This window comes from Lepidochelys kempii, chromosome 5 (assembly GCF_965140265.1).
Source record: "Lepidochelys kempii isolate rLepKem1 chromosome 5, rLepKem1.hap2, whole genome shotgun sequence".
In the NCBI taxonomy this organism is placed as follows: Eukaryota; Metazoa; Chordata; order Testudines; family Cheloniidae; genus Lepidochelys; species Lepidochelys kempii.
Window position 1 is genome coordinate 125,194,506 of NC_133260.1, and position 129,712 is coordinate 125,324,217.

Consider the following 129,712-nt stretch of genomic DNA (forward strand, 5'->3'; position numbering starts at 1 on the left):
TACTGCACTGGGCAGCACAGAATGGGGAGAAGGTGACCAGCACTCTGTGGAGAAAGAAGTGGTTTGGGACTACTTAGAAAAGCTGGACGAGCACACGTCCATGGGGCCAGGTGCATTGCATCCGAGAGTGCTAAAGGAGTTGGCAGATGTGATTGCAGAGCCATTGGCCATTATCTTTGAAAACTCATGGCGATCGGGGGAAGTCCCAGATGACTGGAAAAAGGCTAATGTAGTGCCCATCTTTAAAAAAGGGAAGGAGGAGGATCCTGGCAACTACAGGCCAGTCAGCCTCACCTCAGTCCCTGGAAAAATCATGGAGCAGGTCCTCAAGGAATCAATTCTGAAGCACTTAGAGGAGAGGAAAGTGATCAGGAACAGTCAGCATGGATTCACCAAGGGCAAGTCATGCCTGACTAATCTAATTGCCTTCTATGATGAGATAACTGGCTCTGTGGATGAGGGGAAAGCGGTGGACGGGTTGTTCCTTGACTTTAGCAAAGCTTTTGACACGGTCTCCCACAGTATTCTTGCCAGCAAGTTAAAGAAGTATGGGCTGGATGAAGGGACTATAAGGTGGATAGAAAGTTGGCTAGATTGTCGGGCTCAACGGGTAGTGATCAATGGCTCCATGTCTAGTTGGCAGCTGGTATCAAGTGGAGTGCCCCAAGGGTCAGTCCTCGGGCCGGTTTTGTTCAATATCTTCATAAATTATCTGGAGGATGGCGTGGATTGCACCCTCAGCAAGTTTTCAGATGACACTAAACTGGGAGGAGTGGTAGATATGCTGGAGGGTAGGGATAGGATACAGAGGGACCGAGACAAATTAGAGGATTGGATCAAAAGAAATCTGATGAGGTTCAACAAGTGGTATCAAGTGGAGTGCCCCAAGGGTCGGTCCTGGGGCCGGTTTTATTCAATATCTTCATAAATGATCTGGAGGATGGTGTGGATTGCACTCTTAGCAAATTTGCGGATGATACTAAACTGGGAGGAGTGGTAGATACGCTGGAGGGGAGGGATAGGATACAGAAGGACCTAAACCAATTGGAAGATTGGGCCAAAAGGAATCTGATGAGGTTCAATAAGGATAAGTGCAGGGTCCTGCACTTAGGATGGAAGAATCCAATGCACCGCTACAGACTAGGGACCGAATGGCTCGGCAGCAGTTCTGTGGAAAAGGACCTAGGAGTTACAGTGGACGAGAAGCTGGATATGAGTCAGCAGTGTGCCCTTGTTGCCAAGAAGGCCAATGGCATTTTGGGATGTATAAGTAGGGGCATAGCGAGCAGATTGAGGGACGTGATCGTTCCCCTCTATTCGACATTGGTGAGGCCTCATCTGGAGTACTGTGTCCAGTTTTGGGCCCCACACTACAAGAAGGATGTGGAAAAATTGGAGAGAGTCCAGCGAAGGGCAACAAAAATTGATTAGGGGACTGGAACACATGAGTTATGAGGAGAGGCTGAGGGAACTGGGATTGTTTAGCCTGCAGAAGAGAAGAATGAGGGGGGATTTGATAGCTGCTTTCAACTACCTGAAAGGGGGTTCCAGAGAGGATGGATATAGACTGTTCTCAATGGTAGCAGATGACAGAACGAGGAGTAATGGTCTCAAGTTGCAGTGGGGGAGGTTTAGATTGGATATTAGGAAAAACTTTTTCACTAAGAGGGTGGTGAAACACTGGAATGCGTTACCTAGGGAGGTGGTAGAATCTCCTTCCTTAGAAGTTTTTAAGGTCAGGCTTGACAAAGCCCTGGCTGGGATGATTTAACTGGGAATTGGTCCTGCTTCGAGCAGGGGGTTGGACTAGATGACCTTCTGGGGTCCCTTCCAACCCTGATATTCTATGATTCTATGATGCAACCCAGCTGCAGTAGATCATTTTTGCATAAGTAATTCTCTCCGTTTAGAAGAGGCTAGAGATGTGCCAAGTCGTTAAAATTTTGTCTGGCCAATCAAGGAGTAAGAGTAGGTTAAAGGGACATTGTCAGGAGACAGCCTGTATTTTAAAAATATCCTTTCATGGGTTATTAAACCCAGATTAGAATTAGAAAAATGGAAAGAATTAGAAGAGACCGTAGCCAGTCTTTAATATTTTTGGCAGTTTCCCGTAGAGGAGTCACTCACTGGAAGCTGGACTGGGCAGTCCATATGTGGGTAAGCACTCACAAGTGATCATGTTGCAAGCAAACAGCGCTCCTCACATGAGCAATGATCTTAAGGGTGAGCAAGGTTTGTCCTTTCTAACTGGCTTGGTCAAAGAATTTCCCTCAACTGTTTTGACAGAAAATGGGGTTTTGACTAAATAAATAAATAAAATGATACAGGTCCGCTTTCCATGGAAGTTTTTGATATTCCACTAAAAAAACAAAACATTTTGGCTGAAAACCCAAGTATTTAGATTCAAGTGGAGCTTCATAGGAGGTGTAGTTTGGATGCCTTTTGCTCCCATTCTCCTCCACAGGCTGGGCTCTCTGCCCAGACTACATCTCTCATGATGCATCACAGCCAGGGCCTCCTATGATTACCCCTTGTTTCTCACCTAGAGGAGAAATTGGTGCATCATGGGAGCTGTAGTCTGGCCAGGGAGCCTGACCCACAGATGACAATAGGAATATAAGGCACCTAAACTACAACTCCCATAAGGCACTGTGGAACCGGTTAGAAAAAGAAACTGGAAGTATTTAAATTTAAAAAAATATATTTAGCCAAAAAGTCAAAATTTTCTGTGCAAATTGCACCAAAAAAGTCATTTGTCAAACTGCTTGCTGGACAGGTCTCCTTTCTAAGGCTAGATTTGTTATTTTACTCTCATTTACACTTTGGTAGGTCTACACTGCCACTGGGAGCATGCCTCCCCCTGAAGAGAGACAGGTGCTAGCTTGCAGAGTAGCCAGGGGTAGCAAGGGCAGTGGCTCAGCGTATCTGCCCAGGTACACAGCCAGGGAATCCAGGTGGGTTTTCCTCCTGCTACTAGCCTGAACCACGCCGCCCCGGCTACATTATTTTTAGCACACTAGCTCCAGAACAGCTAGCACCCATCTGTCTACCTGTTCTGGGAAATACCCTCACAGTTGCAGTTTCTCTTTTCAGCACAATTCTCTTGCATTTCCAGCCATGCAAGGAAATACTTAAAAATCAAACTGCTTATTTGCTAAAATCAGAAGAAAAAAAAAAAAATACACCACCACACTTGTATTCGCATTGCTTTTTGTGAAAAATTAAGTTTGGGGCCTAAACTATTTGATGTTATCTTTCGGGGAGAGATCGAGAAAGAACGCATAAAGGGAAACGGATTGCGCCAATAAAGTAGTGTGATGACGTTAGTGGAAGAGGAGGGCGGCATTGCAGATACATACATTTGGGAAACAATGGTTCTGCTTCATTCTGTAACTGTTCCAATTTAAAGGGATTATATGATTTGTGAAGAAAATCTGCCACCTCATTTACTAATAGTCTCTCTTCCCTCCCCCGCCACCACCAATAGGGACTGCCAGGAACAGCATTTAGAGCATCACATGGGATTATTGCTGGGTGCTCTCCATGGTACAACGATCTAGAATGTCACGTCACATTTCCATACTCTGATGATCACCCACTGGCACCCTCTCTCTAAGTTAAACTTCCAATTAACAAGGTGGTGTGAAGACTTTAAAATGCTTTTGATTTACTGTTGTTCATGAGGAGATTTATAGCAACTGACAACCAGCAGTCAAAGCACTGTCATCTTCTACTGAGCCTCCCAAAACAAATAGCTTCTGGGCTTCACCAATGTTGTTTTTAAGCAGGAGTAATCCGGGCAGATGTCATTCTGTGCTGTACAAGTATAAATGAAACTTGTATTTTGCCCACTAAGTGTCATGCTCACTATGGATCTCTGATCCCAATCACTGCACAGTCACAAAAACAAAAAGCCAAACGATTCAGCCCTATAGAGAGACTTGCGCCTGCATCTATCCAACAGCCATGTTATCACAGGGCCAGATTCTAATACTCATGTTCAGTACTGCTGCACAGACCTAACTCTGCTTGTTGCATCGTTTCGTTTCACCTTAACTGGCCAGAGTTCCTCCCTTTAAAGGGCACTCCCCCAGGCCTGACAAGCAGTGCAGAAGTAGTAGGTTGGGGCTAACTGGGACCAAAGGATTTCTTTAACCCCTTCTTGACTGGTGAGGGGGTTGTCTGCCCTCAAAATTCCTCCTCTGCAGAGGGGAAGCCATACTTGCAGCGATGGGTAAACTCTGAAGAGTCAACACCCGTTCCCCAGAAACGGTGACAAACCCCACAATCTCCTCCCCGCCAGCATGAGACCACCAGAGAGCCCTTCCTAAGGAGTTCAGGCCCAGATCTTCAAAGGAATGTAAGTGCCTAACTCCCTTTGACACCTCTTCCTGAATGCCTTTCGATTTCTAAAAGAGACACATGGCTCCAGGGTGGGGGCACTGCCCTTAGCACAGCTCTCATGGCAAACGTAAGAATGAAGGAAAAGGAATAAGACAGCCAAGGAGTGGATCTGACATCACAACTGGAGACTGATTGAACTTTTCAACTTCATATCTGAAGCTTTTGCAGCTGGTGGCATCTCTTGGTTAGCCTTCCACCAATGTATTACAGGGCTAGACCCTCAGCATCTTTGTTTGCTGCGAAGCTGAGGGCCCAGACGGCTTTTCCCCAAAACTGACTTGTGAAGTTTATGTCTAGCTCCTGGTTTCCCTGACTATGTGGATTGGGACTTTTGCACAGTACTGCCATGGTAGCCATCTTTGTCTCTTCGCAAGCCCACCATTGCCAGACAGCCTGAGAAAGGACAGGGGTGTACTGGGCCAGATCTTAGCTCCAGTCCAGCACTGTTTGTGGTATTGCAAAGACACTGTAACTGCTTACCTGGTGATTCTAATGACAGGGAAATCCCTGAGTGGCATAAAGCTGGCACAGCCAGCCTCACCACACCCCCACCCCACACCCACAGCCTGACCACACCCCCGCCCCATTCCTAGCGTAGGGGGCATGGCCAGGAGACGTGCCGAGTGCCAACAACTCCCTTGCACTGCGGCGACCCTGGCTGGCCTTGGGAGCATTGCAGCTGGTGCAGCTTAGCATCACTCTCACGGGGGCTGAGGTTCAGAGCAAGACCTGGTGGTTCGCAGCCCGAGGACTCCTACCTTTGCAGCCCCTCCCTGAAGCTGCACCAATCACAAAAAGGCTGGTTGCCAAGACCTGCCCCGTGGACTCCGGTTTGATCTTCAGGAGAAGCACAAGGATCTGTACCAAGGTGATGAGGTTCAATAAGGATAAGTGCAGGGTCCTGCACTTAGGACGGAAGAACCCAATGCACCGCTACAGACTAGGGACCGAATGGCTCGGCAGCAGTTCTGCAGAAAAGGACCTAGGGGTGACAGTGGACGAGAAGCTGGATGAGTCAGCAGTGTGCCCTTGTTGCCAAGAAGGCCAATGGCATTTTGGGATGTATAAGTAGGGGCATAGCGAGCAGATTGAGGGACGTGATCGTTCCCCTCTATTCGACATTGGTGAGGCCTCATCTGGAGTACTGTGTCCAGTTTTGGGCCCCACACTACAAGAAGGATGTGGATAAATTGGAGAGAGTCCAGCGAAGGGCAACAAAAATGATTAGGGGTCTGGAACACATGACTTATGAGGAGAGGCTGAGGGAACTGGGATTGTTTAGTCTGCGGAAGAGAAGAATGAGGGGGGATTTGATAGCTGCTTTCAACTACCTGAGAGGTGGTTCCAGACTATTCTCAGTGGTAGAAGAGGACAGGACAAGGAGTAATGGTCTCAAGTTGCAGTGGGGGAGGTTTAGGTTGGATATTAGGAAAAACGTTTTCACTAGGAGGGTGGTGAAACACTGGAATGCGTTACCTAGGGAGGTGGTGGAATCTCCTTCCTTAGAAGTTTTTAAGGTCAGGCTTGACAAAGCCCTGGCTGGGATGATTTAGTTGGGGATTGGTCCTGCTTTGAGCAGGGGGTTGGACTAGATGACCTCCTGAGGTCCCTTCCAACCCTGGTATTCTATGATTCTATGAACCCAGGCTGTGCATTCAACAGCCCAGCTCCATGGTGCTGAAAGATGGTTTCCAAGTGGGGCTCGAGCTTGGGCTACTGGAGAAAATAACTGAGAAGAGGGACGAGGCTGAAAAAGTAACCGTGACCCTTTCCGTCCCTCTCTGCTATTGGCCGTCAAAACCTATTGCATTGACCAGCTGAGGGACTGGCAGTGCAGTCTGCAATTGAGAAGAGTAACTGCTTTAGATCTGCCCCAAGGCACAAGGCCAGCAACTGAACTAAGTGGCTGGAGCAATCAGCAATGAAGCTTGGGTCAGACTTTTAGAGCGTAAAGTCCCCTCAAAAGAAACCTTGGGCTATGGACAGCTCAACCTGCTTCATGGTGTCTCCTTCTCTCTAGCATCACCTGCTGAAGAATCTCATATGGGTTGCTATATGCTACATCCCTAGTGCACCTATAGCTATGAGACAGGGACATCGGATAAAATCCCAGTTACCCAAAACACAGCCCCCTTCTTGTACAAGCACATGGAATGGATTCCCCAGTCTCTTCCAGGAGGTTATAAGATGAAGAGTGAAGAGGAGAGAGAAGTTTCTGGCCCAAATCCTCAAAGGTATTAAGGCCCCACCAGAGAGCCCAGCATTCTTAGTTAGTTGCCCCAAAATTTGTATTTGTTAAACAAAAAAGTGCCTTCCTTGAAGTATAATTCAGTGCAGCTCTCAGTCTGTTTTGTGAGATAATCTTCATTAGAACTCTTACAGCTTCCCTCCTTCAACCTGGCTTCATTTGGGCTCTAGGTCTTGTCTGTTCTGGGGGCTAGCTCGGATTTCTTCCATTGTCCCACAGCAATCCTCCAACCTGGGGAAGGAGAGCTGTGATTGGCACTGATTAAACCTACCCTGGCTTGAAATCCTTTCACTTTTAAACTGTCTGGGTTCAATTCCCTGCTCTGCCACAGAGCTGGGCAAGTCATTTAATCTCTCTGCGCCTCGGTTCCTCATATGCAAAATGGGTAGGAGCTTCCTGGCTTCATACAGGGTTGTGAAGGAAAAGTTATTAGGTGTATGGGAGGAGTTCAGCTACTTGGCTGATGGGGCCATGTGACTAGCTAGAGGATGAAATTTGTTCATTAGCTGTCCCCCTGGAAATAGGTAAGGCATGTGTTCTGCACTCAAGCAACAACTGAATTTTAAAAACTGTACACAACTCTTGCCATGGTGTGAGACAGTGACAGACTGCAGCTGCTGGAGGGAGGAAGGCAGGACATTTGACAGCATGTACAGCAAGTATGACAGAATTTGGCCGATGTGTTTTTGCAGATGGTCTTGTCTGGAGTATGTTCAGATACCACCAGACAGTTCACAATCATGCCACTGTGTGTGTTTAGTTTTGCTTAGAAAGAACAAATGAGCATCCAGTGAAATGACTGAAACAGCTTGATAAGGAGGAACTGCATGTGCACTTTGCAGAACTGCAAGACACACACTGGAATTAGGTTATTTACAGTTACAGTCACAGGAGAGGGTCCAGATGCCATGCAAAGTCGTGTCTCAAGATGCATTTTGATGGAGAGCAGTAGCTGAACATACAACTTTTACAATTTTGTATTAAACCTGATCTATTTATATGGCACAAAAGAAACAAACAGTCTAAAAGCTTAAACCTGGAAAATTCCAGAACCAAACCCTAGTTTCCAAAGAGCCCTTTAGACTAGCATACTTCCCTATCACATCATTTACAAACACACAAACATGTAAAATAGGCAAGGAGCTCATAAATCTTATACTGCCCACAGCGTACGTCTACACGGCAAAAATGCCAGCAGCAGCAAGTCTCGGAGGCCAGGTCTACAGACGGACAGGGCTCGAGCTATGGTGCCTGAGACAGCCGTGTAGATGTTTGGGCACAAGCTGGAGACTGGGCTCTGAAGTCCACCATCCACCCAATCCAGACCACCTACATAGCTATTTTTGGTGCTGTAGCAGGAGTCCTGCGAGCTCAAGTCTGTCGACCCAAGTCCTATGACTCACTGACATGGGTATATCTGCACACTGCAAAAAAACCCATAGAAAGTAACACATTATTCCTATCAAATATTAGGAAGTGTCTAATCACAATACATCTTAAAGGTGACCCAAAATAAGCACGCTTCTTTCATTGCTCACCTCAAGTTATCATTGCAACACCAAACCCTTAAAAAAAACAAAAATATGAGCCATATCCTCAGCTGGTGTAAATCAGCATACACCAGACAAAGATCAAGCCCTAAACAGTACAGATGCATAGAATATAAACAGAGAATCCCTCTAGGCAAAACCTTCAGTTACAAAAAGACACAAAACAGGAATATACATTCCATCCAGCACAGCTTATTTTACCAGCTGTTACACAGAAGAAAATCTAACGCATTTCTAGCTAGCTTACTTACTAATTTAACAGGAGTTGGAAGGCTGCATTCCTGATCTGTTCCCGGCAAAAGCATCACACAGTCAGACCAAATCCTTTGTCCACCCCCCACTCCAGATTTGAAAGAATCTTGTCCCCTCATTGGCCATTTTGGGTCAGGTGCCAGCAGGGTTACCTTAGCTTCTTAACCCTTTACAGGTGAAAGGATTTTGCCTCTGGCCAGGAGGGATTTTATAGCACTGTATACAGAAAGGTGGTTACCCTTCCCTTTATATTTATGACCATTATATTCAGAAGTATTGAAATAATAAATTAAATGCAGTTTTGACTTCAGGGCAATAAAAGATGCAAATAATAGAAAAAGCAGAACAAGTTTCTTTACAGAACCTGACTGTTTAATTAACAACATTTATTTCTCCACAATGAAACATAATCGTGTGGTTGTCACAGGACTAGACTTTTCTGGCCTCAGAGCTGAAGGTTTTTGACTGTGGGTACATCTACACAGCAATGTAAGCCTGGGTGTGAGCCAGCATCCCCTTGCATCCACACACCAGCTGTGCTCACACACCTGGCATCCCAGGACCCTGCAGAGCCAGAGGGTCCGAGCCTGCATTAAGCTGGGACCTAGGGCCCAAACAGGAGCAGTGCAGCAGGCAGCCAACATGGCATCCAGAAGAGCCATTGCAGTCTGGCTGAGAGCGCTCCCGCTTCCTGCTCTGGCTCCTCCTCCCTGCTGTATAGAGCTTGCCCAGAGCAGGGAGCAAAGCTGACATGCAGGAGGTGGCTCCCTGCCACTGGGATGTTGGCGGGGGGTGTCATCCTTCCCCCAGCCGTGCTGAGCCGGGAGCTCTGCTGCTCCCCTTCCCTGCAGGGCAGCCACTTGGCCCCCTCTCCACTCTGTCTGTTGCTCTGGGGCCCCCCTGGGGCTGGGTGTGCAGGGGCACCCAGGCTGTGAGAACAGTTAGCGGGAGCCAGCCCTAAAGCTTCCCCACAGCCTCCTGGGGATCCCTTTTCCCTGCCTCCCGGGGTGCAGAGCACCCTGCACCCCACACCTTGGGAATGGGCTTCACCACACTGCAGTCACCAGCGGCCAGGCTGGGGTGTATGTGTGTGTTCTTCCTCTCAAACCCCCATTCTATGTCAAACTTCAAAAACAGACAAAAATTAACAAACCAACCAACCACCACCACCTTCTTTGAACAGTCCATGCTACAAACTAAGAATTGCAGAGTTTCAGTTTAATAGTCTGACAGCCCGGGAGACTGGTGTGCACCTGATCTGGGGGTAATTAGCACATGGGCATTTTCCTGCCACTGTGACTCAGCCCAGAGGTGCAGAGCCCAGTTCCCAGGTTAGATGGTAGATCAGTACAAAGCCTTCTCCAAACTGCCGTCATTCTACTCAGACCACCACCAGAGGAGCTAATCGTGCCGTTTGTGTGCTCATAGGGTCCTTATGGGCACCTGAGTCCCATTGACAGCTCCACCAGTGAGGAAGCAGGGTGGGCAGGAAATTTTCCCCACCACGTTCCTAGGGCGAGAGTGTAGATGGGGGGGAGGGCGGCAGGCACTTTGGGAAGTGTTTACTTTGACTTGGGTCTGCGCACAGCAGTGTGGACGCCAGAGCCCTAGGTTTGAGCATGGGTCAGAAGATTTTTAATCTAGGGTTAAAATGCAATATAGACCCTCAGCCAGGACTCCCTGACACAGGTCAGCTGACTTGAGTCCCACTAACCCTAGACTTACATTGCTGCATGGACATACCCTATATCTATCTGTGGGGTGGGTGTTAAAACCAACACACCCTCCTAGAAGCCAAACATCAATCACAGTTTGGGGGAGGAGATCGCTAAGGTTCCCCTCACACCGCCACATTCCCTATTGTGGTTGTAGCCGGCAAGTCACTCAGAGACAGTCTCCTGGGAAAGAAACGGCACCATTTCAGGTGCCGAGGCTGATGGTCCAGACTGGCTGTGCGCCGTGGGTTTTCAGACATGTGGTGCAAGAATTTCTTGTGATCACCTAGTTGTTTTCATAGCTCCAACGTTGCAGAAGAGAGTGAACACCTCAGAACTCAATGGCTTCAGTGTTCACTTGGGGTTCATGCTGCCTGTCCAAGCATGCCTTCCGAGCTGCTGGGACACTGCTTGGGGCAGAGACCTGGAGGTGCTGCATTAAGAGGGGTGTTTGGTTTTAGCCTAATCACAGTTTCATCTTGAGGTGCAGAGACAAGAAAAATGTATTCCCCGAGCATTATCCCATTGTGCCTCTATGGAAGCTTAAAGCAGGGCTCAGAATGACTCCGAGGGACCGAATGCATGAATATTACTGGCTATATGGGGCATGCTCATGTGTGCGTGTTTGGTGATGGACTACAAAGTGCTGTCTGCGGTGAAGCAGTAAAGAGGAGCACAACTGAGCTTTCCATTAACACCGACACAAGTTCAAGTTCAAAGTCTCTGTTGTGAAACACAGGCATCTGCTACCACTCTGCCAGTCAATCAGCTCCTGTCTGAGCAGTCTGGAACTGTGGCCCCTCTCGCCAGCAGTACAGGCCTGGGAAGCAATTCAATGGGGCAGCTGAAACCTCACATGACAATTGGTTTATGAAATACCTTATCTAGCACCTAATACTGCTTTCGAGGAAGCTGAAAATGAGATTCGAATAGGCACCTGCTTGGGAGCGGAGGTCAACAAGCTAAGTGATACTGCATCTAACATGGTTTTCTGCAAAAGGGAAGTTATTAAAGATCCATTACAGAGGTGGTGCACTATAGATAAGCAGCAGAGATAAAACGAAAGTAGAGCTGTTGAAACATTGAAGGTTTTGTCAGCGCTTCCAGTAGAGAGAGTTCCAGTTTCTATTTTCAAGAGGGTTGTAATGGAACTATAAGAATTATTACTTATTCTATTCCAGTAACACTAAGATGGCATCTATGATGGCACTTGGGCCCCATGATGCTCAGCATGGCAATGCCTAATTTTTAGGATGCTAGAAAATCCCTGGAACAATACTGCAATCCACAAAGCTGAGTTAGGTGCCTACACTCCCTATGCAATGAATGGGGAGAGAGAGGTGCCTTCGGCTAGGTCTGCACTAGAAGGGCTTACAGCTGCACCTTCACCAATGCGCTGTAGACGCCTGCTGTGTGGACAAATTGGAGAAAGTACAGAGAACAAAGTGATTAAAAGTCTAGAAAAACATGACCTATGAGGGCAGATTTTACAAAAATTGGGTTTGTTTAGTCTGGAGAAGAGGGGAGGGGGCATAATAGTCTTCAAGTACATCAAAGGTTGTGTTATAAAGAGGAGGAGGAGGAGAAGTTGTTCTCCTTATCCACAGAGGACAGGACAAGAAACAATGGGCTTAAATTGCGGCAAGGGAGGTTTAGGTTGGCTATTAGGAAAAACTTCCTAACTGTCAGGGTGGTTAAGCACTGGAATAAATTGCCTAGGGAGGTTGTGGAAACCCCGTCATTGGAGGTTTTTAGGAACAAGTTAGACAGATACCGGTCAGGGATGGCCCAGGTAAGACTTAGTCCTGCTGAGGACTGGACTAGATGACCTATCGAGGTTCCTTCTAAACCTACATTTCAATGATTCTACAGGGACAGAAGGCTGTTTCTGTCACTGTAGTAAATCTCCCCCCTCAAGAGGCAGTACCTAGGTCGATGGAAGACTTCTTCTGTCAACCTAGCAGTGTCTACACCGGGGCTCGGGTCAGTTTACCTATGCCTCTCAGGGGTGTGAAAAATTCACACCCCTGAGCAACATAGCTAGATCCACCAGCTTTTCACGTGCAGACCAAGCCTTAGACTGCGATTCACAAAGGGGAGCTGCCTAAGCTAGCCAATGGGAGAGGCCAATGGGGGGAGATGCTAAGCCCCACCCCCGCAGCGATAGGCTCCCGAGTCCAGGATGCAAAGAGACACCTCTCCCCGTTAGCGATCCATGAGCAGGTCGTCCCCATCCCCTGCAGCCAGGCAGCGTAAGCACCTAAGGCTTTTCTTGCAGGACCGAGTTAGGTGAGCGCCAACTCCACACAAAGAGCTGGGTGAGGAGGCAGCAGCTCCCTCCTTATGTTAGTTGGTGGACAGAGTGCTCAGCTGGGATATTCAATTCCCACCTCTGCCGTAGCCGTAGAAAGGGTTTGGGTTTGAACAGGGGTCTCCTGCCTCTTTTCTCCCATGTGTAAGGGGACTGTTGCCCCCTTACTAACATTCAGTGGGGTGTTTTGGTTGGCTAGCTCCCAGCACTAAAAGGGGAAGGGTCGAAGGGAAATCAGGACCCTGAGACTTATAGTCCCCAGGTACAATGGGCAGAGGCCAATGCTCCAGGTCAGCATGAATGACAGGGCGGGCAGGCTAATCAGGGAGTCAGGAGGGTCCCATCCCCCGTGTGAGTTGGAATTGCCTGGATCAGACGGAGTGGGGCTGAGCCAAGGAGAAAGCAGGGGCCGGAGCGGAGCTGGAGAGCAGAGCCGGGCCAGATCCAGAGGGACCAGAAAAGCAGCCCAGGAAGCAGGTCAGAGTTAGGAGCAGTCACAAAAGCAGCCTAGGGAGAGCAGATCCTGTGCTGGGAGCAGAGCTGCAGCCCCAGAGCCAGGGACACAGCCCAGGGAGAGAGCAGATCCTGTGCTGGGAGCAAAGCTGCAGCCACAGAACCAGGTGTGGTGAGCAACTGGGGCCAGCCAAGGGGGGACCTTGGGCAAAGGGCCCAGCACAGAAAGACACCCCCAGCCAAGGGTCCTTGCAGACCAGACTGTGAGGGGGGATCTTAACCCGATGGGGGGCTGACGCTGGGAAGAAGGGTCCCACCACCCAAAGCCCAGAGGTGTGAGGCCACCACCATTGCAAGTGTCCAACCCACAGCATCCCTGCAACACAGTCAGGGCCTGAGAAGGCGGCCTGGGACTTACAAGGAACAGACTGTGAAGTGCCCTGATGTTCCAGAGACACTGTTTGTGATGTTCCCTGCCACAGAGTGGGGTGATGCGTTTCCCTTTAACCTTTCCCATTTTCCCTTGTTCTTTTTTAAATTAATTGTTAAACAACTTGTATTTGCTTTAATTTGTATGAAATGATCAGTGGGTCAGGGAAGTGCCCAGTGCAGAGAGAGTACCCTTGAGTAAGGACACCCTAGCCCCTGTCTTAGGTGACCACAGCAGGGTTGGGGGGGGGGGTCGAGCCCCCCAGGAATCCTGGCCCCAGCCTTATCAGGGTTACGAGGACTCTGCCAGACAAGAGAGTGGAAGGGGAGTCCTCAAGGGCAGGGAGACCTCTAGGTAAAGGAAGTGGGAGCGAGGACTCAGATCCTTTCGCTAGCTCACTTCACCGGGGTAGTGCAGAAGCCAGGAAAGTTCCCCACAATAGCGGGACTATTCCACCTCTTACACATGCCAGGAAGCAGGGAGTTGAACCTGCCTCTCCTGAATCCCTAGTAGCATGGAGGGATCTGGCAGCAGCAGGGGCTGAGTCAGAGGCTTTGGCTGTGTTTTGAATCAGAGCAGAGGGGAGTTTCCGTAGCAGCGTGCGGGGTTACTCCCTGGCACTGAGCGGGTTTGGCTGGAATTTTTCTCCTAGTTTCAACCTATGTTAAAGACATTGCTCAGGGGCAGCGAAAGCCAAGGGAGAGTTAGCTTAGGTCTCTACGTATCGCCGTGTTTCACCTGGAGAAATTCCCTGGCCTCTGCCATGCAGGAGGTCAGGTTACATGGCCTTTTAGCCCTAGGATCAGCAACTCTGCAGCTGGATTCGGATTTTTCTTGAAAAAACAGAGGGGGGGGAGGCAGATTCCTGGATCCAGCTGAACTGTGATCAATGGCTCCATATCTAGTTGGCAGCCGGTATCAAGTGGAGTACCCCAAGGGTCGGTCCTGGGGCCAGTTTTGTTCAATATCTTCATAAATGATCTGGAGGATGGTGTGGATTGCACTCTCAGCAAATTTGCGGATGATACTAAACTGGGAGGAGTGGTAGATACGCTGGAGGGGAGGGATAGGATACAGAAAGACCTAGACAAATTGGAGGATTGGGCCAAAAGAAATCTGAGGAGGTTCAATAAGGATAAGTGCAGGGTCCTGCACTTAGGACGGAAGAACCCAATGCACAGCTACAGACTAGGGACCGAATGGCTAGGCAGCAGTTCTGTGGAAAAGGACCTAGGGGTGAAAGGGGACGAGAAGCTGGATATGAGTCAGCAGTGTGCCCTTGTTGCCAAGAAGGCCAATGGCATTTTGGGATGTATAAGTAGGGGCATAGCGAGCAGATCGAGGGACGTGATTGTTCCCCTCTATTCGACATTGGTGAGGCCTCATCTGGAGTACTGTGTCCAGTTTTGGGCCCCACACTTCAAGAAGGATGTGGATAAATTGGAGAGAGTCCAGCGAAGGGCAACAAAAATTATTAGGGGACTGGAACACATGAGTTATGAGGAGAGGCTGAGGGAGCTGGGATTGTTTAGCCTGCAGAAGAGAAGGAGGGGGGATTTGATAGCTGCTTTCAACTACCTGAAAGGGGGTTCCAAAGAGGATGGCTCTAGACTGTTCTCAATGGTAGCAGATGACAGAACGAGGAGTAATGGTCTCAAGTTGCAGTGGGGGAGGTTTAGATTGGATATTAGGAAAAACTTTTTCACTAAGAGGGTGGTGAAACACTGGAATGCATTACCTAGGGAGGTGGTAGAATCTCCTTCCTTAGAGGTTTTTAAGGTCAGGCTTGACAAAGCCCTGGCTGGGATGATTTAACTGGGAATTGGTCCTGCTTTGAGCAGGGGGTTGGACTAGATGACCTTCTGGGGTCCCTTCCAACCCTGATATTCTATGATTCTATGTACTTGGTGCAGGACCTGGAATGGGGCCAAAGGTAGCTTCAGGTCACCTCTGTGCTTCTGGTCACTTCTGTACTTTCTTGCACCTGGGATCATGGGTCCCGGCTGGTCTCTGCTGAGCCTCAGGGCTGCTCTACCCCAGAACCATTCCAGCAGCCGGGCATAGCCAGGGCAGTGCTGTCCTGGCCCATCCGCCCAGCCACCCCCCCTTTCCCACCGTGCCCCCATGCTGGGATGGGCTACACATGCAATAAAAAGCAAGGTATTAAAAAAAAAAAAAAAACCACTTTAAAATGGAGGGGGGGGGTGCTATTTGGTCTGCGCCGGCCCTGCCACCATGGCCACCAGTCTCAGCCTGTGCTTGTAGTTTATTTTTTGTTGGCAGTTTTTATTTTCTGAGGTATTTTCAATCGGACATTCTGTTGACAGATAATAAGCCTTTGAAGGGCCTGCTGTATGCTGTCTGTATCCGACTTCTTTGATATATTATTCAGTCTCAATCAGCCTTGCTAGCATCACTGGGAGCTGCTGCTTTGGCTGACAATTTTTCGTCACTCCTACTGACACATTAATATATTAGCAACTGGCCCCTAGAAGCTCGCTTTAAAGAGAGCATCATTCAGCACTTGGGAAGGTAAAGCTTCAGTTCCCTACCACTCAACACACTACCAAGAGTGCTCTCCCACAACTAAGGTCGGAGGTAGGGAGTATCCATGTTATTTAGCCATTTTCCCATTGGGGCCATACAGATCAGGGGAGCATGTCCTTTGGTTTCATCTCAGGTTTGGGCTACAAACACCGCAGGACAAGAAAGTCACTATAAGGTCGGAGGTTTTTTTCTTTAGTAAGCAGTGGCAGCCACATTAGGACAGCAGCAGCGAGCTAAGAAGCAGAAAGTCACAACCTCACATTCCATCTAAATTACATCAAAACGAAATGTGATATTGAGCTGTTAAAAGGCTCCTGTCCTAACAGTACCCACCCTGACCAGCTAAACAAACAGATCTTAAGATCTTTAAAGTAAACTTTATATGACTGCATTCTGTCTGGCAAGAAACCACTTAACAGTGATGAGTGTGAAATCTATACTTCTATTATTTTGCCTTTATGTTCCCCACTTCTCTATTGTTTATCTGTGGGGTCAGTCTGAATCGTTGATTGTCTGTCTGTTGCATAACTAATTTTTCAAGATTTAAATCAACTAATGTGGTGGGATATGATTGACTAAAGAACTGTTTTGTAATGGGCTAGGATGGTGAAAAATATGGTTTTGTAGACCTTCAGTTTAAAATGATTGGTTACAATATAGCTAAGCAGGACCCAAGTTCCACTCACTATATAAACTGGGGTCCAAAAGGAAGTTCTTTGGAACCAGCTCCATGCAGAAGCTGGAGGAGCCCTGGGTGACCAGATCCTGATTGGCCATAAGGAAAAATTCATCTGCCTTATTGGGATTAGTGAGCATTGTACGTGTAGCGTGTGTATTCTGTTTTGGTAACTTAATTAATAACTAGAGGTTAAGGATATTGTTGTGTAAGGCCCTTTCACTGGTAAAAGGCCCCACAAAAGATTACACCCTGAGCCCTAGGAACTTGGTACAGGTGGGGGGTGCATAAATTAACAAGGTTACACCTTGAGTCCATGCCAGGGTAAAGGTGGTGTGCCCTAGTGCATGCAGGTAACAGTCACAGTGCTGGGGTCATTCGCCCCTGGTTATTATATTCCATGCTAGGTACCGCATTAACAGAAAGCTATAGACAAAGTGAAGAACGTAATAGTTCTCTGAAAACATCTACTCAAGGTGCAGCGGCAATCAGAAAAGTGATCAGAATGTTAGGAATCATTATGAAAGGGATTGCTAAGATGACAGAAAATATCATATTGCCTCTATATAAATCCATGGTATGCCCACACCTTGAGTACTGTATGCAGATTTGGTCTCCCCATCTCAAAAGATATATTGGAATTGGAAAAGGTTCAGAAAAGGGCAACAAAAATGATTAGGAGTATGGAACTCCTTCTGTATTAAGAGAGAATAATAAGACTGGGACTTTTCAGCTTGGAAAAGAGACGACTGAAGGGGGATATGATAGAGGTCTATAAAATTATGACTGGTGTTGAGAAAGTAAATAAGGAAGTGTTATTTACTCCTCATAACACAAGAGCTAGCGGCCACCACATGAAATTAATAGGCAGCAAGTTTAAAACAAACAAAAGGAAGTATTTTTCACACAATGCACAATCAACCTGTAGAACTCCTTGCCAGAGGAAGTTGTGAAGGCCAAGACTATAACAGGGTTCAAAAAATAACTAGAGAAGTTCATGGAGGATAGGTCCATGAATGACTGAGTCAGGATGCGCAGGGATGGTGTCCCTAGCCTCTGTTTGCCAGAAGCTGGGAATGGGCAACAGAGGATGGATCACTTGATTATTACCTGTTCTGTACATTCCCCCTGGGGGCCTGGCATTGGCCAATGTTGGAAAACAGGATACTGGGCTAGATGGACCTTTGGTCCAAGCCAGTATGGCCATTCTTATGTTCAGGGCCATCTCAGTCCACTGGACAGGGTGGCCAGTGCTCTATCTCCAGCCAGAGCCAACCCTGATGTGTCAAAGGAAGGAGACCAGACACCCCCATCCCCCCAAAATATCCCTCTAGAATACATTTGGTGGTGGGGGGAGAGGGGCAATAATCCCTTCCTGACCACTGCAGGTGACCAGCTGAAGCCTTGAAGGCTCAGATTATTAGAAATACAAGGTGTGAAATGGGAGGGACCGCCAGGGCAACCAAGCCCAGCCCCCTGCTATCACAAGCAGCCCCATCATACAGTCACTCATAAGTTCATCAAGTGCACTCTTAAAACGGTTTAGGTTGTTTGCCCCTGCTGCTGCCTGTTCTAGAGCCTCACCCCCGTGATGGCTAGAAATCTTCCCCTCATTTCCACCCTCAGTGTAGGATTTCTCCTGCATCCCACCTTCTCACCATGGCCATCTCCTGGAGGAGCCAAAATGCGTCCCCTTGTGTGGCTCCTGAGGAGCAAGTAGATTACTGTTGAGTCACATACACTCACAGGACTGGAGGGGACTTTGAGAGGTATTCGAGTCCAGTCCCCTGCATGAACGCTGTCTCCACTCCAACACTCTCAGCCTGTTGGTGCCAAAATCCTAAACACCAACCATCAGATTCAGACCCAGGTCTGTCCGACTAGCACTATGCCCCAGCTATCAATCCAGCATGGCCTTTATGTCTGCCAGCAAGACAGGGCTCTTCCCAGCTTTGGATCAAGGCCTAGGCAAGGTTGTCTCGTCGGGGGGGGTTGTTTTTTAGTCACTCCATGGAATGGAGACAAGTGCTGGCTGCAGGAGCAGGCCCAATAGCCGCAGGGGGTTGATATTCCCTAGGTCAGCGGAGTTTGACCAGCGTGCACATTACTGAAAAAGTCAGTGCACTTTTCAGAATCCCACTGCACAGCCATACATCAGTGCATGTTTACTGAGCGGATTCTAGATGCCACACGTAAATGCATCCTCCTAAAGCATTTGTTTGCCAGCATGGAAAATGGCCCCATTCTGAGCATTACAGACATGACCACAACAGGACTGGACTCCCAGCGTTTTGAAGGGGAAGAGCACATAACCGTCTCACCATGCTGGCTGCATTCCCTTGAATGCGGAGTATCATCGTGCTAGTGAACACATGGCCTAGGACACAATAGGATACAGTTTAACAAGTGACAGCCCTCTGAGCATCTGAAGTCAAGCCTTCTTTAAAATGCAACTAGAAGCCCCATTCAACAGCAGCTTCTCTTGGCAGCATTGTACGTATTCCTGGGAAACATTTGCACTGAGATGGATATTGTCTCTCCCCTGCCCTCCAGGAAGGATTGTGCAATGGCTCTGTCCGAGTCCCCTGGAAGTGACTGACCTGAAAACTGAGGGGTAGGTTTGGGTACTGGGATCGGGCCGGATTCTCACTGACACCGAGACCCTATCACATCACTCCAGCAGCACGAAGGGGCATGGAGGTGGGGGCCACTATAATTTCTGCCCACTCATTGGCAAGTGCACAACCCTAGGACTTGGCAGTCCCAGGTTCAAGACTGCCAAAGACTCCGTGAGTGACCTTGGGCAAGTCACTTGGCCTCTCTCTGCCTCAGGTCCCATCTGTAAAATAGCTTTGTAAGGATACATACAGTATGGATGGTGAGATTGGCTGATGACAGCACTAGATAAGAACTATCCATTATTATTCACACTGCCAGAGACAGGTAAAATGGCCCTTGTGTAAGTGAGAATCTGGCCTTTTGAGGGCTACTGTTTGCAAGTCCAGCTGGTTTCTCAGAGAGCAATGAGGGTACAGGAATGGAGGCTCCCCATGAGCACTGTCAAATATAAAGGGAAGGGTAACCACCTTTCTGTGTTCAGTGCTATAAAATCCCTTCTGGCCAGAGGCAAAACCCTTTCACCTGTAAAGGGTTAAGAAGCTAAGGTAACCATGCTGGCACCTGACCCAAGATGGCCAATGAGGAGACAAGATTCTTTCAAATCTGGAGGGGGGAACAAAGGGTTTGGTCTGACTGTGTGATACAGTTGCCGGGAACAGATCAAGGATGCAAGCCCTTCAACTCTTGTAAAGTTAGTAAGTAATCTAGCTAGAAAATGTGTGTTAGGTTCTTTGTTTTGGCTTATAAATTCGCTGTGCTGGAGGGAACGTGTATTCCTGTCTGTGTGTCTTTTTGCAACTTAAGGTTTTGCCTAGGAGGGAGTCTCTATGTTTTGAATCCGATTACCCTGTAAAGTATTTACCATCCTGATTTTACAGAGGTGATTCTTTTACCTTTTCTTTAAATAAAATTCTTCTTTTAAGAACCTGATTGCTTTTTCATTGTTCTTAAGATCCAAGGGTTTGGGACTGTGTTCACCTGTACCAACTGGTGAGGATTATCATCAAGCCTTCCCCAGGAAAGGGGGTGTAGGGCTTAGGGGAATAGGACTCCAAGTGGTCCTTTCCCTGTTCTTTGTCTAAATCACTTGGTGGTGGCAGCATACGGTTCAAGGACAAGGCAAAGTTTGTACCTTGGGGAAGTTTTTAATCTAAGCTGGTAAAAATAAGCTTAGGGGGTCTTTCATGCAGATCCCCACATCTGTACTCTAGAGTTCAGAGTGGGGAGGGAACCCTGACAAACACCATGCCAGTCAGTGTCCATGGAACTGAAGCGTAGGCTGGTTGAGAACACTCTCCAGATGGCTGCGATACTGACTGACCCATCTAGAGACTAGGTGGTCATTTGCTTTTTTGTGATCATGCTATTCAGGAGTAACTCCATCAACTCCACTGGAGTCCCCCCAGATTCCCACAGCTGCCCCTGACCCAGACACACAAGTCAGAAGGGTCAGGTTTTCATAAATATCCCCAGCTGTCACCCAACATCCACACCACTTCAGAGATGAAAAACATGCCAACCATATCCAAGTTGGAAACTAAATTGAGACTGCTCAGAGAAGCTAAGAGCTGGTAAAGGACTAATGGACTGAATTTGTGCAGCCAACAAATCCCTGAAATGGGAGTTAGAATTCAGTAGCCCCAGAGAAAGTGACAGCTGGATGGACGTAAGAACAGCTTATGCCCCATTTCCTCCCTTTTGTGGAGAAGACACACAAGGTAAAATCAATCATACTTCTGTGCACCAGTTGTCTGGCACTAACAAATGAACCGCAATCTGCAGGCAGATCTGTGCCATCACACTCAGGTTCTCTCTGACTGTGCTTGGATCCAGGATTTCTGATTACGTGTTCACACCAGCCTGCCAAATGCCTTCCATATACCCAGATAACAATCCAGGTTGGGGTATTTCTCAGAATACCCTATCACACCCGCCACACAAAGCACGGTCAGCCAGCCAACGGTGGCCATGACTCACAAAAGCAAATCCTTTTATTAGGACATGGCTAGATAAAGCATTTGGAGCTGTGGAAGAGATGCACCCTGAATCAGAAATCCTAGGCCTGGCTTAAGTCAAGCTGGATTTCAACAAAGCCACTACAGGCAACATACAACAGAACACAACTGTCAATCTTGGCACTGAACTAAGCATACCAAGCAGCAATAGTGATTCTGGCCCTCCAGGAAAGCATGATGTACCAGGAAATACCTGAAGTGCATATTCATGTATAACAATGCCACCCCAAGGCCTGGCTACAGACTGATTCCAAGTCATGTCTGCTATCCTTGTTTACATGTTGATTTGCTGCATCAAGTACTGGCTTGGCTTCCTACCATGCAGGCAGCTATGAACACCATGTCCCTGGGTTAGTTTCCATTTATAGCATTTACATGTATAAATGTGTTTGAAGCAACGATACTCATGCACCAACTCCGCTGGGCTGGACATTGTGTGCGGATGCCAGACTCTCACCTCCCAAAACAAGCCCTCTACTCTCAGCTCACCCATGGTGAGAGGAAACACTACAGAGACACCCTGAAAGCCTATCTTAAGAAATTGATGGGGACATCACAAGCTTGGGAGCCACATCCTCCATCAGGCAATGGGCTGCTTGCAGGAGAAGAGCCTTACCCTCGCAGTTGAAAAGAGAGAAGGAAGGGGGGGCGGGGAGAACCACACTTTCTCCCAGCAGGCAGCTGGCCTGCCAGGAAACATCTGTACCTACTGTGAGTGGATCTGTGGTTCCAGGATCGGACTCCTGAGTCATCTCAGGCTCCCTATGTAAATCTATGGTAGAGATCATTCTCAGATCATAAGATCACTGATTAAGATGAATAAATGCTGTATACATTTAAAAAAAAACACACACACCTAAACAAAGATTTTGCCCAGATTTTAAAAAGTTTCATTTTGTTATTTTTAAAGTTGAATATAAGGCTGATGCTAGAAAAATACATAAAGCTGGGAACCACAACAAGCTAAGATGATGTTCAGTGTTAGGTGGAGAGCGTGTTCCTCATCATTTATTTTATTTCTTCTGCAAACTGTTAAGCATGAAAACCCCTTGAAAAGAATACTGAGTGCACCAGTTGGTAGCTGTGAATGATAGAAGTATTACTGGAATGATGTTGGTGATTACGTGGTGGCTTTGAAATACAGAGACAGCGTATTTAGTTACCTCAAGGGACACATTCGTTTTTAAAAGTCAAACCTCTGAAAGGTGTTGGGTTTGTTTTTAAACCAGTTATTGTTACAACTAGCACCTAAGTTCACAGTTACTGAAAGAAGAAAGGAGGGGAAAGTGTGTTTCCAGTTTACTTTGGGCACGTGAGAGCATTTTGTGTACAGTCAATTTCTCTCATTCCCTGGAATGGTCAGTTTTCACCATTGCTGTGGGTCTGTCACACAGCAAACAGTGCAGAGGAAAATATTGCAAATAAAAAACAAAAAATTGATTGTAAACACCACAAGCTGGCAGGGAGAGACAGGGGCAGGTGTAGTATTTGAAGTTACTTTTCATTCATTTTATTTTTCCAACTAAGTGGAATTCTAGCGGGTGTGTCCTTTTGAACTCTAATCATTTCTATGATAACACTCCACAGTGCGTGCCTGATCCCAGGAAAGGTCAGGTCACTACAGCCAGATGCAATTGGTGAGATGTAGATGGTTTATTAGGCATTTTACACTTGGGGATGTGCTCATGTGGCAAGTTCTTCCCTGGAGACAGATTTTGTCATGTAAATGAAAGCACCCCAACCTTAAACAAGGCCATCAAAATATTAAACTCCCAACAAATGTGTCTTTGTCCATAAACTCCTCAGCTGCAATAAAAGCTACTCTTTAAAGGATCCTCTGGTGTTGTTTTTCTCCTTTTACCTTTTCTAACTAGGAGTCTGATATGAATGAGAGACAGCTGCAGAGTTTCACACCCCTAGTGAGACTCCTCAGTCGCTCTGCAAGCCTAATCCAATGCCCCCATGCACACCCCTGACAACATCCTATCCCAGACTAAAAGTAGGGGGAGGTAACTTATACCCGGACATGTCCAGATTTCCAGAAATGGTGCATACCCCATTGCTCCTGCTGACACCTATGGGAGGTGCTGGGCCCTCAGCCCATCTTGAAAGGGGTGGGGAAAAAAAGCAGGCAACTTATTTAGGCACCTAATATAATCTGTAGGCTCCTTTTCAAAAAGTCTTGGCTTAACAAGCTAACATTGGGCCAGATCTGCCCCAGCAAACTGAGCTGTTTGCTGGTAACTTAGCTGGTGCTCTTCTGTGAGCAGCAATGCCATAGTGTATACCCACCAGCATTCCCTTCTGTCCTTGAGCCACTCTAGCCAGCGAGTGCATTGCATTGACCTCTTGTACTGACCTCATGCGTCCTGACACCGCAACAGCTTGAGGGAGGTCTCAAAAGACCTCTTGGGAGCCCTTCAGACCTGTAGGAGAAGTCAGACTCTTAGCTCCCTGAGAAACAGCCATTTCCGTGGCATAGCCTCAAACCAGAGGCCAGCAGGCATGCTCAGAGCTTGTTTTGAGCAGGCAGACAGGGGGTTTTGGGAGCTCCTAAAACACAATCCGAGTGTCTCGGGAGGTGGCGGTGGAAAGTGCCAGCCAGAGAATAGACCCAGCAGTGCATGGAATTCATGCTGTGAGGCTCACTCAACCTGCACCAGCCCTGGTGTAAGGGGCTCCACGCATTGCTGCTAGACTAAATTGACTGGTGGAGATCCCAGCCCACAACCAGGGGTGCTGGAACAATTTGTATAGTGGGGGTACTGAGAGCCCTTGAACCACGCTGTAAATCCAGTATATGATGGAAATCACTTCAAGCCAAGGGGTGCTGCAGCACCCCCCCACACCGCTAGTCCCAGCGCCTGTGCCCATAACTGCAGACGGCTGGGAGAGAGGGACTGGGGCAGGGTGGCCAATGCTGGCTGAACATAGTCCTGGAGATGTCAACACAGGACAATCTTCAGTTCCCGGAGACTCCCACGGATGGCATGGTAATCCCACTGGGAACCACCACGCCCTCTAAGCCCGGTTCAGGTGGGGCTGGGAAGGTAGTGGCAGGTGCTGTTGTACTGGAGTTGTACACGGCAACGTCGAGTGCTGCAGGAACGAGCGACTGAGGTGGCCAGAGCGTCAGGGATCTGCATGCCTTCGCAGGGTTCCAGCAGGATGGAAATGGCCACATCACAACAGTGCAATCAGCGTAACACCCAGGGTGACAGGCCAGGTGTCCAGCACACACATAGCAAGGTGGCTGTGAGGTAGAGCCCAGCAGAGACAGAGGCGGTGACTGGGTTAGTGCTGCCAGCAGGTGTGGAAACACAGAGGAAGGTAATTTGGGGCCCACTGGAGTCCCCTGTAGCTCCACCCCCTCCATGACTTTGCCTCAGTTTGGGATGGAGAGAGCAGGTATTACCTGTTGGGGGTCTCCCCACTGCTTCCTTCTGGCCAGGCTCTCCCTCCCTGGCTAAGCTCTGATTGCCTAGTGGGACGTGCCCTGCCACAGACACCCCAAACTCTCCAAGCTCCTGTCCCAGCCAGAGAGCTCAGGCCTGGATCCTCAAAAGGTACTGGGGCACCTGCCTCCCATCGACTTCACAGGGAGCTAGTGTCTTGTGCCCATGGGGAACTGGACCAGAGCTACGTTTCCTCAAACTTCAGCTTTCAACTGGGACATGGAGGCCATCCCTTCTCCCATGAGCAAGCTCGAGCAAAGATGTTTTTAAGGTCTTAGAGGTTTTTAAGGCCCAGCTTGACAAAGACCTGGCTGGGATAGGTCCTGCTTTGAGCAGGGGGTTGGACTAGATGACCTCCTGAGGTCTCCTCCAACCCTAATCTATGATTTTAGAGGCTGGGGCCCTGACTTCAGGGTCAGGGCCCCAGTGAAAACCCATTTGTTCACTCAGATATAGGCCTGATGGGCTTTGCCCTCCCAGGTCTCCCAGCTCCTCCTCCCACACAGAGCATCAGCCCCAGAATGGTATGCTAGTGGATGGTCAGTACAGCATGGGCAGTAACATGGGATAGCAACTCAGGGGAGTTAGTCTCAGTCCCTTTAAGAATCTCGGCCAAAATGTCTGAAAACCAACTTCTCCTCCCCTCCCCCTTGAGGGCCAATTTGAAACCAAAGAGTCTCTACACCACCAAGCTGTGTGCTGGAGAACACTGCTTCCTTCCTGCCTTCTCAATGGGCCTGATCCAGAACCTGCGAGAGGCTCCCACTGACCTCCTACAAACATGAAACCCAGACACATACCTCCCACGGCACCACACCAATACAGCACCCTGTTCATCTGCCAGCAGGACAACTGATGTTTGACAGGCAAGCCAATTCCCCCACACAAAATCTACCCTGCTGTCCCTTCCAAGGGATTCTCTCGCCTGTCCCGATTTGCCATCACTGCTCTAGATCACAGTTCAGAAGGTTATTGGTACCTTTGCAATAGGAGAGATTGGAACAAATGCAAAGGAGCCAGAGGGCTGGTTGCTATATGCCCCCCTTTTATATCTGAGAGCAAAAGAGCCCTCACAAATAGGGCAGCCGCAAGTAAAAATACACCCATTTAAGGACAAGCTACAAGCAGGAAGGACATTCCAAACAATAGCTCAGCTGGAGGTTAAAACCGACCATGACTGTGTCACAGGAGAGACCTGTAATGGACGTTGCTGGTGTAAGTAAGGCTGTGTCTACACTAGCACTTGTCTGTAAAACTTTCTGGGGTCATGGTGTGATGTAGCCTCAGAAAGTTTCTCCTGACCCTGGACTCACTCCTGCAGGATTGCAGCACTCCGACCCCAATCCAGCAGAGTTTTTAAACAGGTGAGTTCCCATCGAGCTTAATGGGCAGTCGGGTGAGTACACTTTTGCAAGTCAGACCCATGCCTAAGCACTAGTTTATGAAAACCAGGATCGGTATTAGTCACTCATCACCAAAAGGTTTGATTCCACCACTCAGTGCAGCCTTAACGATGTTGCCTTCATGAGAGGCTGCCTCAGTTTGAAAGTTTCCACTGTGTTTCTGTGAATGGATTCATACCATCCTAGATAAGTGGGCTTGACAGGATTAGATTAAAGAGGCAATAAATGTTGATTTCACCTAACACAGACAAATATTTCCATTAAAAGCGATTGAAATTTACAGGTAGGCAGAAAAAGAAATGCTGCTTGGAAACTTGCAGTCTGATTTCAGGATATTTACTTTGTGTACATTGACAGTTTGTGTTTAGCAGTTTTAAAGCTTTATCTTTCTGAATCTCAACATCTTCTGCCACGAAAAATTGTCAGACCCACAGAATTTCCCACAACTGTAAAAATGTACATTGATAAAAATAAATGCTTAAAAACCAAACATTGATATTATCTCTCAAAAAAGAAAACACTGAATTCTGCCAACCTTTATGTAAGGCTATTAACTGTGTTTATTCAAAAAGAAAAGGAGGACTTGTGGCACCTTAGAGACTAACCAATTTATCTGAGCATAAGCTTTCATGAGCTGTAGCTTATGCTCAGATAAATTGGTTAGTCTCCAAGGTGCCACAAGTCCTCCTTTTCTTTTTGCGAATACAGACTAACACGGCTGTTACTCTGAAACCTGCCTATATACAGACACACACCTAAATACCGTACTGCCCTCTAACGGTCATGGTGGAGAAAGTAGCTTGATCCTAGCTAAATTAAAAAGGACATTGTGAACAAAAAGTGTCACTTCCGAAAAGCATTTCACTGCTATAGCTGTAACAGAGTGACAGATCCGGGAGTCAGCATCTTCCCCCTGTTTTCATGTTGTTTATTGTGCACATGTGGCTGTACAGATTTTTCAAAGGGGATTTGGGTAACTAAGCATAGTATTTTCAGGGGCAGCTAAGGTCTAGCTGCTCAACAGTACCTAAAACCCCAACTCCCACAGATTTCAGCACCGAAATACCTCTGAGGACCTGGGCCTAGGTGACTTAGAATCCTAAGCCCTTTGGATTTAGGATTGCACTCCAGCTGCTAAGTGCTTAAGTCACTTTTGAAAAGGAGACTTGGGAGCCTAAATCACATAGGTGCGTTAGGATACATTTTTTTTTCAAACTCCTAGTCTCCTTTGCAAATCTCAACCCTTTGGCAAAGCCAGTTGCATGCTTTCCCAAATCAGGCACCTTGCACCACTATGGCAATCTGCTTGCCCTCAGAGGTCAGTGGGTGCAGATCCAGGCCCGTCCATTACAGTCTGCCCATGTGGATCTCTCACATAACAGCAAAGAATTTCATAGTATAGGAAGATGATCATCAACTCACTGAGCAGGGCAGCACCCAAGCCTCATTTGTTTTAAATTTGAGAGAGACAAGGGAGGTGAGGTAGCATCTTGTTGGACCACTGTCTGCTGGCAAGAGACAAGCTTTCACACTACAGAGTTCTTAGTCAGGTCCGACTCTTAAAATTCTCACATGTGGAAGAGTTAATAGTGGCACTTCAAAGTCTAAGGCCATATTCTGAACTGGAATACACCCAAGAGGGCTAGCAGCAGTAAACGCACCTCACTCCCCTGTAGAGCTTTCCATCAGCCCATCTGAAAGCACTTTACAAAGGAGGTCAGTAGCATTATCCCCATTTTACAGATTGGGGAAACAATTTACCCAAGGTCACACAACTGGTCATGAGCAGAGTCAGGAATAGACCCCAGACTTCAAGAGCCTCAGTCCAGTGCTCCATCTGCTAGGCCACACTGCTTCACATCTGGAGCAGATTGCTCTTCCTTGAGGAGAAGCAGCAGCTGTGGCCATCTAGTCTTTGCTCAGACACCTCCACACTGGGGCCTAGCTCCCCAGCATCTAGGCCATTGGCACCGTGCTCCGGGGCTGGAGCACCCAAGAGAAAAAAAGAAAGGTTGGTTCTGAGCACCCACTGGCAGCCCACCAATCAGCTCCTCCCCCCAGCACCTCCCACCCACTGCAATCAGCTGTTCCACAGCATGCAGGAGGTGCTGAGGGAGGAAGGCTAGGGCATGCTCAGGGGATGGGCAGAAAAAGGTGGGGCAGGAAGAGGCGGGGCCTTGGGGGAAAAAAAAGGGTGGAGTGTGGGTGGGGCCTGGGGCAGAGCAGGGGGATGAGCACCCCCCCAGCACATTAGAAAGTCAGTGCCTCTGATCTGTGCAATTCCAGACCCGCACATCAATTGCGCAAACAATTATACTGAACAGCAGCGTTGCCATGGCCCTTTTCCTGGATGCGAGCTATTTTGTAAGTGCTCAACTTTCTGGAGCAAACAGTGCTGTGGGGGGGCTTCCTCGGACAGCCTGAGAGATCCCTGCTGAATGGTTTCCAGCTCAGAGACACCGGTGCCAACTCCACACAGGGGAGCGGCCTGTGGATTTGTACAGGCCTCACAGCAAGGAAGAGACACGGGTAGGAAGGAGCGACGCCGCTCCCGGACAGAAGGAGTTCACAGTTTTCTGCTCTGTGGCAAACTTATTGCTTTTATTCCTCGCATTGATCTACTGGAGCATTACCTGGGCAGACAACAGGGTGGAAGTCACTGGCACCAACATGTGGGGACCTGACGTGTTTGTGACACGTCCCTCTGAAGTCAAAGGCATGGCATGTGCTGGTTAGCCCATGGCACAGTCAAACAGGCAGCTAGCAGGGAGCCTTCAGTGTCCCCAAGGGGCATGCCACATGCCAAGAAACACTGCAGGTCTTTCTGCAGAATTTTGCAACTCCTGTAACTGAAGATTTCAAAGCAGTCTATTATGTGTATGTACAGCCCCAAGCACAAGGGGTCCTGACCTCAGCTGAAGCCTCTGGGTGTCACTGCAATACAAATACTAAACAGCCTTTCCTTCTCACAACACTCAAGAGGAACAGAAGACGTGTCTCCATTTTACAGATGGGCAAGCTGAGTCACAAAACAGATAGACAGTGTTTATCTGCCATCCTGCTGCTTAAGGCTCTACCAGTTAGGAAACAACTCCCGAAGTTAGACTATGGGGTAAACTGCTGCCGTGCAAGTTAGCAGGCAGATTTCCTGTGCGGTATTAAATAACAGCATTTCCAGCGCCTGGCTGAGGTTACAACTTACGCCTGGATGTGTAACAAATATGCCAACTCCTGTGCACCGAGTAACCCAAGCTGGGCATTAGTGGGTTACTAATTCATCTTCTTCCTAAGCGAAACCTGACCCTATTAGAGCAGCTGCCAGGGATCTCTGGAGAGAGGCATCACTAGAAGCTGTTCTCCAGTGGACTATAAACCTGAGCCTTGGAAAGATAAAGAACTCTTTCCCTAAGAGCCTCCTCACCGGGAGGCAAAACGGGACACTATGCAATCAGATCCTCACCTGGTATCAGTCAGCATAACTCCACTGCAGTCAATCAGAGCCGAACACCCAACATTGACCCAAGTGTTCCGGACAGATCTGAGAATCTGCCCATGGACCTGGATGTTTGACACCAGAGGAGGAAGTTTCCTTCTAGGACTAGAATTTTTAGCATACCAAATGGAAACTCATCCCTCTGCCCTCTTTGACCCTGGGCCCCAGCAAATCTACACCAGCCCTAGTGACCCTAATAAAACAGGGTCATGACTCACAGTTTGAGAACTGCTGAAGCCTAATCTATAAGGATGGGTCACTATGACATTCCAGGGGAATGGGGTGTTTCTCTCCTGATCAGTAACTTGGTGGAGTAACTTTTGATGGGCACCTGCAGAGGTTGTGTCAGTTTTAACATGCTAATCACAGAGGGGAGAAGGCCCCAGTCCCGAGAGGCCCTTGAGCACATGCAAGTGTTACATGCTTGGCTGGATCAGGGCTCCTTTGAACCGGGATTTTTAAAATCCCTAGAGCAGCACTGGCCAAGCAGGCCACGAAAGAAGCTGTACCAGCCAGCGTGACAGGTGATAGATTCCCACTGCCAGGGAATGGAGGTGGTTAGGCTCAGAGACAAGTGGAGCCGACACCAGCTCTGACAGACACTAACGAGTCGGCGCGCCCTCCACAGCCACAGAGTTACTACGCAGAACGCTCCGGTCTCTCCTCCCCTGCACAGACTCAGCCTGAAAATGGGTCACGCTGGTCTACAGAGCAGCGCCAGTTACTTAGCCTGGGCCACGTAATCTGCTGGCCTACCTACGGCCAAGCCAAGGCCATTAGAGACCTTGGCAGATCGTGTCATTGGTAAGAACCACGTTTCGCTGACTGCTCTGGCTGCACATGCTGTGCATTTGTCTAAGGGTAGGAGCATTACATCTTTCCTGGGTTTTTTCCTCTGTTGAAGAGCAATGAAACAAGCATGGCTGCCTCCCAAGCAGCCAGCCAACCGCAGCGGCTCTTGCCCCTTTCAGCTTTTCACGAAAAACGGAAAAATGACACTGTCCCAGGGCAGCACCCTCACCCTGCCCCTCCCTCACGGCAGCCCTGCAGGCCCTCCTAGGTGACGCTGCACAGGCCAAACAGGCGTGAGACAAAAGTCCCCACCTGGGGTCTGCCCTATTTGAGCCCAAATAAACTAAAAAACAACAAGTCTATCCCTGCTCTCTTCCCCAGCCTCTTGCTGTCACTCAAGCTGCTCACTCTACTTGAGTGCAGAGTCCTCAGCCATCCACCACCCCCTGGGTTAGGTGCAACCTCTTCCTTTATCCCCTGTAGCACTTACTGGCAGCCTGCAACTGCTGCTGTCGCTGTCCTGGGGGGAGCTCCTCCCCCCCAGGAGCACACCGTCTACTGTCCTTGGCCTGGGGAGCATTTCCCTTCAGGAATTTCCTGCCTCTAGGATCTCCTTCAGCTGAGCCCAGAGAACCCTTTATCAGGCTCATTAACTAGTTTGCTGCCAACCAGCCACCTGCAAATGTAATTACTTCCAGGTGGGTCTGAGGTGGCTCATTCTCCCTCACAGGAAAGCTGGTCACTGAGGCCTATTAAAGGGCCAGCCCATGACATGTACATTCTGTCACAGCTGGTAAAGGCTATATAGCATTGTGGCAAGCCCTGAAGGAGGCAGAAGATTGAGAATCTTTCACACGACAAAGAGTGTATGTGGGGGACGGAGATGGAGGTTAGCTTCATGCAGACAAAGGGGACGAAAGCCAAACTTGGCTTGGAGAAAGAATGAAAGACACCAGCCATGTGTCCTGCAAGCCTGCCCAGCTCTGCAGCAGAGCGAATCATACTACTTGTTGATAGCAGCTGATTTGGGGAAGAGAAAGTTACAAATGTCATGAAACTATTGACATTTTGAATGTATTTCCACTTTCTAGAGTCCATTTCCTCCCCTGAGTTTGGGGGGTTTTGGGGCAGCAAGGGGGAGATATTTTTCTACAAATTTTAAAATTTCATCTCCCCGTTCTTCTTCCTTTTCGCCACTCAGTGCAATAAAACGCACAACATGCAGCAGGGTGGGAGTCAGGGGAGCCCAGCCCATTAATTTTCCTTTTTCCACTCGGTCATTTTTCCAAAGTCAGAGATATGAAAAGCGACGGGGACGGGGAAGGGGAGGAGAAAGGAAGGAAAAGGAAAGAGTGAGGGAAGAGAAAAAATGAACCTAGACCCCACTCTGTTGGGCTCAGTGGCATTCCAATGAAAGCGGGTGGGGGGGGACAGAGCAGTAAAAGCAAAAATCCAACACCACAAACAGAGTTTGGTTTTAGAAATTCTCCCTTCATTTTTCTACTGAAAATGAAACAATACCACCATTTTGAAATGTCCCCCCCACAAGCAGAATCAAAGTCACGTTTCCATGTGAAAAATTTCAGTTACAACTAAACTCCTTTTTCTTTTTTGGTAGAAAACCTATTTCAGGTGAAGAATTTCAACCAGCTCTGGCGACCAGCCTCCGAGTCTAGTGACAGTCCCCTTCCCTGAGCTCACCAGGAATAAGGAACTGCCCAAGTCCCACCATAAGCAGTGGATCTACAGATGTTCTGGCCTACTAGGGAACAGTGAACAGAGTCATTCCAAGGAGTTTTGGTGTGGTGAGAGGAGGGTTACAAACCTGGGACATGAGTGCCATCTAGTGGCATTGCTTTTTAAAATCGAACGTTGCCCACACACTACAAAAATGCAGTGAGGACATTGGACTGTGAACATAAGTCTATTTTTAGGCCTGCTAATGCCACCTTCGTGATCGTTTCTATTCTCTTCTTAGGTCACCCAGCATTGCCACTGCTAGAAAATGGTCTGGAAAAAAAATCTAGACGATGCACCATATCCTGTGTAGCTGGGAGGACACCAACTGAGATGTCTAATCTGCACTATACTGACTTGCTAGTGGCAGCAATATTCAGCTTGAAAAAGCAGTCTCTGGGGGAAATCCAGGAGGTATTTCTGGTCCTGCTTTGAGCAGGAGATTGGACTAGATGGCCTCCCGAGGTCTCTTTCAACCCTGATCTCCTATGATTCTAAGGTATGTTGGTGCAGGGCCCAGCCCAGTGGGCCCAGTCATGGCTGGGCCTCCACACACTACTGGAGTAATAATCAAACCTTTTGCTGTAAACTCTTGGTTAGTTTTAGTACTGGTCCCCTGGAGTGTCCTTTTAATAGCTAAAGATTAAGGCTCCCAATCAAGGTGAAATATACCTGGCTGCCAGCATCCTCCTGCTCCAGGTAATCTTCCATAACCCAGGCCCACACACTGCTGGCGATATGCCACAGTGCTAAGCCACAGCCCTCCACACCCCCAACCAGCCCCTCCCTGCTGGTGATGCTGCACTCCAGGCCTTACCCACAAGCCCCTCCTGATGCTGGAGCACAGTGCAGACCCACTGCTCCTACTCACCTGCACGTGCTATGGGGCTCTGCTGTGAGCGGCCTCTGGAGCACAGAGTTTCAGCCCCATCTCCAGCCTGCTCTCCATCACCAGGGCTGCAGCAAGTGCAAGAGCAGAGACCCAGGGGCTGTGGGGAAGGTCTGTCAGATACAGCGTTCTCCTTCCACAGCGCAGGAGCTGCCTATAGAGAGGGGGTGCTGTTTAGTAGTTGTGCGTGTGCTTTGCACGTTTGAGGCCCTGCATTCAATTCCCAGCATCCACAGCCCTTTCTGACCTGGATTGTCTGCCCCCACCACGTCCAACAGGGGCAATCTGACCCCAGAGCCCCGGCCAGTGCCAGTACAGAGATCGGGGAGGGGGGAGGAAGGGCTGAGCCCTAGAAAATGAAGAGGAAAAGGACAGCTGCTGTTTATAAACTACAATTACCAGCTGGGGAAAGTTAATCCAAAGCTATTTCCGTCCCAACAGGGGAGGCTCCTGCCCCACTAGGCTCATCTTCGCTGCCTTCCCCCCCGCCCCCCAGTCTGAGCCTCTCACATCACTCCTGGTTAAGGCGTTGCCCCCATTTTACACATGGGGAAACGGAGGCACAGGGTAGAGTCAGTCATTTGGGCAAGGTCATGCAGCGAGTCTGCTGCCAAGCCTCGTCGCAGTGCTGGGCCCTTGTCCTGGCTACCCAGACTCTCAGCGTGAGTGCCAACTGCCACCCACACCCCGGCGGTCAGCGTGCAGGAGGCAAGAGGTGACTAAATTAGCAACACTCTGCATACTCGATAAACAGCGAGTGTTGCTTGCATGCATTTGTAACTCAGACTCCCGAGTGCTCAGCTTAAAGAGATGGCGTGCTGACACCCCACCACCCCCACCCCAACATTCAGTCTCCCTCACACCTACATGCTAGAACTACCTGAAGTAATAACAGCCCAAATGAATAGTTTCACCCTTCAGCATCCCACTATAAAAACTGTTCCAGCATCACTGCCCTTACAGACTCCCCCAACGGGCAAACACACTCTCTCACAGTCCCCCTCACACAGACATTGTTATTGTTGTTACTTCTTGGTCGAAATGCACATATATTCTCTTCTTTTGAGATTTGTTAAGGATTCCAGTGCTGTTATTTTAGTTTCTTGATGGGTTGTACATTTCATAATTTTATTTTTATTCTTAAATTTAATTCTTTGAGTTCTAAATGCCTAACGTGTCCTGGCTGGAGTAATTATCATTGTTACTTTTATTACCATATTGTGGTTTGTCATTCATTATTTAAAAGTTGTACAATCATAGAAGATTAGGGTTGGAAGAGACCTCAGGAGGTCGCCTAGTCCAACCCCCTTCTCAAAGCAGGGCCAACCCCAACTAAATGAATTTCTCAAGCCAGGCCTTAAAAACCTCTAAGGATGGAGATTCCACCACCTGCCTAGGTAACCCATTCCAGCACTTCACCACCCTCCTAGTGGGATAGTGTTTCCTAACATTCAACCTAGACACCCCCCCACACTGCAACTTGAGACCATTGCTCCTTGTTCAGTCATCTGCCACCACTGAGAACAGCCAAGCTCCATCCTCTTTGGAACCCCCCCCTTCAGGTATAAAATCCCCACTCACTCTTCTGCAGACTAAAAAAGCCCAGTTCCCTCAGGCTCTCCTCGTAAGTCATGTGCCACGACCCCCCTAATCATTTTCATTGCCCTCTGCTGGGCACTCTCCAATTTGCCACATCTCTTCTGTAGTGGGGGATCAAAACTGGATGCAGTACTCCAGATGTGGCCTCATCAGTGCTGAAAAGAGGAGAATAATCACTTCCCTTGATCTGCTGGCAATGCTCCTACTAATGCAGCCCAATATGCCATTGGTCTTCTTGGCAACAAGGGCACACTGCTGACTCATATCCACACTGAGTCCACACTGCTGGCTCAAATAATATCCTTCTAGAATGGACAACTTGCTTGTACTCAACTTAGCAGTGCCTGTTTTGTTTTTTTTTTTGTTTTTTTTTTTTTTTTTAAAACACACACACAGTAACAGCAGACATGCAGTTTTTTCCCCACCAGAGCCCTGCCTCATTCAGTGCACAGGATGGTCATTGCTGACTCGGAGGAGGCAAAATATTGAACAGCTGCTCACATTGTTCAGTGCTTGGCTTCCAGCCTTATTTACTGCACTCTATTCAAACACTGCTCTGAACACAGAATCCAAGTTCCTCAGGGGCTTTTCTATGGTGCTGAACATGACAGCATCTGAGTGCTTCACAAATATGTATTTTTGTAACACGCCTGTGAGGTGAGAGGGTCATATTATCCCCATTTTACAGATGGGGAAGTAAGGCACAAAGAGATTAAGGTCAAAAGTACCACTAATTCTGGGAACCCAGCTTGAAACGCTGAGTGGCGGCTTTTTCAGAGTACTTCATGTCATGCAGCACTTTTCATGTTCAGCACACAGCTCCCATTGGCTTGGCAGCAGTGAGCACTTGTTACTTCTGCAAATCAGGCCCCAGGGTTTCAAGCTGGGCACCCAGGAAAAGAGGCACACACAGTTAGCGATGATGCAGGGTCCTACAAACAGTCTCCTTCACTGCAAAGCCATGGTTCAGCCCCTGAGCAAGCCCAGCCTCTGCACTGAATGAGGCAGGGTGTAAGAACCCAGGGACCTAGAACCAGGGACTGAGGTAGGCGCTGCTTCCTCATCAGGGCCACCTAGGGCTGCTGCTAAGAAATGCTAAGAGGCTAACCTCTGCTGAAAGTCCCACCCTAAGGGGCACGAGTGACAGCTCTGCGATTCCCTGAGTGGCTGGCACTGTCCATATAAACCAGGAAGCCATTTCTGGTAGTTGTCTGAGCAATGAAGACCTCTGGTATGCTTCTGCCTCAGACCCTGCTTTCTGTGATGCACCTGGATCCCAGGCTCTCCACCATGGCCCAGCTCCTGATGCTCATCCTGATTTAACGTCTTTGACTTAGGACCATTGTTAACCTCGGGGCAAGACCCTGGCCTGACATTGATTCTCACCTCACACTCTTAATTTGGTAACAGACTTAGACTGAGGTTTAGACCTGGCCCAGCCTCAGAATATCTTTGACTCTTTGGCCCAGATACTGAGCAGCGCACCCCGTGCCCACAGGCCACTCACCACCCAGCCCTGACACAGGGCTCCTGTGGGAAAAGCAGTACAGTATAGGATCAAGGAATTAAGACTTATAATGCAGATGCACATGGCCGGGGGGGGGGGGGGGGGGGGGAGGATGTAGGAAATCTTAGTTCTTGGTATTTAATATTTGAGTGCTTGGCTTTTCACCATATGTTCTTTTAACAGGTTTTTTTGTTTTGTTTTAAAGCGGGTAGCAAGGGGTATATTTAAGTAATGAGAGTGTGAATCACTGTCTCCACAAATTGCGTCCATTGGTCTGTTTTGCTTTTGGTGGCCCTTGTTAGCCAAGGCTCAACCCTCGCTTTCAATATACAGAAGCGTTTAGCAGGAGACTGTGCATTCCTCACTCTTGCTGGTGAGCACTTACATACTGGAGTAATCCCACTGATTTCAGAGAGACTGTGTAAGCAATAGCTCCTGCCAGGAGCTGGGGGTGTACTGTAGACTAGAGCCCAAAATAGCTTCCCCCACCCCCAAAAAAAACCCCAGCCTGTGCAGAACTTCATAATGGAAGTTATTTCCCCAGGTGAACCAAACACCTTTGCAGGGGCTATGCAAGGCCTAAGCACCATACAAGTCCTGTTTTGAGGGTTTAAGTGTGGGTTATGTGAGGCACTGACTTTCCCAGCTGTCTGCAGAGTGTGACTTGACCCCAAGTGAACAGTGACCTAGAATTTGTGTCACTTCTCTGTACTCAGGGACACTGAGAAACAGACACTATAAAATATTCAAAGAAGTCATCTTTAAGTCTCCTTAACTGGAAAGCATTTGTGCAATTGCTGCCCTGGTTTCAGAGGAAAACCTACTCCACCCTTAGTTATTACCTCAGGGTTTGAAACTTGAGGGGCCAGGAGTCAGCCTTGGTGCACTGTGAAGAACCTCTTCCACTTGGGAGAAGACGCTTTGACTCCCTCGTGCCCGTTCACACTTGGCTAATTCTAACCAGGCTAAGGCAGATCATTGCATTCCACAGGTGCCACCTCAGGGCCCAACCCTGGGGTCCTTTGTGAGGGCTTGATACTGCTCAAAGTTAGTAGTGACTCCACCCCTCCAGTCCTTACTCAGGCAAGCCTTCCACTGATTTCCAGATGGACGGTCGGTCTGCAGCACAGGGTAGTTGTAATCAATACATTGTGTCACAGTTCCAGCTGCACCAGAGGTCCTGATGCTGCGTTCCTGATCGGGAGTTTTAGATGAATAAGGAATTCAGTATTGTGTGCGCTAAGGCAAGCGAAGAGGAGCTCTTACGAGACACATTGCTCACTGAAACAATTAATGGCAGACATGCCAACACCAGAGCCAGGAAATTAGGAGGGCCAAATCGCCTGGAGCTGCAGCTAGCAAGAGATGTTAAGAGTAACAAGAAGGGTTTCTTCAGGTATGTTGGCAACAAGAAGAAAGCCAAGGAAAGTGTGGGCCCCTTAATGAAGGAGGGAGGCAACCTAGTGACGGAGGATGTGGAAAAAGCTAATGTACTCAATGCTTTTTTTGCCTCTGTCTTCACGAACAAGGTCAGCTCCCAGACTGCTGCACTGGGCAGCACAGCATGGGGAGGAGGTGACCAGCCCTCTGTGGAGAAAGAAGTGGTTCGGGACTATTTAGAAAAACTGGACGTGCACAAGTCCATGGGGCCGGATGAGTTGCATCCAAGTGCTAAAGAAACTGGCGGCTGTGATTGCAGAGCCATTGGCCATTATCTTTGAAAACTCGTGGCGAACCGGGGAAGTCCCGGATGACTGGAAAAAGGCTAATGTAGTGCCAATCTTTAAAAAAGGGAAGAAGGAGGATCCTGGGAACTACAGACCAGTAAGCCTCACCTCAGTCCCTGGAAAAATCATGGAGCAGGTCCTCAAAGAATCAATCCTGAAGCACTTACATGAGAGGAAAGTGATCAGGAACAGTCAGCATGGATTCACCAAGGGAAGGTCATGCCTGACTAATCTAATTGCCTTCTATGATGAGATTACTGGTTCTGTGGATGAAGGGAAAGCAGTGGATGTATTGTTTCTTGACTTTAGCAAAGCTTTTGACACGGTCTCCCACAGTATTCTTGTCAGCAAGTTAAGGAAGCATGGGCTGGATGAATGCACTATAAGGTGGGTAGAAAGTTGGCTAGATTGTCGGGCTCAACGGGTAGTGATCAATGGCTCCATGTCTAGTTGGCAGCCAGTGTCAAGTGGAGTGCCCCAGGGGTCGGTCTTATTCAATATCTTCATAAATGATCTGGAGGATGGTGTGGATTGCACTCTCAGCAAATTTGCGGATGATACTAAACTGGGAGGAGTGGTAGATACGCTGGAGGGCAGGGATAGGATACAGAGGGACCTAGACAAATTGGAGGATTGGGCCAAAAGAAATCTGATGAGGTTCAATAAGGATAAGTGCAGGGTCCTGCACTTAGGACGGAAGAACCCAATGCACAGCTACAGACTAGGGACTGAATGGCTAGGCAGCAGTTCTGCGGAAAAGGACCTAGGGGTGACAGTGGACAAGAAGCTGGATATGAGCCAGCAGTGTGCCCTTGTTGCCAAGAAGGCCAATGGCATTTTGGCATGTATAAGTAGGGGCATAGCGAGCAGATCGAGGGATGTGATTGTCCCCCTCTATTTGACATTGGTGAGGCCTCATTGGGAGTACTGTGTCCAGTTTTGGGCCCCACACTACAAGAAGGATGTGGATAAATTGGAGAGAGTCCAGCGAAGGGCAACAAAAATGATTAGGGGACTGGAACACATGAGTTATGAGGAGAGGCTGAGGGAGCTGGGATTGTTTAGCCTGCAGAAGAGAAGAAGGAGGGGGGATTTGATAGCTGCTTTCAACTACCTGAGAGGTAGTTCCAGAGAGGATGGTTCTAGACTATTCTCAGTGGTGGAAGAGGACAGAACAAGGAGTAATGGTCTCAAGTTGCAGTGGGGGAGGTTTAGGTTGGATATTAGGAAAAATTCTCACTAGGATGGTGGTGAAACACTGGAATGCGTTACCTAGGGAGGTGGTGGAATCTCCTTCCTTAGAAGTTTAAGGTCAGGCTTGACAAAGCCCTGGCTGGGATGATTTAATTGGGTATGGGTCCTGCTTTGAGCAGGGGGTTGGACTAGATGACCTCCTGAGGTCCCTTCCAACACTGATATTCTATGACATTAAGAATAAGCACAGGTGAATAGCTCAGGCTCTGCAAATCCGTGGCTGGATACCTTTGTTTGGCCCAGGGTATCCTGTCCATCACATTAGAAGTACAAGGTCTAAATATTAATCCCAGCCCGGCTGCTAGTGGTGGGAATCTGCTGGCTAATACAGTACAATGGAAGCTCCTGAATCCAAGAGGCCATAGAATCATAGGACTGGAAGGGAGCTTGAGAGGTCATCTAGTCCAGTCCCCTGCACTCATGGCAGGACTAAGTATTATCTAGACCATCCCTGACAGGTGTTGTCTAACCTGATGTGACAAAGCGGGACTGTTCTTAATGTTTCCTCTGAATATTGTGGGGGTACCTCAGTTTCCCCTATGCAGTTCTTAAGTATCTAGGTTGTGGGATAAGGATGTATGATCATTGCAGAGCCCTAGAGGGCAGGTGTGTGCAGAGGTCTGGAAACAGGGAATGGCTGGTACCGTGTTTCCTGGCAACTGGTGGCCTGGCCCTTCCCCCTGCAAGGTGAGAGCTAAAGGGTTGGAGAACAAAGGAATCTGGTGACCTCCTGGCCCAGGAAAGGGACAAAGCCCAGAGAAGCGGGGGCTGGAGAGAGAGTTTCAGTTTGGGGCTAGCTGGGAACATGGAGTGAAGTGCAGATGTGGTTGTCTGGCTCACTGCCCCCCAAAATGGATTCAGCTGAGGGGTCCTGTTCTCTGTACCTACAAGCTCTGTTTTAGACCTTGTTCCTGTCATCTAATAAACCTTCTGTCTTACTGGCTGGCTGAGAGTCACATCTGACTGCAAAGTTGGGGTGCAGGACCCGCTGGCTTCCCCAGGACCCCGCCTAGGCAGATTCACTGTGGGAAGTGCATGGAGGGGCAGAGGATGCTGAATGCTCCAAGGTCAGATCCAGGAAGGTGGAAGTTGTGTGAGCTGTGTGTCCTGAAGACAGGCTGCTCACAGAAAGGAGACTTCCCCAGAGTCCTGACTGGCTTCATGGGGAGCAGTTCCAGAGCATCTCCCAGGGACTCAGTGACACCTGCTCTTAAAAATCTCCAACGGTGGAGATTCCATAGCCTCCCTAGGCAATTTATTCCAGTGCTTAACCACCCTGACAGTTAGGAAGTTTTTCCTAATGTCCAACCTAAACCTCCTTTGCTGTGATTTAAACCCATTGCTTCTTGTCCTACCCTCAAAGGTTAACAATTTTTCTTCCTTCTCCTTGCAAGAACCTCACATACTTGAAAACTGTTATGTCCCCTCTCAGTCTTCTCTTTTCCAGACTAAAGAAACCCAGTTTTTTCAGTCTTCCCTCAAAGATCATGTTTTCTAGATTTTTAATCATTTGTCATGCTTCTTTGGACTCTCCAATTTTGTCCATCCTTCCTGAAATGTGGTGCCCAAAACTGGACACAGTAGTCCAGTTAAGGCCTAATCAGCACAGAGTAGAGCAAAAGAATTACTTCTCATGTCTTGCTTACAACACTCCTGGTAATACATCCCAGAATGATGTTTGCTTCCCCCCCAACAGCGTTGACTCATATTTAGCTTGGGATCCACTATGTCCCCCAGATCCCTTTCTGCAGTACTCCTTCCTAGGCAGTCATTTCCCATTTTAAATATATGCTACTGACTGTTCCTTCCTAAGTGGAGGACTTTTCATTTGTCCTCATTGACTTTCACCCTGTTTACTTCAGGCCATTTCTCCAGATCATTTTGAATTATAATCCTATCCTCCAAAGCACTTGCAACCCCTCCCAGCTTGGTATTGTCCACAAACTTTATAAGGGTACTCTCTATGCCATTATCTAAATCATTGATGAAGATATTGAACAGAATCGGACCAAGAACTGATCCCTGCAGGACCCCACTCGTTATGCCCTTCCAGCAGGACTGTGAACCACTGATCTCTGGGAATGGTTTTCCAGCCAGTTTTGCATCCACCTTATAGTAGCTCCATCTAGGTTGCATTTCCCTAGTTTATTTATGAGAAGGTCGTATGAGACAGTATCAAAAACTTTACTGAAGTCAAGATACCATGTCTACAACTTCTTCCCCTCCCCCCCTCAAGGTTTATCATCTTGTCAAAGAAAGCGATCAGGTTGGTTTGACATGACTTGTTGACAAATCCATGCTGCCTGTTACTTATCACCATATTATCTTCTAGACGTTTGCAAATTGATTGCTTAGTTATTTGCTCCATTATCTTTCTGGGTACAGAAGTTAAGGTGATTTGTCTGTAATTCCCCAGGTTGTCCTTAATTTCCCTTTTTATAGTTGGGCACTATATTTGCCCTTTTCCATTCTGGAATCTCTCCCATCTTCCATGACTTTTCAAAGATAATTGCTAATGGCTCAGATCTCTCCTCAGTCAGCTCCTTGACTATTCTAGGATGCATTCCTTCAGGCCCTGGTGACTTGAAGACATCTCATTTGTCCAAGTGAACCATGTATTTTTCATTAGCTAATGTGCCAAGCAGGCAGTATCTGCAAGGACTTGAATGAAGCAAAAAGAGAAATTCAGAAATAAGAAAGGGTATTTTGGAGGCTGTTTCTATCAGTAGGACTGAGATATAGTTTTGAATAGACGTGGACAAGGAGTGGAACCACAATGCAACTGAATTATACAACATATGTGAATAGAGAAGGAGACCTCTCCCTATTTAAATAGGCCACCAGTTTCCTGTACAAAGCTCTACCTTCATCCCACTATAACTTTGCATCAGAGCATTGAATTGTCCAGAGGATTATTATATTTACTCTGAATACAGAGGGGAATGTTTCTGCAAAGTTCAAAGAAAACTGATCAAAGCTTTTTTGAGTTACAGGATGTTCAGAAAAGATCCTGACCACAGTTGCCAACTTTCACGTGGTAAATAAGCACCCCGACTTTCACAATATGCAAAAATCAAGCTAATCCCATTTCAAAACAAGGCCAAAACAAGCCAATCCCTAAGAATCCCAAACACTCTATGTAACTAGATCCCCACGGCATGCAGTCTCGGACTGCGGTGGGCCTGCTGTGCGCCCCTGACTCTCTCCCCCCTTGCCAGGAGCAGATCAAAAAAAACAAAAAGAAAAAACCCAGCAACAAGCTACAATCCCAACAAACTACAAGACAAAAAGCTCGCCAACAAGAACTCACATGCCAATTAGCCCAAAACAAGCCCAATTTCTGTGTCCCTCCCCTCCCCCACAGGTTTGGCACATCTGATTCTGACATAATTGTTTATTTTTGTCTAATATTTCTAGTCTCCCTTTAGCTTAGAAGAGGCTTGGTCCTACCCCTTCAAGCTTTCCACAGAGTTAACGTTCTTGAAACCCCATACTCCACCCGTTTTTGAAGAAACTAGCCTGTAATTAAGTAGAGTTATTAAAGGTTTCTCTTTGTAATTCCCAGTTCCACGCCATTGATTTCAGGGAGAACTTCAGGATCCTGAGCTCGGTTTTGGCAACCGATTTCCCTTACAGCCAGAATAGGTAATGTGTGGGGGAGAACACATTGGCTAGTGGCTTAGGAGTAGCCTACAGCTCCCTGTTGGCCAGGGGGTGAAAGTAATTTGAAGGATTTACCAGTACAACAGAGTCCTGAACAGGGGGGCAGGGCCTAAACCAAAAGGGGGCAGGGATTTAAATCCCCAGGCCCTTTAAATCAAAATTTAAAAGGCCCAGGCTGCGTTGGCAGCAGCTGGGAGCCCTGGGCCCTTTAAATCACTGCCAGAGCCCCATGGTAGCAGTAGCCAGGGCAGCAATTTACCAGGCCCGGGGCTCCAGCCACTGCCAGGAGCCCTGGGCCCTCTGAATCGCCTGCCTGGGGAAGCTGCCCCCTGCCGGTACGGTCAGTTGTGTACTGGCTCTTGCCAGTACACCGGACCAGCTTACTTTCACCTCTGCTGTTAGCAGAGTTTTCTTCAGCTTAAAGAGCAGAGAGATTTCTGGAGTGAGGGGCCTAGAGTTGCAGCCCCTACTTCTGCATGTTGAAGGGGAGGTAAAGTACCACACTCCCATTATAAGGTGGATTTTCACATCCCTTGTAATGCAGGGAAATGGCATATGCTTAAGGGCATTGAAAACCTGGGCTCTGAGTCAGGCTTAGACCCAAACCCCACTACTGTCTAGACACAAAGCCTCTCAGGGGATGTGGGCCTGCAGACTCACCCAGGTGTATGGGTCTGGGTCATGCTGTGGTGCAGGTCCAAACCCACTCACTTTGCAGTGTAGATGTAGCGGAAGCCCAGGTCACCAGGCTCATGTTCACAGAGTCCACTAATACTATCCCACAATCCGCTAGGCCTGCATGTGCGAGCCTTTCTGGCCCCCAATTTTCCACGCAACTCCCAAGAACTGGGAGCAATCTCCTGGTTCAAGTACAGCTGCTTGGCATTTAACCCTTCCTCACCACATGACCTGCTCAGCTGTAAACAGAGTTAACCCTCCTGTGTTTTTGCAACACCTCTCACTAATAAGAGCTGCTAGCTGCCCAGAGGAACAGAGCAAGAGTCTGGTCGGTCTGTGATGAGAGCAAGACCTAGGACCTCAATAAGGTCATGAGAAACAAGCTTGTGCACACAAGCAGCTCAGAGAGTCCAGCACCACTGGACCAGCAGGAGCAAGTCAAGCACCTCAAAGACCGTCTTGGGAGCAAAGACCGTAGGCCACACAAACACAGGGGGCTCTACTCACCGCTGGACGGCACTGCCTCCTGGTGGTTCTGGGGATTACCTCTGCAAGGCTGACACCCCTGCCTGGGGTTGGATCCAGAGTGATGGAGCGTTTCTCCCCCTGCAGCCCCTCTTGCTCCAAGAGCTCTCGCTTCCCTTTTGCTACTTGGCCGGCCGGCCAGATCGCCCAGCAGTTTCCCCTTCCGGGGTGGCCTTTCAAGGTCCCTCTCCACAGGCAGCCCTCACACCCGCTGCCCTGATATTGTCACTCCTGTAGTCTTCCTATCCACTGCCCTCAATAATACCACTCTGTGCTGGAGGGCAGGGGAACCCAGGCCTGCCCTCTACTCTGGCTCCAGTTCAGAGGCCTGTAGCAAACAGTCAGCATCTACACCATCTGACTGCTTTCACCCACCATTCCCTCCTACTGGGCTGCTTCTCCCTTACCTCAGGGAGAGAGGCTGCAGGCTTCTGTCCTACTGCCTTTTTACCGGCCTTATTTATAGAAGCCCAATGTGTTCCCTCACAGGTGAACTGCCTCCTAATTAGCTCCCTCCACACAGCCTAATAATGGGCTTGTCCCAGGCTGGCCAGCCCTTTGAGACAGCGGGGCTTAGCCTGGCCTCTGACTTAGCAGGTATCCTGCAGCCTCACAGATGAGATGAGAACACAAGGGCTAATGAGTGACCTGAGCTGGGTGTAATGGGGCTTGATTAGGCCCTGACCTCAGCTGCGGTGGCAAAGCGGTAGAGCACTATTTAAATAGAGCCAAGTCCTCACTAGAAGAAGGAAGACTCTGGAGGAAGAAATACCTATTGAATTCTGGGAAAGGGGCAGGTATGAGCCCACCCTTATCAGAAGGCCCCTTCCCCAGCCTTAGGGAAGGAGCCACTAAACCCAGGGTTCAACTGATCACGTAGGACAACAAATGATTAAACAGAGATTGAAGTGAGAGTCATAGGTTCAAAATTAGGAATCCAGAGGGGGACATTGAGCAGAGAACCAGGACAGCGCCCACTGCTCCTCAAAGGTGTCTAGGGAGCCAGCAGACACCACCCAGAGGAACTCTACCCAGATGCGTGAGACCAGGGAGGAGCGGAAATAGGCCCCCACAGTCACAGAGCACCTCCCCATCCAACATCCTCCTGCTGGTGTTGTAGATGGCCACTTTGGCCAGGGGCAGGAGGAGGCTGACGAGGAAGTTTCACGTCTTGGTGGGGCCATGGACTTTGGGGGGGTGTATATGAAAAGGTGTGGGGAAAAGTGCAGCTAGAACTTCAAAAGAAGGTTCTGGAGGAGCCGGAAAAGAGGCTGAAACCTGGTGCATCCCAAATAGGCATGTGCCAGGGTCTGCCTCACACCGCAAAAGGGACAGGCGTCGGGGACGGGGGTGAACAGCGCCAGGCACACACCCGTGCTCACGGCTCCATGGAGGAGCCACCAACTGATATCCCCGGCGGGCCATGGGACTAAGGTGGAATACAGGCTGGCCCACCGGGGTTCCTCACCCTCCACAGGTGGTAAAAGGTCCCGACACTTAGTTTTGGGGTAGGACACGAGGGTGAGGAAATGAAATGTGTAGAGCACGAGCGTGTATAGTTGTTTCCTAGGCATGGTTCAGAAGTGAACTGCCTGCAGGTCACGTAGCCGGCTTGGGTGACAGAGGGGAGGGGGCGGCTCATGGGGCAGAGGCCCGCTGAAAAGGTCCAGAGGGCCAGAGGTGAGGGGTGGGCAGGGAGCACCCTCCTGCAGGACCTGCTCAAGGAAAACCCGATAGGTCTGGAGGGAGGAACAAGGGGAGGTTTCCTCTGGGACGAGCCTGAGGAAGGCAGACTGAGGCACCCCCAGAGAGCAGAGCAGGCTCCTGACTAAGGGAATAGGCTGGAATAGGGCAGACGAGCTATTAGTTATAAGTAGGGCCCTTCGTTTTCAGTTTTTATTTTATTTAATTTTTCCAAGGAATGTATCAGCGTTTATTACTACAACAACAAAAAGAGGCGAAAATCCGTGCCAAAAGCTATTTTAATCATTTTTCTGGGTAAATATCGGGGCTTATTTTGGTGGACGGAAAGACAGGGGGGAAAGTATGCCGTAGATTAATGCTTTGAATGCCGTTCATCAATGTGGTTTGCTGCAGAACTAGAACAGAACTCAAAACACAACGCCACTGCTGAGTTTAAGAAAACGATACGTCTCTAATCCCCAAATACAACTTTTCATCTTAATAAACAGTTTACTGTTGTAGGCTTAGACCTATTAGCCTATACATATTTACATGTAATAATTGGATCACCCCATTTGCAGCACGTACACTCAACTTCATCCTATTCTCCTGGCTTTTTTTTTTAAATGTTGAATACTTCCTTTTGTGTTCTGAAACAGATTTTAGTTTTCTTCCCATTTTAGTGCATCAAATCTTTAAACTGTTGTCTGCTAACAGCTTGAAACCTGTACGTGGTGAGCGTGAGATTCATCAGCACGTTCAGATGCGCGCACACGTCAGAGCTTGTGGGCCTGTTTGTTTATTGGGTTTATCTTCTAGACTAACACATAGCCTTACTTCAACAGGCAGCTTTGCATATCCACACAGACTAATGTATTATCGTAAAACATATATCTCATGCCAAGCGTTGTATTTTCCTAATAAAACAAGTTATTCTTGTATAGTTGAACGATACAAAAGTAGAGGGAAAATCAGAAAAAACAGAATAATACTTTTTGTAAAACCTGGGGAATTTTTCGGTAAAAGTCGGTTTAAACTGAAAACGAAGGGGCTTGGTTATAAGAGGAGCTCTGCAGTAGAGAGACTCCTCGGGAAAGCTGCTGGAATCCCCGGGGAAGGGAGGTGGTAGGAGAATCCTGCTGAAGAATACACAAGCTGGGAGAAGCTCTGCAGGGGCCAGGAAAAGGGGCCAAGAAACAGGGGACTTTAGGGAAGACTATGAGGGTCAGAAGGATTATTAGTATGGATATTTTATTTGGACTTTGAGTTGGACCTTTGGTATCCTCGGAAAGGGACCAAACCACTGTGTGAGGGGGCCAGAGGGCTGAACCACAGAACACCTAGTGAGTGAGTCTGGGGAAGAGACCAACTGGGGGTGGTCACTGTGGCTGAGAAAGTGGCCACCACAGGGGGTGTGAGAAGGGAAGCCCCCTGCAATATGTCCAGGCCTGATAGGGCACGGTAGGTGAGGATGTGCAGTTACAGGGCTCTTCAGTTTAGCAGAGAAAGGTGTAATGTGATCCAATGGCTAGAAGGTGAAGCTAGACAAATTGATGCCAGAAATGAGATGTAAATCTTTAATGATGAGAGTAATAAACCACTAGAACAACTTGCCCAGGGTCATGGTGGATTCTCCATCACTGACAATTTTTTAATCAAGATTGGATGGCTTTCTAAATGATACACTGTAGAAATTTTTGGGGGTAGTCCCATAGGATCCGTTATACAGGAGGTCAGACTAGATGATCACAATGGTCCGTGAGCCGTTCTGTTTATGTGACAAATCGGAGGAACTGTCCCAGATTGAGGTGTCAATAGAGGAGGTTTTGGAACAAATAGATAAATTAAACAGTAATAAGTCACCAGGATCAGATAGTATTCACCCAAGAGTTCTGAAGGAACTCAAATGTGAAATTGCAGAACTACTAACTGTGGTAGGTAACCTATCATTTAAATCAGCCTCTGTACCAGATGACTGGAGGATAGCTAATGTGATGAATTTTTTTTTAAAAGACTCCAGAGGAGATCGTGGCAATTACAGGCCAGTAAGCCTGACTTCAGTACTGGGCAAACTGGTGGAAACGATAGTAAAGAACAGAATTATCAGATACATAGATGAAAACAATTTGTTAGGGAACAGTCAACACAGCTTTTGTAAATAGATCAGTGAGGCATGATTTCCATTAGAATTCTCTCAAGGGGTCAACAAATGTGGACAAGGGTGATACAGTATACTTAGACTTTCAGAAAGTCCTTCAAAGGCTCTTAAGCAAAGTAAGCAGTCATAGGATAAGAGATAAGGGATATGATAGAGGTCTATAAAATCAAGAATGGTATGGAATAGGGCTGTCAATTAATTGCAGCTAACGCCTGTGATTAAGAGAAAAAAATGAACACGTTAATTTTTGTAATGCGTTAATCGCATACTTCTGGGTGGAAAGGGAGGCATTGGCGGTGGGGGGCTAAAGTCCCAGCCCGCAGCTCCGTGGGCACCCCCAAGCAGGGCTGGAGCCCAGAGCCCATGCAGAAACCCCAGAGCCCCCAGAGCACCTGCAGAAACCCATAGACACTGAAATCAGCTCTGCATAGGAAGGCTCAGCTAAGGAATTGCCCAGGACTCATGTGCACACCCCCCTCTAAAGGATAAACCCCAAAATTTTACCATCTTGCACTGCACAGAGATCTGTACAGTGTAAGCCCATAAAATTCGCCTCCTCCCTCAATGTGGAGAGGAATACGCACAGCTTTCTGTCCCAAGTTATGATTTCCACACACACTGGATTTAGACAAAACACAAACAAGTTTATTAACTACAAAAATTAGATTTTAAGTGATTATGAAGGATAGCACACAGATCAAAGCAGATTACCCAGCAAATAAAACAAACACGCAATCTAAGCATAATATTCTAAAGAAACTGGTATAAATAGCAGATTCTCACCCTACATGTCGATTTAGGCACATTGCAGAGATTTTTGAAGGCAAGCTGCACTTGCTTGCAGCTTAAAACTCCAGTTATTCCTTTCACAGGCCAGACACCCTCCAGCCTGGGCTCAGTCCTTCTTCCCTAGTGCTGTCTCTTTGTTCCCAGGTGTTAAAGCAGTCTCTTTCTTGGGCGGGGAGTGAAGAATGAACCACAATGATGTCACTCTCCTGCCTTAAATAGTTTTTGCATATAGCGGGAATCCTTTGTTTCCCAGTTTGATCCCCACCCCCGGTCAGTGGAAAAAATACTAGCATTGTCATGGAGTCCAGAACCAGGTGACCTGGTCACATGTCCCTGCAGCCACAACTCAGAGGCTGTTTGCAGCGTCTCCAGGAAGGCTTCTCAGGACGGTGAAAAATTAGCATCTTCAAAGACCTATTGTTTTTCCCTAATGGCCCTTTCCAAACGGCGGTCCAGACTGATTGCATTCTGTCTAGTGGGTGTTCCCCAGGTGTAAACACATTTATAAGGGATGCATAGACAATATTCCTAACTTCAGATACAAAAATTATACATGCATACAAATCAGATAATCATATTCAGTAAATCAAGACCTTTCCAGTGACATCTCATATGACCCATCTTGCATAAAACACATTTTAGTTATGCCATAATTATATCATAACCGTATCTCTCTGAAGAACATGGGGCGTGGTGTTACTTGGGGTATTTGTCTTATAACACAGTCTTTTTTCTGCAAGTATAGCTGGCAACACCAGACTGTTTTCCTGGCTCAGCTGAAGTATCAGTTCAAATAGTAGCAGTGGATGTGTTCAGTCCAAGGCTGCCAGACCGGGCTGTGCAGAAATGCAGGGTGGTGGTAAAGAATGTGTCTCCATCCTGCATTTGCATCTTATTGACTTTTGTCTCGAATTTCTGGATGGTGATGCACGTGAACTTCTCCTAGGATAGGAACTCTAGAGGGTCAGTTAAATTCCAGGGCAGGGCATACTGGTTATGTCTGCCTCTCTAGCACATGACCCCCTGCATACAGAGATGTGCTGGTCAGTCACCAGACACCGAAAAATCTCCTGAGCACAGGTGGATGGCTCGCCTCCGCTAGCCTGGAACAGAAGTTCCCATTCCCACTCAGGTGCCCCGCGGATAACAATGCTTCCAGAGCTTGTCCTGCCTGAAAGACACTAACCTGGGAGGAGACGTAGATATGCTGGAGGGTAGGGATAGGATACCGAGGGACCTAGACAAATTGGAGGATTGGGCCAAAAGAAATCTGATGAGGTTCAACAAGGACAAGTGCAGAGTCCTGCACTTAGGACGGAAGAACCCCATGCACCGCTACAGACTAGGGACCAAATGGCTCGGCAGCAGTTCTGCAGAAAAGGACCTAGGGGTTACAGTGGACGAGAAGCTGGATATGAGTCAACAGTGTGCCCTTGTAGCCAAGAAGGCCAATGGCATTTTGGGATGTATAAGTAGGGGCATTGCCAGCAGATCGAGGGACGTGATCATTCCCCTCTATTCGACATTGGTGAGGCCTCATCTGGAGTACTGTGTCCAGTTTTGGGCCCCACACTACAAGAAGGATGTGGAAAAATTGGATAATGTCCAGCGGAGGGCAACAAAAATGATTAGGGGACTGGAACACATGATTTGTGAGGAGAGGCTGAGGGAACTGGGATTGTTTAGTCTGCGGAAGAGAAGAATGAGGGGGAGCTGATAGCTGCTTTCAACTACCTGAAAGGGGGTTCCAAAGAGGATGGATCCAGACTGTTCTCAGTGGTAGCAGATGACAGAACAAGGAGTAATGGTCTCAAGTTGCAGTGGGGGAGGTTTAGGTTGGATATTAGGAAAACCTTTTTTACTAGGAGAGTGATGAAACACTGGAATGGGTTACCTAGGGAGGTGGTGGAATCTCCTTCCTTTGAGGTTTTTAAGGTCAGGCTTGACAAAGCCCTGGCTGGGATGATTTAGTTGGGGATTGGTCCTGCTTTGAGCAGGGGGTTGGACTAGATGACCTCCTGAGGTCCCTTCCAACACTGATATTCTAGGATTCTATAAAAGGACTGTAAAGCCAAAGTTAGTAACAGGGCCCCTCACAGGAACAGCCCCTGGGGGGGAAATGCAGGACCGGCTCTAGACACCAGCAAATCAAGCACGTGCTTGGGGCGGCACAATCCCAGGGGTGGCATTCCGGCCACCCCTTTTCTTTTTTTCTTTTTTTTTTTGGCTTGGGCAGTTGCGCTTTCGGACCTTGGGGCGGCAAAAAGCCTAGAGCCAGCCCTGGGGAAATGAGATTGAGGAAGTATGATAAAACTGACATACCCAAATTAAAATAATGCATCTTGGCTTGCCGGGGCTTCTGAAGAGGCCAGTGAATAAAGTCGGAATAAAATAAAACCAAATCATAACAAGTATCATCCTGTGACCTTGAAGAGAGACAGTCCCTGGAAAAGGGGAGGAATCCTTCTTCCTCCTGGTCCGACAAGGACCACGGCAGGCCCATCCCCCTCTGCTGGGCTGAGACAGGAGCCGGCGGGGGAGTGGACCGTCACCCAGCATGGCGGAAGGGAGAGAATCAGCACTGAAATGATGCAGAACGTTTTGGCTAAGGCGGAGGAGGAGGTGTCAGAGAGCCAAGGAGCCCCCCCAGCATGAGGCGCCGTTCTTGGGGCAGACGGCAGGTTGAGGGAGGAGTGAGCATAGCAGAAGCAGCCAGTTTGTCATGAACACCAGGCTCCAGCTTCACATGCTGCCATGTCCTGCAGCAGGGGCTCCCCCAGAAGGCATTCTCACGGTACACCCCAGGGCTCCCTGCCGCCTTTCTCCCGGTCAGCTTGCTGCAGCTCCCTGTACTTCTAGCTGTTGCTGAGCGAGTCCCAGGGTGGCATAGCAGAGGGGAGACAGGCTGCTGGAAGTGGGTGAGGCCAGGCAGGCCTGCTGGGCGGGGGGAGCCCTGGTGCAGGAGCCAGCCCCACGGCAGCAGCCTGATTGCCCGTCCCCTTGCCCGGTCAGGTTGGATCCTGCGGCTACCCCACCAGGACAGCAGGGCTGCTGGGCCAAAGCTGAGAAGGACTGACCCCTCCTGCTGTGCACCAGGCCGCAATGCCACTCACTGCATGTAGGCCCTGTGCTGCCTGCCCCCATCCTGGCAGAGGGGGGCTGCCAGGCTGAAGCTGCGTAGGCAGTGGGGCAGCCAGCACTGCTGTGAGCAGGGCCAGTGCTGATGACTTGGCGCCCGCCCTGCCTATCGCTCACATCGTGTGTAACGTGCCTGTAACTGCAGGTGCCACTGTGCTGCGGCCCGTGGACTGCGTATGGACTCCGTGGGCCCAAGCCGCGAACGGTACGTGGCACAAGCAAACTCATGTTCTTCACCTCTGAGGACAGGACAAGAAGCAAGGGGCTTAAATTGCAGCAAGGGCGGTTTAGGTTGGACATTAGGAAAAACTTCCTGTCAGGGTGGTGAAGCACTGGAATAAATTGCTGAGGGAGGTGGTGGAATCTCCATCACTGGGGATTTTTAAGAGCAGGTTGACAAACACCTGTCAGGGGGGTCCTAGATAATACTTAGTCCTGCCTTGAGTGCCGGGGACTGGACAAGGTGACCTCTTGAGGTCCCTTCCAGTCCTGTGATTCTACGTACCCAGTACGTCGGTCCCCAGCTGTTTAACCACAGCCAGGCCTGTAAAGTGCTCCAGAAGGGCCAACGAGAACAGGAAGACAGGGAACGCACAGAAACACAGGGGGCAGGCTGTCCCTGCCGGGATCGGGGGGGGCAGGGGCTGGGCTGAGGAAGGGGGTCAGGAGACCAGGATGTGTTTGTGGGGAGGGGGGGCTGGGCTGTCCCAGCCCAGGGTTGGAAGAGTGGGCTCGGGGGCGGGGAGGGGGGGCTGTCTCTACCCAGGTGGGGGGGGGCTGAGGAACAAGGGGCTAGGCTGTCCCTGCCTGGGTTGGGGGAAGCGGGGAGCTTGGGGGGGCTGGGCTGTAGCAGAGGGGGGGCAGGGGGCAGTCTTGGGGGGCTGGGATGTCACAACCGAGGTGGGGAGAACAGGGGGCTGTGCTGTATGGTGGGCAGGGATGTCCCAGCCGGGGAGGGGGAAGCGGGAGGCTGAGCTGAGCTGTCCCAGATGAGGGGCGGGAGCTGTTCCAGCCCGGGTGGGGCAAAGCAGGGGCTGGATTGTAGGGGGGGCGGGGGCTGTCTCAGCAGGGTGGGGGGAGCAAGGGGCTGGGCTGTAGGGGTGGCAGGGGCTGTCCCAGCCAGGGCAGGGGGAGCCGGGGGCTGGGCTGTGGGGGAGCCGGGGGCTGGGCTGGGGGGTGGCAGGGGGCGGGGGCTGTCCCAGACGGGGTAGGGGAGCAGGGGGCTGGGCTGTAGGATGGCAGGGGGTGGGGGCTGTTCCAGACGGGGTGGGGGGAGCAGGGGGCTGGGTTGTGGGCTGGCAGGGGCTGTCCCAGTCAGGGCAGGGGGAGCCGGGGGCTGGGCTGTGGGGGGAGCAGGGGGGTGGGTTGGGGGGTGACAGGGGGTGGGGGGAGCAGGGGGCTGGGTTGGGGGGTGGCAGGGGGCGGGGGCTATCCCAGCCCGGGCGGGGGGAGCACAGGGCTGGGCTGGGCAGGGAGCAGGGGCGAGGGCTGTCCCAACCCGGGCGGGGGGAGCAGGGGGCTGGGTTGGGGGGTGGCAAGGGGCGGGGCTGTCCCAGCCGGGGCGAGGGGAGCAGGGGGCTGGGCTGTAGGATGGCAGGGGGTGGGGGCAGCAGGGGGCTGGGCTGGGGGGGGAGCTGGGGCGGGGGCTGTCCCACCCCGGGCAGGGGGAGCAGGGGGCTGGGTTGGGGGGTGGCAGGGGGCGGGGGCTGTCCCAGCCCGGGCGGGGGGAGCAGGGGGCTGGGCAGTAGGATGGCAGGGGGTGGGGGAGCAGGGGGGTGGGTTGGGGGGTGGCAAGGGGCAGGGGCTGTCCCAGCCGGGGCGGGGGGAGCAGGAGGCTGGGCTGCGGGGGGGGAGCTGGGGGCGGGGGCTGTCCCAGCCCGGGCAGGGGGAGCAGGGGGCGAGGGCTGTCCCAGCCCTGGGTTGGGGGGTGGCAAGGGGCGGGGACTGTCCCAGCCCGGGCGGGGGGAGCAGGGGGCTGGGCTGTAGGATGACAGGGGGTGGGGGGAGCAGGGGGCTGGGCTGGGGGGTGGCAGGGGGCGGGGGCTGTCCCAGCCCGGGCGGGGGGAGCAGGGGGCTGGGTTGGGGGGTGGCAGGGGGCGGGGGCTGTCCCACCCCGGGCGGGGGGAGCAGGGGGCTGGGCTGGGGGGGTGGCAGGGGGCGGGGGCTGTCCCACCCCGGGCGGGGGGAGCAGGGGGCTGGTCTGGGGCGGGGGCTGGGGGCGGGGGCTGTCCCAGCCCGGGCGGGGGGAGCAGGGGCTGGGTTGGGGGGTGGCAGGGGCTGTCCCAGCCGGGGCGAGGGAGCAGGGGGCTGGGCTGTAGGATGACAGGGGGTGGGGGAGCAGGGGGCTGGGCTGGGGGGGTGGCAGGGGCTGTCCCAGCCCGGGCGGGGGGGAAAGGGGGCTGGGTTGGGAGGTGGCAGGGGGTGGGGGAAGCAGGGGGCTGGGGGGGGAGCAGGGGGCTGGATTGGGGGGTGGCAGGGGGAGCAGGGGGCTGGGCTGGGCTGGGGGGGTGGCAGGGGGCGGGGGCTGTCCCAGCCCGGGCGGGGGGGGGAAGGGGGCTGGGTTGGGGGGTGGCAGGGGGCGGGGGGAAGGGGGCTGGGCGGGGGGAGCAGGGGGGGAAGGGGGCTGTCCCAGCCCGGGCGGGGGGAGCAGGGGGCTGGGCTTGGGGGGGGGTGGCAGGAGGCGGGGGGAGCAGGGGGCTGGGTTGGGGGGTGGCAGGGGGCGGGGGCTGTCCCAGCCCGGGCGGGGGGGGGGAAGGGGGCTGGGTTGGGGGGTGGCAGGGGGCGGGGGGAGCAGGGGGCTGGGTTGGGGGGTGGCAGGGGGCGGGGGGGAGCAGGGGGCTGGGCTGGGCTAGGGGGTGGCAGGGGGCGGGGGCTGTCCCAGCCCGGGCGGGGGGGAGCAGGGGCTCTGAGCCGGGAAGGGGCCGCGCCCGGCACTGCCTGGCTGCGCTGTCCAGCGGCTGCCGAGCGCTCCCTGCCCCGCACCATGGCCCGGCCCGGCTGGCTGCGGCTGCGGCTGCTGCTGCTGCTGGCGCTGGCGGCGCGGCGGGGCGCGGGCGGCGGGTGCGGGCCCTGCCGGCCCGAGCGCTGCCCCCCGGCGCGCTGCCCGGCGCCCGAGCTGGCGGCGCGGGACGAGTGCGGCTGCTGCCCGCGCTGCCTGGGCGCCGAGGGCGAGCGCTGCGGCGGGCGGGGCGCCGGGGGCCCGCGGGGGCCCCGCTGCGGCCCGGGGCTGGTGTGCGTGAGCCAGGCGCGGGGCGCGGGGGCGCCCGAGGGCACCGGCCGCTGCGTGTGCAAGGAGGACGGGGCGGTGTGCGGCTCGGACGGGCGCTCCTACCCCAGCGCCTGCGCCCTGCCCCGGCGCCTCCGCAAGGCGCACGACGGCGAGTGCCGGCTGGGTGAGACGAGACGAGACGGGGCCGGGCGCGGGCGGGCGGCCGGGGCTGGGTCCAGCGGGGGCGCCCGCTCTCCCCAGCCCGGGGATCCCCGGGGGGGGGCTGGATCCGCTGGGCGGGGCGGACGGACGGACCCGCGGGGCTCCAGCGCTCGGGTGCAGCGGGCGGCCTCAGCCCTTGCCCCGGGGTTGGGATCAAATGCGCCGGCTGTCCGGGCGGTTGCGCCCTGCTCCCCTCCCGGACGCTGCCTGGAAACCCTCGGGCTCGGGGGTGTCTTTCCGTCCTTGTGCAGGACCCGGCTCCCTTTGTGTTTGTAATGAGAGCAGTAACCCTTTCAGCACCGATCTCAGGGCACTTGGCAAAGGAAGGCTCGCTTCCCGGGGCGGTTGGGTTAATGTTTGAATTGTTTCCGTGTTACTTAGTGTAGGTTTAAACCGGGCTGGCCTTTGAGGTGCCATTTCCGTCCCAGCCGCCACTCGTGTGTGCGCGCACTGGAGGTACAAACAACGGCGCACGTGCATTTGAACAAGGCTAAGGTGCGTGTGCAAATTTGCACCCGCAAAAACCCGTTCGGACAAGTGAGTTTTGCAGATGCACTTTTCAGCCCCTGTGCGAGGAGGGGTCGAAGTGTTGTCGTGAGCGCAGGCGCGGGTGCGAGCCCAGCCTTGCACAGGAGGCCAGGTGGGGTCTGGGGGGAGAACTTGGCCATGCTTGTGCAGTCTCTTGGCAAGGTGAGCTGGGCAGGATGCCTCACATGTACTAATGTGTTCTTAAGAATTGACTGTCACCATTGTGATGCCCTACAGCAACACCGCAAGGTGCGAGCATTACAGTAGCTGGCCTGCTCACTCCTTGTCCCCCTTACATGCACTTCTGGCCCCCAGCGTGAGCTGTGTGTGAGGGCCAGACTGCTGTGGATTTGTTGAGGCTGTGGGGGAGCAGGACAAGAGCTGCAGGCTGTGGATGGGTTTGGTGGGTCATCAGGGGGGCTACACTCCTCTCCTCAAGATACCCATGGGGGAGCAGAAGAAGCCTTCCTCCCCAGGCAGTAATAGCTAGAGGAGGTCTGAGGGGAGACTGAGGGGAGTGGGTTGAGGTGGGTGGGCCAGGGAGTGCTGTGACAATACTCCACGGGGGCTAATGGTGGGAGAAGTGGTTATGGATACAGCCTTATGAACTGATGCGGGGCGGGGGGCTTGATTCACCCTGTGGCTGCAGGGGGTGCATTGTGTTTTCCCCTGCGTCCGAGGGCCTCTGAGGTCCTGCCAGAGGGGGGCAGCTTTAAATCCCAGCATAAAGCTCCGACTGCTGGCTCTGTGAAGCATTGGGATCCTGCTGCCCCTCCCAGGCCAGAGCCCCTGCTAGTCAGCCCGCTCTGGGTCCCCCGCAGTGGAGTGAGAGTTAGAGATGGCATACCCTAGGGCAGCCTCTGCTCTGGAAGGCGTTTCCAACACGGGGAACCTAGAGCAGGAATTCTGCAGTGGTGAACAGAGCCCATTCACTCTGTGTTTTCAACCCCCCTGCCCTCCCACAGCCATTAACGGAGAGAAAGGCAGCACTGCACTTCTGAACTGGCCAGAGACATTTACCAAAAAGTAATAATGCCACTTGTCAATTCAGTGTTCTGGGTTAGATCCTGCAAGGTGCTGAGCACTCATGGCCTGGTCCAGCAAAGCACTTCACCACGGGCTTAACTTTAAGCACATAAAATGGGACTCATGTACTCAAAGCTAAGCACGTGCTTAAGTGCTTTTCTGAATCGGGGCCAGAGTGAGAAAATAATACTGAAAAGGCCAGCTGAGAGTATATAATCTTGAAATATCAGTTATATGGTCTGGCAATGAATGAGTTAAGGTTAGGTGCTGGTTCATTCTGTGTCAATGTCATAATCCAGAATTTGAAGTTCTGTACCTCAAGTGCTAATTCTCTGGTCTGTCTTGCAAGCAGCATTCCTAAAAAGTAATTTTCTGGGTTTCTTTTTGAAATGGTTCACTGGAGGGGTATAATAAGCACATCTCTCAAAATCTTTTCTCCAAATGCACATGCAGGATTATTCTGTTCCTTGACTGTAACTTATTCTTCAAATAAACTCATAATACAGCTAATGCCTCTGAAAGGCAAAGGTTGGGTTTTGAGCCTTTAAGTGATGAGAACTGGAGAGACATTACCTAGCATATTAGAGAATGGAATTCCAGATTAGACATGCTCGCTTTTAATATTTTTTTTAAATGGCTCTCTGCCTTCATATAATCAGCTTGTTTGGACAGTTAACTCTGTTAATGTTTCAGTAATTAACCTGCATTTTCAGAGTTGAAAACTTGGTAATAAAAGTTGACTTGGAACTGGAATTTGGCATGCTAAGAACAAAATAATTGCCATGGATTTAAAAGAAAATAGAACCATTTTGGCCACTTCAAAGTTCCTTTAGTGTTTTAAGAAAAAACAATAGAAGTTTACCAGGTTTAGAGACTTTTTTTTTTGCACTTGAGCAACTGGAAATTTTGATGTAAATGAACTGAGGTGAGTTACTAATCTTATGACGCTTTAATCCCATTCAGTATTTCGAAAAGGAGTTTAAATTGGCCAGGAGATTTCAGTCCTTAAAACTTGACACAGCGGAATCTTTTCTTAGGAGATTCTTAATGTACAGTTAAATCCGTATATACTCAAAATGTAAAACTTTCCATGAAAATAATGCCTAGGATAATTCTCCCTTCCTCTCCCAGAAAACTAAATACACCCCAGTGAGGTCAAATCCTAAACCCTGCACAAAGCCAAAAGCACAGGGGACCTCTGCCAGAAATGCACTCTGCTGTCCCCCTCACAACCCCAACAAAAAAAGTGCTCCCCACCTGCTCCTGCAGTCTCAGTGGTGCACTAACCTCAGAGACAAGTGCAATTCCCCTATATTGTATAGTTGCAGATTCACTGGGCGTGCCCCATTCTGCCTCCCAAAACACCCCTGCCCATTGCTGGGGATGGAGCCCTTTGGATTCTGCACACAGGCGCTGCAGAACTCCCTTTGCAGGCTCCCTACATGTCATCCTCCTGCATATTGAGCCTTCTGCCCTGCAGATGGACAGAGGATAGCTCAGTGGGGGGAGGGATAGCTCAGTGGTTTGAGCATTGGCCTGCTAAACCCAGGGTTGTGAGTTCAATCCTTGAGGGGGCCATTTAGGGATCTGGGGCAAAAATTGGGGGATTGGTCCTGCTATGAGCAGGGGGTTGGACTAGATGACCTCCTGAGGTCCCTTCCAACCCTGATAATCTATGATTCTATAATCTGTGATTCTAGGATGGGGCGAGATGTGGGATTTGCTCCTATCCATATAATAACATTAAGGCCCTGTAAGGTGGTGTGTGGCCCTTGTGGAGTTGAAGGGGCCGGCCTGCCTGCAAGGAGCCAACTGCAGGATCGGGGCCTTAATGTTCTTGTAGTCTTAAGCAAGGTCACTGCATGGGCGCCAGAGTCTGTCTGCGGATCTGATTGCAGAAACGACTGGTGTAGTACGGCTGCTGAGAGCCATTGCACCGAACTGTAAAATCTACATGTGATGGAAACCACAGCAGCACCCTTAGTTTCAGCCCCTATGTGCAGGACAAAAGCCAAGCAATTCTGAGCATCCCTTATGCTATGCCAGTCTCCCTGTCCACAAGAGTGTGACCGAAGGACTGTCAGCCTTTGCACTTCCTTCCACTGGCAGATTTGTGTCACAACCACCTCATTACTGAACGGTGGCTGTCAGCGTCGAGCAACATTTTCTTGCATCTTCCTCCTTTTGTTTCCATAATGACGAAAATGCAACAAGGAGGGGGTATTTCTCTATAAATGAGTACCTCGTTATAGTATGACCATAGGGCACTAATTTATTCAGTTGTAATCAGAGGGATATTTTTTAACAGTTCCCCCTGGGGGATGGGTTGTATGCAGACTGGGTAGGCCTGGGTACCAGCTGCTTCCTTTCCTATTTGTAATCAAACCATCCCTTTGAGTTTGTTTATTTTTAATGAGCATCCCTGAAGCCCATAGAAGGAAAGGGCTCCTAAATTAAATGTGGTTTTGATTCTCATTGTGTAGCTGGAACATTTCTGAGACAGAATGGTGCCCATGGAGATCTGTTTAAAATACACTTCCCGCTCTGGCTTTTAAACATCCTGAATTGTAGCGGGGAACACTGGGTTATTGAAGGTTTGGACCCCTGGGCGTACACAAACAGTGCTTCCTTAGCTCCGCTCCCTGCCTTCTCATCAGCACTTTAGTTGGGAACAATCACATTGATTCAAAGGCTTTAGACCCTTTTCCAGAGACAAGCCCAGGTTCTTGTACAATCCTTCGGAGGAAGCTGCACTCTTACAGTGAGGAATCGCCTGTCAGATGGAACAGTCCTAAAAGAAACCTTTGAGCCACTGTCACCCAGAGTGTTCTTTACAGTGCTCTGAATATTACAAGAATAAATGCCTGATCTCCTTTCATCTCTTGCAGCGCTTTTGATACTCCCTTTAATCCTCTCGCTGACTCAGCCAGTGAGAGATTAGGCAAAAGCTCTGCTAAATCCAGTGCCAATGTGAGCACAATTTGATATTCATAAATTAGTCTTGTACCAGTAGATCCCAGTGAGCTTGGCTTTGTCTCTACAATATTCTTTCCTCGTGATCTGTTTTAGTACTGTAATATGCAATAACAAGTACAGGTCACACTTGCCGTAGCTAAGGTTGCAAATCAGATTCCATTAAAACTTTGTTACTTAAACTTTTACAAAATAGTCAACTTTGGGGCAGATGGTTTTCATGGTAGGTCTGTGCCCGAAAGTGAATATTTTACTTGTGCCTTTTAGAAGTATTTGAGAAAAATCCCTCTGGCTATTTTTGACTAATATAAAGTGGGGAGAGGATTGCACGTTTGTTCAGTGGAAAGACAGAAATGGACCCTGCCCGTGTTTTCCCCACGAAAGCTGAAATGCTTTGAGCAGGCTGTATTCCTCCACCAGGGTTTGCGGGTCAGGGTCAGTTCAGCTTGTGCTTCTAACCTTATGGAGCACTAGAACTTGATCAGAGCATTTCAGCTTTCTTGACTTGTGGAAGTTTGTTATATGGGAAGGTGCTGTCAGTTGCGACTACAGCATGAGTTATTTGCATGTCAATTTTGTGTGAGAATTTGAGCTGGCCTTACATTAAGCGTGTTAATGAGGCCCCGGGCTTGTGCTTGTCAGCACAGATGAGCATTTTAAGGATGACACGTATTAGAAGAAAATCTGTAAAATCTGAAATGCCACTAAATACGGAAGAATCTAAAGAAACAAGTACGAGCATCCACTTCAGCCATTTAAGACTACCAAAGGGAAGAAAGCAAAGAACTAGCAAGCTGTAAACAAAACCAATCATTAGGTCCTGAGTTCTAGTCTTACCTCAACTACTGACTGACTTTCATCCCTTGGACTTCAACAGCATTGTACAGTCCTTATTTCGGCCTCCTTCCCTCAGATACAGTAACTCCTTTCTTCACGTTTTAGTTATGTTCCTGAAAAATGTGACTTTAAGCAAAACCATGTTAAGCAAATCCAATTTCCCCATAAGAATTAATGTAAATGGGGGGTTAGGTTCCAGGGAAAAATTTTTCACCAGACAAAAAACTATATTTTATATATATGTATATACACACACACAATATAAGTTTTAAACAAACAATTTAATACTGTACACAGCAATGATGATTGTGAAGCTTTGTTGAGGTGGTGGAGTCAGAGGGTGGATATTTCCCAGGGAATGCCTTACGGCTAAATGATGACCTAGCACTCGGCTGAGCCCTCAAGGGTTAACTCGTTGTTAATGGAGCCTCACGTTCTACAAGGCAGCACGAATGGAGGGAGGGGAGACAGCATGGCAGACAGAGACACATACCCTGTGTGAGAGAGAGAGATGCGCATTGCCCCCCCCTTTAGTGCGCTGACCCCACTCTGAGTACACTGCCTTGTTAAATATATCAGGAAGTTGAGAGAGCAGCTGCGGCCAGCAAGTTCCCTCCGTCCTGAGCCCTGTCCTGTCATTCCCCCCCCCGCCCTGCTCTATGGAGATGGGGTAAGCAGGGGACAGGAGCGGGGGGAGGGGGATACCCTGACATTAGCCCCCCACTTCGCCCCCTGCACAGCAAGCAGGAGGCTCTGGAGAGCAGCTCCAAGGCAGAGGGCAGGAGCAGCACATGGCCGTGCCAGGAGGGACAGCTGAACTGCCGGCAATTGGTAGCCTGCTGGCAGCTGCCGCACAGGGAACTTAGGGGAGCGGGAGCTGATGGGGGGCTGCCGGCCCACCCTGGTTCCAAGCGCCCACCAGCTTGCTGCAACGGACTGCTCTTCCTGCAAGCAGTGAACAAAGCAGGCGGCTGCCGAACAACGTTATAAGGGAGCATTGCGCAATTTTAAACAAGTACGTTCCCTACTTGATCAGCAACGAAACAACGTTAACCGGGACGACTTTAAGTGCGGAGTTACTGTACAGTTATTTGCCCCCAGTTACAAGATGGGTAACAGAGGCAGAGAGTTGAAAGTTGGTGTCTCGGTTTTTGTGACATGGCAATTCAGCTGGATACAGCGGTGAAAGTAAGCCAGTACGGGCCGGGACAGCATACCGGTAAAAACCGGCGCAGCAGCGTACCGGCAAGAAAGTGGAGCATTCAGTGCCGGCTTACTTTCACCTCTTTTGGCTGCACAACAAACAGCTTAAACTCAGAGCTAATAAAAGCTTGGAAAGGGAAAACTCACTGTCACATTTGTTTGTTGTTTCTCTCCCTCGCCTCCTCCTGCTGCAAGCTAGTGGGGAGTCACTGCAGCCCCTGCTGAGTGCGGGGTGGGGCGGGGTGGAGGGAGCGCGGAGCCTAGCCACATCCGCAGCCGGATTGGAGGAGGAGGGAGAACACGGAGAAAAATGTGAACCCTGAACTTTCACTTTTCCAGGCTTATTCCAATATTAAAGTGTTATTACAGACAGTACTGGTAGGAGTACTAGTAGTAACTTTACTTTCTCTATCTAAAGTCATGCAATGGGAGGGCTCCGTGAAGTGAGTAGGAGAGGCTTGGACCGAGCGAGCACGTGGAAAGGAAGCAGCCACAGGCAGTGCTATCCAAAGATAGTTTTTGTTGCTTGGCTGCTATTCCTGATCCCTCTGCCACCACTGATGTGTGTCACCTAGATGTGGAGAGGCTGATCTGGTGCAGCGGAGGTTAAACCAGGGCCCTGGGCTCTGAAATGCTCTAAGAATTTGCTGGTGGTTCGTGGCATGGCCCTTCCCCCTCACCTGGGAGATTTCCATTAGGAAATTCATGCTGGACTTAATACTCTTAAAGGCAGTGTCAGTACCCCTCCATGCCCTGTACCCACTGGGCAATGGGAGGGGAAGGGCAGGGCCCAAGCAGGAATGGGAGCCAATGACAGCTCGAGGGAAAAAAGCCCTGTTAGCACATACTGCTCCCCACACCACGGTTCCAGGGTACATGGCAGCACAGAATGGTTTCCCACGGAGCCTCGCCCTGGTGAGGACTCCAAGCCCCAGCCCACGTGCTCCTCCCCACGGGCGAGGTCTGAAACTCCTCCGTCAGGGTGGAGAATGGGGTAACCCCTGGAGTGAACCTCAGTGTTTCCATCAGGAATTTCCCTTTGGGAGGGGGTGATTGGATCCTTTTGGCATCATTGGGAGCTGTGGGGGCTCATTGCCTCTGACAATAAATCGAGTGTGGGAGACTTCTAAAAGAGACTCTGGCTCTGGCACCAGCTATGGCCTTGAACCAGGAATCACTAGGTGAGGTTCTCTGGCCTGGGCTAAGCAGGAGGTCAGGCTAGATGGTCATAATGGTCCCCTCTGGCTTTGAACTATGAAATCAGGCCATGTATTCAGGATCTTAAATATGGAAACGTATGCCCAGATCTTCCAAGGTATTGAGATGCCCATTGATTTCAATGGGAATTAGGTGACCGAATACTGTTGAGGGTTTGGCCCTTAGAGCCTAACTTCGAGGTGTGGAATATTGGTCTTTGGGTTAGTAAACCTGGCCCTAAATGAAGAGTGAACAGGCCAGCCCCAGGGAAGTCAGTAGGAGCCACAGGTGCCCTGTGCTTTTGCAGATCAGGACTTCCTGACTGTCTCATGTTTTTTTAAAGGTTGGAAGTGGATTAGATGCTAGTGTTTGAAACGTTACGGCTGTCACACCACATTACTCTGCTGCCGCATTAAGGTCGTTCAGGATTTATCATTTCTCAGCTATTTGTGCGTGTTTCTTTAAACTCTTATTCTAAAGTCTTTATTAGATCAGTGTGTTGGCTGCTGGGTTTACTAGACAAGAGCGCTTTGTTATGCTAAGCGCTCCGTGGCAATTCAGCCTATGAAAATCTCAGAAATTCTTTCATACCTCGGCATCTGCATGTAAAGCTTCTTGAATGTGTCACATAAAGCGGAGAGAACAGTGCGCCCGGGGAGCTTGAGAAATGCCCTCCCCCACACCACCCCTCCAAATCTCAGCATTCATAACATGGAAATTAAGCAAGGGATTGTTGTGGATGTGAGCGTGGGCTCACGTTCACCCAGGAGCAGTTAGAATAATCCCTGCTTAGTACGGGGAGCTCAACAATGCTTTAATAACATTATTCATAGCCACTTTTGGCATTGCTTGTATATCCTTAAAGAGACACTGCTACCCAAAATAGTCAGCATTTTCCGCCTGCCCTGGGACACACTGCTAGCTGGAACCAATGCCATTGTCACAATTGGGAGTAAACTTTTGTCAGTAGCTAGATGTAAAAATAGCCTTTGGGGCAGATTTGTTCCTGACACAGGTTTGATCTGCTGGGAGATGGCAGAAATCAAGAGGGCCTTTGCCACTCAGTAATGTAGTGCATTGTTATAGGACTTACATTTCTTTGGGTATAATTCTTTATAACCTAGCCCTTTTATTAAGGGGACTCAAAGGAACGGGCGAAAAGTGTACTGTGGAATCCAGTACTGATATTCACAGCTCACTTATGACTATACATCACATAGAACATCTTCAGCTGAGGTTGTGCAGTGTTTCCATTATAACATCCTAGTTTTAGAGTGTGTCAGTTCCCGTGAAATGACACCAGGCTAAGCTCTGGCATGCTAGCTCATGTTTGGGAACGACATCCACTCTACAAAGCTCAAAAGAATTGATTTAACTCACTGGCCCGCAATCCTTCGTTTCTCCATTGCGCATAGATATGGCTGTGGTCTGAGATGAGGGGTGACCTTAATTTCCACCTGTCCTGCGAGGCACACAGGGTGAGTTAAGGATGGAGTTTTAACCTGATTTTGAGTTGGTTGGTATGAATTTTGATTGGTTTGGGCTTTTCACGGCTAACAGGTCCCACAGAAGACGTGTATAACAGAGCTTCTTTTCGCTCTGGCGTTAAAGCAGAGCACTGTTCATAAATACCCCAGGAACAGCTCATGGTTCTATTTTTATGCAGAGTAGTTGTAGCTAACTGTGTGTAAAATCTGATATTTCCGTTTGCATTAAATTGGGAATGTGACATTGAACTGCTGTGTCCCCTTAGCTCTCCAGCCTGAGATGCCTTTTACTCTGCTTTACTGGTGAACAGCAACCCCTCCAGGCTCTTCTCACTCACAGCCACTAGCATGTAAAGTCACTCCCAGCTCAGTACATGAATGCTATGCCCAGCCATCTATGAATAGATACAGGGTGACACCCACATATCCCTCAGTCCCAGCCTTGCCTCCCCCCAGAAATGCGTGTCTTGTACTGCTCAGTAGCCCACTGGACAGTACAAGCTCATAGATGGTTCATCATTCCAACACTGGGTAATGATTGTGCATCAGCCCTGTTGCCCTAAGCAGAGATTCCCAAACACTTCAACCAAAACACCCTGGTTTACATAAAACAATAAAACAAGTGTATTAACTAGAGAAAGATAGGTTTTAAGTGATTACAAGTATATGTGCATATAAATCAGGATTGGTTACAAAAGAAATAAAAAGATAAACACACAAGCTAATTCCTAAACTTTACCAAGGCTAATAGGTTTAAAAGCAAAAAAGGAGTTTTTCTCACTACAAGCTTACAGGAGTCTGTACTGTCTGGAAAACCTGCAAGATAGGACCAGTCCCCCAGTTCAGTGATGCTTCTTTTGTCTTTCAAGGGATCTCGCTGCTGTGAGTAGAGATGGAGGGGGAAAGGTGAGGAGGAAGTCACTGTCTCCCATTCTATATCCCACTCCCCTCTTTGAGGATTACCCTACACTGGAGTGCAGACAAACAGTCTCCCTCCCATATGTGTGAGGTTTGAAGCATTTCTGGGATGAAATGTAAATTCTTTGTTTATACCATCCCCCCTCCTGGTGGTTGGCCAATTCAGTAGGTAATGGCTCTTTAGCACTTTGCTGGCGTGCTAGTGTGCCTTTGTCTCTGAGAAAATGGTTTGTGGGTGTTACCTAGAACAACAACATCTTTCAGTAATAATCATATAGCAAAATCACATAATTTCACATGCAATGATGTTACACACATTTCAACTGGACAATAACGTTCAGTCGATTATTAGTTTTCAAATGATATCTCACAAGGCATACTTTATACAAAATATATCATAACCATATAGAAGTGGTGAACATGGCATACAGGGTGTCACAGGGAAGCAGTGTCAGGTAAACTTAAATTGAAAACAGTGAAATGTCAATATTTTTGCAAAGGTAGCTTCCTATAAGTGGACATTTGAAAAGACAACCTAAACCCAAACCTTGCTGGCCATTATAGTAACTGACAATCTTGATGGACAGCTACCTGTTTTCATTCTGTTGAGTAGTTAAGTAAGATTAGTTGCAACTACACTCTGTGACCTAATGCAAAAGACTGCATTAAAGACAGAACTCTAGTGGTGTAATAGAAGGAATGTTATTGTAAGATACAGGCAAACTGGCATTGGTGTTGAAATGTTTTTAGAAATACGGGATTTTGTTTCTTTCTGTATCCCTCTTTATTCTGATAGTGAGCATCGGGGTTCACATTCTGCCTGTTTAACTTGCTTAAACAAAGTCAAGGTATTCCCACCTGTCTGTGAAGACTTCACAAATGTTTCATGATTGCAATACCTCAAAAATCTGAAGACTTGTCATTTTAAAGAGTCTAGGGGCTTGTCTACACTACTGGATGGATCGATGGGCAGCGATCGATCCAGTGGGGGTCAATTTATCGTGTCTAGTGTAGATGCGATAAATTGACTGTCGATCCCTCTAGCATCGACTCCAGTACCCCACCTCAATGAAAAGCATAAGCAGTCAACAGGAGAGCGTCTCCTGTCGACACACCGCAGTGAGTAGATCTAAGTACGTCAACTTCAGCTACGTTATTCATGTAGCTGAAGTTGCGTAACTTAGATCGACCCCCTCCCCCCCATAGTGTAGACCAGCCCTGAGTCACAGTGATGGGGTGGAAAGCAGCCCGATTCACCATAACCTCCTGGCAGTTTTGCACCACTCTAGCAATGCAAAGCAGCCATAAATCTGGTTTTGGGGTGGTTGAAATTCCAATCCAGCTTCAATCCTGAAGGGCCAGTTTATCAGATGCAGTCACAGAAAGCCACAGAATAATTGAGCTTATGCTCAAATAAATTGGTTCGTCTCTAAGGTGCCACAAGTCCTCCTTCTCTTTTTGCAGAATAATCACAGAGTAAGGTCCTGAGGTGTGATTGTGTCAGTGTATTACATTGCCCCAGTAGCGATGTGAGTCCTGGGACTACACCTTCACGCTGCAAAGGTGACAACGCACCCTGAAGTTGTTGGCTCTCGGTTATTTGGTGTCTGTCTAGTTAGACCTGTAATGGACTAAACAACGATGGTGCACCTCGGAAATACGTGAGACGTGCAGGGTGCGTCGGAGTGTCTGAGGAAAGCACATGTGCTTTTTAATGCAAAGGCCCTGACAGCCAAACGGGAAATGAATGAATATTATGCACACCCTCCAGCAAAAAATTACACAGAGGGTGAAAGGATCATTGCATGCATAAATAAAGAGGAATCTGGGTTAGAAAGAAAACACAAGCGAGGACTAAAACCACGTGCAGAATGAAGAGTATAAATGCTTTATTGGAAGAACACAAGTGTGGAATGGAAGGACTTGACCTCAGAGGTTAAATACATATATTTTTAAAGTAAGGGTAATAAGTAAAAGAACTAGTGGAAAACATTAAACACATTCCGTGATTTGGGGCTCTGTGGTCCAGGGAGGTTGCTATCATTCTAATGTCATGACCTAGTTAAGTTAACAGAACTATGCCTGTTTACACCGTCTGAGAATCTGGGCTGATGGATGCGAAGGATACAACCAAACCTAAATTCCCCTGTGCTAGACAGGAGAAATATTAGAGGGAATCTGAATAATGCTAGAGCAAATGATCAAGAAACTGGAACCATGGGCAGGGGGCAGTAAAGGCCAGGGGAGGCTAAGTCTCCCCTAATCCAGGCCATGGCCCAGCCCTTGCTCCCCCTCTCCCCTGAAGCCAGCAGGGACTCAGCTCCAGCTGGCAGCCTGGAGCTCGGGGCTCAGGCTGGCGGGCAGGGCCTGGGTTGGGGCAGTGGCATCCCGGGGCGGATGCCTGGGACGGACCAGCCAGGGGAGCAGTTTCGGGGCTCCAGCAGGGCCTCAGGTGGAAGGGACAGGGACAAGGACAAGGGGCTAGCCTCCCTGAAGGGGCTAGTCATCTGCCGCCCGTGACTGGAACATGTGGAGACTGACGACTGGCATTGAGGAAGTGAAAAGGAACCAGGAGCCTTTAGCAAGTTTAATTAAAGCCTCTCTGGAAATGGAAAAGGAGAGAACTCTCAACTGGAGAGAAAATCATGGAACTCTTCCGTATCGGAACAGAGAGGAAATCTAGGTCACTGGAGACTGGCAGCTGCACAATGGAAGAGATAGCTGAAGTCGCTGGGTCTTCACTAGAGCCGAGCAAATAACTTGATAGTTCGGTTCAGTAGCCAGACTGAAAAATGTCCCCCACGCCCGGCCCCCAGTGTGGTTTGTTTCAAAGCAAAACTGAATTTTTCTTGCAGAAACAAAAAACCCAAACCAAAAAAGTTATTCAAGTCAAATGAAATGTTTTGAACGTCATTTTGAAACGAAATGTTGATTCAAAAATGCAATGTCAGAATGGACTGATATTTCAAAAGATAGGGGTTCTCCAAGTTATTCTGGCTGAAAATATTCCTGAATTCACAAATAGTTCTGATGCCCTGAAAAATGCATTATTTAGCAAATGTACTATTTACTGAAATTTTTTTGCCCAGTTCTGTTCATCTCTCGTGTGCGATGGGACCCAGGTGGGTTAGTAGCTCGTGGCGCAGTCCTGTAAAATACTAGTGGCGTGCCACAAGAAGTGGCACCGAGACACAGCTGTGCGGGTTTCAAATCTCCGTGCTGGTAACAAGGGTCGTGCAACAAGGTGACAGAATTAGCAGCTCGCACTCTGCCTGGAAACTGCATGGAGTCTCAAGCAGAGACCCTGGTGTTTAGGAGCACAGAAAGATAGGGACACCTCAGACCCTGCCTCTCCTCTTTCCACACTTGCCTGATTTGGCTGACCTTGATTAACCCCTGCTGTGCCGCACAGATGCACCCAGTTTTGTACTGCTTGTGTACATCAGAGTCTCCCGTTAATCTCCTTTGCGAAGATCTTAAAGTGCCAATCTTTAAAAAAGGGAAGAAGGAGGATCCTGGGAACTACAGGCCAGTCAGCCTCACTTCAGTCCCTGGAAAAATCATGGAGCAGGTCCTCAAAGAATCAATCCTGAAGCACTTGCATGAGAGGAAAGTGATCAGGAACAGCCAGCATGGATTCACCAAGGGAAGGTCATGCCTGACTAATCTAATCGCCTTTTATGATGAGATTACTGGTTCTGTGGATGAAGGGAAAGCAGTGGATGTATTGTTTCTTGACTTTAGCAAAGCTTTTGACACGGTCTCCCACAGTATTCTTGTCAGCAAGTTAAGGAAGTATGGGCTGGATGAATGCACTACAAGGTGGGTAGAAAGCTGGCTAGATTGTCGGGCTCAACAGGTAGTGATCAATGGCTCCATATCTAGTTGGCAGCCGGTATCAAGTGGAGTACCCCAAGGGTCGGTCCTGGGGCCGGTTTTGTTCAATATCTTCATAAATTATCTGGAGGATGGTGTGGATTGCACTCTCAGCAAATTTGCGGATGATACTAAACTGGGAGGAGTGGTAGATACGCTGGAGGGGAGGGATAGGATACAGAAAGACCTAGACAAATTGGAGGATTGGGCCAAAAGAAATCTGATGAGGTTCAATAAGGATAAGTGCAGGGTCCTGCACTTAGGACGGAAGAACCCAATGCACAGCTACAGACTAGGGACCGAATGGCTAGGCAGCAGTTCTGCGGAAAAGGACCTAGGGGTGACAGTGGATGAGAAGCTGGATATGAGTCAGCAGTGTGCCCTTGTTGCCATGAAGGCCAATGGCATTTTGGCATGTATAAGTAGGGGCATAGCGAGCAGATCGAGGGACGTGATCATTCCCCTCTATTCGACATTGGTGAGGCCTCATCTGGAGTACTGTGTCCAGTTTTGGGCCCCACACTTCAAGAAGGATGTGGATAAATTGGAGAGAGTCCAGCGAAGGGCAACAAAAATGATTAGGGGACTGGAACACATGAGTTATGAGGAGAGGCTGAGGGAGCTGGGATTGTTTAGCCTGCAGAAGAGAAGAATGAGGGGGGATTTGATAGCTGCTTTCAACTACCTGAAAGGGGGTTCCAAAGAGGATGGCTCTAGACTGTTCTCAATGGTAGCAGATGACAGAACGAGAAGTAATGGTCTCAAGTTGCAGTGGGGGAGGTTTAGATTGGATATTAGGAAAAACTTTTTCACTAAGAGGGTGGTGAAACACTGGAATGCGTTACCTAGGGAGGTGGTAGAATCTCCTTCCTTAGAGGTTTTTAAGGTCAGGCTTGACAAAGCCCTGGCTGGGATGATTTAACTGGGAATTGGTCCTGCTTTGAGCAGGGGATTGGACTAGATGACCTTCTGGGGTCCCTTCCAACCCTGATATTCTATGATTCTATGATTCTATGATCTAACAGATCGAGACTGGCTATGCTGAGAAATCAGGGTGCTGCACAAATTGATGGCCTAGGGCCACCTCCCATCCTCCCATATGCCAAGGAAAGTGTCCTGCTGGCCACTGGTGACTCTGAAGGTCAGGGCCTGTGGCAGGAGACAGTCACCACTGCAGTCTGAAATACAAAACGTGTGTTACGTCAACCTCTTTTGCTTGGAGGGCTTTTGCGTAGGTGCTGCCCAGTCCCCATAGTTTGAGAAGTGAGAGGATCACAGTCCATGGCAAGATTTATTTATTTAATTATAACCAGTGTACCTAACCAAGACACCAACCATATCTAAAGAACACAATAAATATCACACAGAGAGCTCAAACTGACAACACATTACTTTTCTCAAGCCCTCAAAATAAGTGTCACCGTCAGCTAAATGTCAGTAGACAAAAAGACAGGTTTTTTGCATCAGACACCTGGAGAAATGGATGGTTTTTGCATTGTGTCATGAAGGCCACAGAGCAGGTCAGAAAACCGGGCATATTCATTACCCAGGGTTGGAATGACTGACTAACTATGAGTTTGTATGGTCCAGTGGGCTGCTGAACAGTACAAGATGCACATTTCTGGGGAGCCAGGCTGGGACTGAGGGATATGCGGGTGTCGCCCTGTATATAGTTCATGGGCGGCTGGGAATAGCACTCATGTATTCAGCTAGGGGCTGCATGTGAGCAGAATCTGGAGGGGTTTGCCGTTCACCAGCAAAGCTTTATAAAAGACATCCTAGGCTGGTGGCTTAAGGGGACACTGCTGTTCAACAGTCCAGATTGTACCCTGAAGAATGTCGCAGTAGGGCAATACCATCACCTAGAATTGTTTGCAGCACTGCATTCAGGGCTGGCTGTAACACACCATTAAATATGCTTCTTGAGAGAGGCACTGCTCAATAAGCTGCCGAAAGACTCCATTCTGTACTCACTGAAGTTTCTGAGTGGTTCAGGTGTAGCTCCAGATATACTGCATTGAAGTCATTCAGCCTGGACATGAGAAAGGTTTAGATAAGCATAGCAAGGTTCACATCCACCAGGAATGGCCCCAGCCTGCTAGCCAAGCACAGAAGGATAAAAGCACTGTAGCTATCAGGACGTCTGGTAGCAGCTGAGGAAGCAACAAGAGCTCTCAAGGTGTGTAAGACAAGTTGAGCAGCCTCCTTTGGGGAAAGGAAGCCTGTCTTGCAAATTTCATCTCCATTGTCTGCTCGAAACAATAGCTCCTTCTGGGACGAAAACAGGGGTTAGAAATGGAAGTGCTAGCTCATCCGTAATTAAGTCGTTGCTACGAAGATGGGATAGTAGTGATGGTGCTAAGCAGTTTCCAGATGTTCATTTATCAGATGTGCAGAGGTGTCGGGGAGAGTCAGAATTATTTGAAACAATCTGTTTCAGGCAAGGATCTGATAGGAAATATTGTTATCCAAGAATTTTAATGTTGCCTTTAAAGAAGCTGTTTGAATGTGAACGGGAAATATCTTTTGGGTTTATGTGTCTTTTTCTCCTTTTCTGTTCTGAACTGCTGAGATTCTGTGTTGCAAGGGATCATGGTCGTGCCACATTGCTTTATTTTGATTGAAAATATTTAGAGGTTCATCCTCAAGGCCCAAATAACCTTTGGGTTTTTGTGTAGCTTGTGGTACGGGAGTATTTCTGCATTAAGCTGCTCATTCCAGAACAGATCTCAGTCTGTCTCTTTCTTAGACCGTTTGCATTAGCACCTGTCAGCACAGTATCTGCATCCCTCACTCTTTAATTCCTGGAGTTTTCTGCCCATCTGTCTTTGTTTATGTGGGCGTTGTTTGAGGTTGTGTTGAGTTGTGAATCATTCTGGTTATGGTGTGAAGGCTTTATCAAAGGGGAAGGCCTGGCAGCTTTTCCTGAAGATGGCCAGACTCTGCATTGAGCGAATCTCTTTTGAAGCTGCTGTCACAGCTAGATCCTCTCAGCTGTGAAACCCTTATCTCTGTTTCTCACGTGCTTCATCCTGGGTTCTCTGATCCACATTTTCACAGAGGAGCGACGCTGTCTTGACATTACATAGATAGAAATGCAGCCTCTATAATGAAACTGGGACCTGGTCCACTAATGACTCCGATGTTCAGGACATGCTGGCAGTGGAAACAACGTGGGGCCACGGAGGTACTTTAGGGCTCATAATGGCCTAGCCCATGCAGGAGGTGGACAGCTGCATTGTTTTAATCTGCTGGAGCCTTCGCATTGCTTTCATCTTCAGTGTCAGGTACAGCAAATTACAGGCATCCAGCTGGCCAGCGATGGATCACTGTGGGCGGGTCCTTGTCTGGCAGGAAGAGGTGACATTTCCTAGCGAGCTGGAGATGGAAGAAGGCATTTTTAGTCACAGATGTTCTCTGATCACATGGGCTCCGTGACAAGTTAGATAGGACCCCAAGCCCTCACGCTACGTTGGTGACTGTGGTCTGTCCGCGTTCAGTGGAAGAGGAGAACAGCATCCTGGCTACTTCTTGAAAGTATTTCCGTCTTTCTGACCAGCACGTCTGCAGTTGTGCGCAGGCTGAGTTAGGCCAGATGCTCGTCTTCTGGGACCTGCTTCTTGGGGGCATTGTGACAATAAGGTGTGCGCTCCTGACCGGTTAATGTCCTGTATGGTTACATTCTTCCAGCCAGCTTGTCTCCGCAGCGACTCTCTGAAGTAATCCGAAGGGTAGGACAAGTGAGATTAAAATAGAATCATAGAATATCAGGGTTGGAAGGGACCTCCAATAGACTGTAGTAAATGTCTAAGAGAGTCATGTTGGGCAAACTCAGTGACGGTACTGGGCCAAACAAAATTACCAAGTGTTTGGGATTCCAAACTGACTGAACCTGAAGGCTGTCCCAAGACACCTGGTCAGCCACGAAGCCTTTCAGCTCAGGTTTTGTTACTGCAGAAGTTTAAGTAACAAGGGGATAAAAGAGGCAAAGAGAAACCCTTCATGCATGAGAGCAATCCAAATGCTATTCAATTTCCAATGCAGCTCTGCAGTTAGCTGAATTAAGTTGCTTCTTGTTTGGCATTAGAACTGTAATTTCAGTACTGATTAGCATAGATCATTAGCATTTGCCTTTTTATTCATGTGTCTGATTATCTACAAATCAGTTTATTTTTCCAGATTGTATATATTACAGCTTAACCATATCTTGAACTGGACAAAACACTTAGGTTTTGCATGATTTTTTTTTTTATGTTTCATGATAAAACCGTCATCACCATATCAGGAGATTATAGCAGCTGCTGCTATTAACATAAAAATCCCCTCATAGACTTAAAGGCCAGAAGGGACCATCGTGATTATCTAGTCTGACCTGCATATCGCAGGCCACGAAACCTCACCCACTCACGCCTGTAACAGACCTCTGGCTGAGTTACTGAAGTCCTCAGATCTTGATTTAAAGACCTCAAGTGACAGAAAATCCACCATTTACTCCAGTTCAAACCAGCAAGTGACCCCTGCCCCATACTGCAGAGGAAGGTGAACCGCCCCCCCCCAAGGGTCTCTGCCAATCTGACCTAGGGAGAAATTTCTTCCCGACCCCCAATATGGCGATCAGTTGGACCCTGAGCATGTGGGCAAGACATACCATCCAGACACTTGGCAAAGAATTGTCTGTAGTAACTCGGAGTCCTCCCAGTTTAGTGCCCCATCTCCAGCCTTTGGAGATATTTGCTAAAAGCATTCATGGATGGGCCATATGCCATTGTAGGCAACCTCATCATACCATCCCATCCATACACTTATCAAGTTCAGTCTTGTAACTTTTTTGTCCCCACAGCTCCCTTGGGAAGGCTGTTCCAGAATTTCACTCCTCTGCCGGTTAGAAATTTTCATCTAATTTCAAGCCTGAACTTATTAATAGCCAGTTTACATCCATTTGATTTAGTGTCAACATTGGCCTTTAACTTAAATAACTCCTCTACCTGGCTGATATTTATTCCTCCCCCCCTCCCTCCCCGCTCTCCTGCTGGTAATAGCTCACCTTAAGTATGTATGTATATAAATCTCCCCACTGTATTTTCCACTGAATGCATCCGATGAAATGAGCTGTAGCTCACGAAAGCTTATGCTCAAATAAATTGGTTAGTCTCTAAGGTGCCACAAGTCCTCCTTTTCTTTTTGAGAATACAGACTAACACGGCTGCTACTCTGAAACCTACTTTTAAGGCAGGTTCTCCGTTCCCCTGATCATCCTTGTAGCCTTCTCAGCAACCTGTTTCAGTTCAGTTTGAAATCATCTTTCTTAAAAACATGGGAGACCACACAGTTTGCCAGATGAGGTCTCACCAGTGCCGTGTATAATGGTACTAACACTTCCCCCTCTCTACTGGAAATACCTCGCCTGATGCATCCTAGGACTGCATTAGCCTTTTTTCACGGCCACATCTCATTGGCAGCTCATAGTCATCCTGTGATCGACTAATACACCCAGATCTTTCTCCTCTTCTGTCACTTCCAACTGATATGTCCCCCGCTTATAGCAAAAATTCTTCTTAGTCCTTGAGTGCATGACCTTGCACTTTGCTCTGTTAAATTTCATCCCATTTCTATCACTTCATTTTTCAAGATTTTCCAAATCTTCTTGTATAATATTCCAGTCCGCCTCCATATTGACAATACCTCCCAGCAGTGGGTCATTCACAGATTTTATTAGCACATTCCCACTTTTTGTGTCAAGGTCGTGAATGAAAACATTAAATAACACTGGTCCCAAGACTGATCCCAGAGGAACTCTACTGGCAACCTCCCCCTCCAGCCGGACAGTCACCTTTCAGCATGACCCACTGTAGTCTCCCCTTTAACCAGTTCCTTATTCACCTTTTTGATTCTCATATTAATCCCCATCTTCTCCAATTTAACTAATAATTTCCATGTGGAACTGTATCAAATGCCTTCCTGAAATCCAGGGAGATTAGATCATCTGCTTTTTCTGTGTCTAGAAAACTAGTTATCTTCTCTCAAGTTAGTCTGCAATGATCTTACCTTTTGTACAACCATGTTGTATTGTATCCCAATTACTGTTTACCTCTATGTCTTTAATTAGTCTCTCTTTCAAAATTTGTTCTGACCTTGCATACAACTGAGGTCAAATTAATGGGCCTGTATTTTCCCAGATCACTTTTTCCTCCTTTTAGGTACTGTACTATATTTGCAATTCTCCAGGCATAGGATACGACCCCTGAGTTTCTAGATTCATTAAAAACCCTTGCTATTGGGCTTGCCATTTCCCTATTAAAACATCCGTCAAAAGCTTTGCCCAACAAACAGCTCTTGGATATGCTCAAAGACAGCACAATTTTTAATATTTTTCATTCCATCTTTCAAAGAATTGAGTGTCTGAGCGAACAAGCTGTATTCGGTATTCTCCTCCCACTCCCATGAAAAGCTTGATTCTATCATCTGGTGGCCTTATTCTGCCCTCGGGTGCATGTGCTGAACTGCCATTGGTTTTTAATGTTGTATAGGACTTTCCATGGTGCTCATTTCTATACCTGAGATCCTGGGGCACTTTGTGAATACCCCATAACAGAGGGGAATTCTTCCTTCCTTTTTACAGCTGGGGCTGGAGGCAGAAAGATACAGAGTATCTTTACACTACAGTCAGAAGTGTGACTGCCACCCCTATAGACATACCCCAGCTACCTTGGATCCGGCTAGCGCAAATAATAATGGCTGTGAAGTCGTAGCAGCATGGGGAGCCACTCGAGTACATATCCAGGGTCCTATGAGGAGCAGAACACATCACTGGTCTTATACCAGAGTGCATAATTAAATCCTGCCCAGCGTGGCAGTGTGCCCCAGATGACCTCTTGAAGTCCCTTCCAGCCCTATATTTCTATGATTCAGTGAGTCTGTGCCTGTCTTCTTTTGTTTAAATAAAGGCACAGGATACAACAGCATGTCTTAAATATATGGTCACTGGCATGTTTTTAGAATATTGGATCATAATTTGCACATGATTTAGTGGCTACTTTTGGGTTATTTTTTTCTTGCTGTGACTTTACACCCTGAATTCTTCATAGAAATATGCTTATGATATGAATATGGCATAACTAAGATATGTTTTATACAATATGGGCCATGCGAGATATCATTGGAAAGGTTATGATTTACTGAATGTGATTATCCAATTTCTATGCATGTATCATTTCTGTATCTAAAGTTAGGAATACTGGCTATGTAACAATTACAACTCTGTATGTACTTGGGAAACACCCACCAGACAGCAGGCCATCAGCCTGGATGGGCCATTAGGAAGAAAGAGTTGAGCCCAGGATAGAAAAGGGATCTGGTCTGTGAATATGGTGTCTGAAGATTTAAGCTGCAAGCAGGGTAGCTAACTTTCAAGAATTTCTGCATCCTGCCTAAAAGCAACATTTAGGGTGAGAAATTACTTCTTGAAACCAGTCTCTTTAAGATCTTAAGCTTAGTATGCGTTTTGTTTTATTTGCTTAGTAATCTTCTTTGTTCTGTTTGCTATCCCTTAGAATCTCTTAAAATCTGCCCTTTGTAGTTAATAAACATGTTTTTGTTTATTATAAAACCCAACTTGTGCAATTTATAACTGGTGGGGGGGAGAAGTTGTGCATATCTTCTTCCACATTGAGGAAGGGACGAATTTATGAGCTTACCTTATATAGATTTCTCTGCAGCACAGGACAATATTATTTTGGGTTTATACCCCAAAGGAGGTGTGCACGCGTGTGCAGGGTGAATCCCCGAGCTGATTCTTTCCACAAAGAGCTGATCTCCGTGTCTGTGTGTCCATTTGCAGCTGGGTGTGTCCCTACCTGTGTGTGTGCCGGAGAAGGCTTGGGGGCCTGGCACCGCTAAGACAGGGTGAGGAAACCCAGGCTGGTGGAACCAGTGAGACCCCCTAGCACATCAGGTGGCATCCTGGACGGGGGGGGTCCAACCCGTCACAGGCCTGTTTTTAGAATATTGGATCATAATTTGCACATGAGTTAGTGGCTACTTTTGGGTTATTTTTTTCTTGCCTACACGAGGCATAAATAAGAACTCATTGATGAGGAAACAACTAAAGTGATGCACTGAGGAGGAGTTTAAAACCGTAACCTTTCCTGCCTTGACACTTGCATATTGAAAATCTTTTATAAACGTCGGTGAACTAAAAGCAGGCATTAGGTGCAGTACATCAGCTACGCAATGGACTGCTGGCAATTAATCCTGAAAGCCACAGTGTATCAGAAATCACTTATCATAATTCTCCCGATTCAGTTCTACAATCTGTCATAATGTGCAACTTTTCTCCCCAAAAGCTGCAATTTACATCCAAGGATAAAAGTATCTTAAAGCAGATGTGTGCCATTAAGTTATTAGAGCATCAGAACGCTTGGAAGCAGAAGGGACTCAGCAGGTATTAATCTTTCAATCCAAAGGGAATTACTTTACATTCTGTATAGGATGCTTTATCTTCTTACAGACTCAATTAAGTAGCATTACTGCAAATATTCATTTGTCAGTGGTAATTTTAAAGATGGAATACCTTGGAACAGATGGTCTTTTTTCCTTTTCTTTTGTTTTCCAAAGAGTGATGTGTCCTATGCCAGCTGCCAAAGGGAAAAGATAGTCTGTGTTCAGACCAGCTGAGTTCACACAGTATTCAATATTCTGCATGCGTCCACATACTGAATAGAGATCAAAAGTAGTATCAGGTGCCAAGCATGATGGGTCCGCACAATGGGATCCCATGATGTGAACTCTGGAGATCTGAGCTTTAATTTGGCAGGCATTATTAGAAATCATAACTGGAGTGACAATGAGTTCCTGGATATTGACAGAGCTCAAGGATTTCCTCCTGGGCTAATTGTCTTCTGAGGAGGAGGAGTGTTCCTGGTGGGGAATCCAGGGTGACTGTTTCTAAATTACCTTGCTTTGTAGAGGCAGTAAATGCTCATGGAAAATTGGCTTAATTTGGCAAGGGTGCACCCTCTGAGGAAGACTGCTATTATTCATAAATGTTGCTATAGATACTGATGACAAAGCTGAAAGAAAAATGGGAAATATGGTGAAACTAAAACACCTGAACCTCTCTAAGGCCTTGTGTTGTAAGTCCCTTCCTCTCCTCTCAAAAGATGTAAATCTTTGTCCTTTGTTTCAAAAGAATTGTTAGATAGTTTTAATTAGAAATGTAGTCCTGAAATACTCTTGTTTGTATTGCACATTTGTTGGCATTGCGACATTTTGTCAATGGCTTTTGTTTAAGATGCTGCTGCCCCTGATAAGAGATTTGTCATGACTGTGTTTTAAAAAGCCAAATAAATAAGTTTGCAATGCTAATGGCTGTACAGCCCTTAGGTCATAATCCTGCAAAGATTTGCATGCATATTTAATTTTACGCATGTGTAAGCCCATTGGTTTCAAAATTAAGCTTGTGACTTTGCAGGATCAAAGCAGAGTGTTAGGTAACTGAGAGCTCTGAATGCCAATTTCACTGACAGTGACCTCTTTCAGGATACAGTCCACAACAACAAAAACTCATTAAATAGCGCTTTTTTTTTCCAACTGCCCCCTCTGGGAGCATAGTCCTGTGCGAGAGTGCTCTAGGCCTATAAACACTATCTGAAATGTGGCACGTCATGATCACTGCGGTGCTCAGAAAACATGGGCCAAATTCTCCTGCGAGATGGCCATTACTTTGAACAGGAATATTTTGAAAACCGAAGTAAATTTGGATTATGTCGCATATAGAACTCTGTAATCCTAAATTTACCAAAATCTCTTATAGTCTTCTAGCCTGTTTTAAGCATTCATTCTGCAACCAAGGTGGATGAGGTAATTCTCTCGCTCACCAACAGAAATTAGTCCAGTAAAAGATATTACCTCATCTACCTTGTCTCTCTAATATCCTGGGGCTGCCATGGCTACAACTGCACTGCATGCAATCTGCAAACAAGTCGGTTGCTCCAATTAAAGGGGTAGAAAATGGACTAATAACAGAGATCTGGATGCAGCCTTAACTGTGCCATCTCCAGGATAACCTAACATCAGAAATGCATTCTTTCCATTTCCAAATGGTTCCCTGTTTTATTATGTGTGACTGAGATTCAGGGTTTGGTATAGTTTATCTCACAGTGTACTTCCTTCATAGGAATACAGCAGTTGTTCAGCGGTCACAACTAGGCATTTAAGGCCCTGATCCTGCAACGAGGTGTATGTCCCATTGACTGCCGCTCACATGCACCTCACTTCAGGACTGGAACATAAACAAACTAGGGAAATGCACCCTAGATGGAGCTACTATAAGGTGGATGCAAAACTGGTTGGAAAATCGTTCCCAGAGAGTAGTTGTCAATGGTTCAGTCATGCTGGAAGGGCTTAACGAGTGGGGTCCCACGGGGATCAGTTCTGGGTCTGGTTCTGTTCAATATCTTTATCAGTGATTAGATAATGGCATACAGAGTACACCTATAAAGTTTGTGGATAATACCAAGATGGCAGGGGTTGCAAGTGCTTTGGAGGATAGGATTAAAATTCAGAATGATCTGGACAAACTGGAGAAATGGTCTGAAGTAAATAGGATGAAATTCAATAAGGACAAATGCAAAGTACTCCACTTAGGAAGAAACAATCAGCTGCACACATACAAAATGGGAAATGACTGCCTAGGAAGGAGTACTGCGGAAAGGGATCTGGGGGTCATAGTGGACCATAAGCTAAATATGAGTCAACAGTGTGACACTGTTGCAAAAAAAGCAAACATCATTCTGGGATATATTAGCAGGAGCTTTGTAAGCAAGACTGATTAGGCCTCAACTGGAGTATTGTGTCCAGTTCTGGGCACCACATTTCAGGAAGGATGTGGACAAATTGGAGAGAATCCAGAGAGGAGCGACAAAAATGATTAAAAGTCTAGAAAACATGACCTATGAGGGAAGTTTGAAAAAACTGGGTTTGTTTAGTCTGGAAAAGAGAAGACTAAGAGGGGACATGATAACAGTTTTCAAGTACATAAAAAGTTGTTACAAGGAGGAGGGAGAAAAATTGTTCTTCTTAACCTCTGAAGATAGGACAAGAAGCAATGGGCTTAAATTGCAGCAAATGAGGTTTCAGTTGGACATTAGGAAAAACTTCATGTCAGGGTAGTTAAGCACTGGAACAAATTGCCCAGGGAGGTTGTGGAATCTCCATCATTGGAGATTTTTAAGAGCAGGTTGGACAAGCACCTGTCAGGGGTGGCCTAGATAATGTTTAGTCTTGCCATGAGTGCCGGGGACTGGGCTAGATGACCTCTCGAGTCCTATGATTCTATGTTCAGGTTCCATGTTTGTCATGGAGGTCACAGATTCTGTGACTTTCTGTGACCTCCTTGACTTCTGCAGCGGCTGGTGTGTCTGGCCCTGGGGCCGCCCGAGCAGCTCAGGCAGCTCCCAGACCAGTCTCCGGACTCCCCCACCCCCTAGTAGCAGAAGTTTGGGGGGCGGGGCTCAGGGCTGGGGATTTGGGTGCGTGGTGGCGCTTACCTGGAGGGGGCTCCCCTCCCTCAGCCCCTAGCTTCATGTGTCACCACTGCCGGCAGGCACCACCCCCGCAGCTCCCATTGGCCGCGGTTCCCAGCCAATGGGAGCTGCAGAACCGGGGCTTGGGGCGGAGTGGAGGCAGCACATGGCGCTGTGGAGCCGGTGAGGGGGCCTGCCCCAGCCCCACCAACCCTCCCCCCTCAGCACCTGCCGTGCCCCCCTGCGCCACCCGAGCACCCATGGTGGCCCCCCACCAGCACCCACATCGCCACCCCCAGGCTGCAACCCCCCCCGGGCTGCACCTCCCTCCAGCACCTGCGTCACCGCCCTCAGGCTGCGCCCCCCCGGGCCATGCCCCCCCGCACCTGTGTTGGCACCCCGAGGCTGCGCCCCCCGCTCCTCCCCGAGCCGTGCACCCGCAGCGCCCCCTGGTCTGTCGCCTGAGCCCCACCCCCACAAGTTTTAGTCAGGGGTATATAGTAAAAGTCATGAACACGTCATGGGCTGTGAATTTTTGTTGATTGCCCGTGACCTATCCATGACTTTTACGAAAAATACCCGTGACTAAAATGTAGCCTTATCTATGATTCTATGTAGCTAAAAGGAATGAGCTAAATTCCATCTCTGTTTCAGTTTATCTGGTGGCAGATGGAGAAAGACAACAGTGCATTGATTTATATAATGAAGCCAAGCTTCCCAGGGAGAAGGGCTAAAAGCTTTTTAAAATAAAAGCTCAGAACCATTTCTGTTGCCTCTGGTTTAGAGACAGATCCAAACCTTTGCGACTGAATCATCTCTGGCTGAATGGAGGAATCTGTATGTTTTTTCCATTTAAAATTGGCACACAAAATTGAGAACTATTAGTGGTCCCATGTAAAAGTACTAAAACTGAAATGTTCTTGTTATTTCCAGCTCCTGTGATTGTTGTTCCACCAAAAAAGATTCATAATATAACTGGTGCCCAAGTGTACCTGTCCTGTGAAGTGAAGGCAGTTCCCACTCCCATCATCACATGGAGAAAGGTATGCCAAAATCTGATTACATTTTAGCCAAGAGGTTACACAGAATCTGATGCGTGTAGGACAGAGAAACTGACATGGGGCTAAATCCGCTGTTAATGTAAACTGTCTCTACGCCTTTGGAACCAGTTTTCACCAGGAGACAATTTGGCCCATTTCTTTTGCTCTCTTGCCATACCTGATTTCAGATTATTATATTCACAAATAAAATGGCATTCCTTAAAAATGAGACTAGAGGGCAGTAATTCCCTCAGTGCGTTAGCATGCCCCATCCGCAGACAGGGGCTATGAACATCTGCCTGCCTGAGGGGCTTTGAGAATTGAAGTGTTGGTCTCACCAGTTTTGACCAGCTCCTCGGCTGCGGTAAGTCAGCGTAGAACCACTAGGTCAGGAGAGCATCTCTGATTTACAGCAGCCCAGGGCCTGGCCTCAGTACATCCCTGAGGGGGAGGAAGGGAATTAATAACCCAAACCCCACTCAGTGCTCAGGTTGAATATTGGACTGGCTTGGCTGGGGGTGATTCTGGGCTGAAAGCTGATCTGACAACGTGACTGATGACATCTATATAAGCAGTCCTCAGAGCAGCACCAGGGGCAGAAAGGAAGAGTCTCAGCCTAGGGACTCTGGCTGTGGAGAGGAAATCTCTCTCCAAGGAGCCAGCTCTGGGGTTAAAAGGGGGTGGTCAGAGAGCTAGGGCTTTGGGGATGGCCAGAGGAGTGGGATGCTAAGCTCCTGGGAGCTAGGGACAGACCTTGAATGAAGGCAGCTAGTCACTTATGCCAAAACCTTCAAACTAGGGTGCCTAAAGTTAGGCACCGAAACAGAAGGGTTGTGGAGCACCCAGCAATTCCTAACCCCAGGGCTACGTTGGGAGAATGGGGAAGCTACCCTGCATCCTGCACACCCACCAGTTACTTAAGGATCCAGATGGAAGGGGTAAGAGGAGCCCCATGTTGTGGCTGGCACTGGCTGGATGTGTGCAAAGAGAAAAGTCAGAATCTGCCCCCAGTAAGCTGGGGCGAGAAGGACTACAACCAGCTGCATACCACCATGTAAGAGGGAGGCATTGCCTCACGTTGGCTCCTGGTCCTTGACTAGCATCTGCCTCTCACTCCTCCCAGTAGCTGCAAGAGGTTCTGCTCCATATTCCTTCCCCTCAGTGAGAGCATCACTCTGAGATGCTCAGGGGTAAGATAATGGTATGTGTTCTTCTGTTATAGGCATCTCTCTGAGGAGCACCGGTGCACATTGCAGAAGCTAGTATAGACGGCAACATGTTGAGCTCATACCTGCCAAATGCAGAGGCAACACACTGATGAGCGTGATGCTTTTAAAGTATTCCATAGCTACATTAACAGTATGCCAATGTCATAACACCCCACAGGTCACAGAGTCACCCAAGGGAGTTAAACTCCTGGAAGAATTGCCTGGAGACAGAATAAACATGGCAGTTCAAGTTCGTGGTGGTCCTTCTAAACATGAGAGCACCGGGTGGGTTTTGGTAAGTCCAACAAAGCAAACTGTACTGAGGGCAGAGATGGGGAAAGAGAGGGGCAGGCTGATTTTGGAAGTGTTTCCATACAGAACACACAGTACATTGCAAGCACGTGATGGTACAGTTTCTAGGGGAGACATTTGAAGAGAAGAAACTCAGAAGAGTGGTTGAGCAGAGTTTAAAATAGAATGAAAGTTCCTACAATCTAGCAGACCGAATTTAAACCAGACATTTTAGTCCTTGTTTTGAAGGAGGAAATCTAAAATCCTTTAGATTTTTCATTCTTATCAAGAATTGATTTATGGCTGCCCTTTTGTGCTTAGTGTTAATTTGTTGATAGTGTGATATTCTCCCCTTTCATTTTGCCAGATTAACCCGCTGATGAAGGAAGATGAGGGTGTTTACCAATGTCATGCTACCAACATGGTTGGAGAAACACAGGCAGAAGGGAATATTAAAGTCAGTGAGCAAAGTAAGAGGACTAACTTCCTAGAATCAGATGACATGATATAGCAGGGTAAGTTTAACATTACAAATCCACTTCAATACCACAGAAGCCTGTTACCCTTTTTTGCATTCACTTGCTCTTGTTGGTCTAAAGATACAGAAGTAGAGGAAGCATGGCCTAGAAACAGTGAATCTGGAGGAGCCTGGAGTCGGTTAGAGGTTGAAGCATTGGCTCAGTATTATCTTGAATAAGTCATTTTCTTCTGTCTGCCTTACTAAACCCATGCTGAAGCGTAGGAAGATAAAGGAAGGGCATTGCAATGTGCTAAATACCTTAGATTTTTCAAAAGCAGATACTATTGCACTGAACATTTGTGGGTAGATAAGCGTATAAATATAATTGATGCTTTTAATTCAACATTTAATGACTGCAGTGTAAATACATACCATACATGATCAGAATGCTTGACATCTTCAGACCAAAAACCAGCATTTGGTACCATATTCTAAAGATGATGCTAATGTTACATGCCAAGGAGACAGAGCAGACTTCCCTCATCTATGACCGGTTCATCTCAGTCGTCATCTCTTCTCTGTAGTATCTTTTCATGTAAATGGATGCAATTCACCCCAGGGCAGAGGGACAGCACAATACCTGTGCCACACTTGCATCCAACTTAAGTCCTCTAAATGGGATTTAAGCAGTGCATATGCCTTGTGCTGACCCTCCCTTTGCACCCCCAGGGTGAATCTCACCCAGAGAAAGGAGAGCAGACACCAAGCAGATAAACAAGCGTGTGGCCGAGATTTAAATAAAACAACCAAAAACTTCCTTCCGCTGATAGCTTCATTGTTCCCAGAAGTTTTAGTATAAGGGCCTGATTCTCCACTGCATTACTCCAATTCTACACTGGTGCAACTCCATGGATTTCAGTGAACCTTTGAATAACAGGAGTAACACCGTAGTGGTGAATTGTGTCCAATACGTGACTCTAGCAAGACGAGGCTGCGAAGCAAAGAGGGTGAACAGTGATCAGAGTCTTGTGCAGAATTGGCCTGGAAATGCAGCTCTGTGCATGAAAATTAATGCTTATTTCTGGGAGAGATACCCTATGTATTAGCTGAAAGAGGGTTTTTATGAAAAAAGATACATCCAGTTTAGCAAATATATTATTCAAAGCAAGGTATATATGTTGTGCTAGTTGCAGCCATGGCCATGTCTCCATCACAGTTCAGTTTTCTGTACAAGTTATTACAAATCCCTGGATGATAAGCTCTCCAACTGTGCTTTTTTTCTCTTCTAGGGAAAAGTGATTCAGTCGTCACTCCAGGGAAACAAAGATTGTCGAGCACAGGCTAAAAATAAGTCCATTAGTGGCTTCCTTTGCTATTTCATATTATAGAATTAGGAAACTGCATTAATATTCTTGTTATGTGGTTAATGACATGTTTTTTGTACATTTTCCTATTTAGATCAATTAGATTAATATTAAAAATCTGTAGTTTATAACGGGAATAAACGAGCAATAAAACTTTTTTTTTTTAAACCATTTAAAAGATATATACCGTCTCAGGGTTGCTTTTTGTTGGCATGCTCAACTGTAACACTGGGGGGCAGCAATTATGGAAGAGACCATTTAGTGTAATTTCTGCATCTCAGTCTTGGCCCGAAAGACAAATCACAGCAATGTAACAATTTCCTTTCTTCTTTTCGCCCACTTCTTAGGGGAAAAAAGCTGAACATTTAATGAAGCTTTGGCAATTGTTGCTTTTGGGTACATACAGTCTCTAGAACATGACTCTAACTAGAACACCGTGTTTTGAAGAGGTTTATAGTCAAAATGGAGGGCTTCCGATGTCTAAAACAGATACGGGGAGCCCTGATTTTATGAGCCCAGTACTCCGTCTACTGAGAGGGGTGCAGTGATTCATTAGATTCCAAGGCCAGAAAAGTATCAAAGTGGCAGCCGTGTTAGTCTGTATCCACAAAAACAACAAGGAGTCCGGTGGCACCTTAAAGACTAACAGATTGATTTGGGCATAAGCTTTCATGGGTAAAAAACCCACTTCTGCAGATGCATGGAGACAGAAAAGACCACTGTGATTCTCTAGTCTGCCAAGGGCAGCAGAAATAATGTGTTTTCACTGCACTTCTGACCAAAGCAGAGATTCTGAGCAAATGGACTCCACCCCAACATACTGTGGTATAAGAGAGCAGTGATAGGTTCCTTACCAACAGGCACATCCCCTGACCCTTTCCAGATAACCCTTTTGTGTTCTCTGTCTCACACAAGTCATTCAAGAATTAACACTAGGTGGCCCAGTCACGAGTGAGTGACACTGACCCTGTGCAGAGGTTCTGCGCTTGAGTAATGCACCACGTGAGACTTCTGTGATGCATGAAATCTGTGCTGCACATCAGTAAAGTCCAGTATAAGGGATGCCCAGGCTGAATGCTGAGACTCTGAGCAAGGACAGAAGTCACTCTGGTCTGCGTTAGCCAGGGTTTTAAAAATCCTCTCATACAACACATACAGCAGCACTGTCAACCCCAAGTGTTCAGAAACTTGTGGTTGACTTAAAAATCGTAATTCTCTTTCTCATTTGCCCGCTGAATTCTGAGGCTGTGGGGGCACTTATGTCACATCGTAAAGCTTTTCTCTGCAACTATAAGAGTTAGAAAATTTCATTTTCAGTGGAGACTGAGGTTCCTGGAGAAAAGCCTCTCAGAAAAACACCAGGTACGACAAGTGCTAGCATCAATGCATGCAAGGGCTGTGCCCAGCCAGTGAGGGGCCCAGAAGATGCTCTGACGGCTCAGCTGTGATAGGAAGGGTCCTTTCCTCGCCTGAGCGCATCCCCCACTATGGACGTGGCAGCTGGGGAGGGGGTTACTTTGCCCAGCCTCCACCACCGGGCCACCCATGCATCCCCGCGCACCCTGCCTCGAGGCCACGCACCCCCCACCATGCCTCCGCCATAGGGCCACACTAGGGTTGCCAGGCATCCGGTTTTCAGCAGGAACACCTGGTCAAAAAGGGACCATGGCAGCTCCAGTCAGCACCACTGACTAGGCCGTTAGAAGTCCGGTCGGCAGCACAGCAGGGCGAAGGCAGGTTCCCTGCCTGCCCTGGCCCCGTGCAGCTCCCAGAAGCGACCGGCATGTCCCTGCAGCCCCTAGGTGCAGGGGTGATCAAGGAAGTGCTGCATGCTGCCCCCAGCACCAGCTCCGCAGCTCCCATTGGCTGGGAACCACGGCCAATGGGAGTTGCAGTAGTGGCACCTGCCCCCTCCTGCACACCAACCCCCTGCCCCAAGTCAGAATCCCCTCCTGCATCCTAACTCCCTCCCAGACCCCACACTCCAACCCCAGCCCTGAGCCCCCTCCCACACCCTAACTCCCTCCTGGAGCCACCACTCCAAACCCCTCATCCCTGGCACCACCCCAGAGCCCACAACCCCAGCCGGAGCCCAAACCCCAAACCTCCTCCTGCACCGCCACCCCATGCCCCAGCCCTGAGTCCCCTCCCGCACCCCAAACCCCTCATCCCCTGCCCCACTCCAGAGCCTGCACCCCCCGCCGGAGCCCTCACCCCCCTCTCATACCCCAACCCCCTGCCCTATTTCAGTGAAAGTGAGTGAGGTTGGGGGAGAGCGAGTGACTGTGAGGGAGAGGGGCTGGAGTGAGTGGGGGCGGGGCCCTGGGGAAGGGATGGGGCCAGGGTGTTTGGTTTTGTGCAACTAGAACGTTGGCAATCCTAGGCCACACACTCCCCATATCCCCCCCCCCCAGGGCCACGCACCCCCCATCCCGCCTCAGCCACGGGCTGATTCGCCTCCTAGAGCCAGGGGCAGGACCCGCCATGAGATCGCTCTGCCCTCCCTGCTACCACACGTAAGCATGGCACAGGTGGGGGGAGAGGCTCCTCCCACCACGTCCGCTATGGGGAGGGGCGGAGCCAGCAGCGGAAGTGACTCAGCACCGGAAGTACCAGGATCCGTGTCACGTGACCAGCACAGGCGATAAAAGGGGCCGTGCAGCCGTGGCAATAGCCGGCACTGGCAGGGGCCAGAGGGGCCCTGGCGCTCTCGGTCCATCAGCGGCTGCCTGGAGCAGGGCACACGGGTTGGGATGTGGGGGAGGCCACGGGCACCTTGGAAACTGCGGGGGTGCTGCCCTGCCCAGGGAACGATCTCGCCTCGGGGCTGTGGGCGTTGGTAGTGCCCATGCGCAAGGGGAAGGACACGCTCTAGGCCTTGGCGTGGTGGTGGTAGGTAGGTGAGCGTACACTGTGCTGCATTCTTGGGTCCGCTGCTGTTCCCGTGTGCCGGCCGCACGCAGTGCAGGCGTGGTGGGGCGATCCTGCCGGCCCCTGGGCTGAGCCATGTGGCTCCGAAGCCAGGTGCGCAGCGTTGGGACCGGGCCGGACCCCGCCTCGCACCACCCAGATAGCTCTGGGGCCCACAGCACGGGTCCCTGCAGGGGGTGAGAGTGCATTCAGTGGCTCCCACCCAGGGATCAGCACAACCCAAAAGTGCCCGGGCCGGTGGGCTCCAGCGTGGGCCAGGGGATGAGATGTGCACCTCTAGCACATTCCCCTGGGAGTAGTGTTTTAGCAATGAGAACCCATTAGTAGGATAACTCCCTTCGTTTCTCTTCATGTGCCAGTATATTTATGCCTATATCTGTAATTTTCACTCCATGCATCTGAAGAAGTGCGGTTTTTACCTACGAAAGCTTATGCCCAAATCAATCTGTTAGTCTTTAAGGTGCCACCGGACTCCTCGTTGTTTTTGTGGATACAGACTAGCACGGCTGCCCCTCTAATACGTTAGTAGCACACTGTCATTATCCTGTTCTGAACCAGAACCACTTTTTAACATCAAAAAAACCCAGAACAGTTGGTTCCAAAGTGGCGCACACAATGAAATTTGTACACATCGCATATTGCCTTGATAATGTTTTAGCAATGAAAACTGAGCCACTAGCCTGTTCCAGCTCACCCACTTTTTGAGACCAATGAGGATCCAGAACACCAGGTTCTGAAGTGCCTCAGGATTAAATGTGTATCTATACTCCAGTACCTTGTGGATGATATTTTAATAATGAGAATTGATTAGTAGCACACTGTCATTAACCTGACCCAGATCCACATCTTAACACAAGTAAGGACCCAGAACTGTCGGTTCTGAAGTGGCTAAAGAGGACGAAAATGATTCACATAATACAAATGAGAATAATGCTATATTTTCAAGTGCCCCTTATGGGAAATAATACCTTTATGAATAGAAGTACCTGGAATACTCTGTTCCAACATAGCACAGGGGACCAGAATGCTGTAGCATGGAAAACCTCTTCTGAATGCACCTTCAAATGGCCATTTTGTGTAATTAATTCCCTTTATGACTCGAACCACCTAGAACACTCAGTTCCAAAGCAGCACAGGGAACCAAAAGGATGCACATAATACAACTAACTGAGAATGGCATAATATTGCAGAAAAAAATGACCAAATCAACCTTTCTTTACCTGTTCCAGTCAATAAAGTAATGTAGTATTGATTCAAAACATCTGGAACTGTATATAGCTGAAGTGAAGGGAGACTAAAAATAATGCATAGGTCTATATAATACAGAATCAAGTTAGAAAAATGTAATCCTTGGTAAAATGCAGCTAAAACCGACTTTTAATGCTGTACCACCTTCTGTGAAATGAAATGTTACATATTATTTGCAATTCATAGATGTATTAGCTTATTGTTTTTGTTGTGATTCCTATTGTTGGTAGTAATGAGAGTAGTAGTTTATACAGTATTTCCATATAGTCTAAAAAAGTGGGCTTAAAAAGTCTTTACCCTCAGTCTTGGTGCAGATATGAAATATTTTACTGATGGAAGCATTTCGAACATATATTTTTGTTATTTTGTTTGTGTAGGGAACGGTATTATATAGGTTCTGTGCAATAATCTAATTGCTGGTTTTTAATCAAAAAATTTTTAACATTGTTTTCCCTTTTCTTAACAGTGGAATATAGTGAGGCCTAAATAGTATTTTGAACACAAGAAAGTGATAAACTAGCTTTATTTTCACAAGTAGGCCTGTATTGCAAAAGTTTTGGAATGGCTGTTTGCCTGTTAACTGCAACTGTTTGCTCTGATTTTAAACAATGTAACATTAACACACAAGTACAGAGCAAAAAAAGTTTCACGACTTTTCTATCGGCCCATATTTACTGCCTGGTTAGTTTAATAAAATATTTTTACTTTCAATTCAAACAACTTCTGTACAGAACTAGCCGTGAACCTGGTGAAAGAGTAAACAGCCGGAAAGAACTATTGAAATCTTGATGGCTTAACAAAGTACCGCAAAGAACCCCTTGCATACCATCAAAAACCAGTTTTTATTAGACATCTCAGGGTGACAGTTGTCAACAGCTGCCAGTGGAGAGCTGGGAATTGAGTTGCATAAGAAGTATATGTTTCCAGGTTGAAATGGGTCAAGTGGGTAGGCCTGCCTGTAGAACAAATACATAAGATCAATCACGATAAATTTCTTAGTGTTTACATCAACTGTTATTAAACCAAAAGTGGTCAAAAACCTGAACTAGTAACTTTGAAAATAAAAAAACATTGAATTAAATGGCAAAAAAATCTTCATTAACAGAGAGTTAAGGTTGCCCGGAACTGCAGTCCAGACCTAGCAGCTGAGGCTACCAAAGTGCCATCCAGCAACTGCTAGAGCTCAGCCCGAAACCCTGAGCTGCCAGGAACAACAGTGGTAAATGGTGCTTCCCTAGCACATGCTAGTGCCTCTCCTTGGAGGAGCACCCACCATTTGAGCCCACAGCAGCCCAAATGGTCACTTTGGCTGCTGTGGAATCCCCAGTTTCCCTATTATTGGGGCAGGAAGAATAAAGTGTTGTTACCCTGATTATGTGAATCAAGGACAGTGAAACTGTTTTATGACGGAGGGACTCACCATCAACTAAGTAGCACTCATTAGACAAGGGACATGGGTTCCAAAACCCAGTGAATAGAGAGAGGGTGGGTATTTGTACTCTGTGGTCTGGGTCCCTTCTGAGGGCCCTAAATGCCAGCTGCACCTTCTCCTCCACTGTGTAATAGAATAGCAGAGCTAATTTTGATTTCAATAGGGGTCTGGTTACAGATTGCAGAGCTGAATTCACTTTGGGCTAATGGTGCACAAGCATTAGGGCTCCCCTACGATGAGCTGCAATCACTGAGTACTGTGTCAAGTAGTAGGGGGCCTGAAGATATATTGGTGAGCAGCTTGCAGGATGGCTACCAGTGGGGAGCAGCTGTCAGAGCGGCTCCCAGGACAGCTACTGGAGAGAAGCAGCTGTCAGAGCAGCTCACTGGACGACTACTGGAGAGGAGCAGCTGGTGGAGAAGAGTGGCCGGTGGTGAAGGCTGCAGCAGAAATCCACGGAGAGGCAGGGCAGTCGGTCGTCAGAGCACGTAAGGTGCCCCTTTACTAACCCCCCCCCGCCGCCGCCCATTTCCGCACAGGCTGTGGGGGTTAAAACTCTGCAGATGACCTTTGGAACTCTCGACTCACCAAGGACAGAGACAGAGACTTTTGGGTTGCTGGACTTTTGGGACTTTGAGTGACTTTTGGGTTGCTGGACTCAAGAACCAAAGGGAAAGGACACAGCCCAATTTGCTTGGGGTGGGTTTTTGCTCATGGTTTGTGTTATGAATCCTGTTGGTGATATTTCCCCAACATAATGCCACATTGTTTCTCTCTGTTATTAAAAGGCTTTTGCTACACTCCAACTCTATGCTTGCGAGAGGGGAAGTATTGCCTCTTGGAGGCACCCGGGGGAGGGTATTTTTTGTCCCAGGTCACTGGGTGGGGGCTCGAGCCGGTTTTGCATTGTGTTATTGGAACGCAACCCCTAGATACTGAACCCGGCCCTTGTTGCTGCCAACTCTGACAGGCAGAAGGGTTACATATGTATGTGTGTGTATATATATATATATATATTACTAAAGTGGTTGGAGACATTAATTTGCGTGCTTTAGGTGACTACTAACTAAAGCACCGATGAGAAAGTTTACCATTCCAATATGCAGAATCTTAATGCTCTGGGTCAGGTATGCTTTCTTGGTATGAAGATAATATCAGGCAGTTCATGTCAGTAAAGTGACTCCAGCACAAAGTAGCTGCTTTTTGCAGAATTGCTCGACCTGGATTGGCAAGGGGAACTATATCGATCAGAATCCTAACTGTTCTGCCAATTTCAGTGGGCAGATTATTTAACAAGTCCCTAATAATACTGCTCTTCTGAGTGTACACACACTCTGAATTAAACACCCCTCCACCCCATCCCCAAATTTGTCTTCGAACGCAACACAGTGTGTACTTGGTTTTTTTTTCCACAATAATGTCCTTAAAACTCAGACATGGTTTGACAGGCTCCCCTGCACATAAAGCCTAGAACTCTTACTAGGCATCTCAGACAAGCTGCTCCTTCAGAGTCGTTAATGAATATTATGCCCTGAATGAGGATTATGGGCCTGAATACTATAGGTCTAAATACTAATACTAAAATGAGCGCCTGGCATTGAATGAGGATATTGACACCATAGGCATCATGGACACTTGGTGGAATGATGATAATGGAGGATATTAGTACCAGCATCTCATGGGGTGCAATCAAGACCCGTGAGGGGTTGTGCCCTTGCCTGCCCTGTAACCCAGGGTGCCTTAAAAGGCTCTGCTGCTGTGGGGCCCTTGTCTGGATGCTCCTAGCCAGCTGACAAACCTGCACGGAGTGTCTGGGTGATAAGCAGCCTGCTTGTAACACCACACCACCGCTCTGGCCTCCACCAGCCTTGGTTACACCTGGAAGATGATCCCAGCAGCCCCAGCCCTAATTTTCCTGGTATGTTTGTCATTTTGAATTTGTCCTCCATACATACCCCACACAATCATATTAATGGTCAGGGTGTTGTTAGCTTTCTATTGTTATCTTGCATGACACCTTTTAATACAGGTTAGTACATTAGTGAGTTGGGATACACTGAACGGGTCAGGCCAGCTGACACCCATTAGCAGATACCAGTGAACTTCTTGCATTGGGATACTATTATGGTCACCCAAGGTACAAAATATATTGGAAGGACAGGGTAGGTCCCACTGGTGGGGGAGTGGCACTATATGTGAAAGAGAGCAGAGTTAAATACAGTAAAAATCTTAAATGAATTAAACTGTACCATAGAATCTCTGTGGATGGATATATCATGCTTGAACAAAAAAAAGAAGAGCAGTAGGAATCTCCTACTGATCACCTGAGCAGGATGATGATGGTGTTTGTGAATGCTCAGGGAATTAGCGAGGCTACAAAAGCAGGAAGCACAATAATAATGGTTGATTGCAACTATCCTCATATTGGCTGAGTAAATGTAACCTCGGCGCATGATGCAGAGAGAGAATTTCTACACACCAGTAATGACGGCTTTTTGGAACAGTTAGTCCTGGAATCCACAAGGGGCTTGACCCCCAACCCTGCTGTGGTCACCTAGGACAGGGGCTAGGGTGTCCCAACTCCGGGGTACTCTCTCTGCACTGGGCACTTCTCTGACCCACTGACCATTACATACGATTTAAAGCAAATACAATTTATTTAATCAACAATTAGCTTAAAAAGGAATAAGGAAAAATGGGAAAGGTTAAAGGAAAACACATCACCCCGCTCTGTGGCAGGGAACATCACAACCAGTGTCTCTGGAATGTCAGGGCTTTAAATCATATGTAATGATCAGTGCATCAGGGAAGTGCCCAGAGCAGAGAGAGTACCCTGGAGTGGGGACACCCTAGCCCCTGTCCTAGGTGACCACAGCAAGGTTGGGGGTCGAGCCCCCCAGGAATCCTGGGCCCAGCCTCGTTGGGGTTACAAGGACCTGCCAGACAGGAGAGTGGGCAGGAAGGCCTCCAGGTAAAGGAAGTGGGAGTGAGGACTCAGATCCTTCTGCTAGCCCATTCCACCGGGGTAGTGCAGAAGCCAGGAAAGTTCCCCACAATAGCGGGACCATTCCCCCGCTTACATAAAGGAAGACCAGGCCATTGCAGGGAAGCTAAATAAATTCACTGCAGAGGAAGTGGGGAAGATACCCACATCAGAGCTAGTCTTTTGGGTGACAAATCCAAAGTAGTGTTACCCCTTGATGTGTCAATAGAAGAGGTATTGGAACAAATTGATAAATAAAACAATAACACATCACTAGGACCAGATGGTATTCACCCAAGAGTTCTGTAGGAGCTGTTGTGATAATTGAGCCTACAAATCTACCCAAATAGTGAGCTCAACTCTAAATAGTATGTAAAAGTTCAGAAGATGTTACAATAACCTATAATAACCAGTGCTGATGGGGGAAAGGCAAGAAATGATCTGGAGGATGGTGTGGATTGCACTCTCAGCAAATTTGCGGATGATACTAAACTGGGAGGAGTGGTAGATACGCTGGAGGGGAGGGATAGGATACAGAAGGACCTAGACAAATCGGAGGATTGGGCCAAAAGAAATCTGATGAGGTTCAATAAGGATAAGTGCAGGGTCCTGCACTTAGAATGGAAGAATCCAATGCACCGCTACAGACTAGGGACCGAATGGCTAGGCCGCAGTTCTGCGGAAAAGGACCTAGGGGTGACAGTGGACAAGAAGCTGGGTATGAGTCAGCAGTGTGCCCTTGTTGTCAAGAAGGCCAATGGCATTTTGGGATGTATAAGTAGGGGCATAGCGAGCAGATCGAGGGACGTGATTGTTCCCCTCTATTCGACATTGGTGAGGCCTCATCTGGAGTACTGTGTCCAGTTTTGGGCCCCACACGACAAGAAGGATGTGGATAAATTGGAGAGAGTCCAGCGAAGGGCAACAAAAATGATTAGGGGTCTAGAACACACAACTTATGAGGAGAGGCTGAGGGAGCTGGGATTGTTTAGCCTGCAGAAGAGAAGAATGAGGGGGGATTTGATAGCTGCTTTCAACTACCTGAAAGGGGGTTCCACAGAGGATGGCTCTAGACTGTTCTCAATGGTAGCAGATGACAGAACGAGGAGTAATGGTCTCAAGTTGCAGTGGGGGAGGTTTAGATTGGATATTAGGAAAAACTTTTTCACTAAGAGGGTGGTGAAACACTGGAATGCGTTACCTAGGGAGGTGGTAGAATCTCCTTCCTTAGAGGTTTTTAAGGTCAGGCTTGACAAAGCCCTGGCTGGGATGATTTAACTGGGAACTGGTCCTGCTTCAAGCAGGGGGTTGGACTAGATGACCTTCAGGGGTCCCTTCCAACCCTGATATTCTATGATTCTATGATTCTATGAAAGGGAGCCAGAATTACTAAATGCGTCTGAACAAAAAGGCCAAGTTGATATGCTTCAAGAACCGTGTTGAAACAATGCTTATTAAAAACAGGAGATGTGGAGTCAGAAGTTAATGAGCCAAAATTGGTAGGTTGGCTATTAGGCCTAATAGCTGGACAATATAATGAGGTGATGGGCTCTTTTGTGGGGAAAGTATGAAAGAACAGAAAATGAAGAAAGAACATTCAAAAGAATGGAGGGAGGCACCTGAGGTGGGCGTCACCATCATGGCTGCCACCCCAACCTGGGACCTTGTGCCTTCATCATCCCCATCTTGAGAAATATCCTGACCACACCAGACAGAGGGGCCCAGGCGACATCATCACCTTTCCTGGCTCCAGCTGAGTCCCAAGGCCCCCCCACTCCCGAGTTGAAAGGACTTCGACAACAGCTGCAATAACAACCGCTCATCTCAACTCACTTCTTCTCTTTTTCTAAAAACGACCATTTTTACCATCTCAGAGACTGTCAGACAAGGGTGTTTGTCTTTCTAAAACTCTCTCCAGCTAACAGGAAAGGGAACAGGGGATGCTGTTAAAATGAAAGCCTTATTTAATACTTCAGCTTTCAAATGTTTTAACTTTTCAAAAATGTTTTTTTCTTTTTCTGTATCTTTAATAAAAAAGTTAAAAAGATTGTTAATGGTGTGTTTGCCATAGTAAGCAGGCTGAGGTCTCTGTACACCAAGCCCTGAGCCTTGTTTAACACTGTTCAGTGTTAGACAGTGACTGCGTTATGTTAACACTGCTGGCCCTGTGTTGGGCTGTTCTCCCCATACCACCATTGAAAGGGTTCATGAGGTTGAGAAGGGGGCCAATTAACCTGAAAGGCTGCACCGGAGGGAGAGCCAGGCTGGAAAGGCTGAGTGAAGATGGAGCCCAGCTGAGATGGAATGGGTGAGGCTGCTATAAAGACTGGAAGTTGACAACAGAAAGGGGCTTCAGAGAGAGAAACCGCCATCACTCACAAGGTGAGAGAAGGCAAGATAAAAAGTAGCCCAGGGATACAGACAGCATTAAGGATTGGGACTGTGCAGACCTTGACTGCTTGTGGTAGGGTCCCTGGGCTGCAACCCAGTGTAGAGGGCAGGCCCGGGTTCCCCTACCAGCCACTGGGCAGCGTGGCTGTTAAAGGGCAGCAAGAGGAAGGACTGCCTAGGTCAGTGGGTCCCTAGAGAGTTTGATACCCCGGAAGGGGAGAACTACAGTGACCTGGCTGGAGGGCCAAGCCACGAAGCGGGAGCAGTCAAATCTCAAGTGAGCAAACAGGGAGAGTGCTGCAGTGAGCAACTGTAAGAGCTAATCCCCAGACACGGACAGAAGGAGGTGCCCCAGCGGAGAGGAGAGCACCCGGTGACAGGCCCATTTATTCCATCTAAATTCATAAAACAGGACTCAAATATGAAATTACAGACCTATGTATATGACTTATTGCTGAAATTAGCCTCTGTACCAGATGACTGGAAGGTAGCTAATGTAATGCTGATTTTTAAAAAGATCCCTAGAGATGATCCTGGCAATTACAGGCTAGTAAGCCTAATTTACCCACAGCAAATTGGTAGAAACTGTAGTAAAGAACAGAATTATCAGACACAGAGATGAACATGATTTATTGGGGAAGAGTCAACATGGCTTTTATAAAGGGAAATCATGCCTCACCAATCTACTAGAATTCTTTGAGGGGGTCAACAAGCATGTGGATAAGGGGGATCCAGTGGATATAGTGTGCTTGGACTTTCAGAAAGCTCTTGACAAGGTCCCTCACCAAAGGCTCTTAAGGAAACTAAGTAGCCACGGGACAAGAGGAAAGGTCCTCTCATGGATCAGTAGTAACTGGATAAAAAATAGTAAACAAACGATAGGAATAAACAGTCAGTTTTCACAATGGAGAGAGGTAAATAGCAAGGTCACCCAAAGGATCTGTACTGAGACCAGGGCTATTCAATATATTAAGAAGTGATCTGGAAAAGGGAATGAACAGTGAAGGGGCAAAGTTTGCAGATGATACAAAATTATCCAAGATAGTTAAGTCCAAAGCTGATTATGAAGAGTTGCAAAGGGATCTCACAAAACTGGGTGACCGGGCAACAAAATGGCAGATGAAATTCAATGTTGATAAGTGCAAATTAATGCACATTGGAAAAAATAATCCCAACTATACATATATAACGATGAGTTCTAAATAAGATGCCACCACTCAAGCAAGAAATCTTGGAAACACCGTGGATAGTTCTCTGAAAACTTCAGCTCAGTACACAGCAGCAGTCAAAAGGTCTAACAGAATGTTAGGAACTATTAGGAAAAAGATAGAAAATATGACAGAAAATATCATAATGCCACTACATAAGTCCAGGGTGCACCCAGACCTTGAATAATGTGTCCAGTTCTGGTCGCCTCATCTCAGTATCTAGGGGACCTGGAAAAGGGTCAGAGAAGGGTGACAAAGATGATCAAGGGTATGGAACAGCTTCCATACAAAGACAGACTAAAAAGATTAGGGCTGTTCATTTTAGAAAAGAGACAATATATGGGGGACGTGATAGAGATCTATAAAATCATGAATGGTGTGGAAAAAGTGAATAGAAAAGTGTTATTTCCCCTTTCCCACAATATAAAAGCCAGAGGTCACCCACTGAAACTAATAAACCAGCAGGTTAAATACAAACAAAAGGAAGTACTTTTTCACACAACACATAATTAACCTGTGGAACTCATTACCATATGTCATTGTGATGGCAAAAAGGATAATTGGGTTAAAAAAGGAACTAGATACATTCATAGAGGATAAGTCTATCAATGGCTATTAGCCAAGATGGTCAGGGACACAGCCCCATGTTCAGGACAACCCTAAGCCTCTGAGTGTCAGAAGCTGGGAATGGAAAATGGGCGGGTCACTCCAGAATTGCCCTGTTCTGTACTCACGCTCTCTGAAGTTCTGGTATTTGGCCACTGTTGGAGACAGGATCCTGGGATAGATGGATCATTGCTCAGACCCACGATGGCCATTCTTATGTTCTGATGAACCAGCAGTCTTTTCTCAGCCAAAATTCCTGATGGTTTCAATCACGGGGTCAGATTCCGCTGTCAGGTGCAGCAGCAGTATAAATGCTTGGATGGAGTTACTCCAGATTTGCATCAATGTAACTGGCAGCGCAAAGACTTAAATCAGTATTTGTTTAGCCTGAATAAGAAGAGCCTGGGGCAGGGCAGGAGGGGGAGGGGGTTAGCTCTAGCCTGCAGAGCCACTGGGCAGAAAAGGCCAGGTTCTGCTTTCCGACACACTGGTGTAAACCTACAGTAGTTGAATTGACATCAGTGGCATTACACGGGTTTAAAGCGGTAGTGAATGAGATCAGAATCAGGCTGAAAAATATTCGGGTGCCATCTTTGACATATCAGGTCTGTAGGGGAGTTCGATTTGAGATGACATGAATGGTTACGCATTTTCAGTGACGGCTGTTGTAAGTGCATGGAGCTGAACGTGGCTGCGTTTGTGTGCAGAAGTGAGAATCCTTTGGTGTTCACATGTAGTTCCACCAATGTGTGTGCACGCAGGAAGCAGCATAGCTGTGTGCAGTTAAGGATATTTCAGTTTCCAGAAAGGAGGCTTGTAACGGGCTTTCAGTCATTACGACTTAAAATCAGATCACGTCGCGAGGTGATATGTTTTGTCAGATATTTAAATCAGTTTGGTTTGTTGCAAAACTTCCCGTGCCCCATGCTAGCACACGTATATTTGACATGTTAACTACTTTTTTAGAGGATAAAACATTAAGTTTGAAAAATAATCTTTTGCAAACAATCTGCCCAGTGGATTTGCTTTGGGTGTTATGATTGGGAAAGCTTTCTAATATCAAAAGTCATTTTTTAAATACCTACTGACTGTACAAAGTAGCCAGTTTTCATATTTTCTTTAGGTTGTAGCAGCGGCCTGAGATAAGCAGCTTACCGTTAGAAGGTGAAGTTCTGGCCCTGCTGAAACCTCCTATTGACTTCAAAAACAAAAGGAGTACTTGACTAACACGGCTGCTACTCTGAAACCTATTGACTTCAGTGGATTTCACTCTTGGTATATGTGTGAAATTCACCCAGGCATGGAGGCCCATGCAAAACCTTCAGCACCATTTACATGCAATCCATGGTGGGGGTGGGGCTGCTGGGGGACAGGAGCCAGTATAGAAGGCTGCAGACAGGTTCCTGATTTACACAGATCCCGGTGGTCCTACCACCCATCACACACGTCTTCTGTTGATTCCCAGGGTTGTCAGGGGCCAGGACACTGCACAGAAGTGCAGGTATATTTGCTAAGATACTCTCAGGAACTAGAGACAGGTGCAAAGGGGTCCAGCAGGGAGAACCTACCCTTCGCCATCCAGTTAAACGCAGGAGGAAATTTAGGATGATGCTTATGTTTTGCTGTTCCTAAGGACTGAAGGAAAATCACCAGTAGATGGGGCAGGGAGTTAGGGGGAACCTCCACATGCATGCATTTGGGGTCTAAATAGGCCTGCCAAAACGACGGTCTTTCTGCCACAAACTACTGTTGCCCATTTCTCTTGGGAATGTTGATCCCGATTTTTTTCCTGATGTTGAGTTCAACAAGGCATGGGATGGGCAAAGCGCCCATGAAATCTGCCAGGGATGTGTGTTTCAAAACAATTGAGGCACAAAAACTTTGAGAGAGAGCTTCTTGTCCCCTCGTCTCTGAGTGCAGACAATCCACACCAGGATGCCCCCAAAACAGGTTACTGTCTGCATGCAATTAATCCAGTCTCATGACTATAGTATCGTTCTTGAGTTTGTCTAACTCTGTCTGTTGGATTTTTTAAGAGTTTTAGTGTTAAAATGCCATTCCCAAGGCCACTTCAGCTTGTTCCAGCATATTTTTGTTCTCTGTGCTGCTTTGGGAGTGTTCCATGTGGTTTTAATAACGTTGTTTAGAACCCCAAACTGGCACTTGGAGGTGGGTTTGAAACAGGTTTTTTGCCGTACAGTGTTGTGCTCAGTTAGTTGTATTATGTGTATAATTTTGGTCCCCTGTGCTGCCCTGGAACTGTGTGTTTTTTGGTGGTTCTACTCATAAAGGTATTTATTGCCTGAAACAGGCACTTGAAGGTGGGTTCGGACAAGGTTTTCTGTAGTACTGTGTTGTTCTCAGTCAAGTGTATTCTGTATATCATTTTTGTCCCCTGTGCCACCTCAGAAGTCCATGTTCCTGGTTCTTTATGGTGTCAAAAATGGTTCTGAGCTGGAACAGGATAATAACAATGTTATTAGTTCGTTCTCATTCAAAAAATATTGTTAAGTGTTTTTACCAATATCAGCTGTGTTTGACAACAACTTAATTTATTACAGTGTCTTTCTGGGATGTTCTGGAATATTTTTGTTCCTTGTGCTGCCTCAGAACTGAGTGCCCAGAAGAGGCCCTAGAAGGTGCTTTGGAAGAGGTTTTCTGTGGTATAGAGTTATTCTTCGTTCCTTGGAAGCTGTGTATCATTTTGGTCCCCTGTGCCGCCTCGTAACTATGTTCTGGGTCATTATTGCTGTTCAAAAAATGGTTCTGGGACAGGTGGAGTAAATGACTGTGCTCCTAATCGATTTTCATTACCCTGAGGACAAAATTTTAGTAATGAAAACCAATTAGTAGCACACTTCCATTAACCAATTCTGGCCCATAACCACTTAACAATGTGGTTTTAGTCTGTTCTCATTACTAAAATGTTGCTCCAAACTGTGTAACAGTATCTGCTTTTTTTTTTTTTTTGCAAGAATTCTACTTATTAAAATGCCATTCCAGGCTTTTCCAGCTTTTACACCATACCTCAATGCAGTGCCTACGCTGATGACTGTCAGTGTGCCCTAAACTTGGTGTCCTCTGAGTTCAAGGGCAGTATTGTTTTTTTACTCTTACCTAGTCCCTCCTCTCTGTTGTCACAGTATCCCCATAAATTATTTAAACTCATTCTTGTAATAGAGAGAAATTTGCATCTCCACAAGAACAGTTCCTATGGGGCTATCTTGTTAAAAGTTTATCTCCACTCCCAATGGTATGGATACTCAATTAAATAATCTGTTGATGGGCCCTATAGAAGGTTAAAACATTCTTGGGGCTACATGTCTAAAGGCTAAGAGTTCAGGAACCTGTAGTGAGATACTGCATCATCTGAGCATGTAGTGTCCCTATGTTGACAAACGATTCATGATCTGCAAGTCAGACCTGTTAGTATTGGGTAATTTTATAAGCTATGTAACTGTGGTGGAGATGACACTATTCTCGTTTGATTTGCCTCTATCTGCTCCATTAATACCTTGTGTCTCTGACCCACTTTGTGTCTCTGAAGAACACAGAGGCAGATGAAGTTGTGTTGACAAGTGCAAAGTAGTGCATGTTGCAAGGAATAATTTGAACTACTGACGCACATTTCTAGGTCGTATAAACTAACTGCACAATAATCTGGTCACCAAAAATGTACACCACGATGCTGCCATAGTAAGAGCTTTAGCCACATGACCTCCAGCTAGATCAGGGGTAGTCGATAGGTGGACCACGAGCCAAATCCAGACCTCCAGATGCTTTTGAACAGACCCCGAAATCTTTTTATTGACTTATCATTATTTTTTATTATTTTCTCAGGAGTCTGGACCTTGACCAGGACATTTGGACCTTGACAAAAAATAATTGACTAACCCTGAGTTAGATGCTGCAGAACTCTCGAAATGCCAGTGTCTACACTGCAGTTTAGTACCAGACTTCGAAAGAGCCACCAGATGTCAGCAAATACACAGTTACAGCACTCCCACAGGAACATCATGAAATTAAAAGCCATGCGGAAGTTCCCTCCACCTTGAGTAACTATGGGAAAATACAGCTGTTTTTTTTTAATTCAATCCTATGCCAACACCACTTCCCAGGCACACCAGAGCTATAAAACATAATCAATTTCAAAGCATGAGGTATCATATAAAACAGCTAGCTAGCTACCTCTCACTCCCCTGCAGCCACCCTAGGACAATGAAAATGGCTGCCAAACACACTGCATCCTATGCTCAAATTTAAACTGGCACAGGTTATGATGAGCATCTCTGTGAAAAGGTGCAGAACTCAAAGCATTTTATAGACAAAAATACCAACATTAATTCACTTTTTTAAAAAATAAAACTTTCTATAGTCTGCAGGGGTAATTGCAAACTGTTCTCCTGCACACTTGCTTTTCAATTTGCTGGAATGCTACATTTGCATGGAGGGGTGTTATATGGAAGCAAAGATGGATTAATCAAAGCAGGAGAAGTGATGTTTGTGTAGTATTCTGGCCACATTCTGCTGATGCAGAAAATAAAATCTCTGATATGGTACCCAATTAACAGGGAAGAGTAATGTCCTCCAAAACTGGGAAACTATGGGGCACAGTCTTGTCTATGGAAAGATGTAAATAGAAATGATTCCCTGTGGTCTCAGACCTTTCATGGGAATACAACACCTCTAAATGTCAAGGGAGAAGGGAATAAAAGGTGGCATTGCAGATGAGACTCAAGTCTCTCTAAAGCATTAAACTAATTTTCAGCCCTTTGCATATAAGATACCGAGCTCCCTGTGTTTACAGTTATATCTGCAACTCAAGAGCATTGGGCAGTCTATAAGAAAGCTGAAAGACACTAATCCAGGCTGACCTCTTTAAACAGTTATCAGAGTATAAGGACTTTGCGCCACCTTCCAAGCCTCCCCAATGACCTGGATACCCCCACTGGTTTCTGACACTAGCCTTGTTCAGGTAAGTCTTCATATGCAACCAGTTGTAGAGCATCATTAGTTTCTAAAAATTACAGACCATTTTCTAACACAGAAGGTTTTCCAACGGACACAAGAATTCTATTCTGGACATCACTGTGATGGATAAAGACGAATAAGCCATTGCCTAGGTACTGGTGATCAAATCTGATTACATTCAATATTGGCAAACAGAGGACAGCCCCAGCCAGTAATAAGTATACTTGGAGCTTCAACCAGACAAATTTCCCAGATCTGAGGAAAATTTGAGTGAAATTGATCAAGAGGGAAAACTTAGAGATATGAGTGAAAATTGTGAGTTCTTTAAGATGGCATTATTAAATGGCCAAAAGCCACGATTCCACAATCAAGAAGCCAACTTTGGCTAAAACCCCAAACTGGTTCAGTAGCAGAGTGAAGGCAGCAATTAGAAACAAAAAAGCAACCTATAACTTAGAAAAAAGGGAAAGCAGACACAAATTAATTTAAACTAGATGTTATAAAATGAAGAAAATTGATAAGAGGAGATAGACATCAGAAAGAAAAATCTATGGCTGGCAGGTCTAAGAACAGTGAGAATTTCTTAAAGTACGTTGGGTACAGGCCCATTACCAGCTAGAGATGGTAGAATTGTTGATGTTGTCAACAGAACAGAAATATTTATTGAACACTTCTGCCTATTTCTGGAAAGCAGCAGAGTAATGTACTAGCATCATGTGAGGATGATGAAGTATTTTCTAGTCCAGTAGTAAGTGAGGATATTAAACAGCATCTGCTAGGGATAAACATTTTTAAATCGGCAGATTCTGATAACTTGCACCTAACAGAGTTGAGTGAGGAGATTTCTGGCCTGCTAATGTAAATTTTTAATAAACCTTAGAATATTGGGGAAATTCCAGAAGACTGGAAGATTGCTAATGTGCCAGTATTTTAAAATGCAAGTAAATTGACGCAGGTCAGGATGTCTGGCTAATTGTTACATCAATCCCAGTCAAAACAACAGAAAAGCTGATGTGGAACTCAACTGCTAAAGAACTGAAAGAAAGGAACATAATGACTGCCAGTCAATATGGTTTTATGGAAAATTGCTCATGTCAAACAAATCTGATTTCATTCTTTGTGATCACAAGTTTGGTTGATGAAAGTAACTATATAGATGTAAAAAGAAAAGGAGTACTTGTGGCACCTTAGAGACTAACCAATTTATTAGAGCATAAGCTTTCGTGAGCTACAGCTCACTTCCTCAGATGCATATCGTGGAAACTGCAGCAGGCTTTATATATATAAAGGATATAAATATAAGGATATAAAGGATAAATATATATAAAGCCTGCTGCAGTTTCCATGATATGCATCTGATGAAGTGAGCTGTAGCTCACGAAAGCTTATGCTCTAATAAATTGGTTAGTCTCTAAGGTGCCACAAGTACTAAGCCTGCTGCAGTTTCCACGATATGCATCTGAGGAAGTGAGCTGTAGCTCACGAAAGCTTATGCTCTAATAAATTGGTTAGTCTCTAAGGTGCCACAAGTACTCCTTTTCTTTTTGCGAATACAGACTAACACGGCTGCTACTCTGAAACCTGTCCTTATATAGATGTAATAAGTCTAGACTTTTGTAAGGCATTTGACTTTGCTGCACAACATTCTGATTGAAAAATTAGCACTAGACAATATCAATAAAGCACACATTACATGGATTAAGAGCTGACTAACTGACAAATCTCGAAGTAGCTGTCAATGGGGAATCATCAGATGGAGGTGTTTCAAATGGAGTTCTGCAGAAATCAGTACTAGGCCTGATGCGATTAAATATTTTCATCAGTGATCTGGAAGTAACTTTCAAATCACTGCTGATAAAATTTAGGGTGTGACGTTTCACTCCATACTCTGCCAGAAACAGAACAAGCAGATTTCTGTGTCTCCAAGATATACCAAACTATTGTAAATGGGTAGTGCAAATATTCTGTACAAGGCTTTGTTCTCTGTGTAGCGTAAAAACTAGAACCTGGTGCAGAGATAACATTGTAATCCTATTGCCCACGCCTTTCTTCTACAGACCTGCCACACTTTCTTTTGCAGAACACAGACAACTAGTTTGCTTTACTGGGAGCCTCCTTGTCTACAGTTGCCATTTGGGGAGGTGTAATATAAAACTGCCTTGTGCTGGCCCAGGATCAAACGACAGGCTTTGCTAGAAGTTGCCTAGCATGCATTTTGGAGCTATCAACATCTCACTGTAAATGTAGAGGATTGTGAACAGAGAAAAACATCACCCAAGATTTTGCGAATTCTTGTAAGAGAAGTCTGATTAATTCAGTAACAGTTACCTTTTCCCACACCTTTCACAAGGAGGGGGAAACTGAAAGTCACTTTTTGAGGTGTTAGTCTCTAAGGTGCCACAAGTCCTCCTTTTCTTTTTGCGGATACAGACTAACACGGCTGCTACTCTGAAAACTGCTTGATTTGATGCTCTCAACTGATTAAAAAAACATCAGATGTTGTGGCTCTGCTACTGACTTTCTTAGGGTTAAAAATTGCTCTCAAGTGTTTAATTTCAGAGTCCAAACTAGGCCTGATGAAATTTGTAAAGAACGTAGCACTGCATATGTCACTTTTTAAAAGGACCACTGTGTACACTGGCATTTCTTTCCAAGCCATCTAACCGTCTGTGACCTTGTTCATGCTTCCTAGCGTATTGTCAGTTGCTGTTTCATCCTTTTTAAAGTTAAATTCGGCTGCGTGGTTTGGGACTCTGTCCTTAGAATAATCTTCACAGATGTGTCTGAAGGGTTTGACTTCACAGTACACAGAATTCTTCATATTTGCTCTGAAATTCTTCCACTGATTCTGAACTGATTAGCTGTGACACAAAGGTCTTTCAAAACCATTAGGTCAACATTCCCCTAACCCCCCATGCCTCTAACCTAAGTGGCCCCAGCAGTCATAAGATGACTTGTGCAGTACTCCCGAGATCCAAGAGAAACTTGCTTGTGTAACCCTTCTGCCCGTCAGAGTTGGCAGCAACAAGGGCCGGGTTCAATATCTAGGGGTTCCATTCCAATAACACAATGCAAACCGGCTCGAGCCCCCACCCAGTGACCTGGGACAAATATATACCACCCCCGCTGGGCGCCTCCAAGAGGCAATACTTCCCCTCTCGCAAGCATAGAGTTGGAGTGTAGCAAAAGTCTTTTAATAACAGAGAGAAACAATGTGGCATTATGTTGGGGAAACACCACCAACAGGATTCATAACACAACCCATGAGCAAAAAAAAACCCACCCCAGGCAAATTGGGGCATGCCCTTTTCCCTTTGGTTCTTGAGTCCAGCAACCCCAAATCACCCAAAGTCCCAAAAGTCCAATGCCCCAAAAGTCTCTGTCCCTGGTCAGGGCAGCCCCAGAGTTCGAAAGTTTATCTGCGGAGCTTTACCTCCCAACCTGGGTGGAAATGGGACAGGGGTAAGAGGCACCTTACGTGATCTGAAGCTGACCGCCCCATAGCTCCATAGTGGCGCTCCACTCCGCCAGCCGCCCTACAAACTCCTTCGCTCAGCTGCGCTCCGCTCCGCCAGCCGCCCCACGAACTCCTTCGCTCAGCTGCGCTCCGCTCCGCCAGCCGCCCCACGAACTCCTTCACTCAGCTCCACGGCCCACAAGCAGCTCCTGCCATCCACACACTGCGCCGCATCGAACTGCTCCATAATATATCTTCAGGCTCCCCCACTACTTAGCACAACACTCAGTGATTTCAGCTCTTAGGTGAATTCAGCTTATAATAGGGGAGCCCCAGTGCTGGTGCACTGTCAGCCCAAAGGGAGCTCAGCAGCCTATAACTAGACTTCTAATGAAATCAAAATTAGCTCTGATATTCCACAGTGGAGAGAGGAGGAAGTGCAATTAGCATGTAAGGCCCTCACCAAGGGGCCCATGCCACCAAGTATTAATACTTGTCCCCAGCCTCTCTCTATTCACACAGTTTTGGAACCCATGACCCTTGCCTAGCGAGTGCTACTTAGTTGATGGTGAATCCCTCCATCATAACAAAAGGCCACGTACAGTTCCAAGCACAGTTCCCATAATCAGGGTAATAACAATTTATTCTTCCTGCCCCAATAACAGAGACACTGGGGATCCCACAGCAGCCAAAGTGACCATTTGGGCAGCTATGGTCTCATTCTAGGCGTGGTGGGTGTGCCTATGCAAATGAGATCAGCCCCTGAAGTTCTTTTCCACAACTTGCCACACCTCACCACCAGATGTCAGGGTGGAGCTCATCCTGACACTGCTTACACTTGTTTCCCTGCTTGAGGAAATGGGTACATTTCTCATTTTGTCTTCTGTGCCGCTTTTCTAGTGTTTCAGACACAAATTCCTGCTGGTGCATCCGATGAAGTGAGCTGTAGCTCACGAAAGCTTATGCTCAAATAAATTTGTTAGTCTCTAAGGTGCCACAAGTCCTCCTGTTCTTTTGTGAAGATAAACAGCCATTGGAAATATTGGGTCACCTTTCAAAGTGGCATTTCTCATCACGAAGGGAGGCAAATCCAAGTAGTACCATGTGACATGAGCTGTAAAGAAGGACAACAATATTTTGTCATGGCCAAACAAAACGGAGATTGAGCAGCATGTGAGCTTAGTTATGTACGAGTCAGGATGCACAGACTGTTCCAAGAGGCTAAAGATTTCGTTATTCCAAGGGTGCCCTCCTTCTTGGGACATATCTTGCCCCCGTTTGAGGATCCATGGAGTGTGCCTAGAGGAACCAGCCAGAGCCTGTGCACTTTGCTAATGTTCATAAGCTTTCGTTGGATCTTTAAGTGATAGCAGAGCAGCTTCCATTTCCATGGTAGCAACAAAAACCTGCTTTGAACATTCAGGTTACCATATCTTGAAGAGTGGCACAAACTTCCATCACCTAAATAATGCTGTACATGAAGCTTGCTGAATCAGGAGATTCCCTTAGGCAATACACGTTTCCTGTAACTGGACAGCGAGATGTCTTTCACCTCTCCCCTCCCATTTACCTTTTTCAGACAATTGTACCTGTCCCACAGCACCTGAGGTGGATGAACTATGGGTTTTAGACTCAAATACCATGAGGGGAAAGAGCAGAAAAAACTCAAGAGTATAAAAAAGATATTTTTTTAATGTAAGGTCCCATAAGAACTGAAATCTCTTTGATTACAGAGATTCCCATAACAACTTCGTAATATAGCTCCAGGCTAAAGTAAGACCCTCTTGAGTACAGCAAGATTCACCTGGGCTGAGCCTCCAGGCTAACAAGAATCTTTCAAGGCTGCTGTTGTCTGCAAAAGTCAAGTTTCCCTATTGGATTAAGCCCTTGTCAACAGAGGACAATGTTTTTTTATGTTTATAACTTTACTGAAGAAAAAGTATGTCCACCACACTTTGTTTATGCCATTTTATGCTGCTTTCTTGTGACTCATTGCACCCGCAACGAGTCAGCAATGTGATGCTGTTCATAGGCGTGCACACATTTCATTAGGGTGTGCGCCCAGGGAATATTATTTATTTTTTTTAAGGCGAACATTTATTGAATACTCAATCATAGAGGACGTTATTTTTATTCATCAAAGAAACTAAAGAAACTAAAGCTTAACTAAACGTAATTTTTTTTAAATTAACAACTAAACTTTACTTAAAAAATGAGACACAAAACACTACACTATAACCAGGCGTATACAAAGATACAGTCAATTTTCATGATCTTTATCTTTAACCAGATCATGAACTAACCCACATTGACCAAAACAGATTAAGATTTCCTCATCTACCTGTCCTAGAGAATGAGACGTCACTCACCAGGTGTTATGGACTTAAATTCCTCAATCACATCATTGTAATTAACTGACGAAGCCAATCCTTGTTCAACGTACAAAGTCACGAGTGAGTCGAGGTGCTGTTGGGACATTGTATTTCTTAGGTTGTTTTTTACGTGTGCTAGTTTCGAAAAGGCTCTTTCACATGAACAGCTTGTCTGCTTCTTTTCTTACCTTAACAACGAACCGATCCATATTTTAAAATTAAAAGGCGGTATCATAGGATTGAATTCAAACGTAAAGCCACGGGCTTGTTATGCTATTTCAGTAGAGTACACGTGACAAAGATTACAAACACTGTAGACATTGCGCTGGGCATGCCTCATGCGGCTGCTTATATAGGTCAAAGAACTTTCTAGAATAGTAGTCAGAGGAGGAGGGGAGGACCAATGGTAATGTGGTGCCGCAGTAGTGGGGATGCATGCGGCGAGCGAACGCGGGCTTTCTGGATAGAGCGTATCATGCAATTAAATTAAAACTCAAAGCCACTTATTTTGAGACATTAGGGCAGGCGTGGGCAAACTTTTTGGCCCAAGGGCAACACCGGGGTTCCAAAATTCTATGAAGGGTCAGGTAGGGAAGGCTGTGCCTCCTCAAAGAAGCCTGTCCCCGCCCCCCACCCACTTCCTGCCCCCCTCAGAATCTCCAACCTATCCTGCTCCTTGTCCCCTGACCACCACCCCCCGAGATTCCACCCCCTACCCAACCCTCCCTGCTCCATGCAAGACACACATTTCTGGGGTGCAAGGCTAGGGCTAAGAATTTGTGGGTGTCACCCTATATATAGTTCATACATGGCTGGGAGAACATTCATGTAACTTTGCTGGGTGTGCCTTTACATACTAATGGCTGCGAGTGAGCAAGTCCTGGAGAGGCTGCTTTTTACTAACAGAGCCGTGTAAAAGGCATGCTGGACTGGAGAGTGAAGGGGACACAGCAGTTCAACAGTCCAGCATGTACCCTGGGGAATCTCTCTCTCACTCACACACACACAGACACACACACACACACGCATTTTTGTTATTTTATCATTTTTCTTACTTTATCCTAAGATAGATGTTTTCACACTTAGTACCACATACCATCTCTTATGTCCACTTTTTGAATTTGTATTTGCTGTTTAATTTTGCTGAAGCCAGCAAGTTGTTGTTTTGAATGCAGATGTCATGGAATTCCATACATGAAACCCACAGTCGCATCTAATGCAAAGTTCACTTTTGACTAAGTCTACGCTTAGGTGATTGCTCTCATCAGTCCACAGGTCTCCAATCACAATCACACCCCCCTAATGAAATGCTGCATGGCACAGAAAAAATACTGAATTATTTTTTAAGAAATCTGGGGCTTGAACCACCCTGAAAAATGTAAACTGTGTCTGAGCTGGTCCACTGAGACTTTTATCTTCCATTCTAGCAGGTGCAGCAATGTGTAATAGACAGACCTCCTTATACAAAGCATCTCCATCCACACTCAGTTTCATCCTCTCATCAAATGAAGGCGTCTTGTTAAGACTCCGGCCAGAAAAACGAATAAGAGGAAGAATTCTCAAAAGAAAACCATTTCTCCAGATAGGCCACCCTTCTAAACTGCCTTGGCTTCAATTCTGAACTTTTGTTGAGCTTCCCTGGGCAGGTGCGGTAAAGCTCTGTTCACATGCTAACCAAAGAACTCAACATTTTTCCTGTCAATCAGCTGACTTCTGACGTAACACCATAAAGTTCTGCAGCATTCCTAGCATCCATTTCAAGAATACAGCCGGGCTTCTGAGAGCTGGCCGTGACCAAAGGTACAAAATACATGTAGCTCTTAGGGGAGTGTCAACATGTCACTTAACTCGCGCTTCTGAACTCAGATGAATCTCCAAACTGGATTGTAGCAGTCTGATTCTCAAGGCTGCAACAAATACAATGTAATGGCCTCCCAGTTCAGCAGAAGCCTTTCAACTGTATGAAAGAGGCTTAACCAGCAGGTGGGGGACATGCAGAAGCACTCTGAAATATTTTGCTGTGGAAAATCCAAACAGGACTTGAGGCATCCAACTTTTTTGCACTGCGTGAAAACCCATTAAGAACTTTTAAAACCAAACCTCCCACTTCAAAGCGGAGTGCTTTCCTGAAAATGTGTGCTGGGTTGTGCAGGTCATTGCAGTTACAATTAGTCTGTATTATCTTTGTTTGTATTGCTTTCACTTTAACAAAAACAGAGCAGTTCTTACCGTAATTCACTGATGCATTCTCTGGTCCATGTGCAATTACTTCTTTCAGGGCCAAACCAAAGTTCTTCACAGCATCAATTATACATTTTGTAACAGATTCAGATGATTCATCTGCCTCCTCGTAAAAATCCAAAAGGACATTGTTCAGGCCACTTTCACCATAAAAAAAAAAAAAAAGCAGCCAAACGGAAAAATATTTAGTTTCCTTAATTTGAAGCATCTGTAGCAACAGCCAAGGAAGAATGTCTTGCCTTCAGTTTTCAGTTGCAGTGACAATGTCCACCGTTTTTGCGTTTTTCAGTGATTACAAATGTGTAATACAGATGTTCTGTTTTGCATTCTGAACAGTGAACTGGTGCTTTCCCCCGGTAAAATGGTGTTAAACAGGATTAACACCAGCATATTTTACTGTAAACACGCAATAACAAATTCTGCCACTGGCATTAGTTTTATCCCATTTAGCTAGCCAGGCTTTAAAGTCTGCAACCGTTAACGTATTTTCTTCAAATGTGCAGTGTCTGAAGTGTGTCCTCTCAAGAGGCATGGGACCTCTGGTGCAGGTGTTACCCATTATCCTCACCACTCTCCATTGGTTATTTAAGTTGAAATTTGTTCTGTAATTTAACCGTAGAACTCTTTCTCCTACCAACTCTTCACTCTAGCACTGACACTTGCAGACACGGGGACATGAACAAAGTAACTGCATAATCCATGTCCTTTCTCCTCCTCCTGCCTCTTTTACGTCTCGGGGCCTGTCAAGTCTATCTTCTAGATGCTTCAGTGGGACCTGTGAAGTGCTTAGCATACTTAGGAGCTCTAGAAAGTATTCAGTTAGAATAAGGATTCTTCCTATATTATACGATAACAAGAATTCTTCCTCCTTGCCCTTAGATAGTAATTTTTCCATAGAAATATGCCCCCCATGTAGCCTCAAGTCTGAGGTAACACCCAGGAACTCCCCGAGAGAGAGAGGTTCTTAAAGGAATGTGTTTCTCATCATACAAGCTTTCCGGAGAGAAATAAATAAATCACGGAACACCAGAGAGTGACAGACCATCGGTTACAAATTCTCCTACCTACTGAACAACAAATAAATACGTACAACAAATGAAAAAAGGTATTCTCCTTTGGGGAATAACAGATGTTCAGTGCAGGACAGGGGTGTGGCAGGTAGCAAAGACACTGGGTTCTGTGTTTGTGCTTGACAGAATATATCTCTGTGTTCACACCCTACACACAATTGTAATAATGTTTGTACAAGGTACGCCTTGTGAGGGGTCATTTAAAATCCCATAACTGGCTGATCAGTAATACCATGGCAAAAGGCACACAGCAACTGTGATACAGCATGGCCAGAGGGCAGCAGGAGAGTGTTAGAAGGGAGCCTTATTCCCTGTAGAGGGAAGAAAGTTTTCTATAAATTAATTAAAGCACCTGAAGCCAGTCACATGATAAAAACTCCCTGCTTCAATCAGACAAGAGGAGGAGTTGAAGCCGAGTGGACTGGTGTTGGAGCAGAGAGCAGTTTGGAGGGAAGCAGAGGGGAGTTTGGAGAAGTGCTGCAGTGGGCTAAGAAGACCAAGACCCTAGGTAAAGGGACACCTGGTTTGTGCAGAATCATAGAATCATAGAATATCAGGGTTGGAAGGGACCCCAGAAGGTCATCTAGTCCAACCCCCTGCTCGAAGCAGGACCAATTCCCAGTTAAATCATCCCAGCCAGAGCTTTGTCAAGCCTGACCTTAAAAACTTCTAAGGAAGGAGATTCTACTACCTCCCTAGGTAACGCATTCCAGTGTTTCACCACCCTCTTAGTGAAAAAGTTTTCCTAATATCCAATCTAAACCTCCCCCACTGCAACTTGAGACCATTACTCCTCGTTCTGTCATCTGCTACCATTGAGAACAGTCTAGAGCCATCCTCTTTGGAACCCCCTTTCAGGTAGTTGAAAGCAGCTATCAAATCCCCCCTCATTCTTCTCTTCTGCAGGCTAAACAATCCCAGCTCCCTCAGCCTCTCCTCATAAGTCATGTGTTCCAGACCCCTAATCATTTTTGTTGCCCTTCGCTGGACTCTCTCCAATTTATCCACATCCTTCTTGTCGTGTGGGGCCCAAAACTGGACACAGTACTCCAGATGAGGCCTCACCAATGTCGAATAGAGGGGGACGATCACGTCCCTCGATCTGCTCGCTATGCCCCTACTTATACATCCCAAAATGCCATTGGCCTTCTTGGCAACAAGGGCACACTGCTGACTCATATCCAGCTTCTCGTCCACTGTCACCCCTAGGTCCTTTTCCGCAGAACTGCTGCCTAGCCATTCAGTCCCTAGTCTGTAGCGGTGCATTGGATTCTTCCATCCTAAGTGCAGGACCCTGCACTTATCCTTATTGAACCTCATCAGATTTCTTTTGGCCCAATCCTCCAATTTGTCTAGGTCCTTCTATATCCTATCCCTCCCCTGCAGCGTATCTACCACTCCTCCCAGTTTAGTATCATCCGCAAATTTGCTGAGAGTGCAATCCACACCATCCTCCAGATCATTTATGAAGATATTGAACAAAACCGGCCCCAGGACCGACCCTTGGGGCACTCCACTTGATACCGGCTGCCAACTAGACATGGAGCCATTGATCACTACCCGTTGAGCCCGACAATCTAGCCAGCTTTCTACCCACCTTATAGTGCATTCATCCAGCCCATACTTCCTTAACTTGCTGACAAGAATACTGTGGGAGACCGTGTCAAAAGCTTTGCTAAAGTCAAGAAACAATACATCCACTGCTTTCCCTTCATCCACAGAACCAGTAATCTCATCATAAAAGGCGATTAGATTAGTCAGGCATGACCTTCCCTTGGTGAATCCATGCTGGCTGTTCCTGATCACTTTCCTCTCATGCAAGTGCATCAGGATTGATTCTTTGAGGACAGGAAGGGCAGGAAGCCCCACAAGCTAAAGGGCAGGAGAGGGAAGTAGCCCAGGGGAAGGAACCGCTAGTTCTAGTGGTTTACCGCTATCCCTAGGGCCCCTGGGCTGGGACCCGGAGTAGGGGGCGGTCCTGGGACCCTCCCTCTTCACTCCGCTCCTCTAGGACACTAGTGGGGCAGTTAATACCCCAGTTCAGGGGCAAGAAACGGTGCCCTGAAACACACACACACCCCACAAGAGAAAGCACGAGACCTATCATAGTAGTGCTGGCAATTTGCCACACAACACAAAAGGTAAAGTTATGAGCATAAGCTGAAATCATGACTGAAGTATGTTTCCTAGATAAGTCTGGGGAGTGGCTAAACCAGTACCTCATAGACAAAGGGTAAGCTGACACCTCAGCCAGGTGTCAACAAGGCTGAAGGACCAATACCTGCTCAATGGTCACTCTTTGACAAGGATGGGGGCGCGGGACCAAAATTACATTTTAGCAAAGAAACAACATGGGAGTTTCCCTTTTCACCAAGCTGTCTGTCATCTTCCTCCCAGCGGGACATGCTTCTCAAAGGGGGGACAGGACTATAAAAAGAAGGACAGACACCCCAAAGTACCTGCCTCTCTCTCCCTGTCGCTGGCATCACACCTAAGAAGAAAAAGGAAAGCGGGTGTTGGAGTCGGGGTGGGGGACTCCTGACCTGAAGAGTTTGTTCAGTAACCTTGCTGGAAATAGGTGGTGAGGAATTTTGTTTAAATCTAATAGTTTGTTAAGTTAGGCACTAGTAAGTGATTTATCTTTTGTTTTCTTTTAACCATTTTTTTTTATTTTATGCCTCCTGGCTTGTACTCACTTAAAATCTCTCTTTGTAGTTAATAACCTTGTTTTACCGTTTTATCAATTCCAGTGTGTTTAAGCTGGAGTGTCTGGGTAATGCTATTTAAAATAATAAACTGGTATATTATTCCCTTAAAGGAATAAGGGACTCAATATGTTCACACTGTCCGGAAGAGGGCTGGGCATTACAGGACATACGTTTCTGGAGGGAAATCTGGGACTGGGCGTGTTGGTGTCACCCTGTGGTGATCTTTAAGGTTGGTAGGAGTCAAGGTGTCAGTGCTCACATCTTTTCCCAGCATTTCTCTCACCTTTTCAAACTGTAGATAACTAGGAGTAGGGCAGGACCATGTGCAGCGAAGAAGAAACAGGACAGCAGCATAAAGGTGAACTAGATCCATTAGAACTAGAGAACATTGCAAGCAGCAGCCACGAAGGCGGAATTAGGAACAGGCAACAGAGGCGTGTGCCTGGGGTTTTGGCTCCTGGAGTCAAGTGATGACATCAGAATGGTAGTTATTTTTAATTTTGTCCCCTAGGCTTCACAGCTACAATGCACCATAATGCTCTTCCTGAGCCATGACAGTGTATGATGAGTCCCATGGCCACGGGGCACCATGGGAGAAGTAGTCTGGCTTAAGAGCCCAGCAGGTAGAGAACTGGGCCACCATATATCCAAACTAGGGTTGTCAGTTTTGGTTGGACATATTCCTGGAGGTCTCCTCACATGACATAATCTTTAATTCCTGGAGACTTCAAGACAATCCTGGATGGTTGGCAACCCTAGTCCAAACTACAATTCCCAAGAAGGACGATGGTAGCATCTCCAAATTGTCAACTGAATTTCTCTGTTTTCAGGCATTAGGTTTTTGGACAAGTCATCGACATTTTCTGTGGAAAGCAAATACTTTTCATGAACATTTTTTAGTCAACACCCCATTTTTTGGGTAAAAAAAAAAAAAAGTTTCCACCAATAATGTTTGACCAGCCCTGGTTGTTCACTATAAAATGGGTGGTGCTTTTCCAGTCGCAACCCCACCTCTACCCCAGTAAAAGACACTGTCGTCGGAGTGATCTTCAAAATGGTTTACTGCTTTAAAGGACTTTAACCTGGGGGCAACTCAGGAAGTGTTTTGTCATTTATGGTAGTTGAAACCCCAGTTCCTTATTCCAGGATAATTTGCAAAATACAACTGTGTGTGTGTGTTTGGTGGGGAAAGGGGGAAGAGGGACATGGGCCGCTATTTTATGCAAAGAAAAATACTTCAGGTCAGGAAATGACACGTCTCAGCTATTTCAGAATAGGGGAGAGGCTGCAGGGATGTGTCAAGAAGAATTTTGACCAAGAAGAATTTTGTTCTCACAGCTAGTGTTCATTTAAATAATGAATTAGTAATAAAATTGTAACAAATCAACCACGCTTATTCTGGTGAAATTTCTAAAAAAGTCTTACACTAATGACTTCTTTAAAATGTTTGGTCTGTGAATAAGGAACTGGGACAAGGCAAATGACTTCAGCCTTGTGTGTTAGTTTCTTTTAAAATGCAGTTAGCCCTTCATTGCTCATGTTCTAGAGCAGTGGTTCTCAAACTTTTATACTGGTGCCCCCTTTCTCATAGCAAGCCTCTGAGTGCAACCCCCCTAATAAATTAAAAACACTTTTTAATGTATTTAACACCATTATACATGCTGGAGGCAAAGCGGTGTTTGGGGTGGAGGCCCCAGGTAATAACCTCATGTCCCCGAGGGGACCCAGTTTGAGAACCCCTGTTCTAGAGGTCATAGGGGTGGCACATTATTATTCACTCCTCCGCAAGGTGGAGGCACTGTGCACTGAGAATCCAGTTTTGCCCTTTGACCAGTAATCTAAGGCACCACGGGCCATCAGCCCAGGAGCAGGAAGAATGGCCCTGGTGAGACAGCCACATGGGAGGGAGGAGAAAATAGACTGTACCATACTGGGGAATCAGAGTGCTCCAGGAGGGAGCTACACCGCTGTGCCTGTGCAGTCTGAACCCACGGACGCGTCAGCATGCCTGCAGCCAGTGGCCAGTTGCAATGGAACACAGATTCTGCCTCCTGGCCCAGAGGACATTGACCATGATGTTTGTGCATCCTGCTCCCAGCATTGTCTCCAGCCCCAAATTATTTTTGTACCTCTTCTCTGCATCCTTTCCAATTCTTCAGCTTCCTTTTTAAAATGCACACACCAGAACTGTACCCAGTATTCCAGCATCAGTCTCACCAATGCCATATACACAGGTAAAAAATCACCTTCCGACGTACCCCTCTCCTGTATCACATCCAAAGATGGCAGATCAGCCCTTTTTGCCACAACCCCCCTACAACCTAAACCTTTTCCGAGTCACTGCTTCCCAGGACAGTCCCCCATTCTGTACTGATGGCCTGTATCCCTTATTACTAGATCTATCACTCTGCCTTTGGCTCTGTACGACTGCCCTGTCCTCATCATTTATCACTCTGCTACTCTGTCATCTGAAAATTTTATCAGCAGTGATTTTATTTACTTTGAGATCACGGATGAAATGCTGAAGTGTTGGGCCTCGTACTGATTCCTGCAGAACCCCACTAAGAGCACCCCAGTTGTGACCCCACTGATGACTACTTGTTGAGATCAGTCAGCTAGCCAGCTCTTAATCCGTATAACATAGGCTTTAATATGGTATAGCACCCATTTTAATCAGAATCTCCTACACTACAAACTCATTTTACCGTAATCTGCGTTATATCTACAGTTACCTGTATCAGCCAAACTCAATCTCAGCAAAGAATGAAATCAGGTTTGTTTGACAAGTCCTATTTTCCATAAAATTATGTTGACTGGCATTAACAGGATTTCTATCCTTTCGCTATCAATATCAGCTTTTCCATTAGTTCACCCAGGATTGCTATCGGGTTAATAGGCCTATAGTTACCCAGGTAGCAGGACATGGTTGTGCAGGGACTTCTCTTAGAGTCCCCGAGGGTCAGATTCTCAAATGTATGTAGATTCTAGTGGGATTTTCATAAAAATCTGGCCCAGTGGGTCTCAGGACACTGAGTCAAAATTCCTGACTCACTTTTCTGGGCCCAGTAACAGCTCAACTCAGCATTGTGAGCTAATAGATAGTATAACATGGCTGTTGCTAATCTGGTCCAACTGCAGGAACCCACTCAAGGCTAGACTTGGAAGAAGTCGCCCTGCTACAAGGAAGTACCCAAGGAAATCCAGTTTGCTAAGCTACATTTTCTTTCTCCTAGGATTCAGCAATTTCTTTTCTGTGCTAGAAAAAGACCCAACAGCAAGGGACCCACCCTCCTCCCCCCACGAGAGACAGGTGGGCAGAGGTTTGGTTTTAGGAAGGGGCAGAAGACTAGGAAGCATCAGCTATTATGATGATGGAGAAGCTATGTCACGGCAAGAGATGAGCAAAGGGCATTTGTAAGCTTTACTGAATAATTTGGAACAACAAAATACATTTGAGGAAATCTTAACTCAAACCAGAGGCTGCACGGTCTAATGAACAGAGCACAAGACTGGAGCACAGGAGACGTGAGTTTAACTCCTGCTGTGCCACTCACTTTCTGGGTGACTTCCCTTCTTTGTGTCACTATTTCCCCATCTACCTTTTATCTGTCCTGTCTATTTTGACTGTAAACTTTTCAGGGCATGAACAGTCTCCTACTTAAAAAGGTACAAGCACTGCATTTCCTATCCCCTTCCTCATTCTTGCTATCATCTCTGCTTTTCCCAATCCCCACACACACCTCCCTCCCTCAACTCCATACATGAGAAACACTTTTGGGAAAGACGACTTTGGTGAGGAGATGGGAGTAAAGAAGATCCCACGAGCCTTCTACTGTAACTGATTTTATTAAAAATAAAGCAATAGAACTGTGCCTGAAATCACAGACTTGTTATTCCATTTTATTTCAACAAAAAATAAAAAAATCAACTAACTGGATGCAAGTTAACAGCTTCCTAGATGGAGTTTAGGGATCCAAACAAGTTCATTTTTCACACAGACAGGTTCAGTAAGATTGACAGCCATAGCACTGTGTTATTTTAGAGGTAGCTCCAGAACAAAGAAATCTGTTTGCACTTAATACTTCTTACAAAAATGGAGTATGATGCAATTTCTGGACACAAGACAAGGGCTGTACCAGCACAAATAGAGATATGCCGCCACATGGGAGCATTACATGACTTGAAATCAATCAGAAGGACAATAACCATTTTCCATACTTCCAGCTAGGCCATTGCTCTCACAAAGTCAAATATGCTTAAATGAAATTTTTAGATCCATTCGGTATGTGAAGTCTGCCTTTTGCATCTTGTTTATTAACAGAAAGGCAGCCACAATCCTTTGTGTTTCCATGTATCCAGTCTTTGTAGCTCTTCTGTGTTCATATATTATCCAATTTCTTTAAGATATATGGAGCTGAAAAAGAATGTACAATCAAGATATAGATTTTTAGTTCAACTACACAGGATTACAAGTTGTTTTAGGCATACAATTTACTCTGCCTATCTCAAGGAAAAAACTAAACTTGCTGTTTGTCCACAAATTGATGATCTCCCATTGAGCAAAGCAAGAACCTGAGCAACACCTGAGCAAGAACCTCAAGCAAGGTCTTGAAAAGTGACCTGCAAAGAAAACAAAATGGGTGCTTGCACCCCATCCTCCCTCCCCCCCCAGCTGGCTTCCTATGGTGTATGAAGGAGGCTCAGAAGTTAGGAGGATTTTGCTTGTTTTTTACATTATAAATTCAGATCTACTACACTAACTAGACTGCTTTCTGGAAGAGTTGGCAGGATGAAGAAATTAGAGTGCCAAGGAAGTTAGACTTGGGCCTTCTGTACATTAGAAAGGGTCTGGAAGTACAGCTATACTGGCAAACCCTCCTAGTGCAGATGCAGTTTACACTAGCAAAAATGTGCTTTTGCTTGTCTAGCTCATACCAGTTCCATGAACAAAATAAACCACACCAGCAAACGCAATTTTTGCAGTATAAAAAGGTCATAAAAAACCCACAAAGCAAGTTTCTAGTGCAGATCAGACCTGCATGAAGAATAATTTTTATTGAGATTGTTAGTAGATTTGTTAACACCTGTTTAACTTAGTTTGGAGGAAATCTGTCAGTTTCAACATTGCTCTAATTGACATGTTATTTTTAGGGCTTAAAAAAACCCAACAAGCAAAAACATCAATCCATTCAGGCTCTTGTACATGATAAAGCAGCAGACACCGGGATCAACCTAGTTTTCCCTTTGCAAGTCATCTGTAAAGAGGATAGTAGCGTGTCTTCCTGTAAGAATGTTCCTTTACCCATCTAATTACATGTATGGTGAATATTTAAAGGATCCTAACTCAATGAATTACTCGTACACACCAATGCTTTTACATGAACATACAATGCACACAGCAAAACAGTATTATGTTGCTGCGTTTTCTTGCCTTTGTAGTAAACTATATGTCAGTCTCACTTTGCTTTGCTGACAAGGGGTAATTATTCCATTACTTGACAAATGCAACACACTATAATGGACAGGAATGCCCTCAGGTAACTTTTGGTGTGCCTCCCTCTTACTCTTAGCTTTTTTCTTTTTTAAGGGTGATCGATACCTTAATGGCTTGAGGGCCTGCAGAAGTACAAGTTCAGTGTTACAACTTATAACGTCACATTTTAAGGAGCCGAGTAGAAGGTTTACTTTGAAGACGGAACTAGTGTTAGAGGACCCAGAATTTAAGAAGCTATTCTGAGGTCTGACAGCCAAAGAGCTGCACCAGGAGACAGTCACCCCGGGCACGTTTACTGAGAGAGGCGTGGGGCAGAGAGATCCAGGAGAACGACCCTTGTAAAACGAACGTGAGCCGCTCCCCGTCCGTGTCGGGCCCGGCGAACGATTCGCTGCAGCGACAGGCTCCAAGCCCCGCGGGGCAGCGCGGCCTCGGGGCCGCACACGGGGGGCCCTTAGTTTTTTCTCCCTTTTCAGGCTTTAAAACTTGACTCCTGAGCCGCACATGCGAAAAGCCGGGAGACTTTTCCCCGACGCCCTGTTTCCGCTACCGCCAGGCGCGCCCTTCGCCGGGGGCAGGAGGTCTCCGGCCGGCCCAAGGCGGCTTGGGGCTTTTGCGGCGGGCTGCCCAGCCGGCTGCACCGCAGCGTCCCCGCAGCGTCCCCAGCTGGGGTGCAGCGGGCCGCGGGCTGCCTGCACGGCCATCAGCAGGGGCCGCGGCACCAGCACGGGCCCCGGCGAGCAGCCCAGCGCCCCGGCGCTGCCGCCCCGCCCCCGGCGCTGCTGCTGCCGCCCGCTGCCCGCTGCCCGCTGCCGGCTCCGCGCTGCGCCCCACGGGCGGGCACGGCACGTGCGGAGCGCGCCCCGAGCGCCGGCCGGGTCACGGGCGGGGGGGGGGGGAGAAGGAGGAGGGGGCAGCGCGCGCCCACGTGGGGGCGGGCGGCTGGTGGCGAGGCCCTGGGGGAGGGGAAGGGCCAGCGCGCGCCCCGCCCGCCACTCACTGATCCGCAGCAGCGCCACGTAGATGAGGAAGGTGCGGACCGAGCTGAGAACATCCTGCCGCATCTTCCGCTTCAGCTCCTCCGGGTCCATCTTGGGCCCCAGCCCCTCGATCCGGAACATGGCGGCGGCCAGGCAGCTCGGGCTTTGTGGTGGCCGGGACTGCGGCGGGCGCTGCTGCCCCGCTCCGCCCTCTGGCCCCGCCCGCGCTACGGCGCCTCAGCAGGGACCTTCCCGGTCACAACCCCTTCACCGTCACTCCGCGCAGGGGCGGAGGAAAGGCCGGGAGCGCGTCACGTGACGACGGAGCGGCGTGGCGCCCCTGGAGCCGTCGCGGGAGCATGCGCGGGAGCCGCACTGAAGCCCGGCTGCCCTGGGTGGGGGTAGGGCAGGGGGCGCTGTGCACCTGGCGGCTCTGTGGGCGCGGCAGGGCGGGGGCGGGTCTGGCCGGCCGGCCGGCGGCTGTGTGGGTTCAAAGCCAGAGGGGACCACTGTGAGCCTCTAGTCTGAGCCCCGGCCCAGCGCAGGCCCCACAGTCGCGCCTAGCGGGGCGTTGTGCCAGCCAAGGCACTAACAAGCTTCAACGGGCCTTTATTTGCGAAGTGGAAACCTCCTCCCCAAGCTGCTGCTGCTGCACCCTGGGTAGCTCTCTCCCGGCCGCTCAGCTCCTCTTCCTGTTCCCTGGCCTTTCAGGCTCCCGACAGCCGGGGCTCCCAAGGCTAATAATTACAAGCAACATCTAAACACCACGTTCCCGCCTCGCTTAAGAAACCCTCCCAATTAAAATGAACATTATTGTTCTCACCACAGGAACAAATACGAAAGAAGACGCTATACTGTTGGCAGAACTATTACACTGAAAACGGCGTCGATACTACATAACGTAGCCTCTAGTCCAGACAGGTGGCCGTCTGGGTCTGACAGACCGTCTCTCAAGCCCCGGTTCCAGTGCGATGTCTTGTGTTGGTGCTACGGTGAAGTCATCCAATGCAGACTGGGTGTTGGCATCATCTCCTCATAGGCAGGTGCAAGATAAGAAGCATTCCATACCCACCCATCCGAAAGTCGATAGGTCCCTTCTTCTCTATGATTTTAAGAGGAGCTGTGAATTTATGGTCCCCTTTGCGTAAAATTCCAGGTTTTCGTATTCTAACGAAGGAACCACTCAAACTTTGGTTCCTTAGCACCCCGCCGCTTATCTGTGAAAGCCTTAGACTTTGCTTGGTTCTGTTCAACTGTTTTTCCCACAGCATCCTCATTTGGGGCACCAGGTCATGCATTTAACAATCCAGCAATGTTCAGTTTAGTATTCATCTGTTTCCCATGCAGTAACTCTGCGGGTGATCTTTGTGTTGTGGCATGTCGTGGAGCCCAGTATGCTTGCAAGAAATCAGTAGTGAAGGGTATCCACAATCGCCCTTCCAGTTTAGCCGTTTGCAAACTCTCTTTCAAACTTCTGTTAAATCATTCGATTTCCCCATTGGCTTGAGGGTAATATAGGGATGACCTTCTGTGTAAAATGTTCCTCTGTGCTAGAAAAGTTTCAAACTCCAGGGAAGTAAATTGTCTACCATTATCTGAAACCAGTTCTTTGGGGTTACCTTCCCTGTTAAAAACTGAAGAGAGGAACTTAATTACTGTAGCAGAAGAGATTTGTGATGTAAACGCTACCTAAGGCCATTTACTGAAATAGTCTATTAAAGTGATGGCATAACGGCAGTCAATTGGAGCAGTATCAAAGGGTTCTACAATGTCAATCGCCACTTTTTCCCATGCAGATTCAAGAAGAGAAACGGGCTGTAATGGAGGGGTACATGTCACTGCTGTCTTATCATGCATTTGGCAAGTGACACAGGATTTTATGAGTGCTTCAGTTTGAGAGTCCATCCCTGGCCACCAATACAGATCCCGTGTCGTCGTTTGGTTCGGACAATTCCTTGATGAGAATCATGTGCCAGGTGTATGAGTTTTGACTGTAATTCTTCTGGCACAAGGAGCCGGTGTGTACCTTGTAGCACACAGCCATCAAACAAAGAAAGTTCATCCTGAACTCTAAAATAAGGCAGCAAAACTGGGTCAAGGTTTTTAGGGTGACTGGGCCATCTCTTTGTCAGAAATTCCCGTAGTTTTTATTGAATTGGACACGCTGAACAAGCAGCTTGAAATTGTTCTCTTGTAACTGCAGTGAGAGTGCTTGTAATGAGCACAACCACTACATCCTCATCCTCCAGTGGACCATCTGGTGAAAGCAAAGGCAGGCGAGAAAGTTTCCAGGTTTATATTCCAGTTCATAATTGAAAGAGAGTAGTCTTGCAGACCATCAAGCAGTACAGTATCCTGCTCTTCCCAGGCCTTTCGTGGTGAGCAATGTCGTCAAAGGGCTGTGGTCTGTGAGCAACTTGAACGTGCGGCCCCACAGGTAAGTTCTCCATTTTTCAGTAGCCCAGACACAAGCAAGTGCTTCTGTTTCGACTGTAGAATATTTTCTCTCAGCATTACTTAGTGTCCTTGAAGCAAATGCAACAGTCCTCTCTGTGTTGTCCTCATGCAGTTGTGTGAGAACAGCCCCAAGTCCATAATCAGAAGCATCAGTAGTTACAATTGTGGGCAATGCAGGACTGAATAGTGCAAGTACTGGACTATGTACAATCAAGTCTTTCACCGTTTCGAAACTAGCTTGTGCATCTGTTGTCCACACTAAGGTTGAACTTCTCCATAGTAATTCCCGTAACGGTTCAATCACAGAAGCATAATTGGGAATGAATTTTGCATACCAGGAGGTAAGACCCAAGAAGGTACGTAAGGTTTGCAAATCTGTTGGAGGAGGAGCATTTGAAATTGCCAGGATATGATCTGGATCAGGTTTTAGTACAGCCTGTGAAATTGTATGCCCCAGAAAGGAGAGTTCAGTTTGTCTAAATTTGCATTTGGACCTATTAAGCTGGAGGCCTGCTGTGCTGATGCAGTTTAGTACAGACTGCAGGTTATTGTCATGCTCTTCAGACATATTTCCAAACACGATAATATCATCCAGATAGCACTGAACTCCATGTTGATTCTTCAGAATCAATGACATCATTTTTTGGAAGGCACTTGGGGCAGATGCGAGACCGTATGGAACACGTTTAAAACGAAATAGTCCCTCGTGTGTAATAAATGCAACGTAAATAAATGCAACGTAACCTGGTGGTATGCGCTCTGCAAATCAAGAATAGAAAACATCTTTGCTCCGTGGAGTTCTGCAAATACTTCTTCTATGTGAGGAAGAGGATGGCAGTAAATCACAATAGTTTGATTTGGTTCCCTTAAGTCCACACAAAGGTGAATGCCTCCACCCTTCTTCTGCGTCACTACAATAGGTGAAACCCAATCCGAGGAGTCGATCTCTTCAATAATGTCCTTTTAAACAAGTTTTCTAAATTCCTCTGAAACAGCTTCCCTGACTGAAAATGGTAAGTGCCGTAACTTCTGTCCTACAGGCATCATGTTATTCCGCATTTTAACTTTATACAGAAACCCATAAGCACAGCCAAGTTTCTCCTCAACCTGGTGTTGGGTCCCAGCTGAAACTGTTGTGTGTACCGCAAGAGTGCTTTGCTGAGGAAGATCAATTCATCCATTAACTATCCTGAGATTTAAAGCAGCCAATAAATCTCTGTCAAGGATAGGAGTGCCTTTGTGGACAATGTAGAACTCTGCAGTTACACAGCAATCACCAAAAGTAACTATTACTGGCAGGTTTCAGAGTAGCAGCTGTGTTAGTCTGTATCCGCAAAAAGAAAAGGAGTACTTGCGGCACCTTAGAGACTAAGACATTTATCTGAGCATAAGCTTTTGTGGGCTACAGCTCACTTCATCAGATGCATTCAGTGGAAAATACAGTGGGGAGATTTATATACACAGAGAACATGAAACAATGGGTGTTATCATACACACTGTAAGGAGAGTGATCAGGTAAGGTGAGCTATTACCAGCAGGAGAGAAAAAAAACCTTTTGTAGTGATAATCAAGGTGGGCCATTTCCAGCAGTTGACAAGAACGTGTGAGGAACAGTGGGGGGGGGGATAAACATGGGGAAATAGCTTTACTTTGTGTAATGACACATCCACTCCCAGACTTTATTCAAGCCTAAGTTAATGGTGTCCAGTTTGCAAATTAATTCCAATTCAGCAGTCTCTCATTGGAGTCTGTTTTTGAAGTTTTTTTGTTGAAGAATTGCCACTTTTAGGTCTGTAATCAAAGTGACCAGAGAGATTGAAGTGTTCTCTGACTGGTTTTTGAATGTTATAATTCTTGACATCTGATTTGTGTCCATTTATTCTTTTATGTAGAGACTATCCAGTTTGGCCAATGTACATGGCAGAGGGGCATTGCTGGCACATGATGGCATATATCACATTGGCAGATGTGCAGGTGAATGAGCCTCTGATAGTGTGGCTGATGTGATTAGGCCCTATGATGGTGTCCCCTGAATAGATATGTGGACACAGTTGGCAACGAGCTTTGTTGCAAGGATAGGTTCCTGGGGTAGTGGTTCTGTTGTGTGGTGCGTGGTTGCTGGTGAGTATTTGCTTCAGGCTGGGGGACTGTCTGTAAGCAAGGACTGGCCTGTCTCCCAAGATCTGTGAGAGTGATGGGTCATCCTTCAGGATAGGTTGTAAATCCTTGATGATGTGTTGGAGAGGTTTTAGTTGGGAGCTGAAGGTAATGGCTAGTGGCGTTCTGTTATTTTCTTTGTTGGGCCTGTCCTGTAGTAGGTAACTTCTGGGTACTCTTCTGGCTTTATCAATCTGTTTCTTCACTTTAGCAGGTGGGTATTGTAGTTGTAAGAATGCTTGATAGAGATCTTGTAGTGTTTGTCTCTGTCTGAGGGGTTGGAGCAAATGCGGTTGTATCGTAGAGCTTGGCTGTAGACAATGGATCGTGTGGTGTGGTCTGAATGAAAGCTAGAGGCATGTAGGTAAGTATAGCGGTGAGTAGGTTTCTGGTATAGGGTGGTGTTTATGTGACCATCGCTTATTAGCACTGTAGTGTCCAGGAAGTAGATCTCTTGTGTGGACTGGTCCAGGCTGAGGTTGATGGTGGGATGGAAATTGTTGAAATCACGGTGGAATTCATCAAGGGCTTCTTTTCCATGGGTCCAGATGATGATGATGTCATCAATGTAGCGCAAGTAGAGTAGGGGCATTAGGGGACGAGAGCTGAGGAAGCGTTGTTCTAAGTCAGCCATGAACACGTTGGCATGCTGTGGGGCCATGCGGGTACCCATAGCAGTACCGCTGATTTGAAGGTATACATTGTCCCCAAATGTGAAATAGTTATGGGTGAGGACAAAGTCACAAATGGCAGGCAGCCATGTACTGGAATATGGTTTTTCAAATAGCACAACAAGTGAAGTTTGAGTTCAGTAAGAGGCACATCTTTAAAGAAATGCAGATAGATGGAATCAGGTAGTATAGATACTGCTGAGCCGACATTAGCTGAATAGAGTGTGGTTTGACTGAGGGTATGGCGGAAACATTTACAGTGCACTTTATCTGTTCTGGAATATGTGCAGTAGTGATTTTGTCCACGCTCAGCACAGTAACATCTGGTATTGTAACTGCATGCACCTGTTGATTGAACTGGCTGCTGCGACATACTTTAGCAAAATGTCCAAACTTTTTGCAATGACTGCACTGAGCTACTTTTGCTGTACATCCTGTGTAGCTTGCAAGGTGTTGTGGGGATCCACAGTGAAAACATGCTTTTACTGTATTTTGAATTTGCTGATTCAGTGGTTTTTCATTAGTTTTCCTCTTGCAATTGTGTGTCTGCAGTGGTAGAGAACTTTTCTGCAAAGGAGTAACAGCCTGGACTGTGCCACCTGTATCCATACTCATTATTTTGGCTTCAGCAGTAACTGACTTAATCTGAGTAGCAATGGTTATTGCTTTTTCTAGTGTAAGTTGTGGTTCTAGAAGTAAGCGTTCTCTTACATGAAGCATGGTTTTCTCAATGAGCTGGTCTCTAATCATCTCATCAGCCATACTCCTAAAGTTGCAAATTACAATCAGACTCCTCAGGGAAGCAATATACTGCATTATAGTTTCCCCTGGTTTCTGCTCACGCTGGCGAAATCTGTAGTGATTAGCTACTACATTCACTTTTGGCACAAACATTTTTTTATTGCAGTGAGTGCAGTCTCATATTTATCATCGGCAAGGGGAAAAGTGTAAAATATACGCTGCCCTTCTGCTCCAAGGCAGTGGATTAGCAGAGCATGCTTTCTTACTTCAGAAATCTCTGTAGCACTGATTGCAAGCAGATAAGTCTCAAACATATGGATCCAGGCAGTAAAAGCAATTGGAGGCTCACCTGGGATTTGCAGAAAGGGTGCAGGTGGGTTCAGAGGCAGAAGATCCATCCTCGTCGCCAAAATGTTGTATCAACCAGGCAAGGTACTAACAAGCTTCAACAGGACTTTATTTTCTAAGTGGAAACCTCTTTACCAAGCTGCTGCTGCACCCTCTGTAACTTTCTCCCAGCCTCTCAACTCCTCCCCCTCCTTCCTGTTTCCTGTCCTTTCAGACTCCCAACAGCCAGTGCTCCCAATTCTAATAATTACAAGCAACATCTAAACACCACACGTGGCGCTTTCAGGACCTCGTCCGCGATAAAACCAGACAATCGCTACACTCTGGAAGGAACTCACACAGGAAAGTGATAGAAGACAAAGACACCCTGTCACCTGTGGGAGAACACTTTTCACAGTATCTGACCCCTCAGTCCTCATCCCCAGAGGAAACCTGCACAACAAAAGACGAGCCTGGGAGCTTAAATTCAGAACTTTGCTAGGCACAGAAAATCATGGTCTTAACAAAGTAACTGGATTTGTGGCTTATTGCAACAACCTGTAACCCACTAACCCCCCTTTTGTCTCCCCCTTTTGTCCTATGACTGCAGAGGTGTTAACAGGCCACTCTACCTTGAATGGTCTCTTATAGCAGTGGTTCTCAGCCAGGGGTACACATACCCCTGGGGGTACTCAGAGGTCTTCCAGGGGGTACGTCAACTCATCAAGATATTTGCCTACTTTTACAACAGGGTACATAAAAAGCACTAGCAAAGTCAGTACAAATTAAAATTTCATACAGACAGCGACTTGTTTATCCTGCTCTATATACTATCCACTGAAATATAAGTACAATATTTATATTCCGATCGATTTATTTTATAATTATATGATACAAATTAGAAAGTAAGCAATTTTTCAGAATTAGCGTGCTGTGACACTTTTGTATTTTTATGTCTGATTTTGTAAGGAAGTAGTTTTTAAGTGAGGTGAAACTTGGGGTATGCAAGACAAATCAGACTTATGCTAAACAATCTGTTCCACGCTATATTCAGCTGTGATGCTTGGAGTGCCTTTCCCAGACCTGAAGAAGAGCTCTGTGTAAACTCAAAAGCTTGTCTCTTTCATCAACAGAAGTTGGTGGGCTAGGTAATATTTTTTATTGGACCTTGCCTTTCTGATAGTCCAAGTGTTTCGTTCCTATTCCCATTGTATTAAGCTCATCCGTGAGGCCATGGCAGCTTCCCTGCCCACCTTGAAAAATAGGAACAGCAATAAGAAGCGCTAGCTAGCAAAGTGGAGCACAAGTACTTTTCAGGGACGATGACAAGTAACAGACCAGGTTTTGACATCTGCTTCTGTGTCCTCCATAAACCAACAAAGTCACAAGATAAGTGAAAAGAGAGTCGCAGCCAACCTAGCTGTAATGTGTGGCAAGCATTCAGGGTGAACAGTACTCTAGAGTCTACAAGACATGAGAGTATCTTGTGAATTAAGACTCTGGAGTGAGTGTTATGATTTTATTTTATATGTAACCATTTGCTTCCGATACTTCCACTTGCTACTACTCAAATTCTTGTGCTTTGTAAAATGAACTTACGCTGATCTCACTATAAACATATCTAAGTGCTAATCTCACCATAAACATATCTAAGAACGATGATCTGAGGTGGACCAGCTAAGCTGGGATGCCCTGTTTCTTTGGGAGCAGCAAATCTGTGAATACTTTGGGTGTGCAGTGGGCCAGGGGCTGGACACTCAGGGAGATGCTTGAGGGTTGGAGTGGGCCTATCACTAGCTTGCAGAGTGACAACAGGGCCTGCAAGGCCTAGAGGACAGGGCTTATGTTGCCCGTGGCCGGTGGAGTTGGGGAGCTGACTCCTGGCAGGCACACACAAGGCTCCCTCATGCTAAGGGCAGGTTGTAGTGACGCGACTCACAAACCTGGGTACCACCAGGAAGCATCACACTATCAAATAGAAAACATGAGTGAGAGAAGGTGAATAAAAGATGTGGAAAAGGACGGGAGGGAAAACAGGCATACAAGGTTGGGCGACTCCATTACCTAGGAGGCTCCAACAATAATCAGCTGGAAGCCACTTGTCCCTTGGTGATCCTAGTAACTACTCCTTTAGCTGTCAGAATGTGGACATCACCAGCACCCACCCCAGGGCCACTCATCAGATATGGGCCTTGGG

At 47.5% G+C, this 129,712-nt stretch overlaps 2 protein-coding genes across 3 annotated transcripts; one reads left to right on the top strand and one right to left on the bottom strand.

Moving 5' to 3' along the window:
* The first annotated feature begins 54,607 nt into the window (after nt 1–54,607).
* Nucleotides 54,608–103,710, top strand: IGFBPL1 (insulin like growth factor binding protein like 1). Of its 2 annotated transcripts, none has more exons than XM_073346314.1 (5): nt 54,608–55,102; nt 81,641–81,750; nt 83,134–83,250; nt 83,614–83,761; nt 101,710–103,710. In XM_073346314.1, exons 1-4 carry the CDS (start codon nt 54,694–54,696, stop codon nt 83,755–83,757), a joined length of 780 nt encoding a protein of 259 aa, XP_073202415.1. In that variant the 5' UTR covers nt 54,608–54,693; the 3' UTR covers nt 83,758–83,761; nt 101,710–103,710. The 2 variants fall into 2 exon arrangements, with proteins under 2 accessions (XP_073202415.1, XP_073202414.1); XM_073346313.1 differs by lacking the exon at nt 101,710–103,710 and adding an exon at nt 84,996–85,666 and having other exon boundaries at nt 54,609–55,102.
* A 14,805-nt stretch (nt 103,711–118,515) lies between these two features.
* Nucleotides 118,516–121,458, bottom strand: TOMM5 (translocase of outer mitochondrial membrane 5). The gene is made up of 2 exons (XM_073345718.1): nt 121,183–121,458; nt 118,516–119,102 (listed from the first exon to the last, which is right to left on the bottom strand). Exons 1-2 carry the CDS (start codon nt 121,301–121,303, stop codon nt 119,068–119,070), a joined length of 156 nt encoding a protein of 51 aa, XP_073201819.1. The 5' UTR covers nt 121,304–121,458; the 3' UTR covers nt 118,516–119,067.
* Between the last annotated feature and the right edge of the window lie 8,254 nt (nt 121,459–129,712).

Excerpts from the sequence above, each read along its gene's own strand:
- TOMM5 (XM_073345718.1), bottom strand. The coding sequence starts at position 121,303 with ATGTTCCGGATCGAGGGGCTGGGGCCCAAGATGGACCCGGAGGAGCTG. Across the intron at positions 119,103-121,182 it reads CGTGGCGCTGCTGCGGATCA|CTCCATATATCTTAAAGAAA; the intron begins GTGAGTGGCGGG and ends ATTCTTTTTCAG.
- IGFBPL1 (XM_073346314.1), top strand. The coding sequence starts at position 54,694 with ATGGCCCGGCCCGGCTGGCTGCGGCTGCGGCTGCTGCTGCTGCTGGCG. Across the intron at positions 55,103-81,640 it reads CGACGGCGAGTGCCGGCTGG|CTCCTGTGATTGTTGTTCCA; the intron begins GTGAGACGAGAC and ends TGTTATTTCCAG. Across the intron at positions 83,251-83,613 it reads AGAGCACCGGGTGGGTTTTG|ATTAACCCGCTGATGAAGGA; the intron begins GTAAGTCCAACA and ends TCATTTTGCCAG.